At 45.5% G+C, this 144,179-nt stretch overlaps 3 protein-coding genes across 7 annotated transcripts in view; 1 reads left to right on the forward strand and 2 right to left on the reverse strand.

Moving 5' to 3' along the window:
- Positions 1 to 11,448: 11,448 nt before the first annotated feature.
- Positions 11,449 to 48,874, reverse strand: EIF2S3 (eukaryotic translation initiation factor 2 subunit gamma). Its single transcript, XM_073565816.1, has 12 exons — positions 48,718 to 48,874; positions 41,130 to 41,193; positions 40,633 to 40,760; positions 40,201 to 40,322; positions 39,723 to 39,817; positions 36,253 to 36,411; positions 27,675 to 27,809; positions 26,738 to 26,832; positions 25,601 to 25,745; positions 24,755 to 24,924; positions 24,471 to 24,643; positions 11,449 to 11,830 (listed from the first exon to the last, which is right to left on the reverse strand). The coding sequence occupies exons 1-12, from the start codon at positions 48,784 to 48,786 to the stop codon at positions 11,767 to 11,769; spliced, it is 1,419 nt and encodes a 472-aa protein (XP_073421917.1). The 5' UTR covers positions 48,787 to 48,874; the 3' UTR covers positions 11,449 to 11,766.
- A 17,218-nt stretch (positions 48,875 to 66,092) lies between these two features.
- ACOT9 (acyl-CoA thioesterase 9) lies at positions 66,093 to 116,843 on the reverse strand. 5 transcript variants are annotated; one of them, XM_073565811.1, is made up of 16 exons: positions 116,663 to 116,843; positions 112,526 to 112,623; positions 103,997 to 104,023; positions 101,827 to 101,872; positions 101,552 to 101,722; positions 101,366 to 101,403; positions 98,986 to 99,069; positions 98,344 to 98,447; positions 94,745 to 94,818; positions 94,355 to 94,422; positions 94,144 to 94,255; positions 92,280 to 92,370; positions 81,421 to 81,506; positions 68,408 to 68,495; positions 67,981 to 68,131; positions 66,093 to 66,491 (listed from the first exon to the last, which is right to left on the reverse strand). In XM_073565811.1, exons 1-16 carry the CDS (start codon positions 116,677 to 116,679, stop codon positions 66,412 to 66,414), a joined length of 1,335 nt encoding a protein of 444 aa, XP_073421912.1. In that variant the 5' UTR covers positions 116,680 to 116,843; the 3' UTR covers positions 66,093 to 66,411. The 5 variants fall into 5 exon arrangements, with proteins under 5 accessions (XP_073421912.1, XP_073421915.1, XP_073421914.1 ...); XM_073565814.1 differs by lacking the exon at positions 116,663 to 116,843 and adding an exon at positions 114,453 to 114,475; XM_073565813.1 differs by lacking the exon at positions 116,663 to 116,843 and adding an exon at positions 114,329 to 114,349.
- A 24,404-nt stretch (positions 116,844 to 141,247) lies between these two features.
- The window catches only part of SAT1 (spermidine/spermine N1-acetyltransferase 1), a 4,837-nt gene continuing 1,905 nt past the window's right edge, over positions 141,248 to 144,179 (forward strand). The window contains exons 1-4 of the mRNA XM_073565828.1: positions 141,248 to 141,498; positions 141,943 to 141,994; positions 142,246 to 142,329; positions 143,123 to 143,224. Coding sequence (XP_073421929.1) covers positions 141,433 to 141,498; positions 141,943 to 141,994; positions 142,246 to 142,329; positions 143,123 to 143,224 — 304 coding nt within the window. The 5' untranslated portion in view covers positions 141,248 to 141,432. The remainder of the gene's footprint in view (positions 141,499 to 141,942; positions 141,995 to 142,245; positions 142,330 to 143,122; positions 143,225 to 144,179) is intronic.

Consider the following 144,179-nt stretch of genomic DNA (forward strand, 5'->3'; position numbering starts at 1 on the left):
TACAGAAATACAGTAATTTTTCAGAAGATTTACAGATGTATTTGATTGAAGTGACCTATTTTTTGTTAAAAAACAATTTTTTTTCTTTTTTGGATGATCTTTATTTACAGGTGCAAGGCTGTTCCATGGGTTCCAAGTTTTCACCGTCTCTTGCTAATATTTTTATGGCCTGGTGGGAGGAGGAGTATATTTTTTCTGAAAAAAATCCTTTTTCTTCTGATATTTTTCTTTTTTTGAGATTTATTGATGATGTTATAATTGTGTGGGATGGTGATGTATTTAATATTGAGAATTTCATGTTCTATATTAATAATAATCCATGCAATATACGTTTCACATATCAATTTGATGCCAAGACAATTTCGTTTTTGGATATTCTTTTGTCGGCAAATTTGGAAGAAAAAAAGATTGATTGTGATATTTTTAGAAAACCTACGGCAGGTAATTCACTGTTACACGCATCTAGCTGCCATCCACGTCATGTTATAGCCAATATACCTACAGGGGAGTTTGTAAGAGCAAAAAGAACATGTACCACGCCTAATTTATACGATAAACAATGTGAGATCATTGGTAAACGTTTTATAAAGAGGGGTTATACTAAGGTAGACATTCAGAAAGCTAAGCATAGAACGGATGAAAAAAGTAGAGAGGATTATTTGCAGAAGGAAAGCAGAAAAACACCAAATTCTGTGGAGGGTCGGTCACCTATTGTTTTTTCAACTAATTTTAGTACTGACTACTACAGGATTGTTCATATTATTAAAAAATTCCTCCCTATTTTGTATGTTGATGATACATTAAAGAATATACTGAAGGATGGGATTAGATTTGTTTCAAGGAGGAATAAAACTATTGCTAATAAGGTATCTCCAAGTGATCATACTAGTGCCAATAGACATGCTAATAAATTTTTTTCAGACAGTTCAGCAAGTATAACTAATTGGTTACCCACTTGTGGATCTTTTAAATGTGCTCAGAAAAACTGTGGGCTATGTAGGTTTATGTGGAACACAGAAAAAATAGTATCTTCTGTTAATGGAAAGGAATTTAAAATAAAATCTTTTTTGAACTGTGGTTCTACTGGTGTGATCTACTGTATGTCATAACATGCGTGGATTGTAATATTCAGTATGTGGGAAATACTTCACGCACCTTGAGACGTCGTATTTCCGAGCACGTTTATGACGTAGGTCACACTACCACACGCAGTTTGTCTGCTGCTTCTCGACATTTTTTGCATATACATAAAGGAGATCTCAGCAACTTTAGGGTTAATGCCATAGAGAAGGTGCAGACAAAAAGGGTAGGTGGAAATTTAAATGATTTATTATTACGCCGAGAGGCAAAATGGATGTTATTGTTACAAAGCAGAGTTCCAACGGGTATGAATATTAGGAGTGAGATTTTGAGTGTTTTGTAAGTGTGATTTTGACTTACTACCTCCTATTAATCAGCTGGCTATGTTTAGTCTTGATTGTTCCTTGACTTCCTTTGTTTCCTTTTAGAAGCATGTGTTCAGATGTATTATGTGTTGTCTTAGAATAAGGACTGTTTTTTTGTCCGAAACGCGTCCAACTACACGTCCTGATGCGTCTCTTATCATGATGGAGAATCTTATGATTTTTTTAAATTTTGGAATAAAGGAATAAAAATTTTTTTAATCTAATTACTGATCTGGATGCTGGAATTTTTTTCCATATTACGCTTTGCTGCAGAGGGATCCTGTTTCCACATTCCGTGCACCGATCGGACTTATAGCTGTCTTCTTTGGGGTGAGCTGAAAAAATGTTCTTTTTTTACCTTACTGTGTGAATTGTTACATGTATATTGATATCCACTGTTTATTGTTTAAAATCTATTGAAACCTGGGGGCGTGGCCTGCTTGCTAATGGCACCGGTCACTTAGCTGCTGAGCTCCAGCCACTTCGACTCCTAATCGGCTCATTGCGGCTCGCCAGCGGCACCAATCTCTCTCCCACGGGGGGGGGGAGTGCTGCGGAGGTATCCAGGATCGTAGCTTGCCAAGGGGAAAATCCCAGAAGAAGCCGTCCCCGGCGAAAGTTACAGACTTCTTCTCCAGCACGGGGCGAGGGAAAATGGCGGCAGCATCCTCCTCCACAGCTTCCTCACGCTCATCCAGGAGGGGATCCACAGCAGGCCCAGACTTGGACACAGACGCTGCAGATATACCGCTTACCAAAGGTACAATGCAGAAACTGCTCAGTGCCCTCCGCTCATCACTGCAGCAGGATTGGAAAGATATGGTGGCTGAGCTGAGGGGAGATATCACTGCCATAGGCAGCCGTACAGCACATATTGAATCTAAAATGGGGGAGCTGACAAAGTCACACAATAGCCTCATTGATGCCAATGCAGCACTGGAGGAACAAGTGCAAAAGCTCCATACCAAGGTCTTGGATTTAGAGGACAGGTCCCGCCGAAATAATATAAGAATCAGAGGATTTCCAGAGGCCATACCAGACAAGGGGCTGCAGAGTTTTCTGGGCTCCTTGCTGCAGGAGCTGCTCCCAGACCTGACTGCAACTGATTTCCTGGTGGACAGAATACACAGAGTCCCTAAGCCTAAATCCCTCAGTGCTGATGTCCCTCGGGACACTTTAGCTCGCCTGCACTTTTACAAGACCAAAGAAGCCCTGCTGCAAGCCCTGAGAAAGAGACCCCCTCTGTCTGAGCAATTCCGGCACCTGTCCATTTTTCCAGATCTGTCTGCAGGAACCCTGGCAAAAAGGAGGGAATTTGCTCCTTATACCAAAGTTCTCAGGGATGAAGCTATATCCTATAGATGGGGTTTCCCTGTAAAGATCCTGCTTTTCCGAGCAGGAAATACCCACGCCTGCCATTCCCCACAGCAGTTGGCAAAGCTCCTATCCTCATGGAACTTGGCAAATCTCCCGGCCAGATCTCCAAGAGCTACAGGATCATCCCAACAGGATAAAGTGAATGAAGATTGGTCCGTCGTGTGAGTTATGTGATATGTTTGAGTCGCGGCTGAGACTTAGTTGCTACTTTTAAGGTCCGCTGGTTCTGTTCAACCAGGACCCTGAACCCCCATGGCGGTAAATTTCCACCATACCGCAGGCCCCTTTTTTGGGCTTTTTTCTTTGTGGACTGATGCTCCCTACATCAGTAATGTTAGTGATGTCAATATTGTTAGTGTTATCTCTTTCCTGCCTAACCTTCCTTTTCCCCCTGCAGCTCTAGGCAAGAGACTTTTTTTTCATGTACAATGGTACTGAACTGTATGTCTATAAATGTTAGGGGTCTGAACTCGCCAGCCAAGAGATCCATGTTTTGGCGGGAAGTGGTTAAATCCAAATGTGATGTAATATGTGGTCAGGAGTCTCATCTCCTCCAAGGGGACTCGCACAGGTTAAATAATGCTAAATTTCCTTTCATACTGCTGGCTTGTGGAAAAAAAAAAAAGGCTGGAGTATTCATTTGTGTAAAAAATACTGTTGCGTTCACACTACATTCACAACATTTAGACCCTGACGGTAGATACGCCATTATTAATTGCTCCATAAATGGATCTAAGTATACTATTGCAACCGTTTACGCCCCCAACTCTGGTCAGATCAGCTTTTTGCGGAGGTTTCTTTCCAAGCTTTCATCCGTTAAAGAGGGTAAGCAAATAATCTGCGGGGATTTTAACATGGTAATGTCCAGCACTCTGGATTGCTCCAATACTGCTGTAAAGAGGAAGGAGATGAGCACAATAATTTCAGAAAGGCATCTCCATGATATATGGAGATACCAACATGCAAATGAGAGGGACTACACATTCTTCTCGCCTCGGTTCACCTCTTACAGCAGATTGGACTACTTTTTGGTTGATAGCTCACTTATTATGGATTGCTCAGATTCAAAAATTGGACTTATAGCTTGGTCGGACCACGCCCCCATATACCTGACAGTTCAGGAGCAAAGCCGCGCGCCTGTTTTTGCCCGGTGGCGCATGAATGACTCCCTCCTAGCCTGTAGACAAATCTCTGAGGAGTTGCAGGCCAACCTCGCAGAGTTTTTTAACTTTAATGATAACAAGGAGGTGACAGAGGAAACGCTTTGGTCTGCACACAAGGCCTATATTAGGGGGTCATTCATCAAAATTGCCACTAGGGAGAAGAGGAGGCGTCAGGCAACTTACAAAGCTCTACTGTCCCACATAGTACTTTTGGAAGCCCACAATAAATCTGCCCCAAACTTGTCAACATCTGATGAACTCAGGAAACTAAGAACACAGCTCCGCCAGGTGTTGATGGCAGACTATGAGAAAAACTTAAGATCCCTCAAACAGCGGTACTATGTGATGGGTGACAGGGCGGGTGCCTTACTAGCCAGGAGGGTTAAAAAACGAGAAATGCAAAATAAAATTGAATACCTCGTGACGGGTTCTAATGCCACAATACGCAACCCAACGGAAATAGCCAACGCATTCGCTGACTTTTACCAGTCTCTCTACAACCTTAAAAATGACCCCACTGCCCCAAAGCCTACCCAAACGGCAATTAATTCCTTCTTAAACCATATTAATCTTCCTCGGTTATCTGCAGTACAGCTGGAGCAACTAAATTCCCCTTTTTCTCTGGAAGAGGTTCGCCAGGCGGTGACCACAGCCAAAAGAAATTCAGCTCCAGGCCCAGACGGCCTCACTAACTCCTATTATAGGCAATTCACTGAAACCCTGTCTCCTTTCCTCCTGAGACTTTTCTCCTCTTGGCGAGCCACAGCAGATATTTCACCAAATAATCTAGAGGCCATTATAACTACCCTGCCAAAACCAGGAAAACCCCCTATTTCACCAGGAAACTTCAGGCCAATATCCCTCCTAAACTGCGACTTAAAATTGTACGCCAAAATAATCTCAGCTAGAATACATAAAGTTCTTCCATCACTGATTTCCCCGGATCAAGTGGGGTTTGTGGCGGGGAGGCAGGCGAAAGATGGGACGAGACGTATGCTGGATCTGATTGCGGTGGCTGAGGGGAGGAAAATCCCCAGTGTATTCCTGTCCCTGGACGCAGAGAAGGCGTTCGACAGGGTGCACTGGGGATATCTGAAATCTGTTCTGGCCAAGTTTGGTTTCAAAGGCCCCATACTTAATGCCATAATGGCGCTGTACTCTAACCCTAACGCCAAAGTTCTGGCATCCGGATTTATATCTCGGAGTTTTGAATTAACCAATGGGACACGCCAGGGGTGTCCGCTCTCCCCTATCATCTATGCCCTTGCTATAGAGCCTCTGGCGCAGACTATCCGTGAATGCCCTCGGATCTCGGGGATTCGAGTGGGGAGTATAAATCATGTGGTCAGTCTATATGCAGATGACGTGATTTTATCTTGCACTAATGTAGAGGTGTCCCTACAACACGTAATGGAGATCCTGTCCTCCTTCGCTCAAGTCTCGTATTACAAGCTTAATATTACCAAGTCCTTAATTTTTCCGCTCTTCTTGCCAGCCTCTACAGAGCCACTCTTTCTCATCTTTACCCTTTCAAATGGGAAGACGAGGGAATCCCCTACCTGGGTATTATACTGGCCCCGCTACACTCCGTGATCCGGAAAAATCTGCTGACCCTGCACACCTCATTGGATAAAGAACTTACTCGCCTTTCTCTTCTCCCGCTCTCTTGGGTGGCGAGAATGCAGACTTTTAAAATGATCTGTCTCCCAAAAATTATCTACTTACTTCGGTGCCTGCCCCTAACAATTCCGCAACGGTATCTCACCAAAATTCATTCGCTAATGAGTAAATTTATATGGGCTGGGAAAAAACCTAGAATAGCCCTGAGATGTATGCATGCCCCGTTGAGTGGTGGAGGAATGGGTATTCCTAATATTCTAACATATCACAGAGCTGCTATCCTGGAACCGGCTCGAGATTGGTGGAAGAATGATTCAGACTTGAGATGGTTACAGATTGAGTACACCTGGGCACAGGCCCACTCCCCTAAACAATTCATAGACTCCCTGCTCCTAACCCCTTCGCCCCCCGGCGATCTTCTACCCACCACAGCAGCTCTAAAGAAAGCTTGGTCCTTATGGAGCAAGCCAGTGTCACAGGCGCTAGGTCCCAGCCTTCCCCTTAGATCGCTGGAAGCCTTCATTCCGAATTTGAATCTTGCCGCCTGGACACGTGGAGGTCCAATTACCCTAGCAGATCTCTATAGAGAAGGCGTCCTACTCCCGTACTCAGAAATGTGTGTTAAATTTAACCTCCCCCGACACAATTTATTCCAGTTTTTTCAAATACGTCACTTCCTTCAGTCCGCTCCTCACCTACCGGTTCCCACAACAGCCGACCACGCCGCAATTAAAAAATTCTTTCAAAATAGCAAAATCAAAGGCCTTTCATACATCCATAACCTGCTAAACTCCCCGGAACCGGACAAACAATTGCCGTATATGCTCAAATGGGAAAAAGATCTAGCCTCTCAGCTTTCGTCGCAAGAATGGTTCGCGGCCTCAAAACGGATCCACAAATTCTCTTCATGTCTCAATCACATAGAGCAATTAAAAAAGGTTCATCTGCGGTGGTACAACTCCCCTACTAAACTGGCTTCTTTTTCCCCACATATGTCACCTTTGTGCTGGAGGGGATGCAACCACAGGGGCACCTTGTGTCATATGTGGTGGTTTTGCTAACTTCTGGCAGGAGGTGTTCAATCTAATCCATGAGGTTACTAGTCTCCGTCTTTCCCCAAACCCAACCTTAGCGGTGCTACACATTGGCCTAGATGGGATCCCGGATCTTTTAAAAAATATCATTTCTCACATTCTCATAGCCGGCAGGTACTGTGTGGCATACAAGTGGAGGTCGGGGAGCCCCCCTACAAAAACAGAACTAATTGAGAGGACCAACCTACACTGGCTATACGAAACCAACTTGACCCCCAATCTAGAGAAGAGAACGGTGAGACTTAAACAATGGCATCCGTGGGCCACTTCCCTTTATGCAACGGCCCTCCCCCAGATACAGACACCTACACCATAAATAAATTGATTGTGCCTAAGAATGCCATGCATGTAGAGCTGCTTCACCTTCCCCCTCCCCCCCCCTCTCCCCGCTTCTATGTTCAAGTTGTTGTTGGAAGGGGTATTTAATGTCCCAGATTGATATTCTAATAATGGCTCGAGGTTATTCCACCTCTTGCTACTCATTGCTCCTGTTCTTGATGTTTTTGTATGAGAAGTTTGTATTTTTTCTGAAAACTCAATAAAAACCTTTATGATTAAAAAAATCTATTGAAACCTAAATAAAAATAACTGGTTAAAAAAAAAAATAAAAAAAAAATGGTGCTATTCTTACCTTCCGACGTCCCGCGCAGCCTTCCCGCCTCTCTCCACGCTGCCGTTCCCAGTAATCCTTTGCGAAAATGCCCGTGATGACGTCTGTTCTCGCAGGATCGCGACGTCTCGCGAATGACCAGAGATTGGTCATACCACTGGATTCAGTGACCATTCATCTTAGCTCAACTGATGACGACTTGGATAGTCTGCCTTCAGATTTTCCTTCCCTTTTAGGTAACCTGCCAACAAGAACAGAAAACTCTCTTTGCCAATGTCATTATCTTTCCAGCTTCAGTCGAGGGTACTGGACCTTGTGCCCCTGCCAGCTTACAAAAGATACTGCTGTCTTGTTGTGCAAGAGGTTTCTCACATTGCAACCCTCAAGCCAGGGTAGGGCTTCCAACATAGTCAACCTAGTGGAGGGGTTTAGGATCTCACTGCAGAGCTTTGTGTGATAATATCCGACGCAGCCGCAGGTTTCTCTCAGCGCCAACTTCCATCTCATGGGCAGACAAGTTTGTAATATTGTTGCAACACAGCAGTTTAAAGGGAATCTATGGCCCCTTTTTGAGATATCATATAATATCATTCAATTGTGTGTCACGTAAGGATTCACTTATGCTTCCCCCTGACCCCGCACCTTTCATGCATAAATACCTTGTTTATATTGGTTCAGATGTATGTAAACTGCCGCTGTCCGATCCGATGGGCGGGGCTTATTCACCTGCTCCCCCCTCCCTGTCTTGCTCTACACATTTTTTCTTGTATAGAGCAAGACAGGGAGGGGGGGAGCAGTTGAATATTTTTTTTTCAGTTTAGGTTAGGTTTTTTCAGTTTTTCCATTAAGGTTAGGGTTGGGCTAGGGTTAGGGCTGGACTAGGGTTAGGGCGAACTAGGATTAGAATTAGGATTGGGATTAAGGTTAGAGTTGGAGCAAGAATTGAGGGGTTTCCACTGTTTACCAACTTTGGGGGTCTAAAAATTGGGTCTAAAAAAAAATCACTTTTGTGGAAATAAAAGACTTTATTTTCACGGCTCTGCGTTTATAAACGTCTGTGAAGCGCTTGGGAGTTGAAAGTGCTCACCACGCATCTAGATAAGTTCCTTAGGGGGTCTAATTTCCAAAATGGGGTCACTTGTGGGGGGTTTCCACTGTTTAGGCCCATCAGGGGCTCTGCAAACGCAACATGACACCCGCAGACCATTCCATCAAAGTCTGCAATGGCACTCCTTCCCTTCCGAGATCTCCCATGCGCCCAAACAGTGGTTCCCCCCACATATGGGGTTTCGGCGTACTCAGGACAAATCGCACAACTGTGGGGGTATGATTTATCCTGTTACCCTTGTAAAAATAAAAATTTGGGGGCGAAAAGATCATTTTTGTGGAAAAAAAAATGGATTTTTTATTTTCACGGCTCTACGTTATAAACTTCTGTGAAGCACTTGAAGGTTCAAAGTGCTCACCACACATCTAGATAAGTTCCTTAATGGGTCTAGTTTCCAAAATGGGGTCACTTTTTGGAGGTTTCCACTGTTTAGGCATATTAAGGGCTCTCCGAACGCAACATGACATCCGATCTCAATTCCAGCCAATTCTGCGTTGAAAAAGTCAAACGGCGCTCCATCCCTTGCGAGCTCTGCCGTGTGCTGAAAAAATGGTTTACCCCCACATATGGGGTATCGGCGTATTCAGGAGAAATTGAACAACAAATATTGTGGTTGATTTTCTCTTTTAACACTTGTGAAAATAAAAAAAATTGGTTCTGAAGTAAATTTTTTGCAAAAAAAAAAGTTAAATGTTAATTTTTTCCTTCCACATTGCTTTAGTTCCTGTGAAGCACGTAAAGGGTTAATAAACTTCTTGAATGTGGTTTTGAGCACCTTGAGGGGTCTAGTTTTTAGAATGGTGCCACTTTGGGGTATTTTCTGTCATGTACACCCCTCAAAATGACTTTAAATATGATGTGGTCCCTAAAAAAAAAAAAAAAAAAAATGGTTTTGTAAATTTTGTTGAAAAATGAGAAATCGCTGGTCAACTTTTAACCCTTATAACTTCCTAACAAAAAAAAAAGTTTTGCTTCCAAAATTGTGCTGATGTAAAGTAGACATGTGGGAAATGTTATTTATTAAGAAATTTTTTGACACATATCTCTGATTTGAGGGCATAAAAATTTAAAGTTTTAAAATTGCAAAATTTGCCATATTTCTGTTTTTCTTAATAAACAAGACATATCGAAGAAATTTTACCACTAACATGAAGTACAATATGTCACGAAAAAACACTCTCAGAATAAGCAGGATCCATTAAAGCGTTCTAGAGTTATAACCTCATAAAGGGACAGTGGTCAGAATTGTAAAAATTGGCCTGGTCATTAAGCTGCAAACTGGCTCTGTCGCTAAGGGGTTAATCTCCTGAAACAGGGATGGAGATTCAAGACAAAAGGCTTTTAGTATATGCTTTAGGCCGGGGTCAGACTTGAGAAACTCGCACGCCAACACCCGGCAGCGGAGCGTGCAGCTGCATTTATTTCTATGCAGCCGCACGCTCCACTCCCGAGTGCCAGCGGCAGTGTTGGGTATTAAGTTGCGAGACTTGTCCGAGTTTCTCACGTGTGATCCCGGCCTTAGGCAAATTTCCGCTTCATGAGGCACATTCCTTGTTCTTGCTCTTTGCCACCGCCTTTCTAGGTCTATCCTAAGGTATACCGTATATAAATAATCAGAATGATAGATCTGAAATACTCACCACATGCCTATGCATGCGAAAGAACCATGCTATCTATGCTGCAGTTTCCCATCATAACTGCACATTTACTGCCAGCTGGAAGGAGTACTCACCCCCTTGCATCCGTCGGGGAGGTGTTTTCAATGGGGGGGGGGGGGGGTACAGACTGCTACTCCAATTGGAGAATGAACACACTTTAGGGTGAGTGTTATCAACCGAAATACTGACACACTTTTCAAACTTAGGCTAGTTTCACATTAACGCTTTTGAGCGCAGCGACGGCCCGCGCACGGCCGCCGCTAAGCCCCGCCCCCTGCCGCGCCTCCCGGCGCATGACGCTGCATGCGTCCCCTATCTTTATCACTGGGGGCGCAGGCCGTGCGCAGTATGCGTTTGGCGGCGCATGCGTCCTTTTCACGGTGCGCCGAGTGCAACCAAACTGCAGCAGGTTGTGTTCGGCGCTGGTCGGCGCACCGTGAAATGGACGCATGCGCCGCCAAACGCATACTGCGCACGGCCTTCGCCCCCAGCGATAAAGATAGAGAACGCAGGACGTATGCGTCATGCACCGGTAGGCGGAGCTACCGGCGGAGGCGCGGCAGGGGGCGGGGCTTAGTGGCAGCCGTGCGCGGGCCGTCGCTGCGCTCTAAAGCGCTAATGTGAAACTAGCCTTAGACTGACCCACATACCCGGCCCCGACTTCCGGTCCCTGAAACAGCCTACAGGGAGCAGAGCGTCATCCTCTCCCTATTCCAGCAGCTGCATGGAAAGACAGGGAAGTCACAGAATCAATGAGAACAAGGGATCCCACGTCAACTGCTCACCCGGGAAAAGCCTCCTTCAACTTCTGAGGAAAAAAAAAAAATCTCTAGGAACATCATTCTTCACCCTCCAGGGTTGTAGGTCTCCACAGGAACAGGAAACACCGAGGCGTACAGATAGGTTCCGCCTCTTTATTCTGTAGGTGATTCTCTCTGTACAGTGCTGTCAATGTATAGGGAAAAACTGGCTTCGGTGGGATTTATGCATGTCCACCATTGACTGATTTGTGTGAAACATACATGCTCTGTGACCAGGTAGCACATGAAGAAGGCAACCTGTGTCCATAACCTATTTTCATTTAAAATTACATCTATTCACAGAACGTAACTTACAGTTAGAGCTTTTGGATGTTGTCTAGGGTTCTACTATCCAGAGCAAAAAGCAGCTCCATGTCTGGTGGACTTGTGGCCATTTATTACAAGGGTGCCCACTGACAATTATCACCACTCATTAAATTTCTTGTTCACTCACAGTTTTCTGGCATAAAACCAATCAACTCATTTAGAAGACTAAACAATATTCTAAATAAATGAACATGCCAACATTTTTTTGTCCGATTATATACCCAGTTAGTAAGAATAACAAATCACTTGGTCTTTTGAAGTTTATTCAGAGGACTTCAACCACCTCAGGCAGAATACAATAAAACTGTATATTTTGTAAGAAAAGCATCCAATTTATGTGTTACACAGCAGGTGATGTCTGGACAGCATCAAGTGTTCTTGTGCTGAGAACCTGCTCAGTTATAAATTAGAATTTGGGGCCTGTAAATATTAAAGACTTCTGTTGCATGAAGAGTTAATTTATTCTGAGTAAGTAGCACTTGCCGAATAAATATAAAGCAAGTGTCTCTTTTTTTAAAAAAAAAAAAACACAAAACATTTTTAGCAGCATCAGGGTGTTTGTCTCTAGTCGTCATCTATGGTTGGCTTTATTGTCACTCCTCTTCTTATCTGACCCCAGCCAATCAAACTGCAGAGGAAAAAAAAAATAGATGTCAAAATAATGTATACAATGGGAAAATATATAACCATGATCACAGTAATGATATCCAGAGGGCTTCTGCAGGCACCGGCAAATATAAAGTTGTGAATATTGGAAATACTCATGAAGACTGCAGTACAGAGAGCAACAAGGATCATGGAGGAGATTCACTCGACTCGAAAGAGGCCCAGAATATTCTGTAATACCTCTTGCTAGGATGAAGCAATGTGCACGTTAGTATATGGATGGTTTTCAGATGAGGCATGGTTCCATTTGTAGGGTTATGATAACTCTCAAAACACCAGCATATGGGCTGCTGAAAATCCCTTTGCAACTCACCAAAAAAGACCCCATGATCAAAAAGTTGGTGCATGGGGCACGTCTCGGTTGTGCATCATAGGCCTTATTTTCTTTTACATCACCGGGACTCTATTGTGTACCTGAACATTTCTGAACAGTTTGTGAATCAACTGGACGATCATGGGTTAACGAAAGATTACTTCCGGCAAGATGGACCAACATGTCACACATCGGCAAGTAGTATGGCTGAAATGGAGTGCTTAACAACAGAGTAAATTCATAGGGACTTTGGCCACCACTAAACTTCTTCCTGTGGGGCAGGCTCAAAGGAAAGGTTTATCCGAATAAGCCTCTTTGGAAGGTTTCAAGAAAAACATCCAATATGAAATTACTGCTATTATTCCCTCCCCCGATATGCTTGTTGATACATACAAGAACATGGAACAAGCCATCGAAATGTGTCAGGCAGAAAACAGAGATTACATCCAGCATCGTTTGTAATGCAGTCGATCACACGTCAAGGTATTAGACCTATTTTTGGGCTTCATCCTAATGAGAGCTAAAAACAGAATATTCGGGGCACCTTGTGAATGAATCTCACTGTGTATCAAACTGGCTTCTCAGGAAGTTCCAGTGATAGTGGTTCATACAAAATGAGATACATCACTCATGTGAAGGGGAACTTCAGCCGCCTCCACCCTCCAAAAGTCATTATTTAGCCACACGGAAAGCGTGTTATTTGCCACTTCTTACTCTTCACCTCTCCATTAGCTGCTTATTTTTCTGATATTTTTTATATTTTCTTGGCAAAATAGGGCAGATTTACTAATCCTGTGTGTAATTAGACTGGGACTACTTGGACTGTCACCAGATTTTCCCTATTTTAGCCATCACCACCTTTCAGTGGTTTTCCTGTAACTTTAGAGCCATCCTGCCATGCAAACCTAAGAAAACACCTTTTATAATTGTTCTAATTGGCACCTTCTGGTTCAATGGACGTCTCCAGACTGTGCTCAGCGCCTCCCATGTGCCCTAAAGTCGCCATCTTTCATGCCTTTATTGATGTGACTAATGTCTCCTATGAAATCCAGTCTGTTCAACCTTCATGTCTGCACAATAGGGAACAAATGCCGCATATGCACAACACGCTGTGTTCATGATGTCAGCCATGTCATTCAATGCAGGAGGGCACAGTCTAGAGAACCCCACCAGACCAGATGGCATGATTAGGAAAAGCATTTTCTAAAGTATAGGGGCAGCTGGTCTCTTACGGAGAGGTTGCAGGAGTGCTATTAAAGATGACTGATACGTGGCGGATATAGCTGAAGGAAAACATGGTGAAAGATTCCATTAAATATGAGGGGATACCCCCCAAAAAATGACTACTTTTTTTATTCAATATATCATCTTGAAAACACTACTCCCCGTCAAACTACTTTTCATTAGATCAGGGGTCGTAAAACTACGGCCCGCCGAGGACTTTTATCCGGCCCCTGCAGTTCAACGCCGGCGGGCCCTGTAATCGCGGGCGGGACGAGGTGCCGAGGAAAGGCATTGCGCAGCCCTCCGTATGCAGCACAGTGCACACAGACGACGTGACTGTCATCACACCGCCTGTGCCGGAAGAAGATGGAGATGAGCGGGCGCCTCTTCAGAGTAGCGGGGGACATAGGTGAGTACTTCTTTTTTTTTTTTTTTTTTAACGCCAGGTCCTATTGGGGACATTTTCCTGCCTATTGTGGGCCTGTGCGACCTTTTGGAGACATTTTCCTGCCTATTAGGGACCTATGCTGCCTATTGGGGACATTTACCTTCCTATTGGGGACATTTTCCTGCCTATTGTGTGTCTGTGCGACCTTTTGGAGACATTTTTCTGCCTATTAGGGACCTATGCTACCTATTGGGAAGGGCTGTGGAGTCAGAGTCGGAGTTAGTTTTGGTTGGAGTTGGAGTCGGTAGAAATGTACCGACTCCAGCTTTAAAAAAAAAAATGTATTAATATTTCATAATTGAACTTATCATATGAATTTTATAAATGTTACTCAAATATATATGTTCTATCAAACTATGAACAACAGTGATAAGCAGTTCTGCTGGAGATAGACACATTTCTTACTTCTTGTGTGTCACTGTTCTCCACTGCCCTTATCTAATCTTATACTTGGTTAACCTCATGCTGCCCCAACCCCCCTACTTACAATGTATGAAACTGAAAGTGAAAATGTGTTGCAAATTCTTAGTAGTAAAGCTCCTCCTCTAGACTAGATCATACTAGGTGTGCGTCTTCCAAGCATCTCACAGCTGCCTGCTACTCAGAAGAGGAAGACTGTAAGAAGTATTATCCTTTCAACAAACTTTGCATCAGTTAACTGTGAGTACATGAGGAATAACAACAGTATTACTGACCACTATATCAGTTGTACGACCTGGCAATAATTTTGTACAATTGTTTTTAGGAAAAACAATTGTCATTTGGATTGTGAATGCAGAATTAAAAACCTGAGAATGTCAAAGAAGCATCACATTAAATCAGCTGTATTTGAACATTTCACCATCACTCAAGATAGAAAACATTATGTCTGTCAGTGTATGACAAATGATCCAGACGAAAACAAATGCTGTGAAGCCAAGATGAGTGCATATTCAGGCAAAGATAAAAATGCTCCTACCAGAGCTTCTAATCTAAAGAGACATTTACAGCGCTTTCATCCAGAAGTACTGAAAGCAGTGGATGAGAAAGACTGCATCCAAACCAATGAACCAGTGCCCAGCTCTTCCAGCCAAACAAAGGAGCAGAGAACTTTGCAGCCATCAGTTGCAAGATATTTTGTCAGTGACAAAGTTACTGTGACAATGACAGTAGATACATTTAAAAAACAGATCATAGAGCTTGTTGTAAAGGATAGTGTGCCTATTTCATTATTTTCACGACCAGCTTTTATGTGTCTGAATGGGGAAATGGCCCGCAAGCTTGGTGTTTCTCTGGAGAGAGAGAGTATTAGAAAATTAGTAATCGAAGAAGCTTTTAAACAAAAGGAAGAACTTAAAAAAACTCTCAAGGGACGCTTTCTGTTTCTTAAAATGGATGCCTGCACACGTCACAGAGTGAACTATTTTGCCATCAATGTCCGATTTGTTTGTGACAAAAATGAAATAGTTACCAAGACATTGGCAGTAAAAGACACCAAAGCTCATCACACCAGTGAGTTTCTCCAGGTCTTGGTGGAAAAGGTTCTGCAAGACTATGAACTTAAAAAAGAGCAAGTTCTTTCTGTCGTAACTGACAATGCTTCAAATATGATACGTACTATTAAGCTAATGAATGAGAGTAATGATGGTGACCAGCAGCTAGAAGAACATTCTGGGTCCACAGACACAGAAATGTTTGAAATAGAGGAACACAGTATTGTAACTGAGGAGCAAACTGAAGTTGCTTCAGATGAACAGCAACATGATAGTTTAGATGATCTTGTTGAAACTGTGTCAATATGTTCTTTCATTCATCACATGCGCTGTGTTGTGCATACGCTACATCTGGCTAGAGACAGTCTGCAAGAAGGACATGCTGCTGCACTGATTGGCAAGGTGAGAAAATTGGCTACTGTTGCCAGAACCCCTAAAGTTGACTCAATTTTGAAGAGACGTGCTGGAAAAGGGGCAATTATTGATCAAGCCACACGATGGGGCAGTACTTACTTAATGATTCAGCGCTTGGTTGAACTGAAAACCTTTCTTGTAGACATGGCTAACCCTCAACTGACGCTAAATGAAAGTCAGTGGAATCAGGTGACTGAGCTGGAAAAATTGCTAGAGCACCCATTTACAGTGACTAAAAAATTACAAGCAGAGGACTTAACTCCAGGTATTTTCTTAAAGGAGTGGAAGAACCTGATGTTTCGCCTGTCCCAAAGAGGAGGGTTAATTGCAAGTGGCATTGCTACATCAATGAAACGGAGAGAGGAGCTACTATTACAAAATAACATTCTTTTGGCAGCTGTTTATGTAGACCCAATGCATCGGATTCTTCTAGATGATCAACAGCTAAGTAAAGGAAAAGAAGCTCTGTTTGAAATAGCAGTAAGGATGAAAGGGTTGCAGAACAGTCAGGAGGAACAAGAAGAATTTGGTCGTCCTGCCACATCTTCACCCTCATCATCAACTGATGAAGAATTTAATTTCGAAAAATATTTGGATCACAAGGACCGTGCAAAGCGTTCCCGCATAGAAGAGTCATCCAGGGCTGTGGAGTCGGTAAGCCACAGTTGCGACTCCGACTCCTGGATTTTATCAGGCTCCGACTCCGGCTCCGACTCCTTCATAAATGGCCAATTCATAACAAATTTACTGTTGTAAAATATTAAACATCGTGCTTATTCAGTTTCTCACATCATATAAGTAATCAGACCACTTAGAGCAAAAACTACATTTATTAGAATACAATTAGAATATAGCAAATAACTTTTATAAACTTTTCTAAACTGTAAGTAAATATGCAATAAACACTTTTATGCAGTTAATAAGAAGAAATCTATAAATTTGTCCTCAGAAAAAGTATTGCCTCTGTCAGATCCTCCTTCACGGATGCCCTCAAATCTGATCTAATTATTTTGAGAGCAGAGAACAACCTCTCTACACTAACTTGTGTTGGTGGCAAAGCAGTAACCACTCGGGCAACATCTCTGACAATGTCAGGATACAGAGGAATCGCTTGTTGCACTGTTATTTTTGATGAACGGTCAAATTTCTCAATTTCTTTTAGTGCACATGAAAAATTCTGCTGAAATGTACTGGCTGTGTTCCTTGATGGGGATGACTCTTCTATGCGGGAACGCTTTGCACGGTCCTTGTGATCCAAATATTTTTCGAAATTAAATTCTTCATCAGTTGATGATGAGGGTGAAGATGTGGCAGGACGACCAAATTCTTCTTGTTCCTCCTGACTGTTCTGCAACCCTTTCATCCTTACTGCTATTTCAAACAGAGCTTCTTTTCCTTTACTTAGCTGTTGATCATCTAGAAGAATCCGATGCATTGGGTCTACATAAACAGCTGCCAAAAGAATGTTATTTTGTAATAGTAGCTCCTCTCTCCGTTTCATTGATGTAGCAATGCCACTTGCAATTAACCCTCCTCTTTGGGACAGGCGAAACATCAGGTTCTTCCACTCCTTTAAGAAAATACCTGGAGTTAAGTCCTCTGCTTGTAATTTTTTAGTCACTGTAAATGGGTGCTCTAGCAATTTTTCCAGCTCAGTCACCTGATTCCACTGACTTTCATTTAGCGTCAGTTGAGGGTTAGCCATGTCTACAAGAAAGGTTTTCAGTTCAACCAAGCGCTGAATCATTAAGTAAGTACTGCCCCATCGTGTGGCTTGATCAATAATTGCCCCTTTTCCAGCACGTCTCTTCAAAATTGAGTCAACTTTAGGGGTTCTGGCAACAGTAGCCAATTTTCTCACCTTGCCAATCAGTGCAGCAGCATGTCCTTCTTGCAGACTGTCTCTTATAGCCAGCTGTAGCGTATGCACAACACAGCGCATGTGATGAATGAAAGAACATATTGACACAGTTTCAACAAGATCTAAACTATCATGTTGCTGTTCATCTGAAGCAACTTCAGTTTGCTCCTCAGTTACAATACTGTGTTCCTCTATTTCAAACATTTCTGTGTCTGTGGACCCAGAATGTTCTTCTAGCTGCTGGTCACCATCATTACTCTCATTCATTAGCTTAATAGTACTTATCATATTTGAAGCATTGTCAGTTACGACAGAAAGAACTTGCTCTTTTTTAAGTTCATAGTCTTGCAGAACCTTTTCCACCAAGACCTGGAGAAACTCACTGGTGTGATGAGCTTTGGTGTCTTTTACTGCCAATGTCTTGGTAACTATTTCATTTTTGTCACAAACAAATCGGACATTGATGGCAAAATAGTTCACTCTGTGACGTGTGCAGGCATCCATTTTAAGAAACAGAAAGCGTCCCTTGAGAGTTTTTTTTAAGTTCTTCCTTTTGTTTAAAAGCTTCTTCGATTACTAATTTTCTAATACTCTCTCTCTCCAGAGAAACACCAAGCTTGCGGGCCATTTCCCCATTCAGACACATAAAAGCTGGTCGTGAAAATAATGAAATAGGCACACTATCCTTTACAACAAGCTCTATGATCTGTTTTTTAAATGTATCTACTGTCATTGTCACAGTAACTTTGTCACTGACAAAATATCTTGCAACTGATGGCTGCAAAGTTCTCTGCTCCTTTGTTTGGCTGGAAGAGCTGGGCACTGGTTCATTGGTTTGGATGCAGTCTTTCTCATCCACTGCGTTCAGTACTTCTGGAAGAAAGCGCTGTAAATGTCTCTTTAGATTAGAAGCTCTGGTAGGAGCATTTTTATCTTTGCCTGAATATGCACTCATCTTGGCTTCACAGCATTTGTTTTCGTCTGGATCATTTGTCATACACTGACAGACATAATGTTTTCTATCTTGAGTGATGGTGAAATGTTCAAATACAGCTGATTTAATGTCATGCTTCTTTGACATTCTCAGGTTTTTAATTCTGCATTCACAATCCAAATGACAATTGTTTTTCCTAAAAACAATTGTACAAAATTATTGCCAGGTCGTACAACTGATATAGTGGTCAGTAATACTGTTATTATTCCTCATGTACTCACAGTTAACTGATGCAAAGTTTGTTGAAAGGATAATACTTCTTACAGTCTTCCTCTTCTGAGTAGCAGGCAGCTGTGAGATGCTTGGAAGACGCACACCTAGTATGATCTAGTCTAGAGGAGGAGCTTTACTACTAAGAATTTGCAACACATTTTCACTTTCAGTTTCATACATTGTAAGTAGGGGGGTTGGGGCAGCATGAGGTTAACCAAGTATAAGATTAGATAAGGGCAGTGGAGAACAGTGACACACAAGAAGTAAGAAATGTCTATCTCCAGCAGAACTGCTTATCACTGTTGTTCATAGTTTGATAGAACATATATATTTGAGTAACATTTATAAAATTCATATGAAAGTTCAATTATGAAATATTAATACATTTTTTTTTAAAGCTGGAGTCGGTACATTTCTACCGACTCCAACCAAAACTAACTCCGACTCCACGACTCCGACTCCACAGCCCTGGAGTCATCCCCATCAAGGAACACAGCCAGTACATTTCAGCAGAATTTTTCATGTGCACTAAAAGAAATTGATAAATTTGACCGTTCATCAAAAATAACAGTGCAACAAGCGATTCCTCTGTATCCTGACATTGTCAGAGATGTTGCCCGAGTGGTTACTGCTTTGCCACCAACACAAGTTAGTGTAGAGAGGTTGTTCTCTGCTCTCAAAATAATTAGATCAGATTTGAGGGCATCCATGAAGGAGGATCTGACAGAGGCAATACTTTTTCTGAGGACAAATTTATAGATTTCTTCTTATTAACTGCATAAAAGTGTTTATTGCATATTTACTTAGTTTAGAAAAGTTTATAAAAGTTATTTGCTATATTCTAATTGTATTCTAATAAATGTAGTTTTTGCTCTAAGTGGTCTGATTACTTATATGATGGTGAGAAACTGAATAAGCACGAGGTTTAATATTTTACAACAGTAAATTTGTTGTTATGAATTGGCCATTTATGAAGGAGTCGGAGTCGGAGCCTGAGCCTGAAAAAATCCAGGAGTCGGAGTCGCAACTGTGGCTTACCGACTCCACAGCCCTGCTATTGGGGACATTTACCTTCCTATTGGGGACCTATGCTGCCTATTGGGGACATTTTCCTGCCTATTGGGGGCCTGTGCGACCTTTTGGGGACATTTTCCTGCCTGTTGGGGACCTGTGCTGCTTATTGGGGTCATTTACCTGTCTATTGGGGACCTGTGCTGCCTATTGGGACCTATGCTACCTATTGGGGGCCTGTGCGACCTTTTGGGGACATTTTCCTGCCTGTTGGGGAGTCATTTACCTGCCTATTGGGGACATTTTCCTGCCTATTGGGGACCTGTGCTACCTATTGGGGACATTTTCCTGCCTATTGGGGACATTTACCTTCCTATTGGGGACCTATGCTGCCTATTGGGGACATTTACCTTCCTATTGGGGGCCTGTGCGACCTTTTGGAGACATTTTCCTGCCTATTGGGGGCCTGTGCTGCCTTTTGGGGACATTTTCCTGCCTGTTGGGGACCTGTGCTGCTTATTGGGGTCATTTACCTGCCTATTGGGGACCTGTGCTGCCTATTGTGGACATTTTCCTGCCTATTGGGGACATTTACCTGCCTATTGGGGACCTATGCTGCCTATTGGGGGCCATTCTCCTGCCTATTGGGGGCCTGTGCGACCTTTTGGGGACCTGTGCTGCTTATTAGGCTGAATTCACACGTGGCATTTTTTTCGCGGCGGTTTTAACCGCGCGATTTTGCCGCGAAAACGAGAAAAATAAGCATCCCATGCATTCCTATGGGATCCCGCAATGCTGTGATAATGCTGCGGTTTTTACCACGGCGGAATCGCTTCGCGGTAAAAAACGCAGCATGCTCATTTGCGGAATCGCGGCGATCCCATACCCATAGGAATGCATTGTTCCGCTTACTTCCCGCATGTGGCTGTGCCCAACACGCGGAAAGTAAGCAGAACATTTGCGGATGGTACCCATGGTCCGGAGGAGAGGAGACTGTCCTCCGGGCTTTGGGTACCATATCCCTGTAAAAAATAGAATTTAAAATAAAAAATATTGTTATTCTTACCTTCCGGCGTCCCGCGCAGCCTTCCCGCCTCTCTCCATGCTCCCGTTCCCGGTAAGCCTTTGCGAAAATGCCCGCGATGGCGTCCGTTCTCGCGGGATCGCGAAGTCTTGCGGTCATCGCGAATTACCGCGAGACATCGCGATCCCGCAAGAATGTACGTCATCGCGGGCATTTTCGCAAAGGATTACTGGGAACGGATGCGCGGGACATCGGAAGGTAAGAATAACACCATTTTTTATTTTTTTTTTTACATTCTATCTTTTACTACTGATGCCGCATAGGCAGCCTCAGTAGTAAAAAGTTGGTCACACTAGTCAAACACTGTTTGACGAGTGTGACCAACCTGTCAATCAGTTCTTCAAGCGATGCTACAGATCGCTGGGAAAACGCTAGCATTTTGCAAGCTAAATACGCTTGCAAAATGCTAGTTTTTCCGCGGGAAAATCGCGGGAATTTAAAATGCGATTTTCAAGCGGGATAGAATTCCGGAATTCTCGCGGTAATTTCCACGAGAGTTCCGGTACGTGTGCACTTAGCCTTAGGGTCATTTACCTGCCTATTGAGGACCTGTGCTGCCTATTGGGGACATTTACCTGCCTATTGGGGACCCGTGCTACCTTTTGGGGACATTTTCCTGCCTATTGGGGACCTGTGCTACCTTTTGGGGACATTTTCCTGCCTATTGGGGACCTGTGCTACCTTTTGGGGACATTTTCCTGCCTATTGGGGACCTGTGCTGCCTATTAGGGATATTTACCTGCCTATTGGGTACCTGTGCTGCCTATTAGGGACCTATGCTGCCTATTGGGGACATTTACCTGCATTTTAGGGACCAATGCTGCCTATTGGGGATTCTGGCAGCACATCAGTCTGAGCATGAGGTAAAAGTGGAGTTCCACCAATATGGGCACTGGTGAGGCTGCATTGATTGGCACTGATCAGGCTGCATTGATGAGCATGCAGTCTGTATGTCTCTGTGTGGGCAATTTTATTTCTGGTATATTGTTTTTGTAGTGCTGTATATATGTTGGTATTTTACTAATAGCAATTTTGAATCCCTAGGAAACGATATCAAGAAAGAGAAAAAAATGACTTAAAGTGTAGCATATTCGAAGAACCCCCCCAAAAAAAAATTAAAATCGGTAAATTTGAGGATTTAACTTTACTTCTTCATTTTTAATATTGTATTTGTTCTTATTTTGTTTTATTACTTCTAAATAAGATATGTGCAGTGTGCATAGGAATTTGTTCATCATTTTTTTAAAACTATATTCCAGCCCTCCAATGGTCCGAGGGACCGTGATCTGGCCCCCTGTTTAAAAGGTTTGAGGACCCCTGCATTAGATGATATGTTCTTGTCCCAACAATTTTTTCCACTGTTCAGAAAAATATTTAAAAAAAATGTTTAGAACTATTGCTGTTAAGTATCTCTAGCTATTTTTTTTTCTTAACCTCTTCTACGTCCTGGACACGCTTTGCCTTTAGGTTTTTCTTCATTCTTGGGAATAAGAAGTCACAGCGGGTTAGGTTGGGCGAGTAAGGGAGTGAGAAACTGTTGTCATGCCCTTTAACACCAAAAACGAGTTGATTTTCACCACTGTGTGGGCAGGCGCGTTGTCATGATGAAGCACCCAGTCACCCGATCGGCACAATTCAGGTCGTTTTTTTCTTCACTGCGCCAGAAAATCGCTTGAGCACTTGCAGATAGTAATGTTGGCTCTCTGTGGTCCCCTGAGGAACAAATTCAATGGGAACGACTCCTTTGATGTATATAAAAAAAAAATCATGGGACTTCAAATTTGATTTCACCAGCCATGTTCTTTGTTTGTCTAGGAGATGAAGCTGTCTTCCACTGGCTGGACTGCTGTTTTGTTTCAGGATCATAAGCGTAACATTAAAATTTAGCTCCTGTGATCACTTTTTACAAAAAAAAAAAAAAAATCAGGGTCAGTTTGTGCCTGTTCTTTCAATTCCTAACACCCTCAGAGGGTTCTCCATCTGGTTATCAGAAAGCGGTCGTGCAACAAACTTTACAACAACGCGTCTCATGTTCAAATCTTCAGTTATGATTCTTTGGCATGAACTCCAGGAAATTCCAGTTATTTCCTCCAATTTGTCAATTGTTTTGTGATGATCAAACATGCTGGACTTTCGCATATTTTCTTCTGTTCTGGAAGTTGTGGGGTGACCTGAACGGGGTTCATCTTTAAGTGACATTTGGCCACTGAGCAAATCACTGGTAAATTCTTGCCTGGCTTACAGCTTCCTTCCCATAAGCTTTCCAAAGCATTGAAACGGTTTTTGCAGCTGTTTTATTTAATAGAAAACAGAATTTGATGTTGGCGGGTTGCTCCTTAAATTTTGCCATCGCCAAATCGTCTTGGACATTGGGAGGGACTTAAAAAAACAACTGTCTCTTGTGATGGTTTCTCATGAACGCTACTTGACCAACTGAGAAGCGAGAGTGTGTAGTAAGTGCACCAAGTGGCAGATGGCAGCACCGCCAACCCACTTGCCTACAGAAAATAAAGCTTGTTTTTTGGGGTATAACATCGTATGCACTAAATTAATCACAGAGAGTCATGCTGGATGACAGATTTGGCACCAGTAGACCGTGTAGTCTACATTTACTCTATTAATTGGCTTGATTTTAAACCATTTTTTAAAGCTAAAAACATGGAGCATCTTAACCACTTGCCACCATTTAAAGAGGTGGTGAGCCATCATTATATAATGAGTTCTCAGAGCTGACCTGCTCCAGACAGTCAACCCCTGAAAGTACTTGCTGCAGTCTGAGTTAATTCCAACCACAACAGTTGAACCTTTTAGAAGCCACGTCAGTCAGAACAGCAGCATTTACAAGGTTAGTAACACATGGTGGCAGTTGCTTATCTGCCTAACCCACCCTGGCAACATGATTGCAGGGTGCTGATGGGCTGTCACAGCAAACGCAGCCTAAGTATAGGTGTCTGTCTGTCTTCCAAGTTACCACCTCTATGAAGCATTGCATAGGAGATCGTCAATTTACCAATACACTGAAATATTACAGTGTAGACGAGACCCCTACATAGCAGGTCATACGTTCCATAAGAGGCTGGCGATATATATAACAAATATAATAGACATCCTACCATAGCACAGTGTATTGTATAGGCGATCTAGCGATAGCACGTTTAGGTTTTTTTTTTTTTTTTTTTTAGACATGTGGATTAAAGAGCTGTAACATTTATTACATTAAATCATTTTTCAGTATTTGTAAGGTTTAATTTTGTGTTATTACACTTTTTTTATTTTGCCGATATCGAGCAATATTGCTGGGAAAATAAATGAAGTGTGTCTTTTTCACATTTTTTTTTTATGACCACAAAAGACCAGCAAGATGCATTTTAAATTTTGCTACAAAATTATTCTTTCAAATTGTTACTCAAGTCCTACAAAAAAAAAAAAAAATCAAAAGGTCCATTAGGGTGTTAATACAACATAATGGATTCTGAATACACACTGAAGAAATTCCTTCAAAATCTGCAGAGGGCGAATCCCCTTTAATGCTACACCACAACAACTTACACTAGATATTTAATCTTACCGCCAATGTTTCTCAACTCTTCTGCTAAGAGCAATTTTCTCTCCTACTTCTGTGCACACTGGATTTGTAAGCACAATTTTTCCTAAATCCGCTTTCACAGCACTCACACGACCACCAGTGGATAAAGAGCCAATGTTGACCATCAGAACTTCATTCTTAGACAGTTTTTGAACCTGAAGAACAAAATACACATTGAATAGAAATTCAAGAAGTGGATGTGGACATACCACAATATTGATCAAGGCTGGATAGTTTGCCATTTTGCTCTTGTGTGAAGCCCTTACCTTTGCAGCCTTTTTATCCCCCTCTGTACGTACTCCAAGGAGACGTCGCAGGAGGAAGTAGGAGATTTCCAGCTCCGTAAATATTTCAGGCAATGCTCCAACTGCACCTAATACTTGCCCAACCATACGATCAGCACGACACAAAGTTGGATCAATCTTGGTACCAACACCTGCATGAAAAGAAAAAAGTGGACAAATAATTCTTAACTACACATTATAAATGACTGCGATGCTAGTCAAAAGACGAGGGCCAGTCTGTAGAAATTGCTGCCATATGAGTAAAGGCCTCTGATTTAATTTCCACTGTGAACGCCAAGTCACTTATCATGTGAGCGTGCTCTCCAGCCTTTATTGGGATGGTATACAGACCAGGCATCAGTAATGTGTCCTCACATGGCTATGTTGTCTAATTTTCACACGAGACAGCACTGAGGCTTGGTGTCCATATAGACCAGATGGACACAGGAACACTTTTACTACCGTGTAAAAATGCTATTTTCTTCTGTTACGTTTTTCTTACCCTCCCCGGGTTCAGCACTCGGACACTGCCCTGGTTTATGTTTGGCTGCAGCGTTATCGTTATACCAACAGTGCTGCAGCCCATCACGGAGTTCAGCAACTCATGCCATCTACATCTGCAGACCTGCCAAGCTCAGCGATTGTCTTCAGCACTGTCGCACTGACATTAATGCTAGCTTCAAACAGACACTGGGGCAGCGGTGAAGAAAGCACTGGAGCCGGGGAGGGTTAGTAAAGAAATCAAAACTATGTTTGCCAGCTGAGTATTGATGACAGAGAAAAACCCCTTCAAAAAATGAAGACAAGGCCAAACTGATAGTCTCTTACCAATAAGGCCTCCGGGAGCAGCATACTGTAGATCATTGTGCTCAGCAAACAGAGACACAATTTTAGAGAAGATAGGCTTGCACATGAGCTTTCCTTCACTGTCTTTAGAAACTATGCCAGGGCGAACCTCGAGTTCTTGACCGACCTATATATTCAAAAACAACCAAAATAATATATATTTGGGGAAAAGCCTGAAAATATTACAATGGCTGAATGGGGTTTATATAAAATTAAATGTACTAAGTGAAACAAATGTAAAAGATTTAGACCTTTTAAAACATGTTCAGTGAAACAGCAAAGCTGATCTAATGTCCATTATTTGGGGTCACATTGTGACGCAGTCCGTTGAGACAGGTGTGTGATTTCCAGTTTTGATGTGCTCCGCTCTGACTTGCACGCCGATGCTTTCCACAACCTCATTTTCGGCAGTGTGAATTATTATGACATGCATTTCTTTAACAACAAGATAAAGCGTACCCGGACTGCAACTGTCTGTCCATTGGTTACGATGCAGTCTTAATTAAAGTTAACTAGATACAGACTTGTTTGTTAGTCACATTACATATATATGGGCATGCAATCTGACATTATCTCACCCATGAGGGAGCCACACCGTGTGGCGTAACGCGTGGGGGGGTCAAACACACTCTATACACACCATATTGGATGACGGACCTGGTGGGTCACATTTTTTCCACATTTTATGTATTACTATATAATGTGATCTTTTTTGAATATTTATCATATATCACATGACTACATAGATGCTCTGTAGATGAAATTTAATCACTGATAATACACTGTTCATACAAAACTAGCATTACTTAATGTGCTACATGTGGGGTTTGAGGTCCGAGGGCTACATAGACTTTATTAATGTTTGGTATATCAATACTTAGTCTAATATTTCGCTGTTAGAAAGATTATACCTACCTCCTTTCTTGGCTAGGTTTGAGGTATTGTACACATCTGTTTTTACTTGTTTTTTTTCATCTTTTATGTATTTTTTGTTTATTAATAAAGGTCACCATATTTTTCAGGCTTCTCTTCAAGTCTTTTCCTTTTTTGTTGCATTATTTGGGGTCCCAGAATTACTTTGGATCGTGGTTGTAACTCCATATTAGATAATAGCCATACCTTTAATACGCCTTTTAGAATACTTCCACCAGCTACACCACCTTTCAGATCATCAACCTCGCATCCTGGCTTGTTCACATCAAAAGACCTGATGACTGGGAAGACAGAAAATATTTTTGAGCCACATAACGTAGAACCACAAAAGGCGCGATGCCAAAAAAAGCGCCTACTTGTATTGTGTTCAGCATGGCCCTAGGTAAAGGGCACCCAGTGAAGTCAGGACTGTACATGGACTAAAATCCATTTCAGTCCCTTTTTGAGGGATAAATAGATGCAGCTTCCATGCAGTTATCTTTATGACAAAGGTATTCCATCGCTTAGTAGAATAATACCGACGTTGCAGATTAAATTTGATGAAATCTCATCTGAAAACCTGCAGCATAAACCGGCGAGCGGTGCGGACTTCATCTCACAGGTTGCCAATTTATGTTGTGGCCATTTATCATTAATTTGACAACCGGTCCTGCTCCCTTTATTCTCTATTTCTGTGCCAGAGACAACCAGATGATGGTGTTCTGGCAGACCCATAAAGAAAGAATGGAGCAAACGAGCGCATGCTTGCCCAATCTTCAATTTCAAACAGGCATTTCAAGACCCCATTGTCAGGATCATTAGGAGTAATAAAAGCTGTTTTGGTCCCCAATGTTGATATCCTGTGGATGGCATGATTGTAGCGCTTCCCAATCAAGTGAGAAAGCTAGGCGTTTCTTTATTCCATCAATCAAGTGGGAAACTTTGGATTAACATAATCGGCTTGTAATTCTGTTTGAGCAGAGTAGACCCTACAGGTTATACTTCTGTAATGACACATTCCCTTCTGGTTTTCCTGATAAAAGTGGCACAGCATCGCTGCCAGTAGCAGACGCTGACCACCGCACATTTATGCCGAAGACCCGGTTTAAAATCTTTAGCTTTAAGGATGAGATAAGTGACTTACCTATAAGTCTGGGCTCGGATGTGAAGTCTCTCAGAGGCACTGGGATTTTCTTTACAATATATTCACATACGACTTCAATGTTATACTTCAACTGAGCCGAGATTGGAATGATAGGAGCACCCTCCGCTACTGTACCTGTAGGGGAAGCAGAGAAGGTGAGACCACAATACTCCTGTGGAAGCTGAGCCAGAATGCACTGTTAAAAATATGTAGGTACAAGAGCGAACTTCAAATGATCCATTATTATTGAGAAATGTTAAAGGATGTTTTACAAGTCACTTAAGATTCTCTTACTTCCATTATTTACATCCATATTATTTTAAAGAGTTCCATAAGCTTTCAACTAAAGTAACACAAGACCTTGGCATGTGACTGGCTGCAGAGGTCAGGTGAGTGGAATAGCAGATGATCACCTGACAGCTGCAGCAGTCCTGTAACATTCAGATAACGCCGTCATCACTTCCAAAGCCACTGCTAGCCGCCAAAGCAATCTCTACTGGATCTACAGGGGTCACAGCAGTTAAATAAGGAGATTTTTGTGTACTCACCGTAAAATCTCTCTCTCTTAGCCTTTAATTGGGGGACACAGAACCGTGGGTGTTATGCTGCTGTCCACTAGGAGGCGACACTATGCATAATCTGAAAAAGATTAACTTTGGCTCCTCCTCTGCAGTATACACCCCTGGACGGCGTCAGCCTTCTCCAGTTTTGTGCAAAAGCATTAGGAGGAATATACCAGAAACATAACCATGCCTGTAAAAAAAAGGCTACTATAAACAGGCTCAAACAACAATATGAGAACCCAACCGTAACAACGGCCCGCAAGGGCTACAGGGTGGGAGCTGTGTCCCCCAATTAAAGGCTAAGAGAAAGATTTTACGGTGAGTACACAAAAATCTCCTTTACTCTGTCGCCTTATTGGGGGACACAGAACCGTGGGACGTCCTAAAGCAGTCCCTGGGTGGGAAGCAGTGGACGAATATTGTGCCGACAGTCCCCTAAGACTTGGGGTACTGCCGCCTGCAGGACCCGTCTACCCAGGCTCGCATCCGCTGAGGACTGGGTATGCACTCTGTAGTGTTTTGTAAATGTGTGCAGGCTAGTCCAAGTGGCTGCCTTACACACTTGATGTGCTGAGGCTTGATACCGAATGGCCCAAGAGGCCCCTACCGCCCGCGTAGAGTGTGCAGTGATACTGGCCGGAAGGGGAGAATTGTTGAGGCGGTAAGCCTCTTGAATGGTGGACTTGATCCACCTAGCAAGGGTGGCTTTGGAAGCCGGTAGGCCCTTGCGAACGCCATCTGGAAGAAGGAAAAGTGAATCAGACTTCCGGAAGGGAGCAGTCCTAGACACGTAAATACGCAATGCCCTGACAAGGTCAAGCGTATGCAGAGCCTTCTCTACCCTATGAACGGGAGCCGGGCAAAGAGACGGTAGTGATATTTCCTCATTGAGGTGGAAGCTGGACACGACCTTCGGAAGGAAGGATGGTACTGTACGGAGAACCACCTTGTCCTGATGAAAAACCAGGAAGGGTTGTCTGCAGGAAAGAGCTGAAAGTTCAGACACCCTGCGTAGCGAGGTGATTGCCACCAGGAAAACCACTTTCTGTGATAGAAAGCGGAGTGAGACCACCCTAAGGGGTTCAAAAGGAGGTGACTGTAGTGCTGTCAAGACCAGGTTGAGGTCCCACGTCTCCAACGGACGTTTGTAGGGGGGAACCAATCGGGAAACCCCTTGGAGAAAAGTCTTCACTTGCGGCTTGTTAGCAATACGCCTCTGAAAGAGCACTGAAAGCGCTGACACCTGGCTCTTCAGTGAGCCCAGGGATAGCCCGGCGTCCAGGCCTGACTGAAGGAACCCGAGGACCTTTGGAAGAGAATAGGGAAGTGGAATCTGCCCACGAGAGTCGCACCATGTGAAGAAAACCTTCCAGGTACGATAGTAAATCCTGGCTGAAGTTGGCTTTCGAGCCCTGATCATGGTTTTAACAACGTCCGGTGAAAAACCTGCTTGGGTCAAAACCCAGGTCTCAATGGCCACGCCGTCAAATTGAGAGCCCCCGAGTTCTGGTGGAAGAACGGGCCTTGTGACAGGAGGTCGGGACGTGTGGGGAGACGCCAGGGAGCGTCTGCTGTGAGTTGCACGACGTCGGCGTACCATGTACGCCTGGGCCAGTCTGGAGCGATCAGAATGGTGGGAACACCCTCTTGTTTGATCTCCCTCAGGACTCTGGAGATCAGGGGGAGGGGTGGAAAAATGTACAGAAACTGGAACTGGGTCCAGTCCTGAACCAGGGCATCTGCTCCGAGCGATCGCGAATCGCGCGTCCTGGCCATGAAATTGGGAACCTTGGCATTGAGATGTGATGCCATCAGTTCCACGTCCGGGGTCCCCCAACGATGACAGATCTGACCGAAGACTTCGGGATGGAGAGACCTCCTCCCCCCCCCCCCCCCCCCGAAGTCCATTCCTTGTCGGCCGAGATAGTCTGCTTCCCAGTTGTCCACACCCGGAATGTGGACCGCGGAGAGTACCGACCTTGCATCCTCCACCCATTGTAGGATACGCGTTACTTCGGTCATCGCCTGGATGCTGCGGGTGCCGCCTTGATGGTTCACGTATGCCACTGCCGTGGCATTGTCCGACTGTACTCTGATATGAGAGTCTGCCAGCAAGTGATGGAAGGCTTTCAACGCCAGGAAGATGGCCCGAATTTCCAGGATGTTGATGGGCATGGTCGATTCCCTTGGTGACCACCTGCCTTGCGCTCTGTGATGTAGGTGCATCGCGCCCCAACCCATAAGGCTTGCGTCGGTGGTCAAAACCTTCCATTGACCGGAGAAAGGATTTTCCCCTTGCAAGCGAGGTTGGCTTGAGCCACCAGTGCAGGGACCTCCTGGTGTTTGCTGATAACCGGAACTCCCTGTCGAGGGAGAACGGATTCCTGTCCCAGGACTTGAGGATGGCCAGTTGAAGGGGTCTGAGGTGAAACTGGGCAAATGGTACCGCCTCCATTGCTGCTGCCATCCTGCCAAGTACTCTCATGGCATACCGGAGAGATCTGGGGGACTTGCGGAGGAGTGTGTGAAATCCCAGACGGAGAGCCAGTGCCTTGTCCCTGGGGAGAAACACCAGACCCTTGGAGGTGTCGAATAGCATCCCCAGGAAGGTCAGAGACTGACTCGGGGTAGTCGAGGACTTCCGTAAATTGACTAACCATCCCAGGCGCGTCAGAGTGTCGATCGTGATCGAGACGTTGACCTCGCAGTCCTTGAGGGTGGGGGCCTTGATGAGAAGTTCGTCCAGGTATGGAACGACTACTATGCCTCTGGAGTGCAGAACATCCATGGTAGCTGCCATGACCTTTGTAAATGTTCTGGGGGCCGTGGCCAGACCGAACGGGAGGGCCACAAACTGGTAATGGTCTTGGTTGATTGCGAATCTGAGAAACCTCTGATGGGCGGGAGCAATCGGTATATGCAGGTATGCGTCTTGTATGTCTATGGAGGCAAGATATTCTCCTTTTTCCATAGACGCAATGATTGACCGGAGGGATTCCATGCGGAAGTGACGAACTCGAACGTACTTGTTGAGTTGCTTGAGGTCTAGTATGGGTCGGACGCTGCCTCCCTTCTTGGGCACCACGAACAGGTTGGAGTAGAACCCTCGGAAGTGCTCTTCTGCTGGGACTGGCACCATGACTCCTGCTCGCAGGAGGGAAGAAACCGCTTGACGGAAGGCCTGAGCTTTGAGCGGGGATTTTGGAGGGACAGAGGGAAAAAACCTGTGCGGTGGGCTGGTAGTAAACTCGATTTTGTATCCTGAAGACACTATTTCCTTGACCCCCTTGTCTTCTGTAATAGGCAGCCAGACCTGCTGAAAGAGTAGCAGTCGTCCGCCTACAAGTGGGGTGTCTTCCAGAGGGCATGAGTCAGGACGAGGGAAAAGTCTGAGGTTTTCCCTGGCTTGCCTTTGATTGCCAGTTCCTGTCCGGCCTCTGTGCCGCACGTGTGTTGTCCCTGCGGGGGGGGAACGATTACGGTTTTGTGCTGGGCGTGAGACGGACCAGCCCGAAGAATTCCGAAAGGATCGGAAACTAGATTGATTACGCCTTTTAAACGTGCGTTTTGGTCTTAGTTGAGGGAGGGAAGTACTTTTGTCCCCGGTAGCATTGGATATCATTGTATCCAGCTTTTCACCGAAAAGACGGCCACTGAAGTACGGGAGATTTGTTAGGGACTTTTTTGAGGCCGCATCCGCTTTCCATTCTCTTAGCCAGAGAATACGCCGGATTGTAATGGCATTTGATGCTATTCCCGCTATTCCTCTTGCAGAGTCCAACGCTGCAAGGACCATGTAATCTGCCACCACTGCAATTTGCACCGCCTGGTCCGCCAGCTGAGGATTTGAAGCTTGAAGGCCCTTTTGCAATAGAGCAGCCCAAGCCATGATGGCCTTGGCTGCCCAAACTGAAGCAAATGCGGGAGCCAAAGAGGCACCTGCCGCTTCAAAGATTGAACGAGCCATGCGTTCGACTTGTCTGTCTGCCGTGTCCTTGAGGGTTGAACTGTCCGGCAGCGAGAGAAGCGTTTGTGCTGCCAGCCTAGAGACTGGAGGGTCCACTTCAGGCGGATCTGTCCAATCCTTGGTGTCTTTCTGTGGAAAGGGGTATTTTGCTTCCAAATACTTGCGATTGGCGAATTTTTTCTCAGGCTGCGAAAAATGCTTAGAAAGGATTTTTTTGAAATTCCGGGTGATTAGGGAAGACCTTCGATGGTTTCTGAACACTTTCAAAGGAAATCTTGTGTTCTGGTGCTTCCGGGGTTGGATCTGAAATGTCCAGCACCCGAAGGATGGAAGAGACGATATCCTCAACTATCACAGTATTGCTAGGGGGACAAGGGAGCAAAGCGTTCTCTGTTTCGTTATCTGAATTGGAGTCACATATGCCCTCTGAGTCCTGCGCATCGCTAAGGAGCTCCCTAGCGGAGATATTGGGGAGGTTGGAATATCACCGAAATTGAGAGTAGTTTCGAGATTTAAATATCTGGGGATACAGATCGCCCTCCCTTTGAGTAGTTTTGAAGAACTTAATTTAAGCCCTCTGCTACAAAAAGTTTGTTCCAAGATTTCGTCGTGGAATAAATTACATCTTTCGGTGATTGGAAGGGTAAATCTTTTAAAAATGATTGTGATGCCGCAGCTGCTGTATGTACTGCATAATTCTACAATTTGGATCCCACAGAGTAGGTTCTGTAAAATTAAATCGCTGTTCGGCGACCTAATATGGGGGGGGGGGGGGGGGAAGCCCACGGTTTAAACAAGAAACGTTGCAGAGGCCGAAAGAGGACGGGGGGGGTGGCGCTTCCTAATCCCTGGGTATATTTTTTAGCAGCACAATGTCAACATATGGGAGGATGGGGGGAGGAGACGGGACAGGAACAATCGCCCAGTAGTTTGAGAAAGCTGTTTGGGAAATGGCCTTTGGGAGAGAGCCTGGCAGTTTTTAAAATTTGGCTCTAGGTTTCCTACGGTTCTCCTTATTCATAAGGTATGGGAGAAAGTTAAACAGATTAGGGGTGTCACGGGCCTTACTAAATACTCTCCAGTGTGGGATAACAAATTTACAAGAATTCCAGCGAATGGAGGGATTTGGGCTTTGGAGAGAGGCAGGAATCAGACGGATGGGTCAGGGGAGACTTAAATCATTCACGGAGCTACAATCAGAGTTCCAGCTTCCACACTCAAATATGTATCATTATAAAAGAATTCAGCATGCGTATCGGTCGCAATGTCGGAGGAGGCCTGTTGAGGTCCAGATTGATGTCACGCTGGCCTCCATTTTGGGGAACAGCGAGACGAAGGGGGCAATCTCAGAAGTGTATAGAGATTTATTATTTACATTTCTAGTCAGTCATCCCATCAAGGCTAGAGTGAAATGGGAGGCTGAATTGGGAGAAATAAGTGATGATAGATGGGAATCTATTTTAGAATATGTGCCTAAGATTTCTATGAGCGAACCTGGGAGGATGTCTCAGCTGTACGTAATTCATAGAGCTTACAGAACTCCTGATCGATTGTTCAAGATGGGTTTGAGGTCTGATTCCAATTGTCCACGGTGTTCGCAGGAACGGGCAGATATGATGCACATGTTGTGGTGTTGCCCTAGATTGTCTACATACTGGACAGTTGTACTGAATCGGATCGAATGGATATATAAATGTGTAATCCCCAAAGACCCTTTGATCTGTATTTTAGGCTTTGTGGAAGAATTGGCAGCGGCAGCTATGGTCAAACTGGCGATTGCTAGACTGTTGTTCATAGCAAGGAAATTGATTGCCCGGTTTTGGATCAGAGAGGAGCCTCCGACTAGACGGGACTTTCTTGCGCAGGCGGAGCATATAATTTCATTGGAAAAAAGTATTTACACTAAGAGAAATAAACTTGAGGTGTTTCACAAGATATGGCAGCCATGGGTAGAATGGAGTTAGAGGGGTGGGAGGGACGTATTGGGATATGGAAGATATTCACATTACATAACTATATATGGATGTTGGAGAGAGTACTGGACGAGGAACGGGGAAGGCACTGAAGGGATCTCGGAGGGGGGATAGGGGGGGAAAGGGAGGGAGGAGTTTTGTTTTTGTTTATAAAAACATGTTTATATGTGAACAATTGCTTGATGTCATGTATATGATGTAATTGTTATCATAAATAAAAATTTATCTGATTAAAAAAAAAAAAAAAAAAAAGGAGCTCCCTAGCGGGCGAACTAGAGCGGAGGTTTCCCGTGGTCTGGGATCGTTGTGGAGATCCGCATTGTCCTTCTCTATCAGGGGACGGCCTCGGTGACCTGAGGCCACTTTGTCTTTCCCTGGAGGGGAAGACCTATTGCTATGTGAGGACGCAGCTGAACGCGACCTGTGGGTCCGCTTACGCCTCGAACTGTCGGAAGCGCCCTGATCATGAGACCGGACGTCCCTTTGCTGGGTAACGTTCATAGCCGAGACATGACCCTGCAGTAATGTGGAGGTCAGGTTATCTATAGACTGTCAGACTGCGACATCTGAGTCGACCATTCCGGCGCAGTAGCGGTCGCAGAAGCGTTGGTAGGGACTTCTTGGGGTTCTGATCCTGTTTTTTGGGTACAGTCCCGGCAGTGCGGGTACGTGCTGCCGCTGGGGAGAGTGGCCTTGCAGGCTGTGCAGACTGCATAAAAGCAGTCTTGGCCTGGTTCTTTTCCTTGAGCCCGACATAGTACCTAGGCTGATTAGTGGAGGCCCTACAGGGGTATCTACGCAGAGGAAAAGAGGAGAGCGCTATATGGTATAGCAATTCACAGCTGAGTACCAAGGACCCAGCTGTGATCTTACCCCACCGGTGCTCCCCCTTAGGTCCAGCGCTGATAAATCCCACGTCCTGTGCCCCCCCGGAGACTGCTGTGCTGCGTTCTTCCAGATGCAGCAAGATGGCCACCGGATTATGAGGTGGAGAGGGAAGGGGGCGGAGAGCTGGAAAAGGGCGCGCTGGGCCATGTAAAAGCGTGCCCCTCCTGCCTCGATCCGCCCCTTCTATGACATTTTCGTCGTCCAGGGGGGGGCGGCGACTTCGGCTAGGCCGAAGCCGCGGCCTAAATTTGAGGTCTCCTGCCCACCAGGGCTCCAGGACGGCGTGATCGTCCGCGGGGGGGGGGGGGGGGGGGGGTGTCGGATTTAAACCAGACCCCCCCAGAATGAAAGGAGGGCTGGCGGTGGGGCCATATATGTGACTGGGGTCCTGTGGAGGGTCCCTTGCGGCGCCAGTGCTGCAGACACCGGGGCGCAAGGAGCCCGGTCTCTGATAAGTGCCGTGCCTCTCTGCACCTCCCCCGGTCCCAAAAGGAGCCCACAGGTGGACTGGGGTCCCTGGTGCCTGGTACAGGCCCTACCTGCGGTGTCTCAACCTAATACCCCCAGAGGGGGATTAGGGAGGGTGCTGCTGTCACCGTCAGGGGGCTTCATCGTCGCCTCGACCCAGAGCCGGACGGAACTGAGGAAGGAGGGGGGTCTCGACCTCGAACCAGTACCCGAGGGACTGGTGAGGGAGCGACATGGGGAATAGCCACCTCGACCTCAACCGGGTACCCCTAATAGGGGACCGAGGAGGGAGCCATGCCGGGAGTCTCGCTGGAGACCCTCTTTTCTTCATCTGTAGTCCTTTGGAAAAAAATCCAGGAAAAAGACGGAGTGTAAAAAAAAAACTTAGGTGTGCCTCCTGCGACACTAAGCAAAAACTGGAGAAGGCTGACGCCGTCCAGGGGTGTATACTGCAGAGGAGGAGCCAAAGTTAATCTTTTTCAGATTATGCATAGTGTCTCCTCCTAGTGGACAGCAGCATAACACCCACGGTTCTGTGTCCCCCAATAAGGCGACAGAGGAATCCCTCTATATTATTTTTGATGATAATATCATCAACAATAAATTGACCAGGTGACAACCCCTTTATAGTTAGGAAAATAATAATGAACACGAAGTCTCCGCTTCGGCATAGATGCCATCCAGGTAGCCGCCTGCCAGTTTGATTCTGTCTTACTCACCTTGTACAAATGCCAGGATCTGCTCATACTGCTCCTTGGCTTGACTTTCTTTAACCAAATCAATCTTATTTTGTAAAATGAGGATGTGCTTTAGCTTCATGATTTCAATGGCAGCCAGATGTTCTGAAGTCTGGGGCTGAGGACAGGATTCATTACCAGCTTTAATATAAAATCAGACAAGAATAGAAAGTCAGTGTTTATCAGGATATTGAGACTGGTGGAGAACTGCTGATATAGGAGAGTAAAGTTTTCTGGTATTACAGAAATTTAAAGGGAAGCTGTCACGTGATTTCAAGCATCTAAACTGTCCCCAGTGAGCTGTTAGGCTGTGTGCCCACATTACGATTTTTATGCGTTTCCGACGCAGCGGAAACGCTTAAAAACGCTAATAAAACACACCCCCATGCAATCCTATGGGTAAAATCCGCAGCATGTTCATTATTTCTACGGAATCGCGGGGATTCCGCCGCCATAGGATTGCATTGAAACGCTCACTTTGCGCATGTGGCAATGCCCACCATGCGTAAAGTGAGCGCTTCATGTGCGGATGGTACCCAGGGTCTGGAGGAGAGGAGACTCTACTCTATGTCCTGGGCACCATATTCCTGTAAAAAATAGAATTAAAATAAAAAAATAGGGATATACTGTATATACTCGTTTATAAGCCAACCCGAGTATAAGCCGACCCCCCTAATTTTGACACAAAAAACTGGAAAAACTTATTAGCTCACGTATAAGCCTAGGGTGGAAAATGCTGCACCTACTGGTAAATTTGAAAAATAAAAATAGATACCAATAAAAGTAAAATTAATTGAGACATCAGTAGGGTAAATGTTTACAAATACCCATATTGAATCAGGATCCCCATATAATGCTCCATACAATTCATGATGGGCCCCATAAGATGCTCCATACAAAATACACCCCATATAATGCTGCACAAAGGTTACTAATGGCCCCCTAAGATGTTCCATAGAATAATATGCCCCATATGCTGCTCCATAAAGGTTATGGCCCCATAAGATGTTCCATAGATTATGCCCCATAGATTATGCCCCCATAAGATGCTCCATAGATTATGCCCCCATATGCTGCAGCTGCAAATAAACAAAAAAACACTATATACTCTCACCTCCGTCGCCGGCTCTGCAGTAACTGTTCAGTAACTGACCTGAACATCACTGCCAGAGGACGCAAGACAGCAAAGCGACACGCAGCGGTGGAACGGAGACAGGCGAATATGGATCCCCCCGTCATATTCACCCCCTCCTGGCGCAGGTCTCTGCAGCCCCCCTGCTTGTATGATCTGACACCCCCGCTCCCCCTCCCCCACCAACCCCCGGTATATGACTTGCATATAAGCCGAGAGGGGGACTTTCGGCCCCCCAAAAATGGGCTGAAAATCTCGGCTTATACGCGAGTATATACGGTACTCACCTTCTGGCGGCCCCCGGAGCCTTCCCTCCTCTCAGCCACGCTGCCAGCATCTTCCGTTCCCAGGGATGCATTGCACGAATGACCACTGATGACGTAGCGGTCTCGCGTGATGCTCAGTCATCAGAGGTCATTCGCGCAATGCGTTCCTGGGAACGGAAGTTGCTGGCAGCGCCAATGAGAGGTGGGACGACTCCGGGGGCCGCCAGAAGGTGAGTATATCCCTATTTGTTTTATTTTTAACATTCTCTCTTTTACTATTGATGCTGCATAGGCAGCATCAATAGTAAAAAGTTGGTCACACTTGTCAAGCACTATGCTTGACAAGTGTGACCAACCTGTCAATCACTTTTCCAAGCGATGCTTCAAGTCGCTTGGAAAAGCGCAAGCATTCTGCAAGCTAAAAATGTTTGCAAAATGCTTGTGTTTTACGGGAAAACGCATGAGAATTCCGCATGCATTTTACCCGCGGCAGGGAGTTGTGGAAATGCTGCGGACATTTCCGCAGCATTTCTGCAACGTGGGCACATAGCGATGCACATAGCCTTTGTGGTGCAAACACTTTTTTTTTTATTAAAAGGACGCTGAAATTATGTCCAAAAATCACTTTATATAGTTCTATGGTACCTGCTCGTTTAATCATAGGGGTGTGCTTAATATTCTGTTCAGTCACGGGTGTCGTTGCCCACTCAATTTGATCGATTTCCCTGGTTGTGCCGACGTCACTGGAATCCTGTGCTTGCGTAGTGTGTAGCATGGAGCTGGCCGTTCTTGCGTAGTGTCGGCTCCCCGCTTGACACTGCGCAAGCACGGCCGGCTCCACATCACACACTGTGCAACCGAGGCTGCCTGTTTGATACTGCGCAAGCGTGGCTCCAAGCGGCACACTGCGCAAGCTTCCATGACGTTGGCACAACCAGGGAAGTCAAACAGAGAGTGATGACACCCATGACTGAACAGAAAATGAAGCACACCCCTATGACTAAATGAGCATGTATGATATAACTATATAAGGTGGTTTTTGGACATCATTACAGCGCCGTTTTTAATGAAAAAAAAAAAGTGATGCACATTACATCACTAACAACGCACTGGGGACAGTTTAGATGCTTGAAATGACGTGACAGGATCGCCTTTACGGTCTTTCCAGACCTTGCAATATTGTTAACACATAAAAAATATCACTTGGAAGATATGAACAACTTCTGGGCATTTACTTGACTGTTTACTTCCCTGCACATTGCTGGCTGCAGAATGAATCAAAGGGGTTTTCATTTTCAGGGACAAAAATATTTAGAACAGGTACTCACTCTCTTCCCGATGCAGCGCCACCATCCCGCTGCCAGTTGGCTCTCAGTATTGGGTCCTCTATGGTGAAATTATGTCAACACCATCTATCACCACTGCAGCCAGTCACTAAGCTCAGTGGCTCTTCCAAGCTTGATAGCCAATCACTGATGTCAGCAGCTTGTGCTGCAGCAGTGATGCTCGCCTTCAAAGTGTGCCATCAAATAGTTTTTACAGCGTTTGGAGTCCACTTTCCTAAACGTGTAAAACCCCTTAAATGAGTATTCGTCAGCTCCCAAGAGTTTATAAATTATTTGAGTTTTTCTCAACACAATTTATGACCACACACCACCTTAAAAAGGACATCTCCACTACCATGTGGTCATTATGCATTCTGAGAAGAGCTCAGTAAAAGACACACTTACAACTCAATGAGAACAGCCGACTGCCGGATTCTTAGTAAATAAGAGTCAGTGATAAGCGGTCATAAAGGAGCGCTTAGGAAGCAACCCAGGGGCAGACAAGGATGTCAGGTCTTAGGAGCGCAGGAAAGAGACTCAGACAAGAGAGGAGTTTAAACCACAACGCGTTTCAACGGAGGATCCATCTTCATCAGGTGGAAGTTGGATTCTTAGTAAAGTCATTCTGCAGTCAGATATAGACAATGCAACAGAAAAACTAGGAACCATAATAAAACGTGTGAAAATACATTATGCTGAAAAAAACGTTACAGATATGCGCAAACTCACCTATTAACAATAAGGCAGCATCCATAACAGCTGCGCCGTTCAGCATAGTTGCCATCAAAATATCGTGACCTGGGCAATCTACAAAAGATACATGCCTGGAAAACAGGATATAAAAGCACTTAAAGGGTGCCCTCATAAAATGCACAAGCAAAATAAAGAATTGAAATTAAAAATGATGAAATAACAGGTAATTACTTTTTCATACAGTAATATTCATTCTTATAGCAGCCGTGAACCTTCTCTTGAATGCTAAATTTTTAGACATTCATGATTCTAATTGTAAAATGACAGAGTTTAGAACAAATTCATGGCTTGGAATAGAAAGGGATAGGAAGTTATCTAACACATAATAGCCAGATATATGCCAGAGGGGCACTGGTCAGACATTCATCAGGTTCATAGAAACTACATAGTGGCTGTTTTCTAACTAACGCTACATCTGTCTGACCCAACGTAAACACTTTCAACAGCTACTTACCGCACCAATTTAAAGTTGCCCTTGGTGCTGGGTATGTCTGTGGGAAATTCATCAGGGGTGCTGCTGCCGCAGGACCGGTAGCATTCAGGCCGAGAACAGTTGGGGTCATCAAGTTTGTAGATCTGCAATGCCAGCAGTCATTAATCAGGGCAATGGAGTATTCGTATTATGGGAATTAGTTTATAATTAATCTAACATTATTCTAAATTGCAGGCAGCGTTTCATCACTGCAAGGACTGGGAATCCAGCACAAATTTCCAAATTAGAGCTGAATGATAATCTGAAAGATCAGAACTAGAAGACCTGCGAACCTCCTCTGAATATAGAGAAAGTGATAACGAGAGATTGTCATAATATAATCCCAGGTATGTAGATTGTGTGTGTAAAAATAACGTGTGCGCGTATATCCGACTATGTGCAATGTGAACTCACCTTGGCATTGGCATAGCCAAGCTTGATGGTAATATTCCTCTCAAGTTCATTCTTAAATCGGACAGTGTGCACACCAGAAATGGCTTTTACTACCGTTGACTTACCATGGGCTACATGACCAATGGTACCTAGAACAGTAAATCGGACCGTTAAGATAATGTAATCACAGGTTAAATGAAAAAATTAAATATTTTTAAAAACATTTACTATACTAAAATGGATTATTTGTTTTTTTTTTTATTTCAGACACTGGGAGCTGCCATTTTTAATTGCTGGTGTGTCTATCAGAGCACGACATTTACCGCAAATACGGCAGCCTCAGTGCATAGGAGACTGTGCCGAGACACTGACCACGTCTCCTATACTACGGCAGTATCAGCTGCGTACACCCCTGGTATGCGCAGTTCACGGCTGTGGGGGGAGCTGGGCGACATTTTACTGTACTGCACATAGACAGGGTCAGGTTATCTATACCATAACGAGTGCGCAGATGTTACCTATGTTAATTGTGGCTTGTCTGCTGATGATTTCTGGAGAAAGTGGCGTCAACTTGGTGACATCCTGTATAAAAAAAAAAAATATATAGAAAGCATTTAGAAGAGATATTTCATGAATATTTTATTATCCATACATACATATTATCTCTTTACCGAGAAGTAACTAAGGCCTCATTCAGATGTAAGTGATTTCACGTGTGTCAAGGATCAGATTTTTATTTTTTAATTTTCAAGCGTTTGCTCAATGTTTCAGCCATTATGTTCACCGATGAAAATAAAATGACAACGCTTCTCCTATCCATTATAATGGTGATCGCGGACAGCACATTGATTACACACCGATGCCGTGCATGATTTTCAGACTTCTATGGGTAATTGTGATCTGTATCAAAAACACACATCACCGTGATTTTTTGCAGACCACCGTTTCCCCGAAAAAACACGGCCATGTGAACAGCTCCATGGATTATAATGGGAAGGTGTTCTAGCTGAAAATGCACTGCTAAGGCATGTACATAAAAACAGATGTCTGAATGAGGTCTAAGGGTTAGACCTCTACCTGGTTTCCAGCTGTCACTTAGAGAAATAATCCACACCAGTGAGGTTTTATCAGCTGATGCCAGGGATACCTACAGCAAGGAAAGCTTTGTCTCTGTAGGATCATATAGTGGCCATGTAATACCGGGATGGCTCATGTCTGCTAGAACTGCTCTCAAAACAACTCTGTTCAAGCTCAGAGGACAGTCCCACATATAGGATTCCCTCTATTACTTCCAGAAGCGATAACGGCAATAAAATGCCACACTAACCTGCTATTAGATATTAATTGGCCTATAGCAGGTACAAGTAGGGCACATTACATCAGTTCTCTACACTACATACAGAGCACTTTACCTCATACTTCCCATAGAACATACACTGGAACACGTATGTTTTCAGAATTCAAAAAATGTATTAACCCCTTTCTGCCATTAGACGTACTATCCCGTCCATGTGCCCTGGGACTTAATTCCCAAGGACAGGATAGTACGTCTAATGAGATCAGCGGCGCCCACGTGGTGAGCGCCGCTGATCACGGCCGGGTGTCAGCTGATTATCACAGCTGACACCCGGCACAATGTGTCAGGGGCGGTCACGGACCGCCCCCGACACGTTAACCCCTTGTACACCGCGATCAAACACGATCGCGGTGTACCGGGAGTTAAAGGGAAGCTTCGGCAGGGAGGGGGCTCCCTCCGTGCTTCCCTGAGCCCCCCACGGCAGCGCAATGTGCAGCGCTGCTGCGGGGGGCTCTTTCCCTACAGGCCCCCGGATCCAAGATGGCGACGGGGGCCTGTAGGGAGCGGACTTCCTCACAGCCTGGAAAGCGCAGGCATGAGGAAGTCTGCAGAACTGCCTGTGACAGATTGCTGATCTGTCACAGTGATCTGTGATGTGACAGATCAGCGATCTGTCACAGGACAGTGATGTCCCACCTGGGGAAAAAAAAAAAAAAGTGTAAAAATAATTTTTTTAAAAAAAATATATATCGCTAAATAAATTAGTAAAAAAAAAAAAAAAATATTCCCCAATAAATTCATTTTTTGAAAATAAATAAAAAAACAAAACAATAAAAGTGCACATATTTGGTATCGCCGCGTCCGTAGCGACCCGCCCTATAGAACTGTCCCATTAGTTAACCCCTTTAGCGAACCCCTTAAAAAATAATAAAAAACGAAGCAAAAAATAATGATTTATTATCATACCACCGAACAAAAAGTGCAATAACACGCGATCAAAAAGACGCATATAAATATCCATGGTACCGCTGAAAACGTCATCTTGTCCCGCAAAAAACGAGCCGCCATACAGCATCATCCGCAAAAAAATAAAAAAAGTTATAGCTCGCAGAATAAAGCGATGCAAAAATATTTTTTATATAAAATTGTTTTCATTGCAAAAAACCGACAAAACATAAAAAAAGACCTAAATGAGGCATCGCTGTAACCGTACTGACCCGAAGAATAAAACCGCTTTATCAATTTTACCGCACGCGGAACGGTGTAAACGCACTCCCCCAAAAGAAATTCATGAAACACTGGTTTTTGTTCATTCTGCGTCCCAAAAATCGGAATAAAAAGCGATCAAAAAATGTCACGTGCCCAAAAATGGTACCGATAAAAAAGTCAACTCGTCCCGCAAAGAATAAGACCTCACATGACTCGGTGGGTCAAAATACGGAAAAATTATAGCTCTCAATATGTGGTGATGCAAAAACTATTTTTACAATAAAAAGCGTCTTTTAGCGTGTGACAGCCGCCAAACATAAAAACCGCCATAAATAGTAAATCAAACACCCCGTTATCACCCCCTTAGTTAGGGAAAAATAATAAAATTTAAAAAAAGTATTTATTTCCATTTTCCCATTAGGGTTAGGGCTCAGGTTAGGGGTGTGTTGGGGTTAGGGTTGGAGTTATAATTGGGGGGTTTCCACTGCTTGGGCACATCAGGTGCTCTCCAAATGCAACATGGCGTCTGATCTCAATTCCAGCCAATTCTGCGTTGAAAAAGTCAAATGGTGCTCCTTCCCTTCCAAGCTCTGCCATGCGCCCAGTGTTTTACCCCCACATATAGGGTATCCGCATACTCAGGACAAATTGCAAAACAACTTTTGGGGTCCAATTTCTCCTGTTACCCTTAGGAAAATAAAAAATTGGGGGAAAAAAATATCATTTTTGTGGAAAAAAATGATTTTTTTATTTTCACGCCCAGGCGTTATAAACTTCTGTGAAGCACTTGGGGGTTCAAAGTGCTCACCACACATCTAGATAAGTTCCGTGGGGGGTCTAGTTTCCAAAATGGGGTCACTTGTGGGGAGTTTCAATAGTTTAGGTACATCAGGGGCTCTCCAAACGCACATGACACCCGCAGACCATTCCATCGAAGTCTGCATTCCAAAACGTCACTACTTCCCTTCCGAGCCCCGACGTGTGTCCATACAGTAGTTTTCTCCCACATATGGGGTGGAAAAAATACGATTTTTGTATTTTCACGCACGGGCGTTATAAACTTCTGTGAAGCACTGGGGGGTTCAAAGTGCTCACCACACAACTAGATAAGTTCCTTGGGGGGGGGGGGGGGTCTAGTTTCCAAAATGGTGTCATTTGTGGGGGGTTTCCACTGTTTTGGTACATCAGGGGCTTTCCAAACGCGACATGGTGCATGGTGTCCGGTCTCAATTCCAGCCAAAAACGTCAAATGGCGCTGCTTCCATTCCGAGCTCTGCCATGCGCCCAAATAGTGGTTTACCCCCACACGTGGGGTATCAGCGTACTCAGGACAAATTGCACAATAACTTTTAGGGTCCTGTTACCCTTGGTAAAATGAAAATTGGGGGTGAAAAGATCATTTTTGTGGAAAAAATATGATTTTTTTATTGTACCGCTGTACGTTATAAACTTCTGTGAAGCCCTTGTGGGTTCAAAGTTCTCACCACATATCTAGATAAGTTCCTTAGGGGGTCTAGTTTCCAAAATGGGGTCACTTGGGGGGGGGGGGGGGTTTCCACTGTTTAGGTACATCAGGGGCTCTCCAAACACGACATGGCGTCCGATCTGAATTCCAGCCAATTTTGCATTGAAAAAGTCAAATGGCGCTCTTTCCCTGCTGAGGTCTGCCATGCGCCGAAACAGTGGTTCCCCCCCACATATCAGGTATCGGCGTACTTAGGACAAATTGCACAATAACTTTTGCAGTCCAATTTCTCCTGTTACCCTTGGTAAATTAAAAAAAATTGAACCTGAAGTATTTTTTTTAGAGAAAAAAAGTTAAATGTTCATTTTTTTTTTTTTTAAATATTCAAAAAATTCCTGTGACGCACCTAAAGGGTTAATAAACTTGTTGAATGTGGTTTTGAGCACCTTAAGGGGTGCAGTTTTTAGAATGGTGTCACTTTTGGGAATTTTCAAAGTGGCTTCAAATGTGATGTGGTCCGTAAAAATAAAATGGTGTTGCAAAAATGAGAAATCGCTGGTCAACTTTTAACCCTTATAACTTCCTAACAAAAAAAAATTTTGGTTTCAAAATTGTGCTGATGTAAAGTAAACATGTGGGAAATGTTACTTATTCAGTTTTTTGTGTGCCATATCTCTGTAATTTAAGGGCATAAAAATTCAAAGTTGGAAAATTGCGAAATTTTCAAAATTTTCGCCAAATTTCCGTTTCTTTCACAAATAAACGCAAGTTATTTGAATGAAATTTTACCACTGACATGAAGTACAATATGTCACGAGAAAACAATGTCAGAATCACCGGTATCCATGGAAGCGTTTCAGAGTTATTACCTCATAAAGGGACAGTGGTCAGAATTGTAAAAATTGGCCTGGTCATTAACGTGCAAACCACCTTTGGGGCTTAAGGGGTTAAGCAAAGGCTTTTCATGCCGCCATACTAAAACTAAAGTGTGACTGTCAAACATATGTATCTATTTTACAGACACTGAAAGTAGCCTCCAAACAAAGAGGGTCTGGGTCCAGAGACCCACCCAGATCCCACACAATACCGCTCTGAAGTGCGCAGCTCTTGCATACTGCGCACAGTGTGAGAGGCTCAATAGTAATCCTCAGCGCCGCTCACCATTCACCCAATGTACTGGCCACTGCAGAGCTCATGAATAGGAGCGAAGCTGCAGCCTATACACAGGGTACGGGGCCGTGCTGGTCAGGCTCCAGACAACACCTAACACCTCAGAGACCTGGTGATGGACCCTCCGCAAATCTGATACTGATGATCTATCGTCCTCAAGACTTATTAGTGATGAGCGAACGTGCTCGGAAGTCGTGTTATCCGAGTATCGTGGGCGTGCTCAAATAATATGTTTGAGTTCCTGCGGCTGCATGTTTTGTGGCTGTATTAGGGTATGTGCAACAATGCGGATTTGGTTGTGGATTTTTCTGTGCGGATTCTGCAAAATCCACAGGTAAATTGACCTGCGTTTTACCTGCGGATTTAGTGCAGATTATGTGCGGATTTCGCCTGCGTTTTTACACCTGCGGATTCCTAGAATGGAAGAGGTGTAAAAACGCTGCGGATTCTGCACAAAGAATTGACATGCTGCGGAAAATAAACCGCAGCAAATCTGCGCAGAATTTTCCGCAGCATGTGCACAGCGGATTTGGTTTTCCATAGGTTTACATGGTACTGTACATCGCATGGAAAACTGCTGCGGATCCGCAGGACCTAATCCCCAACGTGTGCAAATACCCTTACAGCTGCAAAACATGGTTGGTGTCACTATGCTTACAGATCCAGCCTGACTGTATTGGCCTGTTCGCGTGTGATGTAAGGAGAATTAATGTATACTTAAAGAGGTTTTCCCAAGAACAAAGAACATTTTAGCAATAGATCTTGGAATAATAACTTCCATAATTGGATGTGTTTAAAAAAAATGTCCCATGTGCAGAGATAATCTTATAAATGTTCCCCTGCTGTGTACTGTGTAATGGCTGTGTCTGACCGTAAAGGAACATGGTCTGATCACACCACAACTCCTGGGCAGGGGAGGAAGCAGGGGAGGAAGCAAGAGAGGATACAGATAGGACAGCACGGGGTCACAGCTAATTCTGTGAGGTAAAACAATTCCCTGCCTGTTCTATTTTTTTTTAAACGTTTTATCTCACAGAAACCAGCATCTGCTGTCCTGTCTGTATCCTCTTTTGCATTTTCCCCTGCCCAGGAGCTGTGGTATGATCAGGACGACATGTCCCTGTACAGTCAGACATGGCCATTACACAGTAAACAGCAGGGGCACATTTATAAGAAACCAGAATTTTTTTTGTTAAAACTCCAATTGTGGAAGTTATTATTCCAAGATCTATTGATTAAAATGTACATTGTTTGTGGGAAAACCTCTAAGTATACAGTAGTCCTCTTTACATTATCAAAATAATTAAATCCCTACAGCCATACCTGATCTGTAATCATAGTGACATCACGGCGACCCCGTTGCTCCGCACTTTAAGGTACTGTCACACTTAGCGATGTACCAGCAATCCCGACCAGCGATATGACGCGGTCAGGATCGCTGGTACATCGCTAAGTGGTCGCTAGTGAGCTGCCACACAGGCAGATCTCACCAGCGACATCGCTGGGGACGGGGATCGCTACTTACCTGTCACACCAGGCGATCCTGCGTCCTCCTTCCCGGCTCCACGCGTCGCTCGTCGTCACAGCAGGAAGCGCCGCAGGAAGCTGACGACGAGAAACAGTCCAGGACGTTCTCGCGCAATCAGCGATAAGCAGCGGGGGAGCCGGTCGGAGGTAAGTATCAGACACAGAGATATCGCTATGTCACAAGTTATAGCAATATTGCTAGCTGCTCCGCACTTTAGCTAACTTGTTTGTCATCAGCACCTCAAAGTGGTCAGAAAACTCATTTCACTGGAGCCAGTGTGATTGTATCTGCAATCTGACAGATTGTCCCCAAAGCTTTGGAGTCGCAAGAGGTAGAAATAGACGGACTCCTACAAGGAATGTGATAATGTGTCATTAATAGAATTCACAGCTTACTGCACATCTACTTCATAAGAATTTATATACACGCCATAAAGGAGTCAGAGCCACAAGCTGGTTTAGGCCGGGTGCCCACGATCCGGCGGTGGCAGCGCTTTGGATGCAGTGTACATTCGCTGCCTCCTAGTTAACACAGGTGAAGCCGCATGTGTTCCTTGAACCGTGCAGATACACTGCATCCAATACATTCTATGGTGGAAATGTCTCTTGTGAAGACTTGCATTTCCGCAAGATTAACTGACATGCCGCGGTCTGGAAAGATGTGCCGCATTTCCACCTCCGCCGGTGTCTATGGGCATGGAGCTTCCCATCCACTATGTGGTAACATCTGGACGCTGCAGGATGAACGCTACATAAGTACACAGCAATTACTGATCGTGGGCACGTACCCGGACTGTCTCCATAGATTTGACTGTATGATTAACTTCTACAAGATGCAAATTGCCTCTCCAGAGAGGAAAAGGACTTGGAAGCAGCGATCCTACACTACTGACCCTTTATCGAGCCTTGCAATATGACTTAGGATAAAAGCCACATCTCAATTTGCAGACAGTGTTTCGTGGTATTGCCCCTCATCAGTGCAAAGTGTGAGCTCTGTTTGGCTGGGTGAGAGACTGAGATCTAAGGGGGAAGTTATGTCCTTACAAAGAGTGACACCAGGCCGCTGGAGCAGAGGAATAAATGATGGAAACATTACATATTGTGCCTCACAGAGCTATACACCAGCCCGCTCTGCTGTAGCAAGGCGCCTGCAGATTGCCCTGACTTCCCTCCATTCCCAGGATATGGCGTCCTCCCGGCCATGGCTGCCCCCAGTGAGACTCATTCATGAGGCCGGTGCACAGCAGGAGTCCTGCCGGGGAGCCGCTCACACACAGCGGTTATGCCCGGGTCTGCCGTGCGGATCCCGGCAGCACACGCGGCAGCAGATAAGCCCAGCCGGCATGCTGCGCTCGTGTCCGCTCCCTGCACGCCCCGGCTCGCTCCTCACTGCCGCACGCTCGGAGATTGTCGGAGGCCACAATAAAGAAGAACTCACCAGAGTAGTCAGATCCTGCCTGGATAAATGCGGCTGTCCCAGAGTCACTCCCGGCTCGTCACCCGCCATCTTGCTGAAGAGGAAGTCACTGGCAGATTACAGGCCATCCCAGCATGCTCACGGAAACCATTTCCGGTCCAGGTTGCGTTCCACACCTCCACATCACTTTGGGAGAAACGCCCTTTCTGGCCAAGGGCTAGCAAGTGATTGGTGGACGGACGGTGATGTCATGATTTAGGGGCGGGGATATAAAGGTTTACACTCCTGTTTGCCGGGTATAGCCTACAGAGTGGACTACAGAGCCTCGCTGGGCGGATTACGTCGTGTTCATTCGTCCGGCGGTCTCACAGCGCAGTCATCTGCAGGGTTTGTGAACTAGGTCAACCGGAAGTAGTTAGTGGTTCGCTCTGAAGCCTCCACAGCAGCCGCGCACTGACACTGCAGATGATGCAATCCGACCACTGACACCGGGCACAGCGCGGGCCTAATTACCTGCAAACAGGGAATCCCAGCAACCGCCTCCAGAGCTGCTGTGTATAGTAATAGCTTACAGTAGTCACATTACTGGTGCCCACGGCCTCTGCCACACTCCGTAGGAGCCAGTACAGTGCGCGTGGGCACAACTGTGGCCGGGAAGAATGAACAGAACTTATTATTGGACCAATAATAGGCCAATGTTTATTCCAACTTGCTGCTTTGTCTTAAACATGGAGTGAACATGAAATATCTGTAGATAATTGGGGAAGTAACGCATATCCCATATAAACAGGTGTATTATAGTCCCTGGGCTTGTAGTGCTGGGAGTGAACGTGAAAGGTGTGCAAAGTGGTTTCCATTCCTTTACATTGTGTGCGGACTGATCTCACTTTGTAAAAGTCAGGAGGGACAGCAAAAACTAATGAAAAGTAAATTCACTAACAAACTGTGATGGGGCGTGTGACAGAGCAGGCAGGGACAGCAGACCGGTGATGTGCGGTGTGACAGAGCAGGCAGGTACAGCAGACCGGTGATGTGCAGTGTGACAGCACGCAGGGACAGCAGACCGGTGATGTGCGGTGTGACAGAGCAGGCAGGTACAGCAGACCGGTGATGTGCGGTGTGACAGAGCAGGCAGGGACAGCAGACCGGTGATGTGCGGTGTGACAGCACGCAGGGACGGCAGACCGGTGATGTGCGGTGTGACAGAGCAGGCAGGGACAGCAGACCGGTGATGTGCGGTGTGACAGCACGCAGGGACAGCAGACCGGTGATGTGCGGTGTGACAGAGCAGGCAGGGACAGCAGACCGGTGATGTGCGGTGTGACAGAGCAGGCAGGGACAGCAGACCGGTGATGTGCGGTGTGACAGAGCACGCAGGGACAGCAGACCGGTGATGTACGGTGTGACAGCACGCAGGGACGGCAGACCGGTGATGTACGGTGTGACAGCACGCAGGGACGGCAGACCGGTGATGTGCGGTGTGACAGAGCAGGCAGGGACGGCAGACCGGTGATGTGCGGTGTGACAGAGCACGCAGGGACAGCAGACCGGTGATGTGCGGTGTGACAGAGCACGCAGGGACAGCAGACCGGTGATGTGCGGTGTGACAGAGCACGCAGGGACAGCAGACCGGTGATGTACGGTGTGACAGCACGCAGGGACTGCAGACCGGTGATGTGCGGTGTGACAGCACGCAGGGACGGCAGACCGGTGATGTGCGGTGTGACAGCAGGCAGGGACGGCAGACCGGTGATGTGCGGTGTGACAGAGCACGCAGGGACTGCAGACCGGTGATGTGCGGTGTGACAGAGCAGGCAGGGACTGCAGACCGGTGATGTGCGGTGTGACAGCAGGCAGGGACGGCAGACCGGTGATGTGCGGTGTGACAGAGCACGCAGGGACTGCAGACCGGTGATGTGCGGTGTGACAGAGCAGGCAGGGACTGCAGACCGGTGATGTGCGGTGTGACAGCAGGCAGGGACGGCAGACCGGTGATGTGCGGTGTGACAGAGCAGGCAGGGACGGCAGACCGGTGATGTGCGGTGTGACGGCGTGTGACATATGATTGGGGTGCATGAGCAATTAGCATTTGCTGAAGATGTTAAGCTTCATAGCAAGGTAGAGCTAAATGAATGAAAATATTTCAATGCTCCCTGCATTGCCTAAAGGAGGCGATGTATGTGTGCGCTGCTGCTCACATATTAAATTAGAAAATGGTAGCACACCAAATATGAAATATGTGAAATACAAATAGCAAAATGGCTTTAGTAATACATTTCATAATGGCTTCTGTAAGGCATATCAAAAATGAAATAAGTGAAATATGAATAGCATAATGGCTTTTGTAATCTTGAAAAACATATGAGATACTTAGCACAAAATTTGGCCAAAAGAAGTGAGCCCATTCACCAGCGACAAGGTGATCTCAGATTGAATGGGTCCCTATACTGACTGCCTGGTGTGAACTGACCTCTGGCTAGTAACATGATAAAGCCTGTATAGGAACCAAACATTTTTCAAGATTACAAAAGCCATTATGCTATTCATATTTCACTTATTTCATATTTGATATGCCTTACAAAAGCCATTATGAAATGTATTACTAAAGCCATTTTGCTATTCGTATTTCACATATTTCATATTTGGTGTGCTACCATTTTCTAATATGTAAGTTGCCTTTTGGTATGCACCTATTCAGACTAGTTCTAGATGTGCCGTCAGTTTGTTCTATTACTTGTATACTAGTTTTCTGACTGAGCACTCCGCCCTTCATCAAGTGGTGATTTTAATCGCATTCAATCACATGTTTGGTTCCTATCGTCCTATATATACAGGCTTTATCATGTAACTGCCAGATATTCTATGAGGCATTTCCTAACATCCAGGGTGTGTAGTTTCTCTTCCTTCTCATTAGCTGGATTAGGGAGGAAGGATGGAAAGACTATTTCCTGTGTCCTGTGAAAGCTAGAAACTACCTTAGGCAAGTATGCCGGATCAGGTCTGAGTATTACCCTATCGTCCTTGAACTGTATATAAGGAGGACGCCTAGATAATGCCTGGATGTCGCTTATTCTACGAGCTGAGGTTAGAGCTACCAGGAAGGCTACTTTGAGGGACAGGTTTTTTATGGAAGCTTATGAAATGGGTTTGAATGGCGCTTCTGTCATAGCCGTGAGGACTAGGTTTAAGTCCCACGGCATGAATCTATCCTTCACTATTGGCCTGGATCTGGATGCTGCCTTAATGAATCTATTGATCCAGTAATTACCTGCGATGTTGCAGCTAAAGAGGGCCCCCAAGGCTGATACTTGTACTTTAAGGGTACTAGTGGACAGCCCCATATCCAGACCTTTCTGAAGAAACTCTAAGATTTGATTTATAGGTACAGCACCCCCAGCGACTATCCCAGAGTTCTGAAGGAATTTCTTCCAAATTCTGACATAGATTTTGGTAGTAATGATTTTTCTACTTTTAAGTAGGGTGTTAATCAGGTCTGGGGAGAAGCCTTTCTCTTTTAGCAGTGTCCGTTCAAACTCCACTCCGTCAGATGTAGGCCAGCCACCTGAGGATGAAAGACTGGGCCCTGGGATAGGAGATCCGGGATGTCCGGAAGGACCCAAGGATCGTACACCGACATGGTCCTGAGGCATGAGAACCACACCCTCCTGGGCCAGAATGGAGAGATAACTATAACCCTTGCTCTGTCTCTCCTGATATTTCATCACCAGGGGTAGTAGTGATAGGGGAGGGAAGGCGTATGCTAGCCTGAAGTCCCACTTTATCAGAAAGGCATCTACCGCCAGGGGGTTCTCTCTGAGATTTAGGGAGCAGAATTGACTTAATTTTCTGTTTTCCATGGTGGCAAAGAGATCTACCTCTGGTTGCCCCGATTTTTGTACAATCAGGTCGAAGATGGAGGTTTTTAGGGACCATTCTCCTTGCTTTAGCAGATTGCGGCTTAAGAAATCTGCCGTGATATTTTCTTTCCCTTTTATGTGTAGAGCTGTTAAACATAGAAAATGTTGCTCTGCTAGCCGGAACAACCGTTCTGCCACGTTCATCAGGGGTTTGGAACGAGTCCCGCCTTGGTGGTTGATAGAAGCCACGGTGACCTGATTGTCGGAGAACACTCGCACATGATGGCCCTGTAGATACACAAGTAGCTTCTTAGCTGCCTGTTCTACTGCTGACAATTCTTTCAGGTTAGATGACATTTCTATCTGATGACGCTCCCATAGGCCCTGAACCAGAATCTCCCCCATATGAGCCCCCCAACCAGAAGGGCTAGCATCCATGGTGACTATGCGGGATATGTCATACTCCCAGGGAACCCCTCTGGATAAATTATCCATGTCTAGCCACCACTGTAGGGACTCCCTTGTGTTTCGGGACTAGGTTAGCTGGCCCTCTAAGTAACTCCCAAGGATTCTTTGATGCATTAAGACCTCGCCCTGTAGTGTTCTTGAATGAAACTGGGCCCACTGGACCGCCGGGATACAGGACGAAAGAGAACCCAGAAGGGACATGGCTTTCCTGAGGGACATGGTAGGGTTATTGGAAGCGTTCAGGACCTGATAGTGTAGGCGAACAAGCTTCTCCAGAGGCAGACGGCATTCCTGTTTCTCAGAATCTAGGATCAGGCCCAAGAATTGTTGGACTCTCACCGGCTGTAACCGAGACTTTTCAATGTTAAGCAGCCATCCTAACCGCTCTAGGGCAGACATTGCCCTTTGTAGCTGTTCCAAACAATGTTTTGCCGTTTTCCCTACAATCAGGAAGTCATCTAAGTAGGGGACTACTAGAATGTCTGATTCACGTAGATGGGCCATAACTTCCGCTACTACTTTAGTAAACACACGGGGAGCGATTGCCACCCCAAAGGGGAGGGCCGCATATTGGAAATGTTGAACTGACCCATCTAACTGAACCGCCACTCTGAGGAAACGCTGATGAGCTGCATGAATTGGTATATGGTAGTAGGCATCTTTTAAATCTAACACCACCATAAAGCAATTTTGAAACAGTAATTTTATTGTTGAATTAATTGTCTCCATCTTAAACGGGCGTATGACCAGGAATTCGTTGAGGGACTAAAGATTTATTATAGTCCTAAAGGAGCTGTCTGGCTTGCGGACCAGAAACAGAGGGGAGTAGAAACCTTTCCCCCTTTCTCTGGAACCATAGTTAGGACCCTTTTGCGGCAAAGATCATGCACCTCGGCCTCCAGTGCAGCTTGTTCTGATGTGGAAGACCTAAGTGGGGTGACCTTAAATCGATCTTGGGGAACCTGGGCGAATTCTAGGCGTAGACCCGCCGCTATCACCCCAGTATCCAGTTACTACTAGAAATCATGGACCAGGCTGGGTAGAAGGCAGCTAGTCTCCCCCCTACCGAAGCAATTAGTCATTGGAGCGGCTTTTTAGTGTCCCGTGCTGGACCTTCCTGGCACCCCCCTCCTCCGAACATGAATCCTGTACCTCTCCTTTTATCATCCCATCTGCCCTGATCTCTGGACGGCCTTCTACGGAAATATCCTTTCCTGGTAAAGGGACGTCTATAAGAAGGATTCGGCAGACTGGGGAACTTCTTTTTATCATCCCCGGCTTTCTCTAAAAGTTCATCCAAGACGGGGCCAAACAGATATTCTCCCTCACACGGAATGGAGCAGAGTCGTGACCTGGCCTGGATATCTCCTGGCCAGCATTTTAACCAAAGGGCCCTTCGAGCTGCGTTAGATAAACCTGCGGTCCTAGCCGCCATCCTCGCAGAGTCTGCTGAAGCATCAGCCAAAAAAGCCGCCGCACTTTGGATGATTGGTAGAGTTTTCCGAATGGATGCTCTTGAGGCTCCGTCCTTCAGTTGGGAATCCAGGTGATCTAGCCAGACCATCATGGATCTGGCCGTACATGTGGCAGCTATCGCTGGTCTTAGAGCGCCTGGTGACATCTCCCATGTTCCCATCAGAAAAGAATCCGCTTTTTTATCCAGCGGGTCTTTTAAGGAGGCCATGTCGTCGAAAGGTATGGAGGATTTTTTGGAGGCTTTGGCTACTGCCACGTCCAGCTTAGGGGCCTTATCCCATCTGTCTACCATTGGGTCATCAAACGGGTACCTCCGCTTGAAGGCAGGTGGTAAGGAGCCCCTTTTTTCAGGTCTCTTCCATTCCCTATCTATCAGGCTCTGGACCTTATCATTTAATGGAAAGGCCATGCGCTTTCTGGGATCTAGATCCCCAAACATCACGTCCTGTGCTGAAAGTTCTGGCTTTGCGTCTGCTACCCCCATGGTGGACCTTATTGCTTTAACTAGCTTATCCATTTGGTCTAAGGGGAAGCAGAATCGTCTCGAGTCTTCCTCCGAAGACGAAGTGGAGGCCGGGGAATCTGAGGAGTCATCGTTCCTAGGGGCGGCCGAGGATTCTGAACCTGAGAAACTAAATTCTCTTCCCCTAGAAGAATCCCTTTTAGATAGGGCCTTCATCTCTGTCCTGATTATCTCCCTCAGGCTTGTGGTCAAGTCCGGCGTTTCTTCCGCTACCTGTATGGACGGGGGAAGAGTGTAAGGGCCTGTCAATCTACCCCTGGGCCACTGTCCCCTTTCAACCCCTACCGTTTGTCTCACGCATGGCTGACACAACTTTTTAGGGTGGCCGTCTGGCAAGGGGCAACTACAGAGGGCACATTCCCTGTGCTTCTGTTTTCTCGTAGCTTTCCTCCCCTGCGAAAAAAAACCATAAGGGAACACTGCATCAGGGTACATTCACGGAGATCTCTTACCCATGCAGATGAGGCAGGTACCGGATCACGGAGGGAGGCAGGAGGGTCCTTTAGTCTGGAGGAACTTCTGTGGCTCTGCTCGCTCGTTCATTTGTTTCTTCTGCTGGCCACTCGCATGAGGCTTCACTGTGGCCTCTTTCTGTGGGCGCTCCTGCACCTTGTCCTGCTGCTCTATGGGGGCTTCTGTCGTATCCATTGCTGGGCCTTCAGAAGCACCCCCGCAGCATCACCTCCTGCCTTTTAAGGCCTCCTTATCCGGGTCAGCAGGGTTCTGGCGTGGCACCTCCCACCCGGGACCCCCCCGCATGCTCCGGCCACCCCTCCCCCGCCCCGGGCACTGCGCTCCACCCTGGACCGCCGCGCACATGCGGCGCACACTGGAAAGCGGGCCGGCACCTGACTTCCGGTTTCGGCGCCCCGGCTCCGCCCCTTCCGCCGCGTCACTTCCGCCGCTAGTCTGAGACCTGCGGGAGCGTGCGGAAAGGAGCCGGCACGGCGCCCCCGGCTCAGGCATGCCCGCAGCCCCCACGTGTGCCGACCTGCGCCCGCCGACCGGGCGCAACCGCCGGCCCGGACAGAAAGGGAGACCGGACCCCGGGGGGGGAGCGCACCAGGAGGGGCTCGGGGCATACATACCTCCTGGTGCTGGCACTATGGAGGCGGCTGTCCACCGGACCCTCTGCTCCAACCACTGCCGTGGCGACCTACCCGGCCCCACCGTGGCGCTTCCAGGGACCCCGAGCTTGACCGAGGAAGGAGACCCCCCCGCTACCTGGGTTGGTCAGCCGGCCTCTGAATCCCTCGACGACTCCATGATGGACGATCTGAAGGAAGTCCCGTCCTCTAGGAACAGGAAACCAACTGATGCGTGGGAGAGGTGCCGCCCTTTTGTATCTGTAGGTTTCCTGTTCCTGAAGGGCGGATCCCCTCTCTCTGAGGTGGTGCTGTCATGGACGACCGAATAAAAACAATTTTAAAAATATCACCTTTCCAACCTTGGATATACTCCATACATCTTGGTCGACTGATACTTACAGACCTTGAACGTACTGAGTACGTCTAGGCGATTTTGCTCACATAGAGGCTGTGTGCGCGATTGCCGTTTGGTGTCAGCTGATTCTGACAGCTGACAACCGGCACACAGTGCAGGAGTGGTGTCTGCACCGATCCTGGCACTATAACCCCTAAATACTGAGATTGCAGCATTTAGCATGAATGCAGAGGGAGGAAGCCCCCTCTGCGCTCCGATCGCAGGAACCCGATCGTTGCCATGGTGACCCGATATCGTCACGACGACATCCAGGTCACCAGACTACGGCAAGCACAAGCAGAGCACTGTCTCGGGGGCTTGTGTCAGTGCAGCAACGACAGTTATAATTGCAATTGCAATGCTTGTGCAGTCAGTCTGGTGAAAGTGAAGCTCCCATAGTGGGACAAAGTAAAAAAAAAAAAAAAAGTACAAAGAAAAAAATTGTAAAAAACCCCCACAGAAAATAATAACACTATATATATATATATATATATATATATATATATATATATATATATATATATGTGATCCGTAGAAGCGCAACAGTGCAAAATGGCCGTCTCCTACACTCCCTTTCCCATTCTCCCGTTGCAGATGTTTTAACTTGAGGAAATAAATTTTTGTATTTTACCGGCGAGTACAATCCAAATTCTTCTTCTCGTTGGACAACAAATTGTATGGTGCAATTTTTCCTATTACACTTCTGAAAATGCAAAATTTGAGGCTAAAAAACATTTTTGTGGGAAAAATGTCATTTTATTTTCACGTCTCAATATTATAAACTTCTGTGAAACACCTGGGGGTTCAAGGTGCTCACCACACATCTAGATAAGTTCCCTGAGGGGTCTAGTTTCCAAAATGGTGTCAATTGTGGGAGGATTCCACTGTTTAGGCACATCAGGGGCTATCTAAATGTGACATGGCATCCACTAATTATACCAGCAAATTTTGCATTTAAAAAGTCAAATTGTAAAATTTGGCCTGATCATGAAGGTGCAAACAGGCTGGGGGGTAAAGGGGTAAAAAAGAAAATACAAAATAAAAGAACAAAGAAATAAAAAAATAAATACCAATAGATATATAGATATTTACGCAAAAACTAAACATAAAAGTACACACATTTGATATTGCTGTGTTCAGAACAACCCAATCTATAAAACTGCTACACTATTTATCCCCTTCAGTGAACACCGTAAAAAACATGGCAAAAAAACAAAGCTTTTTCATCATACCACCGAAAAAAAGTTGAATGGATATAAATATGGTATCACTGAAAAAGTCATCTTGTCCCACAAAAAAACAAGCGGCCATAAAACTCCGCTAGTGAAAAAATAAAAAAAAAGCAATAGCTTTCTGTAAAATTGTGTTTATTGTGTAAAACTGGCAAAGCATAAAAAATATATAACTGTTGTTCCCCTGTAATCGAACTGACTAAAGTTGCCTTATCAATTTTACCAACACTGTGAAGGCCATAAAAAAACAAACAAAATCCTAAATTGCTGTTTTTCATTCTGCATCCCAAAATTCAGAATAGAAAGTGATCAAAATATTTAATTTGCCCAAAAATGTTAGAACTAGTAGAAAAAATATAGCTCTCACAATACGGTGATGAAGAACTTTTTTTTTTCTACAGGAAAAAGAGTTTTTTAGTGTGAGAGTTGCCAAATAAAACCCATAACGATATAAATCTGGTATCGCACCAACCCGAAGAATAAAGCTGTCTAATTACTTATACTGCACGAGGAACGGCGTAAAAAACAAAACCAATTCTTCACCTGCTGTTGATTTGTTCATTCTGCCTCTGGCTTGGCTCACATTTATCCTGTGTTCTACTCTGAGCACTTACATCGGGGTTTCCATATAACTTTCTGAAAAAACATGATTCATATGGAACCTCCAACTGAAGATTCATTATAATGAAGCAAATGGAGACACTTTGGATGCAGTGCAAAAAGCACGGTCAAAGTTTTGTGCACCTCTGAAAAGGACACCGCTGAACAAAAGTCAGATAGAGTAACTCTGCTGCCTCATTGTAGTGAATGAATCCCTCGGGGGTTTCATCTGAATCACGTCATTCGGAGATTGATGGAAATCCCTATGTAAATGTTCAGTGTAGAGCACAGATTAAATGTGATCCAAAATGTTATGTAAAATATTCCCAACAAAAGCTTCGAGTCAGTCCACAAAAAACCACACAGGTCTGTCATCTATCAATGGAAATATAGGGGGGCTCCAAATTAACAGTAGTACAAAGATTCTGGAAAAGCCCTATGGCTCCTCACCCCCCACAAGAAATCCAGCAAATTCTGCGCTTTAAAATTTAAATGCCCCCCTCCTCTCTGGGCCTCACAGTGTGCCTAAACCACATTTAGAAACCACATGCTTGGCATTTCCATAGCAATGAAAGCCTGCTTAATTTATGGGTGCATGTCTCTAGAAGCACAAGCTGGGCATAATGTTTAGGCACTACAATGAAATGGGCACTACAATCTACTGGGTACTACACTGGCACATTTTCACTCAGCAAACTGCAGTACTGCTTTTTCAGAAAAACACCCATGAAGTCAAAATCACTACACCTGTAGATAAATTCCTAGAGGGGTTTAATCTCCAAAATGGGGTAACTCTAGAGGGGATTCTGCTGTTCTGGCACTTATGAGCTATGTATATAGAGTCCACAAACTTGTTCTCCCAAGAGACAAACAGCTCTCCTTCCCTCCCGAGAGTTGCAGTGTGGCTAATCAGTACAGTACTTTAAAGAAATTTCATGACAAATTTTGTTGCCATTTTTACCGATTTTCCCGTGTGAAAATGTAAAATTTTGGGCTAAAACAAAAATTTTGTGGTAAAAATGTACCGTATTTTGTGGATTATAAGTTGTACTGGATGAAAAAAAATGCACCCCAAATTTTGAGGAGGAAAATAAGAATTTTTTAAAAAAAATAAAATGGTGCATCTTATAATCCATTTTCGTGGTAGCTTACCCAGGGGGGAAGGCGGCGGCGGAGCGGGAGTGACAGGATCACTGCTTGAGGAAGCTGGCGGCGGAAGAAAATGCTGAGGCGGCGCATACACAATTGAGATCTCGGGAGCCAAGATGTTGGTGCCATCATCTCAAAATGCGCCGCCTCCGACAGTTATTTTTCCGGAGTCCACTGCATTGAAAAGCATGGAACGTGCAGGGCTCCCGGCTTTCACAAAATGTCGGCGAAGCCCCGCACCGCCGTACACCACCTCCTACCAGCCTAGGGATCGCAGCATCGCCCCACTTCTGCTGCCGCCAGAAACTGCATCTTAAAATCCGAAAAACACGGTAAATTTTTTTTCTTCACTGCCCAATGGTATAAAATTCTGTGACACATTTGTGGTGTTAATATGATCACTGCACCCCTAGACGAATTGAGAGTTGAAGTTTGAAAAATGGGGTCAGTTATAGGGGGTTCTGCAGGTCTGGTACCCCCTGGGGCATTTCCAGTGGGTCATGACACCAGCAAACCATAACAAAATCTGCACAACAATATGGCACTCTTTCCCATCTGAGCATTATTGCTATTAGCCCTTTTAAAATTGTAAAACTCGGGGCAAAAATAACATTTTAGTAGTAAAACAGGGGGCAGGTCAGTGAAGGATCAGTGACCCGTCATAAGCCCATACAGATACATATGTAAGCAGAACACCACATTAAGCCCCACCCACAGCCCTGCCCTGAAGCACGAGAATCTCATTAACTCAAAACTGAATTTAAAGCTTACACAACAACCACAAGATAGATTTAATCAACCAAGGCATCATTTTAATCAGTATAAGGGCACCAACCTGACAATGTCTGTAGGTTACTGAGCACAGTACTGCTGAGAAGTTCGCTTTAAGCAGTGTAGTCTCTAGAATGGGGTCACTTGTTGGGGGTTTTCTACTGTTTATGCACATCAGGAGCTCTGCAAACACAGCATGATATTTATTAACTATTTTGTGTGATGTAACTCTCTGTTTTAACCCCTTTCCGACATTGGGCGTAATAGTACACCGATGTCGGACTCCCCCCGTTTGGTGCAGTCTCTGGTGCTGAGTCCGCACCTTTTTGGGCACGTCAGCTGATATATACAGCTGACATGTGCCCGCAACAGCCGCGAGTGGAATTGCGATCCACCCATAGCTGTTCACCTGTTAAATGCCACTGTCAATCTCTGACAGCTGCATTTAACTCTATCTTACCGGAAGTGCGTTGTAAATCCCGCCCATCGGTGACCCCATCACATGATCGCGGGTCACTGATGGGTCGGCATGACAACTAGAGGTCTCCAGCAGCAAGTGAGCATTTCTGCGACACACAGGAGAGCTGGTCATCACCTGTGTGTAGCAGAGGCGATTGAAGTAGTGCAGCTTCTAGTCTCCCATGGAAACTATTGAAGCATGCAAAAAGTAAAAAAAAAAAAAAGTTTTTAACAATATTAACAAATAAAAAAAAATTATAAAAAGTTCAAATCACCCCCCTTTCAAACCATTCAAAATAAAACAATAAAAAAATCAAATATACACATATAGTTCAGAATCGCCCAATCTATCAATATAAAAAAAGGATGAATCCGATCGCTAAACGGCATAACAAGAAAAAAATTGAAAAATTCAGAATTAAAGTTTTTTGGTTGCCACTACATTGCAATAAAATGCAATAACTGGTGATTAAAAGATCATATCTACACCAAAATGATATAAATAAAAACAGCAGCTATACGCGCAACAAATAAGCCCTCACACAACCCCAGATCAAGAAAAATGTAGACACTACAGGTCTCGGAATATGGCGCCAATGGCTGCCAGCAGTGCCTGTACAGACTGGGCCGGAATACATACACACTCGGCGAGTGGCGGTGAGTATACCCACAGTCCAATGGTTCAGATATCAGGGGGCAGTTGCCAGCCAAATGTTTAGGCCCTTGGCACCGCCAACACTTAATGGCTGCGGCAACAAAGGGTTGTGTATTTTCCCCAGGCTCCTGGTTTGCCGGGTCCCGACATGACAGCCGAAGTGGAGTAGTGTCCCGCACAAAGTCCTGAGTGGCTGTATACCGCTCAACCAATCCAACCAGCTGTCCAGAGTGGCCGGTCCCCTTGCCCCACCCAACGGTGTATGGCCGCTGGCAGAGCCCTCACCAGCCGGTTGACCACCACCCTCTCTACCATCTGGGCCAGGCTCAAGGTCTCAGGCTGAAGACATCTCTTTACCAACTGCAACAAGTCATAGGCCTAAGACTTGGCGGGACGAGACTCTGCAAAGGACCACTGGTACACCTGCTGAGCCCACACATGCGTATTAACCCCCAGTCGGGCAATGATCTCAGCTGTCAGCTTCTCATAGTCCAGGCCATCCTCCCGAATCAGATCCAGGTAGGCCTTCTGGGCATCTACCGTCAGGAAGAGGGCCACCACTTCAGCCCACTGTGACAATGGCAGGCTCTCCCACTCTGCTGTGCACTCAAACACCGTGAGGAACGCTTCCATATTACCCAGGACTCATCTTCCTCAGTGCTGTCCGGACTTTATACCAGGCCTCAAAATGGATCGGGGTCACTGTTGAGGGCGCTTCTCGCAGAGCTGCAATCTGTTGCAAAATCAGCTCATTCATTTTCTGCTGCAACTGCAGCACCTCGTGTTGCCGCCGCTGAAACTGTAGCTGCTACCGCTGCTCTTGTTGCCACTAAGTGAGAACCAACTGCTTCAATAGTTCGTCCATTTTTCCAGCAGGCTTGAGCTGTAGCACTGCAGGCTTGATCACTGACATGCAGCACGCTTTGGGGTATGCCTCAGTTCACACTGCCCACATTCTCCAACCATATGTAGTGCACCAGTGTCCACACTCTGCAGTGATGAGGCAGTGACCCAGCAAAGTTAAAAAAAAACAACGTATTTTAATGTCCAAAGTCACAGAAATACACAGCACAAAATATCCTCCTGATTTCAGCCGGGAAACAAGACATTCCGCATCAAAGACCTGTTGCCGTGGGCGACTGCACCGCAGTGTACGCTGAGGGGTGCCAGGCCTTTTGGCTCCACTTGCCTGTGTTGCCTCACACAGGAGGAGCTCAGCAGAGCCTTCTGCTCTGCACGTTTGCAAGACCAAAATGACACCTAACCCTTTGCTGAAGGGTTTTTACAAGGTACCTGTGGCCGTACGCCACATGGAAAACCCGGCCGGGAAGGAAACGGACCGCCCCACTACCATCCTGTAGTCCGTTACAAAAATAAATGCCCATGGCAGGTTTTCTTAATTCTGCCTTGGTTAAATAGCTTGCCCAAGATCAACTCTTACTTTTATTTTGCATTGCAATCACAGCTATGCCTGTGACTGCAATGCACTCCCACTGCCTCAATACACCTGGGGGACACATAGCGACCCTCGAATATGACACCAGTCACTGCCTCACACTAGTTATACCCACTTGGAATTACTAAAAAGTTAACTCATTAGGTGCTAAATATTTGATTAGTAATATCTCCTCAAAAGACAGACAATATTGAAAAACAAAAACTTTTCATTGATTTGGGATAGATGAGACATTTTGATCACTTCTTACAGCATTTTTATTGCGGCGACCCAAAAATTTGTGGTTTTCAATTTTTTTCCTCTGTTTATGGTGTTTACCATTTCAGTTAGTTAATTTTATATTTTGATAGATTGGACATAAGGGGCAGCGGCATTATCGTGTATTTTTATTATCATTATTATTAAGGGAGGAAATGAGGGCGATTAAAAATTTTGTTATTTAATTTTTTTTTTAACTTTTTACTGTATCTGTTAGTCTCCTTAGGGGACTTGACTCTGCCGTCATCCGATTGCTTGTGCTGTATACAAAAATACCACAGTATATAGCAAAAAACAGCTGCACAGTGGCCCATGAGGTAATGGGTCAAATATAGCCACCAAAGCAGCTTCTGTCATATACTGCAAAGGGCCCATATACTATTTGTCGCTGTCATTGCAGCCACAGGCTGGGTTTCAATGGATGCACGGAGGTCTTCAAAAGACCCCCCAGCTGTCATAGCATTTCATCAGCGTCCCGCAATCACGTTGCGGGGCAGTCAATCGGTGCACAGAATAACGCGCCCTTGTGTAGCTGCTATATTAATACTGCTGTCTCAGACTGACAGTGGCATTTAGCGATTAACTATCACGGACATAGCTCAGCTCTACCAGTGGCTGTTAGGGGCAGATACTGGGTGTGGGGGTCACCTACTCCCGACTTTTGCGGTACATGTATGGCGGATATTGGGAAGAAGTTAACTTAGTGACCCATAAATGTAGGTTCACATGACCGATTTCTCCACAAACGAGAAAAATGGACAGATTATTCTCATCAGACTTAGATCAGAGTACCATCAGTTTTTCCTGTACATGGAGTGGAAAAAGTAAAAAAAAAAAGGTTTCTCCATCTTCTCCTTTCTGTCAGTCTGTGAAAATTGGACCCATAGGCTTGCATTGCCAAATGCATCCGAACCCTCGGACAATAATCTGACAGGTCTCCGATTTTATTCCATGGACCACTTGGTCAGAGGTGAGGAAAAAAAAAAGGAAAACTTGCACAGCCCCATGGAATATCGTAAATACAAGTGCTATAAGAGAAAACCATGGATAGGACTCATCCGAGAAAATCAATATTGTGCACAAGCCCTAATAATACCATTTCCAAAGCAAGTGCTTTCTTCTGCTTAGGCTAGGGTCACATGACTGTTTTTCCCTCATCCGAGAAAATCGGACTGCACTAGGATGTCATCAGGGCGCGGTACAAATTTTCCATTGACCAATAGACATGTATGACCGAGTGCAATTTGTGCATGGTGTGATTTTTTTTTTTCTTGGGCACACTCGGTCCGAAAAAAATAGGACTTGGCAATGGCCCCACAGAATATCTTGGGCATGAGAGATATCCGTCAAAACCACAGATTGCACTCGGCCGATTTTTACGGTCGTGTGCATGATCCCTTAGAGTCGTAAGTTTATCATGATTTCTAGGACCATATTCTTCCACCTGGTCTATGGTTGTCTTCTTTTTCCTTACATTTGATAATACAGTGGTGGTTTTCTCAAAGATGTGGCCTTACAGATTGAATGATTCAAATACGCAGCCTTCTCCCTGCTTACTCGAGATCGCCAGATACGGACCCACCACCTCTTTTTAGTAAGGTCTTACAGATAGGAACGAGAAGAGAGCAGTAATTTTCTTAATCACAAAATTGTCCCAATCTGACATTTATTATTGTGCTGTAGTATGTAAGCTTTTATACACAAATACAGTATATGTATAATATACTGGACACATTGGTAGTTACTAGTGATGTGCTCAGATGTCTTATCCGAGCATGCTGGTGTGCTAACCGAGTGTCTTCGGCGTGCTCGAATAATATGTTTGAGACCCCGCGCCTACATGTCTCGTAGCGGTTTGACAGCCGCAACAAATACAGATATTGCCTAACAAACAGGCAAGCCATACATGCGTTGCGGCTATCTAACAGCCACGGGACATGTAGGTGCGGGGTCTCAAACATATTATTCGAGCACGCCAGAAGACACTCGAGCATGTTTGTATACCGTATATACTCATGTATAAGCCGAGTTTTTCAGCACTTTTTTTGTGCTGAAAACAGCCCCCTCAGCTTAGACACTAGTCAACTGTCCCAGACGGCCAGTGGGGGAAGGGGAACGGCAGAGCAGCGGATCACAGGAGGCAGGAGCCGGTGGCTGCAGCTGTAACTGTGCCCGATGCTAAAGAGAAATGAATATTAATTTCTTTTATAGCACACACAGTGACACCCGCAGCCACCGGCTTCCAAAAGACATTCTACTCACCTTCCTGCACGCCCTGCATCTCGCTGGTTCCGGCGCCAGCAGCATTTCCGGCTGAGCGATCACGTGGTCCTGCTCATTAATGTAATGAATATGCACGCCTCTCCACTCTCATAGGCGTGGAGTGAATATTCATTACCTTAATGAGCGGGGCCACATGACAGCTCAGCAGGAAGAGATGCTGGCTCCGGAACGAGATGCATCGAGGGTTTGCAGGCAAGCTAAGTAGGATGTTTGTTTTTTTTTAATAGGAAACATGCATACAAGGATAGGGGATAAGGAGCCATTTATATGAGGATAGAGGATAAGGAGCCATGCATACAAGGACAGCGATGGGGGAGCCATGCATACAAGGACAGCGATGGGGGAGCCATGCATACAAGGACAGCGATGGGGGAGCCATGCATACAAGGACAGGGACCAGGGAGTCATGCATAAAAGAACAGGGACCGAGGAGCCATGCATACCAGGACAGGGATGAGAGGACAATGCATACCCGGCTTATACTCCAGTCAAAAAGCTTACCCAGTTTTTCGTGGCAAAATTAGGTGCCTCGGCTTATATTCGGGTCGACGTATACTCGAGTATATACAGTAACACCTGTTTGCTCATCACGAGTAGTTACTCAAACCTTTGGAAGGACATTTTTGGTGGCCAAAGACATCGACAGAAAAAGGGTAGGAAATTTAGAAATCAGCAAGTAGAAATTGAGGTCATACGGTGTCATAATGAATAACTTTATATATCCAAATAGAATAAAAATATATTTATTGTCCGAACTAATGCAAATAAAATAAAAATACACGTGTAATGTTTCCATGCATAAGGAAGCATTCAGCTGTAGAAAAGCTTTGTTCTTACAAGTAGTATGACCTATCCGTGACATATGTAAAAGTTCTTAGCAGCAAAAATGAATTTGCAGGCAAGTCGATATACTGATTTGTTCTAAACATAATGTAAGGTATTGTAGGAGACTGAATTCCATGATCCCTCAATATTCTGCACCCCTCTTTCTTTGGTAAGCATTTCCATGATTGCTCCTTATTGGTAGTTTCTGTAGTACCCATTGTCTACGAGCTTTGGCTTTGACAATTTCTGCTTCGCACCACAGCATCAAAGTGTCGCTTTCCATCCAAATACAGCATGGACTCTGGAAAACAAATATTCATGGATGCACAATAGCCAGTGAAAAATGCAGAAAATTACAGTAGAGACCAGATAAAACGAAGTAATGATTGAGCCATACAAAACTGCTGCATCTATGCTGATTTTGGGGGACTTTTAATTCCTATTTATTTAGGGAACATGACTGTACCCACTTTTGTGAACACCAAAAAACCCAGATCTGTTAAATATGATGGCTTCTGAGTTTAATGTTCCAGACACATGAACATATTTAAAAAAATAAAAAAGCGGACATATGACCAGTTCCATTACATTCTTTGGGTCTATGTACTGTCGTCTCTTTATTTGCATGCTTTCTTGTAGCTACAACTTGGCAAAGAGAATGGTTTGCAGTTGATGGATGGCTTGGCCAACCCAAAATCAACAGAAAGGAGAATCCATAGGAAGACCCGCACCTGGGTGCTTAGAAAGTCCAATAAACAACTTTTTATTTTTAGAATACAAAAAGTTGGCTAGCTATCACATCCCACTTGGCAAGCAATTCAGAGAGGAACAAGATAGGAACTCAAGTGCAACCTTTTGGAGATAGCAATCCTAAAAGTCAATATTGATCCTTCTAAAGAGCCTTGCCACATTAGGATAAGAAGCCAAACCATAAACCCCATATGCAGAGATGTGTTCCAGAGTGTTTGCCACTCATTAAAGCAAAATAGGAGAACTCAGTAGCTGGGTGGGTGAGAGGCCTCAGACAGGGGGCCTAATTGACAAACAGAAAGGTTACACCTTATGCCACATCACAAGGTTCTCACCCAGCAAACCATTTCTCCTGTTTTGCACTGATAAGTGGCAGCCACACTGAAACGTGTCTGCAAATGGAGTTTCTGGTTCGGCTACTTATATCATGTGTCAAAGTTCCATAAAAGGCCATTATTGACGTTTAGGATTGTTACATCCATTACGTGGCTGTCCTCTTCCCTTCTTCTTATCTGAAAAGTCTATTTACACATTTAAATTCCCACCCTATATGCATGGCCTATAAAGGCCCGTCTCACATAGCGTGCTCACTAGCGAGATCGCTAATGTGTCACCAATTTTGTGACGCAACAGCGATCTTGCCAGCGATCTCGCTACATGTGACACGCAGCAGCGACCGACCCCCCTGCTGGATATCGCTGATCGAGCAGGAATGTCCTGGGCCATTTTTTCATCATCGGCGTGCCGCTGGCCTGCATGCATCGCTGTGCTTGATCGCTGGATCATTGCTGCGTTGCTGAAGAGGTCTTCCTGTTTGGCAGACTACAAGCGATCATTTAGCGACGCACCAGCGATCCCTACAGGTCGTATCGTTGTCTGGATCGCTGGTGCGTCGCTAAGTGAAATGGGACCGTCTCCCTACACCAACCTGGCGCTCTCCACAAGGGTAAAGGATTACACATTCATTGTAAAACATTATTAAAAAAACATTCAGAATGGGAAACGCAATGTCTTATGAGAAATTATTGTATTATACTCACGTCCATATGTCTGTGGCACAATCTGCGGCATTTCCTTTTCTGACATGAATGTAAAATGGAAGATGTTGGTTGTATGATGTTCTCGGGTGATGGGATCTGAAACTTCGCTGTGGACCCTGATTTGGATGTAGTTATTCTCTGTGTAACACACCTGTATGAAATTCCAACACATTCAGGGCAGATAGAATGAACACATTAACTAAAACATTTATCAGTTTGCATTATGTTATAAAATTTGCTACATCGGTTAAAAAAACGTTTTGCTAATTGGTTTTAATCAATTAAATATGGAGGCGCGATACAATTTTAAGCTCCTTCTTTTCGCCTTACATATGTGTTCTCATGCGATAGTGTGTATCACTTCTACTATATGTGCCCTCTGATGGCAAAAATATGAATTTTACAATGTCTCCCACAAAGGTCCTACCTGAGAAGACAGGAAGAGTAATGATCCAATCTCCACTGGTCGCTGAAACATGATGTCATCAACAGCAACAATGTATGGCCTAGAACCACTGGAAAAAGAAATATTGCAAAAATCCTGTAATTTTATGAATTAGTATTTTACAAATCTGAAACATATCATGTCTGAGCGGTCACAGTTTCTGTACAGTTTGTGTTATTAGGATTTAACATATACTTTGTCTCAATGTCCCAGAAGGAAACAGGTAGGTGCATGGGAACACTTCCATGAAGTTCTGCTCAGTATAGTACCTCCTGTGCTATACTAAAGAAGACTTGTCACTAGGTCAAAAGTGTGCCAGTTTTGCTACCATTTCAGTCCCACTGCACCCCTAAGTATATAGCCTTTTTCTGTTTCAAAATCTGCCATGCAGTTCCAGATATATGGGCCTTTTTATTTATTGTGCTCTTATGCTAATTTGAATATTGATTACCATTAGGACGTTGTGGTCAGCCTAAAGACACAACCCTAGAGGATACTGCAAGCAACTCCCTCTAGGTAAAGGCCATAAAAATTTGCATATTGGGTGCACTAAATAAAAACGTGTGTATATATATATATATATATATACACACACATATACATACATATATATACATACATATACACACACACACACACACACGTATATATATACTAGCTGAAGAGCCCGGCGTTGCCTGGGCATAGTAACCAACTGTGGTTAGTTATAACAAATTATAATGATTATATTGCACATAAAAACATTTCACATCATATATTCAACACTACAGATTTGCAACACAAATTAACTAAACGATAACCCAAGTATTGATAGTATTTTTTTTTTTTTTAATTCATTTATTAAACATAAGCAGTTTTACATTACACACATTTAGTACAAGATGTTAAGCTTGATACAAAATATATATGTTCAAATAGCATGTAGACGTGAGACATAACGTGTGCATCAATTGTGTGTAAAAATCCAAACATAATATAAATTGAATCACAGTAGTATTGTGTTAATGCACCAGTAGTAAAACCTGCCTGGCTTCCAAACCCTACCTACATCTACCAAAACAAACTATTCCGCAGCCTACTTCTATATAATGAGCAGTTTACTGTGCGACATCTCCGCTCTGCAAAGTGAGGTGAGAGGAGTTCCACCTCTCCCATATCTTTTTGAATTTACCCGGGCACCCTCTATTTTGGTACAGTGTACGTTCATATGGGATAATTGAATTTACTAGAGTGATCCAGGACCCAAGAGAGGGTGGTGAACCCCCCATCCACCGTAATGCTAGTACCTTCCGTGCCATGAACAGCGTCTCCCGTAGAAAAATCCCAACATAATGACCCCATGTCTCCTCATCCCACACTCCAAACAGACAGATCAGTGGCTCAAGGGGAACTGGGGTTTGTACCAAGGATGTTAATAATGACGTCACCCCTCTCCAATATTGCACAACAACAGGACAGCACCAGATCATATGAATAAAGTCTGCATCCATTGAATGACATCCCAAACATTCCGCTGACTGGTATCGGCCCATCTTAAAGAGTCGAATTGGGGTCAAATATGATTGATTAATAATATACAGTTGTATCATCCTGTTGTTGGCAGACGGAGACACCCAAATTGGTGACTCCAGGATTTCTTCCCATTCCTCACTCTGTGTACCAGGGATGAGCCTCTCCCATTTCTTCTTAACGGAATCTAAGGCACATTCTGTCCCCACTGACAACATATATGTATATAGAGAGGAGATGAGACCTTGAGGGCCTTGTGACTTGAGGATCCCTATCAAGGGTAGAGACGAAATGGCATCACTTATATTTAGACTTCTCACATGCGATTGAAAAGCTGACCTTAGTTGTAAATAACGGAAGAACTGGGATCTCGGAACCCCTCTATCAGCCTGTTATTGCTCAAAGGACACCAAAGTACCATGATCGTATAGATCACCTATCGTAGAGACACTGTACTGAACCCAGAACTCGGCGGATGGATGTTCACGATGCACCGTGAGGAAGTCATTATTCCACAGGGGCATTTCAGCTATAGTATCCCCAAATCTAACCACCCCCTTAATCTGCCTCCATATCGATCGAGCCAGACGGAGCAGAGGCAACAGTCTTGAGACATTTATTTTCCTCATTTCCAAAAAAACCCAGTGGGCAACCAGTCCCTGCAGCATGAAGTAGATGACTCTCAGAATTTGGGAGGTGGCCTCCAGGCAGCCATGTACTTATAGCCTTGGCCTATCCAGCTAGATAATATAAAAAGAAATCAGGTAACGCCGCCCCTCCTCCCCTCTTGTGCCTCTGCAGAGTAGATAGTTTGAGTTTAGGCCTGGCTTTCCCCCAAATAAAGGATGTGGTTTGGGAATTTAGATTAGCAAAAAAGGATTTGGGCGCCACTAACACACTCTGTTGAAGAAAGTAGCTAAGCTTGGGGAGTAATATCATTTTAATTAAATTAATACGTCCGGCTACAGACAGTGGAAGTTTACCCCAAATCGCGAATTTACCTTTAACCGTCACCAGCAATGGTTTTATATTGAGTTGTAAATCAAATTTACTACCCTTAGAGATATAAACACCCAAATATTTAAAACTGGTTACAATGGGCAGTAAGGAGAGAGTTTCAAGTCGTGGCATTGGAGCGTGGGAAAGAGGCACCAAAGCAGATTTCTCCCAATTTATGTATAGGCCAGAATATTCACTAAATTTATTTATGGTAGTGATCACTCTTGTTAGGGAATCCTCTGCTTTGTCCATAAATATCACCATATCGTCAGCATACAGGCCTATGGTATCCGTCCGACCTGCTATTTCTATACCAGCAATATCAGGGGAGGATCTTATACGAATTGCCAGCGCCTCAATAGCAAGCGCAAAAACGGCCGGGGAAAGAGGACACCACTGACGAGTTCCCCTATGCAGTGAGAATGATTCAGATATGGAGTTATTTACGATGACCAGGGCCTTGGGCTTCATATATAAGACATTGACCCATTTTTGGAATCTATCTGCAAACCCGTACCTCTGCAAACATGCACGGAGAAAAGGCAATTCAAGCGAGTCAAAGGCCTTGGCCGCATCCAGTGATGCCAATGCCCATTCATTATCCGGTACCAGAGAGCTATATTGGACCACTGACTGGACACGTCTGATATTCATGGAAGTGCTCTTACCCGGCATAAAACCCGTCTGATCAGGGTGTACAAGATCTAATATAACTGAATTTACTCTTTTGGCCAAAATTTTTGTAAAAATTTTATAATACACATTTACTAGTGATATAGGCCTGTAAGATCCACAATCTAAAGGGTCTTTCCCCTCCTTTTTAAGAACTATTATATTGGCCTCATAAAAGGACTCCGGCATGCATCCCCCCTCCCAAATCCTACGAAACACTGTCAAAAGGGGCGCCAGTATATCCTGATATTTCCTATATAACTCCACAGGGAACCCATCCGGCCCAGGGGCCTTCCCGGAGGCCATGTCTTTTATGGCATCCTCTACCTCCTCCAGAGTAAACTCAGCATCCATAAAGGCCTGTTGGGAAGGACTTAGCGTAGGAAACTCTATGTCTAACAAATAGTTTAAACACTCCGGGCCACCCACATCCGTCTTAGAATTGTACAATGAACCATAATAATCAGAAAAGCATTTTAGTATCTCCTCTGTTGAGGAAACCAACGTACCACCTGAATCACGGATTTGTAGAATTGTGTTAGTTGCATTATGCTGTCGTACTAAGTAAGCCAGAAACTTACTCGCCTGATTCCCCATTTCAAAATAAGACTGCCGGGCAAAAAATAATTTACGTTTCGTCTTGGTGTCAGTGTATTAAGCATATAACCTTTGAGCGGTCAGCCACTCCACCCTATTAATGTTAGTTTGATCCGATATATAAGCTGCCTCCGAGTCCTTCAGACGTCGCTCCATCTCGCCATCCTCCTCCGATGTCACCCGCTTAATGTGAGAAATCGTAGAGGATAGACAGCCCCGTAGATAGGCTTTGAGAGCATCCCAAAATACATTAATATTTCGGGGTTCGGGGTGGGACGAGACGAAGCAACGTAACTGATCTATCGTTCTATCAGGGGGTGTTATCAACTTCAGCCAAAAAGGATTTCGCTTCCATGCTATCCTATTAGTCAATGGCCCATATTTAAGCTTGAGAATAATTGGACTATGATCCGAAATCCCCCTGCCTCCATGTTTAATATCATCCACCCACGCCGCCAGACTGCTGGACCCAAAAATGTAGTCTATGCGAGACAGTGAACGTTTGGTGGAGGAATGGCAAGTGTACTCCCTTGTCTCTGGATGGCGCATTCTCCATAGATCTAGCCACCCACTACCCGCCATGAATTGTGACAGTTGCGATGTCCCCGGGGGGGGGGGAACCCCACCCTGTATTCCATCGCCCAGTCTCAATTTATCAAGATGGTTGTTCATGACCAAATTAAAATCTCCCATACAGATGACATGTGCGTCTGGGTAATTTAAAGCAAAGCTCAATGCCTTCTGAACAATTGATATATTGGCCGGAGGGGGATTGTAAATACAAAGAATGACATATTTCTGAGAGTTAATTAACGCGTGACGAACACAAATCGTCGTCCCTCGGGGTCTCTCCGGGCCTCCCACCGAACATCCTTATGACTTAACAGAGAAACTCCCCTTGAGTAGCTGGTGTGAAAAGCATGTATAAACCATTGCACCCACGGTTTTGTACCCACCGAACTGTACCTCTAGTCAGGTGCGTCTCTACCAGGGCCACAATGTGAAGACGGTAATGTCTGATTTGTGAGAACACCTTAATTTTCTTTCGAGGGGTTTTTATGCCTCTTACATTCCAGGTCATACAAATCAGCTCAGAACCCATTCCCCCGCATCTGGATATGGTGCATAATGGTGCCCGAACCAGGTGCAGAGAGCCCACACAGATAACAGAATTTGGCGTCGGCTGCGGCCTTCATCTAAACAACTATAAAAACTACAACTTTTGAAAAAGAAAACGCAAAACAGGAACCTAGTAACATAGGCGTACAGTCTTACGCCCCCATCAAAAGATAAACAAGGGGATACCATCACTGAGTACAGCGTCCGGTATAGCTGGTATCTGGGAACTCGCCGGGAGAGCTCCAATTAGACCGTTAACCCCTTCACCACCAAGGGTGGTTTGCACGTTAACTCCCGGGCCAATTTTTACAATTCTGACCACTGTCCCTTTATGAGGTAATAACTCTGAAACGCTTCCATGGATCCCGGTGATTCTGACACTGTTTTCTCGTGACATATTGTACTTCATGTTAGTGGTAAAATTTAATTCAAATAACTTGCGTTTATTTGTGAAAAAAACGGAAATTTGGCGAAAATTTTTAAAATTTCGCAATATTCCAAATTTGAATTTTTATGCCCTTAAATCACAGAGATACGGCAAACAAAAAACTTGATAAGTAACATTTCCCACATGTTTACTTTACATCAGCACAATTTTGGAACCAAAATTTTTTTTGTTAGGAAGTTATAAGGGTTAAAAATTGACCAGCGATTTCACATTTTTGCAACACCATTTTATTTTTACGGACCACATCACATTTGAAGCCACTTTGAGGGGTCTATATGATAGAAAATACCCAAAAGTGACACCATTCTAAAAACTGCACCCCTTAAGGTGCTCAAAACCACATACAAGAAGTTTATTAACCCTTTAGGTGCGTCACAGGAATTTTTTTAATATTTAAAAAAAAAAATGAACATTTAACTTTTTTTCACAAAAAAAATACTTCAGGTTCAATTTTTTTTATTTTACCAAGGGTAACAGGAGAAATTGGACTGCAAAATTTATTGTGCAATTTGTCATGAGTACGCTGATACCCGATATGTGGAGGGGAATCACTGTTTCGGCGCATGGCAGAGCTCAGAAGGGAAGGAGCGCCGTTTGACTTTTTCAATGCAAAAGTGGCTGGAATTCAGATCGGACGCCATGTCGCGTTTGGAGAGCCCCTGATGTGCCTAAACAGTGAAAACCCCCCACAAGTGACCCCATTTTGGAAACTAGACCCCCCAAGGAACTTATCTAGATATGTGGTGAGAACTTTGAACCCACAAGGGCTTCACAGAAGTTTATAACGTACAGCGGTACAATAAAAAAATCATATTTTTTCCACAAAAATGATCTTTTCACCCCCAATTTTCATTTTACCAAGGGTAACAGGACCCTAAAAGTTATTGTGCAATTTGTCCTGAGTACGCCGATACCCCACATGTGGGGGTAAACCACTATTTGTGCGCATGGCAGAGCTCGGAATGGAAGCAGCGCCATTTGACGTTTTTGGCTGGAATTGAGATCGGACACCATGTCGCGTTTGGAAAGCCCCTGATGTACCAAAACAGTGGAAACCCCCCACAAATGACACCATTTTGGAAACTAGACTCCCCAAGGAACTTATCTAGATGTGTGGTGAGAACTTTGAATCCCCCAGTGCTTCACAGAAGTTTATAATGCCTGGGCGTGAAAATAAAAAAATCGTATTTTTTCCACAAACATGATCTTTTAGTCCCCAACTTTTTTATTTATCCAATGGTACCAGGAGAAATTGGACCCCAAAAGTTGTTGTCCAATTTGTCCTGAGTACGCTGACACCCCATATGTGGGAGAAAACTACTGTATGGGCACATGTTGGGGCTCGGAAGGGAAGTAGTGACGTCTTGGAATGCAGACTTTCATGGAATGGTCTGCGGGTGTCATGTTGCTTTTGGAGAGCCCCTGATGTACCTAAACAGTGGAAACCCCGCACAAATGACCCCATTTTGGAAACTAGATCCCCTAAGGAACTTATTTAGATGTGTGGTGAGCACTTTGAACCCCCAAGGGCTTCACAGAAGTTTATAATGCCCGGGCATGAAAATAAAAAAAATCATTTTTTCCACAAACATGATCAATTAGTCCCCAATTTTTTTATTTTCCCAAGGTTACCAGGAGAAATTGGACCCCAAAAGTTGTTGTCCAATTTGTCCCGAGTACGCTGATACCCCATATGTGGGAGAAAACTACTGTATGGGCAGACGTCGGGGCTCGGAAGGGAAGTAGTGACGTTTTGGAATGCAGACTTTGATGGAATGGTCTGCGGGTGTCGTGTGCGTTTGGAGAGCCCCTGATGTACCTAAACTATTGAAACTCCCCACAAGTGACGCCATTTTGGAAAATAGACCCCCCATGGAACTTATCTAGATGTGTGGTGAGCACTTTGAACCCCCAAGTGCTTCACATAAGTTTATAACGCCGGGGCGTGAAAATAAAAAAATAATTTTTTTCCACAAAAATGATATTTTTTCCCCCAATTTTTTATTTTCCTAAGGGTAACAGGAGAAATTGGACCCCAAAAGTTGTTTTACAATTTGTCCGGAGTAGGCTGATACCCCATATGTGGGGGTAAAACACTGTTTGGGCGCATGGCAGAGTTTGGAAGAAGCACCATTTGACTTTTTCAACGCAGAATTGGCCGGAATTGAGATCAGACGCCATGTTGCATTTGGAGAGCACCTGATGTGCCCAAACAGTGGAAACCCCTAATTCTAACTCCAACCCTAACCCCAACACACCCCTACCCCTAATCCTAGCCCTAACCCTAATGGGAAAATGAAAATAAATACATTTTCTTTTAATTTTATTATTTTTCCCTAACTAAGGGGGTGATAACGGGGGGTTTGATTTACTATTTATGGCGGTTTTTATGTTTGGCGGCTGTCGCACGCTAAAAGATGCTTTTTATTGTAAAAATAGTTTTTGTATCACCACATATTGAGAGCTATAATTTTTCCATATTTTGACCCACTGAGTCATGTGAGGTCTTATTTTTTGCGGGACGAGTTGACGTTTTTATTGATACAATTTTCGGGCACGTGACATTTTTTGATCGCTTTTTATTTTGTTTTTTTGCGACGCAGAATTTACAAAAACCAGCGTTTCATGAATTTCTTTTGGGTGGTGCGTTTACGCCGTTCCGGGTGCAGTAAAATTTATAAGGCGGCTTTATTCTCCGGGTCAGTACGGTTACAGCGATACCTCATTTAGGTCTCTTTTTATGTTTTGGCGCTTTTATGCAATGAAAACAATTTTATATAAAAAATAACTATTTTTGCATCACTTTATTCTGCGAGCTATAAATTTTTTATTTTTTCGCTGATGATGCTGTGTGGCGGCTTGTTTTTTGCGGGACAAGATGACGTTTTCAGCGGTACCATGGATATTTATATGCGTCTTTTTGATCACGCGTTATTGCACTTTTTGTTCGGCGGTATGATAATAAATCATTTTTTGCTTCGTTTTTTATTTTTATTTTTTAAGGAGTTCGCTTAAGGGGTTAACTATTGGGACAGTTTTATAGGGCGGGTTGTTACGGACGCGGCGATACCAAATATGTGTACTTTTATTGTTTTTTTTTTATTTCCAAAAAATGAATTTATTGGGGAATTTTTTTTTTTTTTTTTTTTTTAATTTATTTAGCGATTTTTTAAAAATTATTTTTACACTTTTTTTTTTTACTTTATTACAATGTCCCAGGGGGGACATAACTGTCCTGTGACAGATCGCTGATCTGTCACATCACAGATCACTGTGACAGATCAGCGATCTGTCACAGGCAGTACAGAAGGCTTCCTCATGCCTGCGCTTTGCAGGCACTGAGGAAGCCAGCTTCCTGCAGGCCCCCGGAGGTCCCCGCCACCATATTGGATCCGGGGACCTGCAGGAAAGGAGCCCCCCGCAGCACCGCTGCACATTGCGCTGCCGTGGGGGGCTCAGGGAAGCACGGAGGGAGCCCCCCTCCCTGCCGATGCTTCCCTTTAACCCCCGGTACACCGCGATCGTGTTTGATCGCGGTGTGCAAGGGGTTAACGTGTCGGGGGCGGTCCGTGACCGCCCCTGACACATTGTGCCGGGTGCCAGCTGTGATAATCAGCAGACACCCGGCCGCGATCAGCGGCACTCACCACGTGGGCTCCGCAGATCGCTGTGACGTAATATTCCGTCCATGGAAATTAGGTCCAGGGTCACATGGACGGAATATTACGTCCATTGTAGGTAAGGGGTTAATTGAGAGAATCTGAAGTAACAGCCGCCACACTAGGACTCCCTCGCAGGGGATCCCCCATGGGACCGCAGCCACTCAATCGCCTCCGCCGGATCTGTAAAAAATACGGAGGAACCCTCATGGACAACTCGAATATACAATGTTCCCGTCTCTGAGTCGCCTCTTGACCTCGGAGAACTGCGCCCGTTGCTTCTGCAGCTCCACGGAGAAATCCGGAAAGATGGAAACGACAGCATTGTTGAATTTAATAGGACTTTTCAGGCGTGCAAGACGCAATGTGGTATCTCTGTCCTTGCAGTTGAGCAGGCGTGCCAGGAATGGTCGAGGAGGGGCCCCCGGAGGCAGGGGTCTTGTAGGGACCCTGTGAGCTCTTTCAACGGCGAACATTGAGGAGAATTCGTCCCCCAGGGAGGTCTTAAGCCAATCCTCCAGAAACTGCTCAGGATGCTGACCTTCCAAGCGCTCAGGTAGTCCAACAATACGGATATTATCCCGGCGCATTCTGTTTTCTAAATCATCCGCTTTCTGCTTCCAAGCATTCATGGAGCCCGCCACCTTCGTTAATTTAGTCTCCATAGGTGCAATGGTATCTTCCACCTTAGACACCCTCGTCTCCACCTCCGTAAAGCGCCCCTTCATGGCCTGCATATCCTGACGGAGTCTCCCCACCTCCGCGTAAACATCCTCAATTTTCTCCGTCAGGGATGTCCTGGTCAATGAGATAGCCTGCATCAACTGCGCAGATGCCTGTTTAAGGGTCAGTTCTTCCTGTTCCATCTCCTCCTCGCCCCCAGACTGGCGATTTTTGCACTGAACTTGAGAGGATGTGCTCCTATTATGCCACGCACCTTCAGCGGGGTCAGGTCTCGCAAACTCCTTCAATTTTTCCGCCGCTCCCGACCCTTTAAGTCGGCTCATGATTGGCTGCGGTGCGTTCTGCTGAAACAATTGAAACTTGTAATCCAGGTATTACCCAATACAGATGGGAATCACAGCGGGCTGGCAACAGTTAAATATGGCTCAGGCTACAGAGGGATGCCTGAGGGATTACACAGACGGCAGCCAGGCACAATTCAAATGATCTTTATGGCCCAGGGAGGGGGTCCCGCAGAGGCAGCTGCAGTGGGGGAGGGCGCATAGGGCCTCCCTTAATGATGGGGCCAGCAGGCACAGTGAGCGGGTAAGAAGAGAGGGATACCACGCGGGGCCCGTTTTTCCAGGGCACTCACCGCGCGCTCCCTCAGGTTGTCAGCCGGTTTTCTTCACTGCCCAGCGGCGGTGCAGCAGTGGGAAGCCGGCGCAGCAGCTTTCAGGAGCTGAGCCGCGCACCCAAGATGGCCGGCGCCTCGTGGGGGAACCAGCCGCCCGCTTCTGTCTCCCCCGCCACCCGCTCCTAAAAGCCGTCTCCAGACCTGCCACGGAGTGCCCAGGGGGTCCCGGCGTCCAAGGGGGTCCAGCCAGCCGCAAGTAAGTCGCCAGGAGAGGGTCTAGGGATGAGGATTTGTCAGGATTAAGAGGAGCTCTCTTCACCAGCGTCCTCTCCCGTTCACGGCATAGCCACGCCCCCCCCATAGTATTTTATTTTCAACTCATTCAATAGCCTTTTGATAAACAACATGTGTATCTGAGCTGAGTTGTGTACCTAATCCTCTCCTGTGTGATACTTTCTGCTGAGCTGTGTATCTAATCCTATCGTGTGTTACTGACTGCTGAGCTGTGTATCTAACCCTATCCTGTGTGATACTGACTGTGAGCCGTGTATCTAATTCTATCCTGTGTGATACTGACTGCTGAGCAGTGTATCTAATCCTATCCTGTGTGATACCGTCTGCTGAGCCGTGTATCTAACCGTATACTGTGTGATACTGACTGATGAGCGTGTATCTAACCCTATACTGTGTGTTACTGACTGCTCAGCCGTGTATCTAATCCTATCCTGTGTGATACTGACTGCTGAGCCGTGTATCTAATCCTATCCTGTGTGATACTGACTGCTGAGCCGTGTATCTAATCCTATTCTGTGTGATATTGTCTGCTGAGCCGTGTATCTAATACTATTCTGTGTGATACTGTATGCTGAGCTGTGTATCTAATCCTATCCTGTGTGATACTCTCTGCTGAGCCATGTATCTATTCCTTTCCTGTGTGATACTGACTGCTGAGTTGTGTATCTAATCCTATCCTGTGTGATACTGACTGCTGAGTTGTGTATCTAATCCTATCCTGTGTGATACTGACTGCTGAGCTGTGTATCTAATCGTATCCTGTGTGATATTGACTGCTGACCGTTTATCTAATCCTATCCTGTGTGATACTGGGCTCCCCCTGCAGTCTGTGTCAGAGGGTGGTCTGTGTTGGCACGGTAATAAATTGTGTTATTTCCAGCTTTACAGAAGGACGATAGCACCATAGAAATGATAGAATAATAGGCAAAATTGGTGAAATGGAACGCGTGGGGTTAAAATTTCGCCTCACAACATAGCCTATGACGCTATCGGGGTCAAGACGTGTGACTGTGCAAAATTTTGTGGCTGTAGCTGCGACGGTGCGGATGCCAATCCCGGACATACACCCATACATACACACATGCATTGAGCTTTATATATTAGATACATGCATACATATATATTCTTCCTCTAACTTTGAACTTGCATGCTCTGCTTCCAGCTAAGTCTCTAGGAGCATTCAATTCCTTTGCTATCTTCCTGTGTCCTTTTCCTTCTTTGAATATGGCAACGATCACAGAATTATTTGGACCATTCTCTTGACAACCCAAGAATTTTAGTAAAGTAGAGACCATTGCTAATGAGGAACAGGCTACGGATAATAATCCCAAGCATATCTCAAAGCTTGGTGTCAGAAGTCTTGGAAGATTCTGGAGCGGCAATCACAGTCATCTAACTTTAACCGCATGCAAAATCTTTGGTGAGATTTGAACAAGGCGATTGCAGCACACACACCCAACAATATTAGTGGAGGCAATTTTACATGAGGAATGGGCTAGGATTCCTCGGGAACACTGCCAGAAGCTGGTGACTGGTCATGCATCAGGTTTGCAGCAGGTCATAACAGCCAAAAATGCTTTTCATCAATGGGTTGCAGTGGTCATTAAAAGTGGCATATTGTGTTGATTTTAGAGATACCTTTTGTTATATTAGTTGTATTGAGATATTTCAATTATTCTCGTTTTATTACAAATAGCAGAATGTTTGTCAATTCTGCTAAAAAATAAATTTGCAGTGGGGTTTAAATAATTTTGACTGCAACTGTAAATATTCTAAAAATTAAATAAGTGTCCTAATTAGGTGCAAGATGTTATTAGATATGTAGCTGCTCATCTTCTTACTCCTTTAGTAGAAAAAAGACCTCTTCCCCAAAATGGAGCAATAAATTAACATACACACATGGACAAATTTTTGTACCCTTCTAGTAAAGTAAAAAAAAAAACACAGTGGAGACTGAAATAACTTGAAACTGTCAAAAATAATTTTCAATACCAGTGGCCGATTGCAGTAATCTCACTGAGAGTTACAGAGATCATTTGTAGTTATTGCCTCAAAAGGTTACCATAAAGATAAGGGTACCATTATTTTTATCCAGGCCATTAACCATTAGTTTGCTTTGGGTTTTTTTTAACATTTTTTTTCTATTGAACCACAATACAGAGCAATGCCTGATTCTCATTAGTTGATATTCTGGAAATGTAAATTGAAATTTACTTTTGACAGTTTCAAGTTATTTCATTGGCCATTGTGGGTTTTTATTACTTTACCAGAAGGGCACCAACAATTTTGGCCATTTGCTTATAGAGTTTGTACCTTTTAATTAGTAAAAGAAATGATAACACAGAAACCTTTCTTCATGTTATCCCCATTCCCCATACCATTAAAGAGGAGCACTCACCCATAAGAACATGCAGTTGCCCATCCTAATTCATAGGCTTTCCTCATTAGAAAACCACCGAAAATTCTGTTGAAGATATTTCTTTCCTGAGGATAATAGGAATTAAACATACAAATATTTTAGAACTTTTATTTAATCATCTTTAGATACACTCCCAAAATATTCCCATTGTTCATGGGTCAAAAAAGAACCGTCATGGTTAGGACATGGTTATTGTCCTGGTTTCTCAGGGTTAATGTTGCTGGCCTCCCTTTGGATCTGGGAGGGGTATTTATACTCACTCCAGACTAGGATTCCCTGTCAGCTATACTGTTATTCTGGCTGTGTGACTGACCCCCCTGGTGTGCTTGTAAACTGCATTGCTTGATTCCCGTGTATGACCTGGTCTGTCCCCTCTGTTCTCTGTCTCACGTTTTGGTACTATTGTCTTCTCTGGTTCTGACCTCCTGGCTTGGCTATCGTTACTCCGTTACCGTTTGACCCTTTTGTACCTTCTATTGCCCGTTCTGGTTTTCTGATCTATTGCTACGTCCAGACTATCCGCTCTGGTTAACCCTTTGGTACTGTCCTGCTATCTCGTGCTTTGACCCCAGCTTGATCTGGTGTACGTCCCTGTCTATGCCCCTTGGTAACTTGTCCCGTAGTTACCTTTCTAGGAGTTTCCCTGCAGCTCCTAGCTCTGTGGAGTTTAGGCCACGCCCCCAGCAGTCATATGCTTCAGGTCCTGATAGTCTGAAGCATGGATCGTCACCGCTGCTGCCCTGCTCCACAGGTATCTTTGAGCACTGTTTTTGTACTCAGGACACGCGCACTGGCTCAGTGAGCAAGTGCAGTGCGGTGTTTCTGACATTATAGCTGACCATTTCAGCTTTTTTTTTCCTCTGAAGGGAAAAAAAAAAAAAAAGGTGTGTTATCCTCATGGATCCCATACGAGCTTTGGCTGATCAGGTCAAGCACCTGACCCAAATGTTCCATAAACTCAACGTGGAACAGCGCACGATGGCCCATACCCAGCAACAGTTGGTGGTTACTGTGCAGGGGGCTGTCGATGCAGGGGCTCCTAGTGCTGGGGATAGAGATGTGTCATTGGCATCCCCTGAATCTCCGGTCAAATTGCCAGACCCTTTCTCAGGGGATAAAAAGGAGTTCAGGTCTTTCAGAGAAGGATGCAAGCTTTTTTTTTCTCTAAGGCCCCGCTCCTCCGGGGACGAGTTCCAGAGGGTGGGGGTCATTATTTCCCTACTTCGGGAGGCTCCGCAAGCATGGGCTTTCTCTCTGTCTTCCTCTGCTCCTGAACGTATGTCAGTGAACCTGTTCTTTGAGGCTCTGGGGCACATTTATGATGAGCCTGATAGAGTGCGTCTGGCAGAGGATATGGTGATGAGTGTGACACAGGGGAGGCACTCTGCTGAATGGTTCGGCTCAGAGTTTAGACGCTGGACGTCCGAAGTATCCTGGAACGACGCCGCCCTGAGGGGGTTGTTCCGCAGGGGCCTGTCTGACCGTCTGCAGGACGCTCTGGCATTACATCCTCCTCCTGATACCCTGGAGGATGCCATGATGCAGGTGGTCCGTATGGACCGGAGACTCCATGCTAGAGGAATGATGCAACAAGAGTCTCCCTTGTACCCCAAATTGTGTGACACTGCACCTGTATCTGAGCCCATGGAGGTTGGGTCGGTCTCGGTTAAGGAGAAATAGAGAAGGCACCGTAGAAACAACCTACTATGCTTTTACTGTGGAGCCTCTGGACATTGGAAAAGGAATTGCCCCTCCTGCCCTTCTTCAGAGAAACGACTGAGTCTGGGCCACAATCGAGGAGGTTGTCCAGACTCCCAGGTACATTTTTTTTCACGTACAAAGATGGTGCTCCAGGTTGAATTGGAACTTGCTGGCGGTCCTGTTATGACCACTGCCTTTGTTGACTGTGGTTCCTCCATTAATCTGATTGATGCCCAAGTTGTGACTCTTAATAAGATAGGGACAGTCAGGTTAAAAGACCCTGTTAAAATTGTGGCTGTGGATTCACCCCCTCTTACCCGGGATGGAATTTGCTTTATGTCTGAAATTTTTTCTATGAAAGTGGGTTCCACTCATGTGGAAAAGTTAAGTTGTTTCATTATGAATAATCTGCCTGCAGGACTGGTATTGGGGATGCCCTGGCTGCAACGCCACAATCCTCTCATTGATTGCGTGAAGGGGGAGATCATCCGATGGGGATGTAATGATAATGGTTTGTGTGGTGACCCGGTTCCTTTGGCCAATCCGATAAAATCTGTATCTGTGTTGTCTGTCGGTCTGGAGGGTATTCCGGAGTACCTGAGAGACTTTGAAGACGTGTTTTCCGAAAGCGAGGCTGAGGCGCTCCCATCACATAGACCATATGATTGTGCTATCGATTTAATACCTGGAGCCAAATTACCCAAGGCTCGTTTGTTTAATTTGCCTGAGCGCCAAGCTATGAAAGAGTACATTAAAGAGCCTTCGCAAGGGGCATATTCGGCCCTCAGTCTCACCCGTGGCAGCGGGGTTTTTCTTTGTAAAGAAAAAAGATGGTGGGTTGCGACCGTGCCTCGACTTTCGGGAACTGAACAAAATTACTGTTAAGAATACGTACCCTCTCCCGTTGATTCCTGATCTATGCAACCAACTCACAGGGGCCAAATGGTTTTCTAGGCTCGATCTACGAGGGGCTTATATCCTTGTAAGGATCTGGGAGGGTAACGAATGGAAAACAGCGTTCCTGACAACTGAGGGGCTGTTTGAAAACCTGGTTATGCCCTTCGGACTCACTAACGCTCCTGCTGTTTTTCAGGATTTCATTAATGTTGTTTTTTCTGACTTGATTGGGCGTTATGTAGTCATTTACCCGGATGACATCTTGATATACTCTGAGGACAGTCAGTCACACATACACCATTTACGTACGGTTCTTACGAGACTCCGGGAGAACCATTTGTATGCTAAGCTGGAGAAGTGCTCATTTTTTTTATGCAAGAACTATCTTTTCGGGTGTAATTGTATCCGGGGAGGGATTCCGCATGGATCCAGGGAAGGTTCAGGCCATTACCGATTGGGTGCAGCCTCATAACCTGAAGGGGTTGCAGCGATTTCTGGGCTTTGCTAACTATTATAGGAAGTTCATTAAAGGGTTCTCGCAGGTGGTGAAACCCTTGACGGACCTCACTCTTAAAGGGGCAGATGTAAAAAATTGGTCCGTGGCCGCAAAAGATTCCTTCCTTACATTAAAGAAGTGTTTTACCACAGCTCCTGTGTTGGTACAACCCGATTCGTCAAGACCTTTTATCGTCGAGGTCAACGCTTCGGAGGTGGGGGCAGTATTGTCACAGGGCCCCTCTACCCTGACTAACCTCAAACCCTGTGCTTTTTTCTCTAAGAAGTTCTCTTCGGCCGAGAGAAACTATGATGTTGGTAACGGAATTGTTAGCGGTTAAATTGGCCTTCGAAGAATAGAGGCATTATTTTGGAGGGGGCCGCTCATCACTGATCATAAAAACCTGGCATATAACGAGTCTGCTAAGAGATAGACCCCCCAGACAGGTTCGGTGGGCACTTTTCTTTTCTCGATTTCATTTTACCATCACGTTCCGACCAGGGTCTAAAAATGTAAAGGCGGATGCCTTATCCCGAAGTTTTGATTCTGTGTCTCCTCCAGAACCTCCTTCCTCCATTCTTCAACCAGGAGTAGTTGTAGCCAAAATCTCCTCTGAGTTACAGAGGGAGATTCTGGAAGCACAAGCTCAAGCTCCCAGGAATAAACCCCCAGGTACCCAAACAATTCCGTCTCACACTCCTTCAAGAATGTCATGATTCTGTGTTACGTGCACACCCTGGTATTGCAGCTACCCGGGGGGCAGTAGCTAGGGGTTTTTGGTGGCCCTCTACGGGTACTGATATAAAAAGATTTGTAAATACTTGTGGGGTGTGCGCTCGCTCTAAAAGCTCTCAGGTCCGGCTGGCCGGGGAATTGGTGCCTTTGCGAATTCCGGATAAACCATGGACACACCTGTCCATGGACTTTATCACTAATCTTCCATTTTCCAAGGGCAATAAATAACAAGAAAAAGGCATTTAAGAAGCTAAAACAAGAAGGCAATGAAGAAGCATTAAAAAGTTTTAGAGAAAAAAAAAAAATGTGTAAAAAAACAAATACATTTAGCAAAAGTGGAAACTGAGAGACTCATTGCTAAGGAAAGTAAAACAAACCCCAAACTATTCTTTAATTATATAAACAGTAAAATTATTAAAATTGATGGTGTCGGCCCTTTAAAGAACAATGAGGGTGAAATCATAGAGAGCGATGTGGGAAAAGTAAATGTTTTAAATACTTTTTTCTCAACAGTGTTCACACAGAAAAAGGATTTGCCAGGGGAAATGCAGAGTGATAATGTAAACTCCCCATTAAGTATTACCTGCCTAACCCAGGAAGAAGTGCAGAACCGCCTTAGTAAAATTAAAATTGACAAATCACCAGGCCCTGATGGCATTCACCCTCGGGTATTAAGGGAGTTAAGTAATGTGATAGACAGGCCTCTATTCCTTATATTTAAAGACTCTATAGAAACAGGGTCTGTTCCTTTTGATTGGCGGCAAGCAAATGTGGTACCAATATTCAAAAAGGGGTGTAAAAGGGAACCTGGAAACTATAGGCCGGTAAGCTTAACATCTGTTGTGGGTAAAATTTTTGAAGGGTTTCTAAGGGATACCATTATAGAATATCTCAATGTTAATAAATGTTTAACTCCATATCAACATGGATTTATGAAGGATCGCTCCTGTCAAACTAACCTGATCAGCTTCTATGAGGATGTATGCTCTCAAATGGACCAAGGAGAATCATTGGATGTCATTTATCTCGACTTCTCTAAAGCATTTGACACTGTCCCACATAAAAGATTGGTAAGTAAGATGAGAAAGCTTGGGCTAGGTGAAAATGTGTGTAGATGGGTAGGTAGCTGGCTTAGTGATAGAAAACAAAGAGAGGTTATTAATGGTGCATACTCACATTGGGCCAGGGTTACTAGTGGGGTACCACAGGGTTCTGTATTGGGCCCCCTACTATTTAATATATTTATTAATGATCTAGTGGATGGCTTACACAGTAAAATATCAGTATTTGCAGATGATACAAAACTATGTAAGGTAGTTAACACAAAGGAGGACAGTTTGCAACTAGACAGATTTGAGAGAATTGGGCTGAAAAATGGCAAATGAGGTTTAACATAGATAAGTGTAAGGTTATGCACATGGGAAGGAGAAACTGATGCTACAATTACTTACTAAATGGGAAACTGCTGGGGAAATCAGACATGGAAAAAGACTTCGGCATCTTAGTCAATAAGAAGCTAAATTGGAGTGCCCAGTGTCAGGCAGCTGCCACCAAAGCAAATAGGGTCATGGGATGCATTAGAAGAGGTCTGGGGACACGAGATGAAAACATAATTCTCCCTCTGTACAAATCACTCGTCAGACCACACTTGGAGTATTGTGTGCAATTTTGGATGCCGGTGCTCAAGAAAGACATTACTGAACTTGAAAGGGTTCAAAGGCGGGCTACTAAAATGATAAATGGCGTTAGTTCACTATAATACCCAGAAAGGTTATCAAAATTAGGTCTATTTATTCTAGAAAAGAGAAGACTTAGGGGAGACTTAATATATATGCACAAGTATATCAGAGGGCAATACAGAGATCTCGCTAATGAACTGTTTGTACCAAGGACTGTGACAAGAACAAGGGGCCATTCTCTTCATTTGGAGGAAAGACCATTTCTGCACCAGCATAGAAGAGGGTTCTTCACGGTAAGAGCAGTGAGGCTCTGGAATTCTCTTCCTGAGGAAGTGGTGATGGCCAACTCACTGAATGAATTTAAGAAAGGAATGGATGCTTTTCTTGTGAGTAACAGTATAGAAGGTTACGAATAACATAATATTATAGGTAGATGGTTGACCCAGCTTAGGGGAAGGAACTTTTTTCCCTATGGAGAAAATTGGCTGCTACTCTGTGGGTTCTTTGCCTTCCCCAGGATCAACAATGCAGAACAGCTGCACTAAAAATAGGCTGAACTAGATGGACATAAGGTCTTCCTTCAGCCTTCAAAACTATATAACTATGTAACTCAGTGGTATGGGTAGTGGTTGATAGATTTTCTAAGCAAGCCCACTTTGTGCCATTACCTGCGTTACCATCTGCTGAAACCTTGGCCCGCTTGTTTATACAGCACATTGTTCGGTTGCATGGAGTGCCTGTGAACGTGGTATCAGACAGGGGTGTGCAATTTGTGGCCAGGTTTTGGAGAGCGTTTTGTATGAAGTTGGGGGTCACGTTGTCATTCTCCTCTGCCTATCACCCGGAATCTAACGGACAGACTGAACGCACCAACCAGTCGTTGGAGCAGATTCTGAGGTGCCTGGCCTCCTCCAGACAAGAAGACTGGTGTGAGGTATTACCCATGCCAGAATTTGTATTTAACGGTCGTATTAATCAGTCTACCGGAAAGTCTCCCTTTCAGGTCAATTATGGGTTTGTTCCGCAGTTTGGGGAATTTTCCCGTATGGATTCGGATTGCCCTGGTGCCGAGGGGATGGTACAACAGTTAAAAACCCTCTGGAGGGAGGTGCAGGGGAACATCTCCAAAGCCCAGAAGAGGTACAAACATTTTGCAGACAGGAGGAGGGGGTTGGGTCCTGCGTTAACTGTGGGGGAAAAAGTCTGGTTGTCCACCCGTAATATCAAACTTAAGATACCCTCTATGAAGTCGGGCCCCAAATTTATTGGCCCATACAAGATTGTAGAGGTGATCAACCCGGTGGCATACAGATTACAGTTGCCCACCTCCTTCAAAATATCCAACGTCTTCCACAGGTCCCTATTAAAGCCTGTGGGGACAGTTAGAGAAGATCCCTCATCCGTGGCTCCACCAGTATTGGTAGAGGGTAAACTGGAGTACGAGGTAGGGCGCATCATTGATTCACGGTGGGTGCGCCGGAGACTTCAGTACCTTATTCATTGGAAGGGATATTCCGTTGAGGATCGGTCATGGGTTCCGGCCAGTTCGGTGCACGCTGATCGACTGGTGCGGGCTTTTCATGCCAGATACCCTGAGAAATCTGAGGGTCCAGTGGCCCCCCCATTAAGAGGGGGGGTACGGTCATGATTAGGACATGGTTAATGTCCTGGTTTCTCAGGGTTAGTGTTGCTGGCCTCCCTTTGGATCTGGGAGGGGTATTTATACTCACTCCAGACAAGGATCCCTGTCAGCTATACTGTTATTCTGGCTGTGTGACTGACCCCCTGGTGTGCTTGTAAACTGCATTGCTTGTTTGATTCCCGTGTATGACCCGGTCTGTCCCCTTACTCTGTTCTCTGTCTCACGTTTTGGTACTATTGTCTTCTCTGTTTCTGACCTCCTGGCTTGGCTATCGTTACTCCGTTACCGTTTGCCCCTTTTGTACCGTCTATTGCCTGTTCTGGTTTTCTGATCTATTGCTACGTCCTGACTATCCGCTCTGGTTAACCCTTTGGTACTGTCCTGCTATCTCGTGCTTTGACCCCGGCTTGATCTGGTTTACGTTCCTGTCTATGCCCCTTGGTAACATGTCCTGTAGTTACCTTTCTAGGAGTTGCCCTGCAGCTCCTAGCGCTGTGGAGTTTAGGCCACGCCCCCAGCAGTCAGATGCTTCAGGTCCTGATAGTCTGAAGCACGCATCGTCACCTCTGCTCCACAGGTATCTTTGAGCACTGTTTTTGTACTCAGGACACACGCACTGGCTCAGTGAGCAAGTGCAGTGCGGTGTTTCTGACAAGAACACAGTGTCCAGCACAAGGCACAGTACATATCAAGACAGAGCTTGATAACAGCATACAGACCGCCCATAAACGTTAAGGTCAAGGTGGCTTGCATTTAATTCTGCAATGACATTTTATGCGACTGCAGAGTAAACAGCTGCATGCGATCGTACAGAAGCCATCAGCCAGCCAAAGCGAGACTCTCCTAGGAAAAGGTTGCAATGTTTTGGGTTTTTTTTTATTTTTTAAAAGCTCTGACTTCCTAATTGCTACATACACATGTGTCGATCAAGAGCCGGTGTCTGGAAAGCACAAACAGCATCCTCCTGCGTACCCAGTTATCAGGATCTGTTGCTTCCTAGCAAATCCAGATCTGCTACGATATTAAAGCAAGAGGCTGAATTCACCCTGCAACTTGCTCTAATATGCCATCCACAGTTATAGCAATAAAAAAAAATTATTGTTGAAATACCACTAAAGGGTCTTTTCATGACCTTATGTGATGGGGAACAATGTGTGAAAAAAAATGAGAAAATAAATAAAAGCAAGAACAAAATAATAATTAAATTAAAAAATAAGAAAAGCCACCACCAATCCAGATCGCTTTTGTAGCCCCACTGCACCAGAAAGAAACCCATATGTAAAATATGTGTATGTTAGTGGTCCATTGTGGAAGTAGTAAAAAAATACAGCAAAAAAGTGTGAGAACAGTCACCAATTTCCCTTTTTCCCCCTATATCACAAAAAAAGTCACAAAAATTAGGCCACGCAAATCACAAAAAAGGAATCAAAGATTCTTTGAGTATCTGAATGGTAAAAAAAAAATCCAAAAACTTTAGTACCCGTATATATTTGAGTATAAGCCGAGGCACCCTAATTTTGCCACAGAAAACTGGGTTAGATTATTGCCCGAGTATATGCCGGGTATGCACTGTCCCCTCATCCCTGTCCTGGTATGCATGGCTCCCCCATCATTGTCCTGGTATGAATGGCTCCCCCGTCCTTGTCACTGCATGCATGGCTCCTTATCCCCAATTCTGGTATGTATGGCTCCCCTGTCCTGTATGCATGGCTCCCCCATCGTTGTCCTGGTATGCATGGCTCCCCCCGTCCTTGTCACTGTATGCAGGCTCCTATTCTGGTATGTATGGCTCCCCAATCCCTGTCCTGGTATGCATGGCTCCCCAGTCCCTGTCGTTGTATCCATGGCTCCCCGGGTCCCTGTCGTTGTATCCATGGCTCCCCGGTCATTGTCCTGCTATGCATGGCTCCCCATCCCTGTCCTGGCATGCATGGCTCCCCGGTCCATGGATGCATGGCTCCTTATCCCCTATTCTGGTAAATATGGCTCCCCGGTCCCTGTCCTGCTATGCACGGCTCCCCGGTCCCTGTCCTGCTATGCACGGCTCCCCGGTCCCTGTCCTGCTATGCACGGCTCCCCGGTCCCTGTCCTGCTATGCACGGCTCCCCGGTCCCTGTCCTGCTATGCACGGCTCCCCGGTCCCTGTCCTGCTATGCACGGCTCCCCGGTCCCTGTCCTGCTATGCACGGCTCCCCGGTCCCAGTCCTGCTATGCACGGCTCCCCGGTCCCTGTCCTGCTATGCACGGCTCCCCGGTCCCTGTCCTGCTATGCACGGCTCCCCGGTCCCTGTCCTGCTATGCACGGCTCCCCGGTCCCTGTCCTGCTATGCACGGCTCCCCGGTCCCTGTCCTGCTATGCACGGCTCCCCGGTCCCTGTCCTGCTATGCACGGCTCCCCGGTCCCTGTCCTGCTATGCACGGCTCCCCGGTCCCTGTCCTGCTATGCACGGCTCCCCGGTCCCTGTCCTGCTATGCACGGCTCCCCGGTCCCTGTCCTGCTATGCACGGCTCCCCGGTCCCTGTCCTGCTATGCACGGCTCCCCGGTCCCTGTCCTGCTATGCACGGCTCCCCGGTCCCTGTCCTGCTATGCACGGCTCCCCGGTCCCTGTCCTGCTATGCACGGCTCCCCGGTCCCTGTCCTGCTATGCACGGCTCCCCGGTCCCTGTCCTGCTATGCACGGCTCCCCGGTCCCTGTCCTGCTATGCACGGCTCCCCGGTCCCTGTCCTGCTATGCACGGCTCCCCGGTCCCTGTCCTGCTATGCACGGCTCCCCGGTCCCTGTCCTGCTATGCACGGCTCCCCGGTCCCTGTCCTGCTATGCACGGCTCCCCGGTCCCTGTTCTGCTATGCATGGCTCCCCCATCCCTTCCTGGTATGCATGGCTCCTTATCCCCTATCCTACCCACCCACCAGCGAGCCCTCGCAGCGTCTCTGTGGTCACGGCGTCTTCGCTGCATCTCCATGGATCCGGCTTATAGCAGCTCTTCCGGCGAGATCATGTGGTACCGCTCATTAAAGTAATGAATATTCCCTCCACGCCTATGGGAGTGGAGACACGTGAATATTCATTACCTTAACGAGTGGCACCACGTGATCGCGCCGGAAGAGCTGCTGGAATCCGGAACCATGGAGATGCTGCGAAGACACCCGAACCACTGAGTTGCAGGGCATGCTGGAGGGTGAGTATGATGTCTTCTGGAAGCCAGCGGCTGTGGGTGTCACTGTGCGCTGCTATGAATATTCATTTCTCTTTGGCAGCGACACAGACTTTAGCCACAGCCGCTGGCTCCTGCCTCCTGTGACCCGCTGCTCCACCACTTCCCCTCTCCCGCCGGCTTTCTGGACAATTGACTCGTGTATAAGCCGAAGGGGACATTTTCAGCGCAAAAAAAATGTGCTAAAAAACTCAACTTATACACGAGTATATACAATACACTTAAAAGCGAATGAACAAAAATGTGCTAGATCACGAACAGGGAAAAATGGTCTGGTCTTGAACTGGTTACTCTTGAAGCACTTGCACCACTGCCATAGCTATCGTGAAAAAGTCCCAGATGATGTGAAAAAACGATGTAATGGTCCTCATGTGCTGCATTTAAGAATTCTATGATAATTAGTTTACAAATTACGGTGTAAAGTTAATCTGTAATTTGCTTTGATTTTTATATTTGGCTTTCATAAAGTACCTGTGGATGACAAATTTCCAAGCCCTTAAGTTTTGCATCATCCATCCAAACTGAATTCGGTGGCAAGATGCGGCTCCTGAAGCTCACGGTGCTAAAAGACAAGCAATAAAGCACTTTAGGAAGTCATAAAAAAAGCCATGCTGGAACATCTTCAGTATTATCTTGGTTATCTATCCCTCCATTACATTACATACACCAATCAGTCATCACACTACAACCACTGACAGATTAAGTGAAGAAGATTAATTATCATGACAAGAACAAGTCACAGCGGAATGTATTAGGTTGCAAGAGAACAGCCAGTACAGGATGAAAAATGTGCAAATAAAAGGATCTGAGAAAGTGTGACAAGAGCCAAATGGCATACCAGGATGACTGGGTCATATCATCCCCAAAATGCAGGTTTTGTAGAGTGATTCTGTGGTTAATACCTAAAAGAAAGGACAGCTGATGAGCTAGTAACAGGGCTATGGTTGCCCATGGCTCAGCTATCGTGAACAGGGAGTACTGGTTAGCCGATCTGGTGCAATTCCACAAGAAAGTGATTGTAGAACAAATAGCTAAAAAAAGGTAATGTTGACCATGATAGGTGTCACAGCATTGGTCAGAATGTGGACCTCTGTCCACCACCAATGTACCTACAATAAGTATGTGAACATGAGAAATGGAGTACAAGAAGGAGGAGTCCTGCTCTTTTTACAAGTACTTACCTGGCGGGAAGCCACAGCACCAGGATTCACTAGAGGAAGAAGACAAGCTAGTAGATCGTGTGTTGCTCTAGGCATGTCCTGTGGCAAGTGTCACCTAACCATTGTTGCCAACCAATTACAATAAGTCATAGCAACTGTATTCTCTAATGGCAATGACCTTATACAATAAGGTAATAACTCGGGTCACCCTGCAGAAATTGTTCAGGGATGCTTTGAGGAACATAAGCAAACTGTTCAAGATGTTCACTTGACCTCCAAATTCACCAGATCTTAATCCAATGGAGTATTTAAGCGATGGGCCAGAAAAACAAGTGTAATTCAGTGATTCACAGAGACCTCAACTCACAACTTCCTGCAAATGAAAGAACTTAAAGGATCTGCATCTACTGTCTTGGTAGTGCGGGACACCATCATAGATCTTGTGGAGCCTGTGTCTACAGTCCATAAACGTCATAGCCTCTTGCCAGCACAGGGAGGCCTTGTAAAATATTAGGCAGGTGATTTTAATGATAATGGTGTATGTTCACAAATGACAAATTTCTGTAAAAAAAAAATTCAGTCCAGATTGAAAAGTTTTTAAAACTTCCATTCACATGCTGAAGAAAGACTCTCATTCAGATGTACAGACTTCTGTGACAATAATCTGACATGTACGAACTTATCCTATAGCTTGTATATTGTTCTCTCCACAACACGACAAAACAGAGCACAGTAGTTAGAAAGGAGATCGTACTGTCTCATGACAGACATTTATGACATATGCAAAGGATATGCCACAAATATCTAATAAATGTAGGTCCAGAGTTGAGACTGGCACCTGTCTCCAGAACAATCTTACGACCCCCGTTCCAACTGGTGATCGACCTGATGGACAGAATAGGCGGTCTTGCATGCATAGTCTCTCTATTTATTGCTATGGAAGTTTAGCCAATTGCAATAGATCTTGGCTGTATTAACAGCTCCAATAGCAGTAAATGGAGAATCGGTGCATCCGTTCTTGTTAGTGCAAATTGGGCACCAAAAGAAACAGGGTCAGAAGATTGTTCTGGATATGTCTTACGTGTCTGCCGTGAGACGACTCCTTTAAGACAAGCCTACATAGCTGAAAAACACCACTAAACCATATTCATCATTTTTGTTTTCTTGGCCCTTACTTTGTATCTAGTGTGTTTAGAAAAATGTCATGGGCAATCTTCCTTTCTTCAGCGGTGGGAGCCATTTTTAGTAAAGATGCTGTGCTGAATTCAACTCTTCTCAACTTGTTCACTGGAGGTAACATCAATGTAAAAACAGATCTGGTTAAATAAGGGAAAAGGGCAACAAACAAGATAGTAGGGAAAATAGAAAAAAAACTCAAGTACATACTTTCTCCTTGCTGTAAAAGCCTTTCCTCTTCAGGACCATCAGGAACTAATGGATTGACAAATGCAGGCCTGAAGGAGTGGAGATACAAGAATATCGTAATGCATGATCTGGTGATAGTGTATTACAAAATACCAGGGAACCTGACAGTAGATTCATGTTACTCAAACCACAAGCAGCACTTGTCAGACACTGGCTCCGTTATTGCAGCCAGCCATGTTTTACTCTGTAATGCTGCAAAAAGCTGGCTGGAGACTATGTGTCTTGGGGATGACTAGCCTGGGGCTAGTGACTACCATGGTGGCTTTTCCCCACCATGCTCACCGAGACTGACAAGTCTCATCCTATACACATACCACAATTCTTCTAAAATGAAATTCCTTATACACATACCTTCTGTTCTCAGGGTCTCTGGCCACCATAACAAATGTTGCATCCAACACTGGGCTGTAAATGCCATCATGGAGCTGTAGAAAAGAACAAATATGGCTGCTGTAATAATTTGTGCGAACAGACATACCACACCTCAAACAAGGCACATCTGTGGGTAAATAAACTGGACTATAACCCCAAGAGATGATTATACAATGGATATTGTAGTAGCACAGTAGCAGTGCCTTTGTGACCAGTATAGAGGTCATGGTGCCCAGGAAACTGGCCTAAAGGCCCCCCCCCCCGTCTACTGTATAAGATGCCAGCAGAGCATGTGTTAGTTAGGAGAGCCCTGATACATATTGCATTGGGATTCAGGAGCCTTAAGGTATATTGCTGCTAATGGCCAAGGTCAATCTTCTTCTGTGGCCATTTGTATATCATCTTTAGCATAAAGAAAAATATCTATAAGGCTTTGTGCATAAAGGTTTCCAAAGATGCCCCTTAATTTAAAAAAAAAAAAAAAAGGCCTAACCACTATTCAGGTGTTTTCTGGCAATAAATGCTATTTAAAAAGAGGAGACACACAAATGCTCAAAAAAAAGGTCTGATGTCAAAAACATTGAAAACAAGCAAAAGAACATCAAAAAGAAGAAAAAGAAAAACCCCTAACAAAGATGCTTCATGAAGTGCCTTCCTCTTGAATAACTCGGCGTGTTCGTCCGCCTGAGACGTGGTTTGTATATACCCTTGGTGCTAAATAGTGGAGGAACATGACAAGTTACACATGAACGCTGTAAAATGTAACAAAATGTAGAAGATTTCTGCAAACAACTTAACATTGATTGCAAATATTTTTTGTGCATCTTCGCATGTTTGCAAAGGTATGGCTTTGGCAATAAATTTATAACATGGATCAAAATATTATATATGAAACCCAAGGCCCGTATTATAGTAAATATCTCTATATCTGAGTCTTTCTCATTACATAGGGGAACCAGACAGGGCTGCCCTCTCTCCCCGGCCCTCTTCGCCCTTGCGATTGAGGCACTAGCAATACGTATAAGGTCCTCCCCTAACATCCAAGGTATAGATATAGCAGGTCGGGTGGATACCATAGGCCTATATGCCGATGACATGGTGATATTCTTGAATGATGTGGAAGAAACTTTGCCACAAGTGATATCCCTTAGGCTATGTGCCCACGTAGCTTTTAGGTTGTGCGGATTTTGTTGAAAAATCTGCAGGTAAATCCACAGGACAAAAGTCCTGCGGTTTATCTGCAGATTAGCCTGCGGTTTTGCCCTGCGGTTTCACACCTCATAATGATAAGGTGTGAAACCGCAGCGGAAACCACACAAAGAATTGACATGCTGCGGATTGTAACCCGCAGCAAATCCAAGCGGAAAAATCCGCAACATGTGCACTGCGTTTTTTTTTTTTCCATAGGAAATAAAGGTACTGTACAACGCAGCAGAATCCGCAGCGTGTGCACATACCCTTATAGATTCAGTAAATATTCAGGTTTACATATAAATTGGGAAAAGTCTGCCCTGTTACCCCTTTCCCATGCCCCGATGCCCCAGCTGGAGGCTCTCTCCTCGCTGTCCACTGTATCTAGTTTTAAATATTTGGGCATCCACATATCTCACAATAGTACGCTTGATCTACAACTCAATGTCCACCCATTGCTCGAACTAGTTAAAGTTAAATTTGCATCCTGGAGTAGGCTCCCATTATCTGTGGCTGGACACATTAACCTGATTAAAATGATACTACTCCCTAAATTTAGCTACTCTCTTCAGCACAGCACGGTAGCGGTGCCCAGGTCCTTTTTTGTAAATCTCAATTCCCTGGTCACGTTCTTTATATGGGGGAAAACTAGGCCCAAACTTAAATTGTCCACTTTACAAAGACCAAAGAAGGGAGGTGGGGCGGTGTTGCCAGATTTTTTCCTATACTACTTAGCTGGGCAGGCTAAAGCTTTAAGTAAATGGATGCCGGGTCCTCCCCAATTCTGAAAGTCACTTGCTTCACGCTGCACAAGCGGATTGCCCGTTACGGTTCCTTGAGTTGGAGAAAACTTAATGTCCCGCGTCTGTTACCCCTGCTCTGGCTGGCACGATTAATATGGAGACAAATCAAGAACGTAATTGGGTTCAAAGATTTTATAGCTGAAAAGCCCCTGTGGAATAATGACTATTTTCCGGGGTTGTTGAATCATCCATCCACCGTTTCTTGGATTCAGTGTGGCCTCTCTTCAATGGGAGACTTGTATGACCAGGGGATCTTAAAGTCTTTTGAACAATTGCAGGTCACACATGATATTCCGAGATCTCAATTTTTTTGTCATTTGCAGCTGAGATCGGCTCTTCAATCACATATGAGGGGTAGGGGTGTGGGCCGCACTATTTAATCTTTACCTCTGATAGGAATCCTCAATTCGCAGGGTCCCCAGGGTCTCATATCCTCTTTATATACATACATGCTGTCAGTAGGGGCAGAATCTGCCATAAGCTCTATTAAGAGGAGGTGGGAACGACTCATCCCTAATACACAAAGAGAGGAGTGGGAGGAGATTCTGGAATCTCCGATCGGAGTGTCACCATCTATTAATAACAGAATGATACAATAATTAAATAATAAATAAAACAATAATAATGATAATAAATCAATCATATTTGACTCCGATGCGACTTTTTAGGATGGGTCGGCTTCAATCATCAGAATGTTTGCGATGTCACTTGCCAGATGCGGATTTTATTCATATGGTGTGGCAATGTCCCACTATCCTACATTACTGAAAAGAGGTGACTACACTACTGACATCCTTGGTACAAACCCCTGTCCCTCTAGAGCCATTGGTCTGCTTGTTTGGGGTATGAGAGGAGGAGATTTGGGATCGCTATGCTGGGGTCTTCCTGCACGAGACGCTGTTTATGGCACGGAAAGTGCTGGCACTGCGGTGGATGGGGGGTTCATGTCCTTCCCTTAGATTTTGGATCGAGTTGGTAAATTTAATTGTTCCATATGAGCGCATGTTATACCAAAATAGGGGATGCCCGGGTAAATTTGAAAAGATTTGGGAGAGGTGGAATTCCTCTCACCTCACTTTACAAGGCTGAGACATCACATGCGACATAAAATGATATAGGAGACCAGGCTGCGGAAATAGGAGATACTAGTTGATGCAGTGGTAGTTGTAGTTTAGGAATTTTAGTTAGACTTTATTTCTGAATGATACGACAAGGCTTGTGGAATTGGATTGATATGCATGCTGGAAAATGTATAAGCAATTATCCTTTAGGTATGTTTGGAAGGATGTACATATGGCCTTGTTTATCTGTAAGAGAGTGCAATCTCTTTGCATTGTATTTTACAATGGACGGAAACATGTGTGCTCTGTATAATGCTTGTCATCATAAGCTATTATGTATGTTGAACATTCTTTGTGTCCTGAGGTTCAATAAACGAATTTAAAAAAAAAAAATATTTTTTGTGCTTGCTAATTTTTTTTACCATTGGAAATGCAATCTGTGATCAAAAAGGAAAGAGTGTAGAGCCGAGTGACTTATATAGAGGAATAAAAATGTGTGTGAATGAGCTCAAAGACCACAAACCTGTAACATGTGCATTTTAACTTCCATTGAGGTCTTCCCAACCCAAGACACATGGCCTGTAAACTTGACATCACAATCAGGAGACATAATCTGCTTACGAAGATCTGAAATAGATTACCAGGAATAGGAAGCACAAATGTATACAACCCATTTACTACTTGTATTCGACTTCTACTTTATTTTTATGAAACACAAAAAGAAAGCACAGAATGACAAACTTGCAAAAATACAGAGTATTGTTGTACGTTTGTCATTCTGTGCTGTCTTTTTGTGTTTCAGTCAGTGGGTGGTGTGAACACTGTCCGACCGACCTGTTCACATATGTGCATGTCACATGTGTTTTTAGTGTCAGACATCCACACTCCAGAGGATAGTTCCCTTACGATATATCAGTAACACAGTCAAAGCTGAGCAGCCTTGTAAATGCACTGCATTACTTGTGCTGTGCCAGTCTGGAGTTACAGCTGGTGATATAGATCAGAGCTGAACCCACAGTTTCCCTAACCCTCATTAATGACGGCTGACACAGCTGTTGTCGCGCACAGTACGGTAAGGCTGGCACAGCCAGGGACAGAATTTTCAGTCTTATCAATTTCAGTAAAAAGAAGGAAGAGCGCATTTTGATTCCAATAAAGCGGTTACCTATCTTATCCACCAGCGCAGTGACTATTGACAGAGGAGACATGTTCCGTGACTCAGACTTTGTGTGAGTGTAACAGATGAGAACTAGAAGAAAAAGAGGAACATTGGAGGGCCATTTATGCAAAATTTTTGCAACGGTTATGGTCATGAAATCAGAAATTCAAAAAGCATGACAAAATAATAATGCTGGCTACAAACATATCTGTTGTCAGCTCTCTATTATTATAATATGCATATATATTTTTTCCTTCTTTATTTTTAATGAGGGAAAAGGGAGCGGTCACGATTCCTCCGCTCAGCGAGTGATTGTTTTGCTGTCCTATGGAAACTGGGTCATGCCGAGTTATCAGTATTTTGATTGACAGCTCAGCTGTCCAGTCTTGTGATGGTTGTACTGAGCCGTCAGTGGTTTGTCTGACAGCTCGGCTGTCCACTTTGGGACTGGAAGGTGTTTGCCTCTGATCCCTGCCAGACATAGTTTGTGCTTCCTGGTGAGTGTTTGCCTGATTCTGTTGTTCTGATCTTCTGCTGTCTGACAATTGGACTGTGTTCAGACTATCCCTTTGTCTTGTCCTTTTGCCTTTATCTGCTATCTTCTGGTATTTTCACCCTGGACCGTGACCTGACTTACGCCTTTTCTTTTTCCTTGGTTTTCTACATGCTCTCTTAGTACTGACCCCGGAACGTCTGACTTCTCTGCCTCACGATCTGTCTGTGAGTAGTGACTAGCATCACAGGAGGTGATTTAAAAATATTTAAAAAAAAAATACAAAAGTTGAAAACAGTTTTTTCTTTTTTCACATTATTTTGGAGTTCCCTTAGGGAACTTGAACCTACAATGGTTTGAACGCTTATACTACATACTGCAATACCACAGAGTTGCAGGTTAGGGTACTTTCACACTGCGTTTTGGCACCAGTTCATTTGTTCCGTTGAGGCTTACGTCCATAGGATTAATGTTCACCGCACACTCAAGTGGAATAACTTGCATAAAGAGTAAATTTATTTGTCAAAGACCAGTGAGTGGTCAAAACGTCGTCACTGCTGTGGCGGAATAAAGTTTCCTTTTTCTATTACTACACCCGGATGGAGCGCTGTTCCTTCATTTTTTCAATTGTATGGACTTTCCAAGTGGGTTCCTTGGACCTTGAACTGGCGCCCCTACTCTGAGAGTGCTGTCAGCTTTCTCTATATGTTTGCTTAACTACATCTGAGTGTCAACCTCCAGTAGCATACAATGGCAAACTGGTCTACAGCAAATAGAGTACAAGGAGGAGGGAGATGCAGCTGCAGTTTCTAATTGTGTCTATGAGGTCGCATGTGGTGAGGAGTGGTGAAACGTAAAATCTTATTAGCTCAGACAGCACAGCTCTAACATCACTCAGGGACGCTATACCCATTCAATAAGCATGTAGAAACCATAGACTGTAAGAATAAGCCAAATATCTATAATAATAAATGCCCTAAGCAGCTTCCGGTTGTAACAACTTCCGTCCAGTTGTAACCGGTGACGTCACCGCACACCTCTTTCCATGTTAACCCTCAACACACACACTCCTCTCACCTTTCACCATCTCCACTCACTCTTTCACTCCACATACGACCCTTTCTCTCACTCCGTCTCTCATACTCACGCCGTCATCGCCGCTGCTCCACGATCCCCGACATCTTCCGCCGGCGCCATCCTGGATCCAGATGTCCTCCACGCTGGCGACATGTTCTTGCGGCGACGCCATTTTGGATCGGCGAAATCTCGCGATAATCAAGATGGCGTCGCCGCAAGAACATGTCGCCGGCGTGGAGGACGTCGGGATCCAAAATGGCGTCGGCGAAAACTCGCGAGATTTCGCAGACGCCATTTTGGATCCTGACGTCATCCACGCCGGCGACATGTTCTTCCGGCGACGCCATCTTGAGTATCGCGGGATTTCACGATACTCAAGATGGCGTCACCACAAGAACATGTAGCCGGCGTGGACAACGTCTGGATCCAGGATGGCGCCGGCGGAAGAAGATGTCGGGGATCGTGGAGCAGCGGCAATGACGGCGTGAGTATGAGAGACGGAGTGAGAGAAGGGGTCGTATGTCGAGTGAAAGAGTGAGTGGAGATGGTGAAAGGTGAGAGGACTGTGTGTGTTGAGGGTTAACATGGCAAGGCGTGTGATGCTATCGCATCCTCCCAATGCGACAGCATCGGGCCATAATCTAGTCATTCAATATTCTCTCTACAAGGGCAGCTATACAAGTTGTCAAAGTGTCAGCGTGACAGATATGTCCACAACCTGTAACCATCTTGCTATTATATTCTTATGATCTCTATCGATCTGCTCTCATCAGACAGAGCTGATGATATTCTATACATGGATACTGGATACTATACCTCCAAGGCTATCCAGGTCTTCAAGAATTCTGCCAAACCTGCAACAAAAACACAATTTCATAGGTCAAACTGGGATTGTGGGCCTTCTGAATAATACTACATGTTGACAGTTCTTCAATGCGAATATATCTAACACTACAATTTACATGTAAAAGCAACAAGACATTTCAGCCCAGACATTCTCACCGGACATTGTTGTATACATTCAGGTACTTTTCTCTCAGTTGTGGTTCACTGCCAAGGGGCAACAAAACCTCAATGTAACTGTCCTTCATCCTCCGTGGGGAAAGATCCTCCTGCTTCTTGGCCAAAAGAGACTGTAGAGCCTTTCGTTCTTCCATGGCTTGTACGTGATCTCTAACAGAATCCGAAAATAGCCAAAAACAAAGTACGGTACTCATCCTATAAATACATTGAGACAGGTAAAAATCTGGACCAGCATAACATTGGGTCCTGAATACCTCCAGTTTGTAGAGGCGCCAACGATTTCCCTCAGTTGATCCCGCACTGAAAGAAGAAGAGGAAGAACAAAAAAGAAAAAGAGATGGCTAGTGTTACTGGAGAGGACAAAATATTAATGCATAGCGACAGACATGGGGAAAAAAAAAAGGAAGCACTGACAGACAGCACTGAGAAAGTCCCACTGTACAACTCACAACTGCTACTCACTGTACACGTCCTATGCAGAGGCCCAGGATGACACTATTTGGGGTATTCCGGTATTCCAGACATTATCGGAATATATACCAGTTAGGAAAAAAATAGTGAAAATTGCCCCCTCTGATCCATGCAGGCAAAAGGAACCAAAAAGTGACACGTAAGCCGATGAAAACCGCAGCACTGGTGCCCAGCAGAGGATGAAGATGAGATGGCACGGCGGAGTGAGCGCCGCATACAAGCACTCATGCATTTTGCTGACTGGATGATGCTTTGCAGACACCTGTGCAGGTTGCTCTCATACAGGGATCATTGCGCTCCCTAATTATATATATGTCTGGTTGAGAAATGGCTTATGGGTGACAAATTAACCATGCTTAATGAGACTGGACAATGAAAGGACCAAATGCTGGAGCCGTGTATGTGGGTAGTGTTTTTTGTCAGCCACTATCCATGGTGCCTGGTATTGTGGCTCTAGTCCATTGACGTAAATAGGGTTGAGCTGCAATACCAAACACATCCTGTGGACAGGTGTGGCACTGTTTTTGGAAGACAGCCAACATTTTCTGATTCTACACAATTCCTTTAAATAGGTGCTATTCATGACAGAGGTCTTCTACATAAATCAGTGGTACTTAAATGGGCTTTCTGGCAATGGTGTGTTTTGTGCCATCAGTCAGGGCTCGGGTAAAATAAAAAAAGTTTTTCCCCATCCACCGGCTTTAGCACTGCCTTTCTGCTGCTGCTTCTGTGTTTACAGGCTGCAATGGTGACATAACAATTCACATCACTGCTGTAGCCAATCACTGAGCTAGGTGGCTCTACTGCACTGAGGTCATTGATTGGCTGCAGTGGTAATGGGCACTGCTGCAGAAGGTAATGAAAGATGGGAGCAATGGCAGGGGAGGCAGTGCTGGACCCAGGGTAAATGAGTAACTGCACTTTTTATTATTTTAACCAAACGATGGCCGATGGGGTTGACATTGCTACTCCTGGAAAATCCCTTTAACTGTTTTCTCTCTCACTCCAGGCTCAAGGGACAGTCACCAGTTGAGACAACAGTCAACTTTAAAAAAAAGTCCCAAGCTGACATATGGCAATGTACTCTTTAGGACGACATATGGTAAGAAGACTTATACTTCTAGGTTATCTTCAGGTACGGACTGGGGCTAAAATGCAGCCCTGGGATTTGAAATCACACAGGTCCATGTTGTTATCATCCCCAAGAACCAGATGGGATATATTACTAATGTTACCCTGGATGGAGGAAAGCAAGATTTACTACAAGACCCATATATCTAATGATACCTGTGGCCTGCTGGGGTAAGTGACGGTGTCAGTGACTTTGTGCTCTGTCACAACTCTTAACAGTAGGAGTGTCTTGAGAACAGTGATTCTGCTAACAACGCAGCAGACAAGGTGGCCCACCACCAGACAGGCCATTCTGGCATTTGCCAGAATTACCAGATGGCCAGTCCGGCCCTGGTTATCTTTATGGTGAGATATAAGGGGACTTGCTCCATTACGGTGCTGCTGCCTCTGCAGATCAGTAACGGACAAATACTCTCAGGGAAAGAGCCTGGTGTGCCGCATCTTCTCTGGCAACTCCTGGTGACAAAACAAGTTATTTATATGGAGAACGGAGGTCGGTATTGTGCATAAACTCCAGAACTCTGCCTCTGTCACGTACAAGAATCTTAGGGACATGGCGACAAAGATCTGTGTACAGATGGAAGGTTAAGATCAGATGTGCAATCGTATCACAAAAGGAATTCGTTTTTTGGATTTTCCATCATTATTTGCAATTTGAAAATGCCTGTAAATTTTAATATAATCATACTGTCAGTTTTTGGGCGTGAGGTTTTGTCCGATTTGCAACAAATCACAAGTGTCTCTGCAGTCCAGAACAAAATACACAGGAAAGGTGACAAAGCAAGGTGAGAGGCTAGGAACATGCATTAAATGACCACAAACCATTATTCACATGGACTGCAATGTGTCCTGTAAGGGAAGACAAGTTTATACAACAATGTACAAGGAAAGCAACACAAATCATACACATTAAATGTGGCGCCAAACTGTGCCCATTGCTCCATGCCATCCTGATGTGTTCTGATACAGTGCACTGCTGCCATTATTTCAGCTACTGCTCTTTGCATGTGCAAGTCTAAGAAATTTAAGTATATAATAAATAGATCTTAGAACTGATGAGGCTGGTGTACATACCTTGATAACCCAGGTCAGAATGGCTGCATAATACTTTATAAAAGTTTACCGCAATCTTCGTCCATATAGCCTTATTGACAGCTCCTCGGTGTCCCTCCTGCTGCAGAGATCTCACATTGCTCAGTACACGCTGCAGCTGTCAGTCAGGCGGGGTGGGCAGACCCTGAATACATTTGGATTCAAGAGCCATTTCATTTTATAGATGAACTCATAACATGCTCATCCTAATATCAGGATTATATTCCAATCATTTTATTCAAAAGTTATATACGGTAAGAAGGGGAGAGGGTACGGGTATGGGAAGGAAAGAACGTTGATATTTATTGGGAAAACCTAGAAAAGATGAAAGAAGGGAATAGAGGGAGGGATAGGGGAATAACAATATTGTAGTAATATTAGTAACAGTGGTTATAATATTAAATTAGAAACACACTTATAGGGTTTAACATTTTTGTGAACATAAGTTTGAGGCCACATTCACACGGTCAGTATTCAGTCAGTATTTTACCTCAGTATTTGTCAGCCAAAACCAGGAGTGGGTGATAAATCCAGAAGTGGCGACCTCTTTCTATTATACTTTTCCTCTGATTGTTCCACTCCTGGTTTTGGCTTACAAATACTGATGTAAAATACTGACCAAATACTGAACGTGTGAATGTGGCTTTAAAGGGAACCTGTCAGCAGGATTGTGCACAGTAACCTACAGACAGTGTCAGGTTGGCGCGGCTATACTGATGAAATGATACCTTGGTTGACGAAATCCGTCTTGTGGTTGTTGTTTAATCTTTATTTTCAGTTTTGAGTTAATGATATGCTCGTGCTCCGGGGCGGCCTGTGTGTGGGGGCGTCATGTGGTGCTTTGATTAGGTATTCATAATGCAGACTGCAGACAGGTCACTGATCCCTCACTGACCTGCCCCCTAGTTTGCATAATGAATACATGTACATACTGTAAAAAAATAAAAAGTTCTGCTGCAACATAATCGCATGTTTAATGGGCAGTTAATAAATGTGGTTCAGGTTATCCTGAGGAGTGTAAAAAAAAAAAAATCAATCTTAAAATGGCGCCTGCACAGTATCAGCTATCAGTGTATATAGAGGTGATCCGATAGCTGCTACTGTGCAGGTGGCGCAATCTTGGAGGAGGAAATGTTTTCTTTCTTCTCTAGCAAGATGGCGCCACCGGTGCATGCGCAAGTAGCAGCTATCGGATCACCTCTATATACACTGATAGCTGATACTGTGCAGGCGCCATTTTAAGATTGATTTTTATTTATTTTTTTTTTTTACACTCCTCAGGATAACCTTAAGCACATTTATTACCTGCACATTAAACATGCGATTATGCTGCAGCGCAGGTGCCACAGGTTAGGGTTTGTTTTTTTTTTTTTTACAGTATGTATATATAAAAATCATTATGTAAACTATGGGGAAGGTCAGTGAGGGGTCAGTGACCTGTCTGCAGTCTGCATTATGAATACCTAATCAGAGCACCACATAAAGACCCCCCATAGGTCGCCCTGGAGCATGAGCATATCATTAACTCAAAACTGAAAATAAAGATTACACAACAACCACAAGACAGATTTCATCAACTAAGGTATTACTGTAATCAGTATAACGTTGCTGACCTGACACAGTCTGTAGGTTACTGTGCATAATCCTTCTGACAGGTTCCCTTTAAGTGAAATCACAAAACTTTACAGAGGAGAATAAGAAAGTAATATGAAACAAATATACTGTAATATTAGAGATAAAATATTAAGAATCAAACATAACATTAGCCAGTAACAATTTCATTAAGTAATTACTTTATGTAATATCAGGATTATAAAGCCATTCTGACGTGGTAACAATACCAGCCTCATCAGGTTCTCTGAGAACCATGTAATAACGTATGCAGTTTGTTTTGTGAAGCCTGGCGACATATCCACTTTACAATCTCATTCATTATATTATTATTTAGTTAGATATATAGGGGAATCTAGATACCGTCTTGATTGCTGCTTATAAAAAAACTCTTTAAATTTACCTGAACCATAGCCACTTTATGACTATATACTTCTGGAGACCAGATGGCATAGCTTTGTCTAGACCGAGGATGCACAAACTTTTCTGGTCCAAGAGAAACTTTGTCATACCGTACCAATTCGAAGGGCCTTGATAAAATTTAAAAGGGCGTGTCCGAGACATTACCATTGCTGTCTTCTCCTTAGGATAGGTCATCAGTGTCTGATCAGTGGGGTGCGACACCCAGCACTCCCACCGATCAGCTGTTCCCGGTGTTGGCTGGTACAGCTCAACTGCAAAGCTGCTCAACTCCATCACCAAAATACTGCCTGCGGCCAGGTACTGTACATCCGCGCGCTATGGATTCGAACAGGGGTGGATGTGCAGTACCTGGCTTTGGCCACTATACTGTACAGCTGACAGAGCTGTGCTGCGCAGCTCCACAACTGGGCAGTTCAGGCGTACACCGCGAACAGCTGATCGGCAGGGGGCCGGGTGTCGCAGCACCATTGATCAGACACTGATGACTTTTCCTAAGAACAGGCCATCAATGTTAAAGTCCCTTACAACCCCTTTAAAGGGGTAGTAATATTTGAAACATTATATTGAAGTATATGGCAAAAATGGATAATAGGTGCCAGTTCCAAGAATCCCCCTCAATTCACATTCCAGACAGGAAAGGTAGCCATGCATGCGTGAGAATATATCCACTGTCATTTTTTGTGAGTTGTCGAAAAAAATAAATAAATCAGAATTTTTCTATCCTCCCGTAAAACTAAGAGGAACTATAGTGTGTGTCATTTCTATACACATGTACCCAAATCTTCACTGCCCGAGGTACATTACGTCACCAGCCGTGCCAGCCAGGGTATAATCTTCTCACACATGCCACCCTGAACATGACAGGTTACGTTATCAGCTCATTAAATGTGAAAAATGCGGACGTAATGATCAGAACACTTGACAGAGTAATCCACCTTCGTAATGATCAGAACACTTGACAGAGTAATCCACCTTCGGGCTCATTCAGACGTCAGTGAGTTTTCTCATATTCAAAAGACTGACCCAGTTTCCTCAACTTTTTGATCTGACTTTCATCAGTGCTCAGTCATTGTGTTAGATTTTACTAACTACTGTAACCTACTATGGAAACAAAATAAAAATAAATAAACTGATGGAGATTTCTCCAGCATCTCCTATCCAATAGTCAATGAAACGCAGACAGAATAGAGATGGCTCCAGAGTGTTCACAGACACATAGACTTGCGTTGGCGAGTTTGATTTGTAACATGGATGAAAATTGGATGTGTCTCTGTGTTTAGGTGCGGACCACTCAGTCAGCAAAAACACATGGGCATGTGAACAGCCCCGTAGAGTATAACAGGTAAAAGCTGTGAAGACGTGATGTCTGAATGAGCCCCTATGGACATGAAAACCAGCTTATGGTGCGCCTGCGCAGGAGCCGCGACGGGAAGCAAAGAAGAGGACGTCATTGTTAGAAGATGGGAGGCGCCGGACCGGATCGCAACACCCATCGGACCAAAACCGGACCCGGACCTCCCCTGGGTGAGTATAAAATAACTCTTTTTTCTTATCTTTTAGGTTACATCGGGGGCTTAGCTACAGCATTACAGAATGCTGTAGATAAGCCCCTGATGGTAGTGCCGACAGCTGATAGGGCTAAAATGGGGTGACAGATTCCCTTTAAAGGGAAGGTGCCGTGTTTTTTCATAATTGAATGTAAAAAAGAAAATAGTTTAAAAAGATATTGTCCCCTAAGCTTGACTCAGTGGTGTGTACGGATTTTTTTTTTTTCTGTAGTAATGCAGCCACTGGGGGCTGCCATCTTACCTCTCTGGCTGCTGAATGACACTTTCCATGTTCATTTACGGCAGTCCCTGGACATAAGACATAACGGTCGGCTCCCGACCCTATCTCTATCATTGCAGCTGCATCAGGAGGGAACTGGCCACGCCTCTGTGGGCAGCTCAATCACAGCTGTAGTTGTGGCCAGGCGCCATCTTATTAGAGCTCAGTGCGTTCCTTTTAGCTCCAGTTAAACTCTATTGCAAGCCCTGGATGCTGTACTGTTCCACCATAACGGCTTGGATGTTCACTCTGCACATACCAGCTGTAAGAGAGGAACCAGGACGAGCTTCTGGAGACCGAGCTGCTCTTTCCAAATCACCCGACGAGCTGCTGCCCCTGCAAAACATAGGAGGAGCTGCTCCTTGCTGTTTCAAAACACTTGGCAATCTGCTGGACATCTAATCCTCTCCTGTGTGATACTGACTGCTGAGCCGTGTATCTAATCCTCTCCTGTGTGATACTGTCTGGTGAGCTGTGTATCTAATCCTCTCCTGTGTGATACTGACTGCTGAGCTGTGTATCTAATCCTATCCTGTGTGATACTGTGTGCTGAGCTGCGTATCTAATCCTATCCTGTGTGATACTGTGTGCTGAGCTGCGTATCTAATCCTATCCTGTGTGATACTGACTGCTGAGCCGTGTATCTAATCCTCTCCTGTGTGATACTGTCTGGTGAGCTGTGTATCTAATCCTCTCCTGTGTGATACTGACTGCTGAGCTGTGTATCTAATCCTATCCTGTGTGATACTGTGTGCTGAGCTGCGTATCTAATCCTATCCTGTGTGATACTGTGTGCTGAGCTGCGTATCTAATCCTATCCTGTGTGATATTGACTGCTGAGCCGTGTATCTAATCCTCTCCTGTGTGATACTGTCTGGTGAGCTGTGTATCTATTCCTCTCCTGTGTGATACTGACTGCTGAGCTGCGTATCTAATCCTATCCTGTGTGATACTGTGTGCTGAGCCGCGTATCTAATCCTATCCTGTGTGATACTGACTGCTGAGCCATGTATCTAATCCTCTCCTGTGTGATACTGACTGCTGAGCCGTGTATCTAATCCTCTCCTGTGTGATACTGACTGCTGAGCCGTGTATCTAATCCTCTCCTGTGTGATACTGACTGCTGAGTCGTGTATCTAATCCTCTCCTGTGTGATACTGACTGCTGAGCCGTGTATCTAATCCTCTCCTGTGTGATACTGTCTGGTGAGCTGTGTATCTAATCCTCTCCTGTGTGATACTGTCTGGTGAGCTGTGTATCTAATCCTCTCCTGTGTGATACTGACTGCTGAGCTGTGTATCTAATCCTATCCTGTGTGATACTGTGTGCTGAGCTGCGTATCTAATCCTATCCTGTGTGATACTGACTGCTGAGCCGTGTATCCAATCCTCTCCTGTGTGATACTGTCTGGTGAGCTGTGTATCTAATCCTCTCCTGTGTGATACTGACTGCTGAGCTGCGCATCTAATCCTATCCTGTGTGATACTGTGTGCTGAGCTGCGTATCTAATCCTATCCTGTGTGATACTGACTGCTGAGCCGTGTATCTAATCCTCTCCTGTGTGATACTGTCTGGTGAGCTGTGTATCTAATCCTCTCCTGTGTGATACTGACTGCTGAGCTGCGTATCTAATCCTATCCTGTGTGATACTGTGTGCTGAGCCGCGTATCTAATCCTATCCTGTGTGATACTGACTGCTGAGCCGCGTATCTAATCCTATCCTGTGTGATACTGACTGCTGAGCCGCGTATCTAATCCTCTCCTGTGTGATACTGACTGCTGAGCCGTGTATCTAATCCTCTCCTGTGTGATACTGACTGCTGAGCTGTGTATCTAATCCTCTCCTGTGTGATACTGACTGCTGAGCTGTGTATCTAATCCTCTCCGATGTGATACTGTCTGGTGAGCTGTGTATCTAATCCTCTCCTGTGTGATACTGTCTGGTGAGCTGTGTATCTAATCCTCTCCTGTGTGATACTGACTGCTGAGCTGTGTATCTAATCCTCTCCTGTGTGATACTGTCTGGTGAGCTGTGTATCTAATCCTCTCCTGTGTGATACTGACTGCTGAGCTGTGTATCTAATCCTCTCCTGTGTGATACTGACTGCTGAGCCGTGTATCTAATCCTCTCCTGTGTGATACTGACTGCTGAGCTATGTATCTAATCCTCTCCTGTGTGCTGAGCCGTGTATCTAATCCTCTCCTGTGATACTGTCTGCTGAGCCGTGTATCTAATCCTGTGTGATACCGTCTGCTCAGCCGTGTATCTAATCCTATCCTGTGTGATACTGACTGCTGAGCCATGTATCTAATCCTATCCTGTGTGATACTGACTGCTGAGCCGTGTATCTATATCCTCTCCTGTGTGATACTGTCTGCTGAGCCGTGTATCTAATCTCTCCTGTGTGATACTGTGTGCTGAGCCGTGTATCTAATCCTCTCCTGTGTGATACTGACTGCTGAGCCGTGTATCTAATCCTCTCCTGTGTGATACTGTCTGCTGAGCCGTGTATCTAATCCTATCCTGTGTGATACTGTCTGCTGAGCCGTGTATCTAATCCTCTACTTTGTGATACTGTGTGCTGAGCCGTGTATCTAATCCTCTCCTGTGTGATACTGTGTGCTGAGCCGTGTATCTAATCCTCTCCTGTGTGATACTGTGTGCTGAGCTGTGTATCTAATCCTCCTGTGTGATACTGACTGCTGAGCTGTGTATCTAATCCTCCTGTGTGATACTGACTGCTGAGCTGTGTATCTGAAGGTACTGTCACACTTAGGCTAGTTTCACACTAGCACTTTTGAGCGCAGCGACGGCCTGCGCACGGCCGCCGCTAAGCCCCGCCTCCGCCGGTAGCTCCGCCTACCGGCGCATGACGCTGTATGCGTCCCCTATCTTTATCACTGGGGACGCAGGCTGTGCGCAGTATGCGTTTGGCGGTGCATGCGCCTTTTTGACGGTGCGCTGGCGCAACCAAACTGCAGCAGGTTGCGTTTGGCGTGTGAAACTAGCCTTAGCGATGTACCAGCGATCCCGACCAGTGATATGACGCGGTCAGGATCGCTGGTACATCGCTAAGTGGTCGCTAGTGAGCTGCCACACAGGCAGATCTGCAGCGACATCGCTGGGGACGGGGGTCGCTACTTACCTGTCACACCAGGCGATCCTGCGTCCTCCTTCCCGGCTCCACGCGTCGCTCGTCCTCACAGCAGGAAGCGCCGCAGGAAGCTGACGACGAGAAACAGTCCAGGACGTTCTCGCGCGACCAGCGATAATCAGCGGGGGAGCGGGTCGTAGGTAAGTATCACACACAGCGATATCACCAGCAATATCGCTATAATGTCACAAGTTATAGCGATATCTCTTAGTGTGACAGGCCCTTAATCCTATCCCGTGTGATACTGCTTTCCTGAAATACTCTGTGCTGCTGTCTCCCTACTCCCAGAATCCTTGCTGCCTGCCATCCTCAGTGACCGAAGACCCCATTCCTCTCCTCAGATCCTGTCCTGGTGATGTGTGAAAGCAAGGCGACAGGGGCCTGATGTATGGTGGAAGGAGCAGAGTATTTCAGGAGAGGAGTGTGCTGGTCTGTGGGGGCGCCCTGTTCGGTGCCAGGGATTGTACATAGAGCGCTGTGTTATATACACATGGATGGACCGTCTTCTTGTCTGCTCCACAGAAATCCAGGAAACATGTCTGCTGATTGGTGACCTGTTCTGATCCAGACTTTACATGAAAAGACCGTCAGTAACTTTGCAGGCCCCATCAAAATGGCTGCTCACTGTGTTCCTAGATGTCATCCTCTCTTTTCCCTTAGCAAACACCCAGAAGGGGAGGAGAGGAGTGACACCACACCCATGTCAGCAGACTCCGCCCATATTTACTCCAGTGCAGTAATGTGAGCTAGTTATACACTAGGTTTTTGTGCCAAACTTCAGTAGCTGCTCCCCCTAGTGTTAACAAGTGGAAATGCCAAACTTTTTAAAATTATTTTTCATATTTTACAAAATTAAAAACAAATGATAATATTTTTTAAGAAAATTTAAACATTAATTCTTTACATTTTTTCAAATGCTGAAAAAATTTTTTTTGGATGTCACCTTCCCTTTAAGCTGAACAGACCCTGCGCAGCTCCAAAGTGAGCACATCTGGATGCCTGATCGGCGGAGGTGGAGGATGTCAGACCCCCACGATCAGATATTCGTGACCTATCCTACAGATAGGCCATCGATACAAAAGGTCTGGACAATCCTTCAACTCTCGGGGTCCACAATTGTGAAGGAGACTGTGGTTAGAAGTTGGCACTGGCTGAAACCTGATGTAGCCATCAAATGCAAAATGACTACAAGTCTAAAATCTGACTTTTTTTTTTCCCATAATCCACTTTTTTCAGTATATACCTTCTGCCATATCTGGTAGCCGGCCATTAGATTGCAGGGTGCTTGCAGTCATCAGCGATCTCCTGAGAAATCCCGACCTCTGACAGGTCACACTGAGTCTGAAATCAAGAGAAGAGAGAGTGACTTTCATTTCAGGCTACTAGTAAAGGGTCCCAAATAGTGATGAGCGAACGTGCTTGGATAAGGTGTTATATGAGCATGCTCGGGAGCTAAAGGAGTGCATTCGGTGTGCTCAAATAATATGTTCAAGTCCCTGTGGCTGCACATCTCTCGGCTGTTCAACAGCTGCAACACATGCAGGGATCACCTAACAAAGAGGCAATCCCTGCATGTGTTGTGACTGTTGAACAGCCGGGAGACACACAGGCGCGGGGACTTGAACATATTTTTCGAGCATGACAAAGACACTCCGTTAGCACCCGAGCATGCTCAGATAACACCTTATCACAGCAAGTTCCCTCATCACTAGTCACAAACCAATCTATAACGAGGTATATAGGGGTCCAAAAGTATGATAAGGATCACATTGGAATAGGTAAGGTTTCATTCACATGCCTTGTCTTACAGATCAGTGTTTCAGACTATGGGGCTGTTCACAAGTCCAATTTTAGTCAATTTTATGGTTTAAACGCAACCATTCAAGTGAATGGACAAGTGAAAAAAACCATTGCACTGACACTTTCAGAGCTGCATTCTAGTGTTCCATTTTCACGGACTGATTTTTTTGGAAACGTTTGGGAACATCTAGGGGTTTTTTTGTGAATGAGAAAAAAAGGATAATACTGAGTAAAAAAAATAAAATAATCCAGACCGCTGATAAAATGTGGCCCTTTTCTTGAGCACAAGAAAAAAAAGCAACTTGTATATTCAGCCAAATGGGATGTGCACGCAATGTGTAATATGAGAAAACAAAAAGCAAAAAACACAAATATCCTGAACTAAAAAGTAAAAAATCAACTACAAATAATGCATAAAGGTAATAATAATAATAAGGGTATTTAGTAAACATAATTTTGATCAAAATAATGTACAAGCCTTCCTGCCATGTCACGGCAACCCTTGTGGGACAGTCCCTACTCTAGTATTTAAAACCTTTTCACTTGCCAAGTGATGTGAATGTGAACAAGGATCGAGCGGCTGAACCACTAGTAACCGCTTAGGCCAGACTGGATGGCTTTCCCAGCTCAGAAAGAGGGCGGTCACACCCCTATATGCACTGAATGCACAATGAAATGAATAAAAAAAAACAAAAACAAAAAAAAAAACATGTGTAATATGCAGATGGAACGGCCGACTTTTCCAAGGCAAAAACACTTCAGGAAGATGTCAGTAGTCGTTTTCTTCACCGGCGTCTTTTCAGTCATCTTTGTGGTGACTCAGAGGGCAACGTCCAAACAAAGCCGCCTGAAGAATGAACATGGCACTTGCTTTACTCACTTCAAGGTTTCCGAACCCCGAAGTAGTTGAAGGAAGTAAAAAAACATGAAACGTACACAGCACTGTCGTTCTAGCATTGCTGTGCATTATGTACATTTTTGGGGAAGTTTTTTTTTTTTTTTTTTATCAGGCAGAATAAGACATCATGTCACATACAAGTAGGGTGAAAGAATAAAGCAAAGGCTCCGGCAGAGGAAGCTGCAAGCAAAAAAGACTGTAAGCACGTTGGCGAAGTCACTTCATGAAAACCGAGCGGCTCAGCTGATATCTCACATACACCGTATGCGCAATCCCGCGTGGTGATTTCACACTGAGAATTATTATACCCATGAGCGGTATAGATACAAAGGATTTCCCGTTGTGTACCTCCGATGCATGCCAGTGCCTAGGCGTATAGTGCCACCGGTCCAACATAGGCTCCCACGTGGAAAATCACACACTGTACAGCTATTCCATACAACAGAAAAAAGGCATACCGAGAAAAACCAACCTGGCGGAGGCAAGAAGGACAATGTTACAGCCTTCAGTGGATGTAAGGTGGTGTATAAATATGTATGAGGAGCTCCTCCAGGGCAAACAAACATGTGTTGGATGTCTGAACCCAGATCCCACGGGACTCAGCCCCTATAAATGTAAGGGAACATTCTGTAAGTGGCCACACAAAAGTTTCTGGTGGTGGGAACTAGTTGTCATGTGACCCAAATCACCATTATACAGCCTAAGGCCGGGGTCACACTTGCATGTGTGATGCGGGAAACTCACACAAGTCTCTCGCATCAATACCGGCACTGCCATTGGCACCGGAGTGTACGGTTACATAGAGATACATGGAGCTGAACGCTCCGGTCTGAGTGCCGGCCGCAGTGTCGGGTATTGATGCGCAAATTTCTCGCATCACACACGCAAGTGTGACCCCGGCCTTAGACTTCTAGTTTTCCAAAATTTTCCAGAATAGCTGCCATGATTTTGTAAAATTGGCAAAGAACTACACTATGGTGACACAAGCTAATGGTGTGTTCACCTGCGTCACTTACTCTGGATGTGTTCAGAAGTTGCAAAATTCTCCAAAATGATGGTATAAATTATGTTTCGCTGCAACTTCTCACCAGGTGAACACAGCTCCTGTGATGTGATGTTCAATAGCGGCTGGGGATGGGTCAGAGTGCTTCAACCATGCAGAGTGCCGCGACCACGCAGAGCGCAGTGACCACGCAGAGTGCTTCAACCACGCAGAGCGCAGTGATCACGCAGAGTGCTTCAACCACGCAGAGCGCAGTGATCACGCAGAGCGCAGTGACCACGCAGAGTGCTTCAACCACGCAGAGCGCAGTGACCACGCAGAGTGCAGTGACCACGCAGAGCGCAGTGACCACGCAGAGCGCTTCAACCACGCAGAGCGCTTCAACCACGCAGAGCGCAGTGATCACGCAGAGTGCTTCAACCACGCAGAGTGCTTCAACCACGCAGAGCGCAGTGACCACGCAGAGTGCAGCGATCACGCAGAGTGCAGCGATCACGCAGAGTGCAGCGATCATGCAGAGCGCAGTGACCACGCAAAGTGCAGCGATCACGCAGAGTGCTTCAACCACGCAGAGTGTAGCGACCATGCAGAGTGCTGCAACCACGCAGAGTGCCGCGACCACACAGAGTGCTTCAACCACGCAGAGCGCAGTGACCACGCAGAGTGCAGCGATCACGCAGAGTGTAGCAACCACGCAGAGTGCAGCGATCACGCAGAGCGCGGTGACCACGCAGAGTGCAGCGATCACGCAGAGTGCAGCGACCATGCAGAGTGCTGCAACCACACAGAGTGCCGCGATCGCGCAGAGTGCTTCAACCACGCAGAGCGCAGTGACCACGCAGAGTGCAGCGATCACGCAGAGTGCTTCAACCACGCAAAGTGTAGCAACCACGCAGAGTGCAGCGATCACGCAGAGTGCTTCAACCACGCAGAGTACTGCGACCACGCAGAGTACTGCGACCACGCAGAGTGCTTCAACTACGCAGAGTGCCGCGACCACGCAGAGTGCCGCGACCACGCAGAGTGCCGCGACCACGCAGAGTGCTGCAACCATGCAGAGCGCAGTGACCACGCAGTGCCGCGACCACACAGAGCGCAGTGACCACGCAGTGCCGCGACCACACAGAGCGCAGTGACCACGCAGAGTGCCACGACCACGCAGAGTGCAGCGATCATGCAGAGTGCCACGACCACGCAGAGTGCAGCGATCATGCAGAGTGCCGCGACCACGCAGAGCGCAGTGACCACATAGCTACACCCTGGCCCAGGCTCTCCCTATTTGCAGGACTCCATGGTAAAACAACTACAAGCGGTTTCATCGCGACTTGCTGTGTATAGAGGTCAGAGCTTTACAGGAACATTTACATGGGGCTGTTTTACTGGCAGCAATAAAACCCAAAAGACAGAAGAATTAAAATGTTCCTGTGGATTCTCTGAGAAGCAGAGGGTCCTCAGCGTGGGCAGGGCCACATCACACTGCCATGGTGGCACATGCACACTCCTGCTCCACAGTCCATACCCTTACTTATCCTGCCTCCTGCCCCCGTCTGTGCCACCCACAACTCCTCCACACACTGGGTGGTGCACGGCTCATGGCTGCCCGGAGATGACAGGTCAGGTCCCCGGGCACTGTCGCCCGCAGCAGGACACATGGCAGAGAAGGCGGTATAGGTGTCTACCTGACTCCGAGCAGCATATTCTCCCGTGTCCCGGACACTCCACACTGACAGATCCTTCTGCGATGCCGTGCTCTGTGCTGCCCACTGCTGGCGACACGCCCGCCTGTCAATCTCCTCTGCCCGGTCCTCCCACACCATAGACAGCGCGGGGTAGAGCGGCGGCCACCATAGAGACAGCTGCTGTGATGTGACCTCGGTGTTGTAACTGGGGAAATGAAAGTGCTCAGTGCTGGATCCATAAAGTGTCCGTGGTGACCTGGAGGAAGCAGCAGAGTCCATAGCCACATACTATCCCCCTGCAGCATGGCCCAGCTCCGTCCTGTCATTCTCATAAGTGAATACTTTCACCTTGCTGTTTGCTTTGTTATTTTACACTTTTGGTAAAAAAATGAAAATCTACACGACACCTATGTTTGGCCTCAGCTCCTGTTTCTTAGAACCCTATCACGGTTGTGTGACCCCCGACAGACTGCGGCCCAGCACACAAAGGGCCCGGACACCCTGCCTGTGGCCCCGCCGCCGGGTTACCGTGTCTGACGTAATGGTGCCGAGTGCAGACCACACTATCCGCCCTGCCCGGTGCCCACAGGCCTCCAAACTCCGCGGCCTCAGGGCGCAGTCTGATGACCGTGTACCTCAGATTGAGATCGGAACGCATGGCTCAGACTGGCCGGCGGCTCTCCCGAGCCAGGGGTGGCGGATGCACAGAAATACAGCTGTGGTGCTCGGGTCAGGAGAGCCGCCGGCCAGTCTGAGCCCTGCATTCCGACCTCGGCCCTATTTATGCGGTGGTCTGACTGCTCCCTGAACGGCATTGATGATCAGTGGCGGATCTTAATTGGGGCGGTCGCCCCGGGCCCAAGGTTCTTTGGGGGCCCAGGGGCCAATCCGGAGCCGCCGCAGTGCAATTTTGGCTTCCCCCAATAGTCGCGTCGCGGCAATTGTCGGCGGCTGCGCTGAATGGCTGGCTCAGTCACCTGATCCTCCTCCCCTCTCTCCGCAGCGTCCACGCTCATTCCGGCCAGCAACTGGCATCACGTGGCTGCATCAGAGTGACGGTGTCCATATATACAGCGGGGCCCGGCCACTGACTGCCCAGCCGACGCCGTGTATCACAGGAGGAAGAAGAACTCTCTGGTGCCTGGTGGACAGTGTTGCAGCAGCAGCACTGCCTGTTCCTCACCTCTCCGAACTTGGGGGTAAGTCGCAGCAGGGGGGGGCGGAGGTATGTCATGACTGACTCGTGGATGTGGGGAAAAACACTCTTTGTTATACATGTATTTTAGCCCTATCTTGATTGCTCATTAAATATTATAAACTGAATGTACATTTCCTGCCTATTGATGATTACCCTCTAAGAGTACACCGCATAACATCTGGGCCTCCGTCCTTGATCGCCGGCACATGTGTTTTAGCCCTTAGTTGCCTACCACATCTTTCTCTCACCTACTTTATGTGGATGTGGGGGGGGCCTTGGTCAAGAGGGGTGCCGGGTGCCCAGACTTTAGGAACAGCCTCGGACCAGTGAGCAGTGCACTGGACGCATTATGTAACGTAACCCATTCAGGTCCTCACATCACGTCCCCTATGGCCAGGTTCACTTTGGGCGATTTTGTGCATTTTGGCCGTAGGCCTACAGCTTATGTGCAACGTCTTTTCAGGCCATGTCCACACGTGGCGGAATGGTGGCGGGTTTTCCATACGGACCCGCAGCAAACCAAGTGCTGCGGTCCGTACGGCCGTCAATTCCCGCACGGGGACCGCAGCGCTCAGCTAGCTGTATTTATGCATGATGGTTTCAAACTGCACAGGTGAGAGATCCTTTTCAAAACTTAAACGAATTAAAAATGAGTTGAGGAGTCAAATGGGACAAGACAGACTCAATCATCTCTCTTTAATGAGCATTGAACAAGAGCTTTTGAAGACTCTAGACCTCTCAGAAATCATCAACGACTTTAGCACCAAAAAATCTCGCCGAAAAAGTCTGCGAGCAGTTTATGATGTTCAGTGTCAAAAAAAATCCGAGTTTCTAGTCCATTAAATTGTTGCCTGTGCTCATTGCACTTTTCCTGTTAGGCTACCACCCACACAGATATACATCTGTACAGATAAATAATTATGTTGAATTATTGTTTAATATTATGTTTACATGTTCTTATTTGCCCTTACATGTGGTACAGTGAATGTAGCCTTATGTTTACCTTGTATGAAGAAATACAGGCCAGTATATACCACATTATATATGTTGATTTTGAGGAATATTTAATATTATTTATATTGTTTGACCATACAATACAATTTCTTGTGAGAAAAAAGTAATTTTTCTTTGTTTTTATGGTCTAATAAATGTTACAATTTGTATACCTAAAAATCGGCATATGCAGTGTTTTGTGTTTTTGTGAGAAGAGCCACAAAATTTTGACAGAAAATGTTTTCCTGGGAATGGGGTACTGGGGCCCAGGTTTTATGAACAGCCCCGGGCCCATGGTCCACTTAATCCGCCACTGTTAATGATGCTGTGGTCAGATCAGAAAACTGGCAGCCGCTCCGGACATTGTACACGATGACCGTCTGAGGCATCATGTAAAGTGTATTGGGGCTTTAGGATCATTTATGGGGAGTTGGGTGGCACTGTCTGAGCAGTTCCGCATTTGCAGCCATGGTTCTGCCCCTGTAGGGAGAGAGTCACCGGTTTTCCACTTTGCAAACGTTGGAAATCTATGGAAATGATGGGTTTCCACAAAGAGACATGGTAACATCTGACTGCAGCACGCTGCCAGCTAGTAACAAGTGCAGTATAGCACCATACTGTGATATATAAGCCACTCCTCTCCTCCCAGTGCTCTGCTGTACACATGGCATTCCTACTCCTCTCCTCCCAGTGCTCCGCTGTACACACTGTATACACGGCATTCCTGCTCATCTCCTCCCAGTGCTCCGCTGTACACACTGTATACACGGCATTCCTACTCCTCTCCTCCCAGTGCTCCGCTGTACACACTGTATACACGGCATTCCTGCTCATCTCCTCCCAGTGCTCTGCTATACACACTGTATGTTAGGCGTCGCGTTCTCGCCACTGCACAGGGGGAATCTCAAGCCATGCCCTCTGCGGTCTCCCATTCTTCCTCAGCCGCAGAGGTCCCAGCGTCTTGCTCAGGTTAATGCTATGCGTTTGGTTGCTGTTGCTCCAGGTTCAGCTATAGCATCCCACATTAGTCAGCGGCGAGCAGACGCCCCTGAGACGGTCTTGCTTTTCTCCATCTGAGCATGCCCGTGAGGTGACGGCTCATTGGTGGTCGGAGGTCACATGCTCAGGTCCTCAAGCAGCTCAGATTGGGCCATCAGCAAGGTCCTGGAAGACTGCAGTTATAAAAGGATCGCATGGCCATGTACTAGTATAGATTATGTGGAGTGAGTGTTGTATGCACGGCTGAATGTCTCTGGTGAGTGAACCCCTACCCTTGGTACGCGTATGTTGTTCAGCCCTGCTATTTAGAGCCTTGGCTGATAGTGCAGGTAGGAGCCAGAGTCAGGGACTAGCATCAGCTCTATGTAGTGGCTTTTCCTGTACGCCACTGTGCACTTGGTCTGCACTCCACGGTAGCCAGCGTCTAGTAGTGGTGTTCGCAGGTGTGACGCCACACTCTTAGTGGGCCTGGAGGGACAATACTTGGGAGATGTTCCAGCAACTTCGACCAAAGGATGGTTAAAATCAAAAGACTTTATTCCAAAAAAATGATTAAAAACAGAATAGATGCATAAAAAACATATGGTTCACCAATGTGACAGACGCTTACGCGTTTCGGACTAGAGCTATGAGTAAGGACCCTCTAGTCCGAAACGCGTAAGCGTCTGTCACATTGGTGAACCATATGTTTTTTATGCATCTATTCTGTTTTTAATCATTTTTTTGGAATAAAGTCTTTTTAACCATCCTTTGGTCGAAGTTGCTGGAACATCTCCCAAGTATTGTGCCTACAAGATTTTCCGGAATCCAAGTTCCCTGCACCGCCCAGGATTGATTGCATTCCTCCAGACTTCGCATTTGCTACGGTTTGGTGAGCTGACAAAAAACTTTTTCCTTTGTGGGCCTGGAGGGACTCTGACCCTGTGTCTTTGGGGCAGAGTTCTGTGACTGTACACTAGCGCTCACTTTGCCGAGCTTTTTTTTTTTTTTATCATAAAGGTTTTTATTGAGTTTTCAGAAAAAATACAAACTTCTCATACAAAAACATCAAGAACAGGAGCAATGAGTAGCAAGAGGTGGAATAACCTCGAGCCATTATTAGAATATCAATCTGGGACATTAAATACCCCTTCCAACAACAACTTGAACATAGAAGTGGGGAGAGGGGGGGGGGAGGGGGAAGGGGAAGCAGCTCTACATGCATGGCATTCTTAGGCACAATCAATTTATTTATGGTGTAGGTGTCTGTATCTGGGGGAGGGCCGTTGCATAAAGGGAAGTGGCCCACGGATGCCATTGTTTAAGTCTCACCGTTCTCTTCTCTAGATTGAGGGTCAAGTTGGTTTCGTATAGCCAGTGTAGGTTGGTCCTCTCAATTAGTTCTGTTTTTGTAGGGGGGCTCACCGACCTCCACTTGTATGCCACACAGTACCTGCCGGCTATGAGAATGTGAGAAATGATATTTTTTAAAAGATCCGGGATCCCATCTAGGCCAATGTGTAGCACCGCTAAGGTTGGGTTTGGGGAAAGACGGAGACTAGTAACCTCATGGATTAGATTGAACACCTCCTGCCAGAAGTTAGATAACTTAGGGCAAAACCACCACATATGACACAAGGTGCCCCTGTGGTTGCATCCCCTCCAGCACAAAGGTGACATATGTGGGGAAAAAGAAGCCAGTTTAGTAGGGGAGTTGTACCACCGCAGATGAACCTTTTTTAATTGCTCTATGTGATTGAGACATGAAGAGAATTTGTGGATCCATTTTGAGGCCGCGAACCATTCTTGCGACGAAAGCTGAGAGGCTAGATCTTTTTCCCATTTGAGCATATACGGCAATTGTTTGTCCGGTTCCGGGGAGTTTAGCAGGTTATGGATGTATGAAAGGCCTTTGATTTTGCTATTTTGAAAGAATTTTTTAATTGCGGCGTGGTCGGCTGTTGTGGGAACCGGTAGGTGAGGAGCGGACTGAAGGAAGTGACGTATTTGAAAAAACTGGAATAAACTGTGTCGGGGGAGGTTAAATTTAACACACATTTCTGAGTACGGGAGTAGGACGCCTTCTCTATAGAGATCTGCTAGGGTAATTGGACCTCCACGTGTCCAGGCGGCAAGATTCAAATTTGGAATGAAGGCTTCCAGCGATCTAAGGGGAAGGCTGGGACCTAGAGCCTGTGACACTGGCTTGCTCCATAAGGACCAAGCTTTCTTTAGAGCTGCTGTGGTGGGTAGAAGATCGCCGGGGGGCGAAGGGGTTAGGAGCAGGGAGTCTATGAATTGTTTAGGGGAGTGGGCCTGTGCCCAGGTGTACTCAATCTGTAACCATCTCAAGTCTGAATCATTCTTCCACCAATCTCGAGCCGGTTCCAGGATAGCAGCTCTGTGATATGTTAGAATATTAGGAATACCCATTCCTCCACCACTCAACGGGGCATGCATACATCTCAGGGCTATTCTAGGTTTTTTCCCAGCCCATATAAATTTACTCATTAGCGAATGAATTTTGGTGAGATACCGTTGCGGAATTGTTAGGGGCAGGCACCGAAGTAAGTAGATAATTTTTGGGAGACAGATCATTTTAAAAGTCTGCATTCTCGCCACCCAAGAGAGCGGGAGAAGAGAAAGGCGAGTAAGTTCTTTATCCAATGAGGTGTGCAGGGTCAGCAGATTTTTCCGGATCACGGAGTGTAGCAGGGCCAGTATAATACCCAGGTAGGGGATTCCCTCGTCTTCCCATTTGAAAGGGTAAAGATGAGAAAGAGTGGCTCTGGTAGAGGCTGGCAAGAAGAGCGGAAAAATTAAGGACTTGGTAATATTAAGCTTGTAATACGAGACTTGAGCGAAGGAGGACAGGATCTTCATTACGTGTTGTAGGGACACCTCTACATTAGTGCAAGATAAAATCACGTCATCTGCATATAGACTGACCACATGATTTATACTCCCCACTCGAATCCCCGAGATCCGAGGGCATTCACGGATAGTCTGCGCCAGAGGCTCTATAGCAAGGGCATAGATGATAGGGGAGAGCGGACACCCCTGGCGTGTCCCATTGGTTAATTCAAAACTCCGAGATATAAATCCGGATGCCAGAACTTTGGCGTTAGGGTTAGAGTAGAGCGCCATTATGGCATTAAGTATGGGGCCTTTGAAACCAAACTTGGCCAGAACAGATTTCAGATATCCCCAGTGCACCCTGTCGAACGCCTTCTCTGCGTCCAGGGACAGGAATACACTGGGGATTTTCCTCCCCTCAGCCACCGCAATCAGATCCAGCATACGTCTCGTCCCATCTTTCGCCTGCCTCCCCGCCACAAACCCCACTTGATCCGGGGAAATCAGTGATGGAAGAACTTTATGTATTCTAGCTGAGATTATTTTGGCGTACAATTTTAAGTCGCAGTTTAGGAGGGATATTGGCCTGAAGTTTCCTGGTGAAATAGGGGGTTTTCCTGATTTTGGCAGGGTAGTTATAATGGCCTCTAGATTATTTGGTGAAATATCTGCTGTGGCTCGCCAAGAGGAGAAAAGTCTCAGGAGGAAAGGAGACAGGGTTTCAGTGAATTGCCTATAATAGGAGTTAGTGAGGCCGTCTGGGCCTGGAGCTGAATTTCTTTTGGCTGTGGTCACCGCCTGGCGAACCTCTTCCAGAGAAAAAGGGGAATTTAGTTGCTCCAGCTGTACTGCAGATAACCGAGGAAGATTAATATTGTTTAAGAAGGAATTAATTGCCGTTTGGGTAGGCTTTGGGGCAGTGGGGTCATTTTTAAGGTTATAGAGAGACTGGTAAAAGTCAGCGAATGCGTTGGCTATTTCCGTTGGGTTGCGTATTGTGGCATTAGAACCCGTCACGAGGTATTCAATTTTATTTTGCATTTCTCGTTTTTTAACCCTCCTGGCTAGTAAGGCACCCATCCTGTCACCCATCACATAGTACCGCTGTTTGAGGGATCTTAAGTTTTTCTCATAGTCTGCCATCAACACCTGGCGGAGCTGTGTTCTTAGTTTCCTGAGTTCATCAGATGTTGACAAGTTTGGGGCAGATTTATTGTGGGCTTCCAAAAGTACTATGTGGGACAGTAGAGCTTTGTAAGTTGCCTGACGCCTCCTCTTCTCCCTAGTGGCAATTTTGATGAATGACCCCCTAATATAGGCCTTGTGTGCAGACCAAAGCGTTTCCTCTGTCACCTCCTTGTTATCATTAAAGTTAAAAAACTCTGCGAGGTCGGCCTGCAACTCCTCAGAGATTTGTCTACAGGCTAGGAGGGAGTCATTCATGCGCCACCGGGAAAAAACAGGCGCGCGGCTTTGCTCCTGAACTGTCAGGTATATGGGGGCGTGGTCCGACCAAGCTATAAGTCCAATTTTTGAATCTGAGCAATCCATAATAAGCGAGCTATCAACCAGAAAGTAGTCCAATCTGCTGTAAGAGGTGAACCGAGGCGAGAAGAATGTGTAGTCCCTCTCATTTGCATGTTGGTATCTCCATATATCATGGAGATGCCTTTCTGAAATTATTGTGCTCATCTCCTTCCTCTTTACAGCAGTATTGGAGCAATCCAGAGTGCTGGACATTACCATGTTAAAATCCCCGCAGATTATTTGCTTACCCTCTTTAACGGATGAAAGCTTGGAAAGAAACCTCCGCAAAAAGCTGATCTGACCAGAGTTGGGGGCGTAAACGGTTGCAATAGTATACTTAGATCCATTTATGGAGCAATTAATAATGGCGTATCTACCGTCAGGGTCTAAATGTTGTGAATGTAGTGTGAACGCAACAGTATTTTTTACACAAATGAATACTCCAGCCTTTTTTTTTTTTCCACAAGCCAGCAGTATGAAAGGAAATTTAGCATTATTTAACCTGTGCGAGTCCCCTTGGAGGAGATGAGACTCCTGACCACATATTACATCACATTTGGATTTAACCACTTCCCGCCAAAATATGGATCTCTTGGCTGGCGAGTTCAGACCCCTAACATTTATAGACATACAGTTCAGTACCATTGTACATGAAAAAAAAGTCTCTTGCCTAGAGCTGCAGGGGGAAAAGGAAGGTTAGGCAGGAAAGAGATAACACTAACAATATTGACATCACTAACATTACTGATGTAGGGAGCATCAGTCCACAAAGAAAAAAGCCCAAAAAAGGGGCCTGCGGTATGGTGGAAATTTACCGCCATGGGGGTTCAGGGTCCTGGTTGAACAGAACCAGCGGACCTTAAAAGTAGCAACTAAGTCTCAGCCGCGACTCAAACATATCACATAACTCACACGACGGACCAATCTTCATTCACTTTATCCTGTTGGGATGATCCTGTAGCTCTTGGAGATCTGGCCGGGAGATTTGCCAAGTTCCATGAGGATAGGAGCTTTGCCAACTGCTGTGGGGAATGGCAGGCGTGGGTATTTCCTGCTCGGAAAAGCAGGATCTTTACAGGGAAACCCCATCTATAGGATATAGCTTCATCCCTGAGAACTTTGGTATAAGGAGCAAATTCCCTCCTTTTTGCCAGGGTTCCTGCAGACAGATCTGGAAAAATGGACAGGTGCCGGAATTGCTCAGACAGAGGGGGTCTCTTTCTCAGGGCTTGCAGCAGGGCTTCTTTGGTCTTGTAAAAGTGCAGGCGAGCTAAAGTGTCCCGAGGGACATCAGCACTGAGGGATTTAGGCTTAGGGACTCTGTGTATTCTGTCCACCAGGAAATCAGTTGCAGTCAGGTCTGGGAGCAGCTCCTGCAGCAAGGAGCCCAGAAAACTCTGCAGCCCCTTGTCTGGTATGGCCTCTGGAATTCCTCTGATTCTTATATTATTTCGGCGGGACCTGTCCTCTAAATCCAAGACCTTGGTATGGAGCTTTTGCACTTGTTCCTCCAGTGCTGCATTGGCATCAATGAGGCTATTGTGTGACTTTGTCAGCTCCCCCATTTTAGATTCAATATGTGCTGTACGGCTGCCTATGGCAGTGATATCTCCCCTCAGCTCAGCCACCATATCTTTCCAATCCTGCTGCAGTGATGAGCGGAGGGCACTGAGCAGTTTCTGCATTGTACCTTTGGTAAGCGGTATATCTGCAGCGTCTGTGTCCAAGTCTGGGCCTGCTGTGGATCCCCTCCTGGATGAGCGTGAGGAAGCTGTGGAGGAGGATGCTGCCGCCATTTTCCCTCGCCCCGTGCTGGAGAAGAAGTCTGTAACTTTCGCCGGGGACGGCTTCTTCTGGGATTTTCCCCTTGGCATGCTACGATCCTGGGTACCTCCGCAGCACTCCCCCCCGTGTGCAGAGAGATTGGTGCCGCAATGAGCCGATTAGGAGTCGAAGTGGCTGGAGCTCAGCAGCTAAGTGACCGGTGCCATTAGCAAGCAGGCCACGCCCCACTTTGCCGAGCTTTAACAGGCTACGGCATTTATATTCCGCAGTAGTGCGGTTCTGTGAAGCAACAGAGTCCGCCTCTGTACACACCGGGTGATGTTAACCCGCATGTGTTCTTCTATTATACTGCCAAGTAGCGTCCACCATTACCGGGCAGCAGGTAACATCTCTGCACGGTGGACCCCGGGCTGCAAACGCATTTTATTACTACCTTCTTATTATTTGGTGTATTCTGCCAGCCCTAACACTGAATACACGGCATTCCTGCTCCTCTCCTCCCAGACCTCTGCTATACACATTGTATACAGGGCATTCCTGCTCCTCTCCTCCCAGTGCTCTGCTGTACACACTGTATACACTGCATTCCTGCTCCTCTCCTCCCAGTGCTCTGCTGTACACACTGTATACACTGCATTCCTGCTCCTCTCCTCCCAGTGCTCCGCTGTACACACTGTATACAGGGCATTCCTGCTCCTCTCCTCCCAGTGCTCTGCTGTACACACTGTATACAGGGCATTCCTGCTCCTCTCCTCCCAGTGATCTGCTGTACACACTGTATACACAGCATTCCTGCTCCTCTCCTCCCAGTGCTCTGCTGTACACACTGCATTCCTGGTTCTCTCCTCCCAGTGCTCCGCTGTACACACTGTATACAGGGCATTCCTGCTCCTGTCCTCCCAGTGCTCTGCTGTACACACTGTATACACTGCATTCCTGCTCCTCTCCTCCCAGTGCTCTGCTGTACACACTGTATACAGGGCATTCCGGCTTCTCTCCTCCCAGTGCTCTGCTGTACACACTATACACTGCATTCCTGCTCCTCTCCTCCCAGTGCTCCACTGTACACACTGTATACAGGGCATTCCGGCTTCTCTCCTCCCAGTACTCTGCTGTACACACTTGATAGGAACTGAAGGAGTTAAATTGAGTTCTGTCTATGTTGCATTCTCTTGTTTAAAACCTTATCTGTTCTTCGAGGAGATGTCTCAGACATCTCCCTTGTGAACCAAGGTCAAATACCTCTGCTTTTTCGCCTAAATGACTTTCTTTGTCGAAAACAAGTTGTAAAATCATTTGTACTGCGCATGTCTGTAAATGTCTAAATTCTTTACTATAAAAGACGGAAGCCTAACTGATAAGCCAGAGGCGTCTTGAGAGGCATCCCGAGTGATATTATACAGCCGTGTCTGTGTTATCCTTCTCGACGGAGCAATTGATTAGAGACATATGGTGCTTCACACCTAAGAACATCGGTCCTTCAGATGAAAGAGTAATCTGAGGGATCCCGACAGTTTCCTGGCGCCCGAACAGGGACTTGATATAGGCACCTCTCCAAGACTACCCGATCTACAGACCACTCCAGTTACTGATGAAATTGTGAACAGCAGACCTAAACACCTGGCCAGGTAAGAGATCAATTTTTCTCTTCTCTGCTCTTCATAATCTATCATTATAACTAAGGTCCGTATAAAGGGGAATCTAGTAGAGGAGGGGGCCGTAAAATCAGGTCCATATAAGAACTCTGAGGAAATCGTGTGTGACACGCATATGTAATTTCTGCTCGAATGAGAGGTTACTGTAGGTTCTGTGTGTGCACAGCTATTTTTAGAAAAAGAGCTGATGCAAATCAAAATGGGAGAGGTCTGACATTACGGAATATAAGGCTGGGTGAACAGTTCATACTGCGCAGCCCGGACGGACAAGTTTTTCACAATAGACGGTTCCGCACTAGGAATAGAGGAGGTTGTTGAATGGCTACTTTGATTTGAAAGGTTGTGGAAAGTAGAAAAATAAGCTGCACAGTAGGTATTCGTTCAAAGAGTGGTGATATTGCCTAACTGGGTCATGTGACAGCGTCCTTTCGGGGAGGTCACCGCCTAAGCTTAAATCAACACCCTTTACGAATAAACCTTGTGACAGATAAGAGTGTGACCGAATGAGCACAGGACCGTGAAATGAGCCTGTGACAGGATATGACTGAAGAACCCCAGTAGATGGACACTTTATTTACAATCCTGTGTGTTGTGGGAGTATTTCTGTTCGGATGCTACATAGCATATAAGTACACGAAACACGTAGTACACCGAGGAACAGACACTCCATTTAGCCTGTTAGCACCTTAGGAAGAAGGTAACGAGGTATAGTAGAGCCTAGTCTTGAGCTTACCCAATACACCACCTAAGGCAGGGGACTAACAGGAAGACAACAAGAGAGACAGGATAAGAATAAAAGATAAGATGGGGAACAGTCAGGGAAAGATACCTGAAGAAGGAAATCGGTTATGTGATATAATTGAGGATAGATATGGAAGTAGTGCAGCAAAGAACCTGGAAAAAGTATTAATCAAATCCAAAGTGCAAGATAGGCAGGCTGTGTGAATCCTTGTATATATGTCTATGAGAACCTCTGAATAAGATGAGAGATGAGTAATTGAGTATAAAAAAAAAAAAAAAAATCAGTGAATGAGCACGTATGAATGAATCATCACACATCATTTTTGTGTCAAGAGATTTGTGACCTTTCTAGTTGTGGTGGAATCCCGGACAGATGCGTTATAGATATTTCAAATCTACATCTGAGACTGAATGAATTGAGTAATGATATAGTTCGTGTTATATGTGGCATTACATTGTAAAGTTTCCTGAATGCATTTGGCCAGAAAAAGGGCAAGGCATGGTTAATCTCATTATACAGTTATCTGCCCTTGCAGTGAAATCCAGTGATTTTGAGTTTCTTTGTAGAAATTGATTTTGATAAGTCTAAAGAACTACAGAATTCTGTGAAGGACGACGCTGCATTCTGACGGGAGGGGTGAAGGATGGCGCTGCGTAGTTTTTCTTCTCCCTTCGCTCTTATCTCTGCTGAGTGTGAGCTGTGCTCAAAATTCTCTGTAATTCTATCCGTAAGGTACGCGCTGAAAGATTTGTGCATTTTAAAGCAACAGTACTTAATTGAAGATTGGAAGTTAAAAGTAAGATATGGTGCCTAATTTAGAAGGGAATTGTAAGTGATTGCTTGGTCATTAATGTGTTTGAACCTGCTTCTAGTTGTGTGATTGATTTGTATAGCAAATTGTGTCAAATTACAAGAGACAGAGAAGGAAGCAGTAAAACAAGTGGGACAAATATTGAAAAAGGCAAAAATACCAGAGTGTGAATGTTTGGATGTACAAAAAGGCACAGACAAGGGAAGAAAATAGCAAGTGAATAAATGATGCTTGAGAATGTGCAGCAGTATGGAAGGTGTATTATGAATGTTTGATTGACAAAGTGTAACCAGAGACCCAGACAAAACAGATGGACTTGTAAACACTGTGGTCAGACTCAGACAAACCCAGACTGAATAGCTACTTGTGTGACCTGTGCTACTGACCTAAGAGAATTGCACTAAATCTTATCCAGACAAGATCATAAGAAGCTGACATAATAGTGTGGATAGTGGGTAGTGGGGACATTGGCCCTTGAGGAGTAAGCTGACAGTAGACATCAGACGGCCAACCCCAGCAGGACCTAGAAGTGTGACTAGAATAAGAAAGATACAGGTGTATTATCCTTGGAGCCCCTCTGACCAGCTAGCTTTGCTGAAGCAGCTGCCTGCCCCTGAAGACCAACCATTCCCGTTTTACAGACACATAAAGGAAGTACAGCAGACATATAAGTGTACCTGGGCAGACCTAGAGAGGTTGATGAGTTTAAAGGCAGGTGACGCACTAGATCATATAATTAAGACACACACAGATGTGACAAAGAATCAGACTTGGGGCATGGATGATAAATCTGCACGATCTGGGGAGACGTACTGTGAGTCACTAAGACAATGGGCTGCAGTGGTACAATCAGAGCAGTCTGTACTCCTGACTAATGTGACACAGCAAAGAGGAGAGAGAGTAGAGATATACCTTGGACGGTTACAGCTGAAACGGGCAGACATGGGGTACATTTGCATAAACCCACTTGATGTTAGAATACTGGTGAATGCATTCATTGACGGTATGAACAAAGACTTACGAGACGCAGTACAGACAGCCAGACCTGAATGGAGACATGTAGATCCGAAAGACCTCCTTAAGGTAGCTAAAGAAATTGAGCAAACAAGGACAATAAAACGACCTGTCATGTATGCTGGAGCACAAGGAAAAAAGTGGAGACGTAATAGGGAAGGCATGTGAGATGACACTGACGTTTCTTTTGACAATCTATTCCCCACATGACATCCATGCCATACTCCTACAAGTTCAACCAAAACATCTGTCTATGGCCAGACAGCTCTGACTTGAGTGTGCTCTACTAATTCCTGAGTATGTCACTCCTCAAAAGATGTAACGTTCTGAATCCAGCCACCCTCCTGCCTGTGGATTCAGAAAAGGGGGAATTGGTGACCGTATTGGCAAGTGAGGAAGGATACTTTGACATGACACATGAACATGTCTGCATAGAACTGATGAGTCAGGAGACAGTTGGGTTTGCACACATTCATGAAAAACCTGTTCCTAATGCAGACTTTGAGTTTCTTTTTTGTAGATGGCCCCAGATACCACCAGGATGGACGATTCTACACTGGATATGCATATATGATAATGCCCAGTATCAGAGAACGAGACAAGGCGGTGACCATGGTCCAAAAACGCCTTGTGCATGGATTACCACTCCATATGCTAATCTTAAAAAGGAGAAAACGGAGTAACGGATACAAAATATATGCAAAAGTATAAATTTTATTAGTACTCACATCAAGTGCTGACAAGTATACAAGTTGACTAAAATAGGGGGGATAAGCCCCAATGATGCAACAATCAGGACAGACAAGGACAGGGTAAATAAAATGATACCAGTGCTCAAAATCTACATGGCACAACGTTCAGTCAGCCCATGGGCATTGCACATAACAGACATATGTCTAATGGTAAAAGATAGTCAAATATGGCATACTCAATTAAATGTGTATTGTACATAGTTGTACATGTCTAGAGCGCCAAAAAAAAAAAAAAAAAAAAACATCCAGAGGGGTCAATGTGCAAGTCCAATGGACACTGAACATAAATGAATCAATGACATGTGAAAGGATTCTTAAATAGTAAATAACATATGTATCAGCATATCAAAACTGCGCAATTGTGCCAGAGAGAACCCGGGAGACGACCCGCCCAGCGGTCCAAATGACCGAAGTGTGGAAACAAGTAAAGGCAGGCTGCTTACCGGGGAGCAGAGGAGGTGAAGGCCCATGCAACGACACCCGACGTACGTGGATGGTTTTTTTTTTTTTTTTTTTTGGCGCTCTAGACATGTACAACTATGTACAATACACATTTAATTGAGTATGCCATATTTGACTATCTTTTACCATTAGACATATGTCTGTTATGTGCAATGCCCATGGGCTGACTGAAGATGTAGATGTAGATGTAGATTTAGATGTAGATGTAGATTTTGAGCACTGGTATCATTTTATTTACCCTGTCCTTGTCTGTCCTGATTGTTGCATCATTGGGGCTTATCCCCCCTATTTTAGTCAACTTGTATACTTGTCAGCACTTGATGTGAGTACTAATAAAATTTATACTTTTGCATATATTTTGTATCCGTTACTCCGTTTTCTCCTTTTTAAGACTGGATATGCAGTAGTATCCTCACATGAGGTAATCCGAGCGGAACCACTCTCTCCTCACATGTCGGTGCAGGAGGCAGAGTTGAAGGCACTCACTGAGGCGTGTAGAGCCGCTGCAGGTAAAGTCGCTAATATTTTCACAGATTCGAAGCCCATTAAAAATGCAGAGCTGGTGAAACAATTGATGGAGGCATTGATGTTACCAGTCCAGGTTGGCATTGTCAAGGTAAAAGCACACACAAAGGTGACTCCGTGGAGGTAGAGGGCAATAGAAGGGCGAACGAGGCTGCTAAAATAGCACAAGGCGGCCTAGAGAGAGCAGTGGACGGTGGCGGGGAGTCAGCGTATTCCAGCCACATTGGGTCTAGATGTCCTGAAATCCCTCCAGCAAAAGGCTGCCCAAACAGAGAAGGTACACCGGGGGAGACTGGGAGCTGAGCTGAACTCAAATGGAGTATGGGAGAATAAGGATAAAATGTGCCCACCAAAGTCCCTGTTCCCAATCATGGCGCAAGCAGCACATGGCCCCAATCACACCTCAAAAAGTCACATGTGTGCCATGGTAGATGCCTTCTGGATCGCTCCTGGCTTCAGTTGCGCAACCGCGAAACTTGTACAATCATGCCTCATCTGTGCACAGCACAACCCAGGTAAAACAGTAAAAGTCCCTAAGAAAGCGACACCTAGGCCTCTCTACCCGTTTCAGAGACGGCAGATTGACGACATACAGCTACCAAGGTAGGAGTGTATGCAAATATCCTAGTATGTGTAGATCTCTTCTCTGGATGGCCAGAGGCCTACCCGGTGAAAACGGCTACAGCTCGAGCCACTGCAAAGAAACTGGTGATGGAACTAGTACCACGATTCGGTGTCCCTGAAACAATTGAATCAGACAGAGGTACACACTTTACTGCTGAGGTAATGCAAAATGTAATGCAAATGATAGGTGTAGAACAGGCATTTCATACACCCTACCACCCACAGAGTTCAGGGAAGGTAGAAAGAATGAACGGGACACTAAAATTGAAAATACAGAAAACCATGGAACAAACCCATAAACCATGGCCAGAGTGTCTCCCATTAGCATTATTCTCAGTAAGGTACACACCCACGGGGAAAACTAAACTGTCACCCTTCGAGATACTGTTTGGAAGACCACCGAACACAGGGTTGTACTACCCACAGGTCTTAACACTCAATGTGGATAATTTGACAAGTTATGTAATCCAGTTGCAAAAGCATTTAACTCAAATGCATTCTCTAGTTTTCTCTTCCACTCCAGATCCAGATAGTGTGGAAGGAACTCATTGTCTACAACCTGGTGATTACGTATATGTCAAGAAACACTCCAGAAAGACCCTTGAACCCCGATATCAAGGACCTTACCAAGTACTCCTAACAACGCCTACTTCTGTTAAGTTGGAAGGACGACCAACCTGGATCCACGCATCGCATTGCAAACTAGCCACAGGAATTAACAAAGCATAAGAGTGCATAATGTTTTGGTTTGGTTTTGTTGCATTATCTGTAATAATGGTAGCTGCGTGGGACAATCTAAATTCTCCAATGTCCTTGAATAATAAGTTTATACAACATCATGAAAAATTACTGAATGATTGGTCAAATCATTTGCTGGATCTGCACACATTCACCAGTATCAGCCACTAGTATTCCGTTCCTTGTTATTCCTGTGCCACCCGAGGAATTATTTGCCTGGACCAGTTGTTCTGATACACTTGCTAATAATGCCACAAATAATGTGAAGTTATGGAACACAACTGTTGGAATACCTATTGTGGGATGGGTAGGATACCCTTGGTGGCAGGGTAATCTTTCAGGAAGTAACACATACCTTCAATATCTGGCATATAAAGGGGGGCTTGGGCACCCAGGAATAGAACTCGATTAACCTACCTGGGGCAAATTCCAATGTATGGCCTACAAGTTAGTTTTAATGTAACTTCCCACTCTACTGATGCCTTCAAACCAATACTGCTAGAAAGAAGGTTGCATAACACGTCCTGAGAGTATTCCAATTTATTTCCCCAGGGCAATAATTAAACTTGTTTTAATATTTCAGGTAATATACCTTGCAACGAGTCATCTGGATATGAGAAAGGAACTCCCACCTGTGGAAATCCCGATGTAGGGTATTGTAGCCCTTTAGGACAACTTCCAAATTGGTGTATGGTTCAGAATGTATCTGCGTTCATAGATTTAGTTCATAGACTGGTATTACAACATTCAGCCCTATGGGACCTACCTAGTGACATGTACTGGGTATGTGGAGACAATGCATATAAATGGTTGCCAGTAGGGGTAAAAGGTGCTTGTACTCTGGGTCGTTTGACTCCAGCTACCTTTGTTATTCCGAATGACCAGTTGAATACTCAGAGCATACCTAAACACACGTTGTACAAAAGAGCTGCTGACAATACACCTCGCCTCTCTGGGAGACCACATATAGTGCAGATGAGTGTGGCCAATAAAATTGTCAGCTCTATTTTTATTTATCCTATGATTACTCAAATGTGGGATAAATTAGTCAGGGCTACAGATTACTTAGATGACCAAATATGGGATATATTGAACACCACCGTTGCTGTCCAAAATCAGCTCATCATAGCCACTAATCAGCATACCATAGTATTAGATTATTTAACTGCAGCGCAAGGAGGTATGTGTCAAGTCATCGGACCCGCTTGCTGTCATTATATAGATCCCAACAGTAGTTTAAAGTTAAGATCAAAAATAGAGGATGTTCAAAAACTTAGAGATCAGTACAATAAAGACAATGATCGTACTAAGGATAGTTGGTGGTCAGATACATTCTCCTTTCTTAATCCAGCTAATTGGTTTAAGGGTATTGGAGGCTGGATAACTGGGATTATACTAAGTCTATTACGTATTGTTGTTTGTATCTTCGTAATATATGTGCTATTGAAACTTGTTTTTTGGTGTATCTCTGTATGCAAGAAAAGATGTAGAAATAGATAAGGAAGTTTGACTGTAAACAACAAGAATTTAACTATTATTCCTTTGAGTCCTAGGTTGACATCTCATTTCTGGCATGAAGGAGCGTACTCTTGCAATGATGGACGTGGCTTCAGTATCTGGGGGATGGAGAAGGTAGAAGACCTGTCTCCCTTGGGCAACCCGTCGGCCTGGGATAGTACCTGGTGAACGAGCCACTATCCGCTGTTGTTGCAGGATCCAGTGTTCCAGATTGTGGAAAATGAAGATGTCAAAGGGGGGAATGATAGGAACTGAAGGAGTTAAATTGAGTTCTGTCTATGTTGCATTCTCTTGTTTAAAACCTTATCTGTTCTTGGAGGAGATGTCTCAGACATCTCCCTTGTGAACCAAGGTCAAATACCTCTGCTTTTTCGCCTAAATGACTTTCTTTGTCGAAAACAAGTTGTAAAATCATTTGTACTGCGCATGTCTGTAAATGTCTAAATTCTTTACTATAAAAGACGGAAGCCTAACTGATAAGCCAGAGGCGTCTTGAGAGGCATCCCGAGTGGTATTATACAGCCGTGTCTGTGTTATCCTTCTCGACGGAGCAATTGATTAGAGACATATGGTGCTTCACACCTAAGAACATCGGTCCTTCAGATGAAAGAGTAATCTGAGGGATCCCGACACACTGTATACAGGGCATTCCTGATCCTCTCCTCCCAGTGATCTGCTGTACACACTGTATATACAGCATTACTGCTCCTCTCCTCCCAGTGCTCTGCTGTACACACTATACACTGCATTCCTGCTTCTCTCCTCCCAGTGCTCCGCTGTACATACTGTATACACGGCATTCCTGCTCCTCTCCTCCCAGTGCTCTGCTATACACGGCATTCCTACTCCTCTCATCCCAGTGCTCCGCTGTACACACTGTATACACTGCATTCCTGCTCCTCTCCTCCCAGTGCTCTGCTGTACACACTGTATACACGGCATTCCTGCTCCTCTCCTCCCAGTGCTCTGCTATACACGGCATTCCTACTCCTCTCATCCCAGTGCTCCGCTGTACACACTGTATACACTGCATTCCTGCTTCTCTCCTCCCAGTGCTCCACTGTACACACTGTATACAGGGCATGCCTGCTCCTCTCCTCCCAGTGCTCCGCTGTACACACTGTATACACGGCATTCCTGCTCCTCTCCTCCCAGTGCTCTGCTATATACGGCATTCCTGCTCCTCTCCTCCCAGTGCTCTGCTGTACATACTGTATACACAGCATTCCTGCTCCTCTCGGAGCTCTGCTGTACACACTGTATACACGGCATTCCTGCTCCTTTCCTCCCAGTGCTCTGCTACACACGGCATTCCTGCTCCTCTCCTCCCAGTGTTCTGCTATACACGGCATTCCTGCTCCTCTCCTCCCAGTGCGCTGCTGTACATACTGTATACACGGCATTCCTGCTCCTCTCCTCCCAGTGCTCTGCTGTACACACTGTATACACGGCATTCCTGCTCCTCTCCTCCCAGTGCTCTGCTGTACACACTGTATACACGGCATTCCTGCTCCTGTCCTCCCAGTGCTCTGCTGTACACACTGTATACAGGGCATTCCTGATCCTCTCCTCCCAGTGATCTGCTGTACACACTGTATACACGGCATTCCTGCTCCTTTCCTCCCAGTGCTCTGCTACACACGGCATTCCTGCTCCTCTCCTCCCAGTGTTCTGCTATACACGGCATTCCTGCTCCTCTCCTCCCAGTGCTCTGCTGTACACACTGTATACACGGCATTCCTGCTCCTCTCCTCCCAGTGCTCTGCTGTACACACTGTATACACTGCATTCCTGCTCCTCTCCTCCCAGTGCTCTGCTGTACACACTGCATTCCTGCTTCTCTCCTCCCAGTGCTCCGCTGTACACACTGTATACAGGGCATTCCTGCTCCTCTCCTCCCAGGGCTCTGCTGTACACACTGTATACACTGCATTCCTGCTCCTCTCCTCCCAGTGCTCTGCTGTACACACTGCATTCCTGCTTCTCTCCTCCCAGTGCTCCGCTGTACACACTGTATACACGGCATTCTTGCTCCTCTCCTCCCAGAGCTCTGCTGTATATACTGTATACACGGCATTCCTGCTCCTCTCCTCCCAGTGCTCTGCTGTTCACACTGTATACACGGCATTCTTGCTCCTCTCCTCCCAGAGCTCTGCTGTATATACTGTATACACGGCATTCCTGCTTCTCTCCTCCCAGTGCTCCGCTGTACACACTGTATACACGGCATTCTTGCTCCTCTCCTCCCAGAGCTCTGCTGTATATACTGTATACACGGCATTCCTGCTCCTCTCCTCCCAGTGCTCTGCTGTTCACACTGTATACACGGCATTCCTGCTTCTCTCCTCCCAGTGCTCTGCTGTACACACTGTATACACGGCATTCTTGCTCCTCTCCTCCCAGTGCTCTGCTGTACACACTGCATTCCTGGTTCTTTCCTCCCAGTGCTCCGCTGTACACACTGTATACAGGGCATTCCTGCTCCTCTCCTCCCAGTGCTCTGCTGTACACACTGTATACACTGCATTCCTGCTCCTCTCCTCCCAGTGCTCTGCTGTACACACTGTATACAGGGCATTCCGGCTTCTCTCCTCCCAGTGCTCTGCTGTACACACTATACACTGCATTCCTGCTCCTCTCCTCCCAGTGCTCCACTGTACACACTGTATACAGGGCATTCCGGCTTCTCTCCTCCCAGTACTCTGCTGTACACACTGTATACAGGGCATTCCTGATCCTCTCCTCCCAGTGATCTGCTGTACACACTGTATATACAGCATTACTGCTCCTCTCCTCCCAGTGCTCTGCTGTACACACTATACACTGCATTCCTGCTTCTCTCCTCCCAGTGCTCCGCTGTACACACTGTATACACGGCATTCCTGCTCCTCTCCTCCCAGTGCTCTGCTATACACGGCATTCCTACTCCTCTCATCCCAGTGCTCCGCTGTACACACTGTATACACTGCATTCCTGCTCCTCTCCTCCCAGTGCTCTGCTGTACACACTGTATACACGGCATTCCTGCTCCTCTCCTCCCAGTGCTCTGCTATACACGGCATTCCTAGTCCTCTCATCCCAGTGCTCCGCTGTACACACTGTATACACTGCATTCCTGCTTCTCTCCTCCCAGTGCTCCACTGTACACACTGTATACAGGGCATGCCTGCTCCTCTCCTCCCAGTGCTCCGCTGTACACACTGTATACACGGCATTCCTGCTCCTCTCCTCCCAGTGCTCTGCTATATACGGCATTCCTGCTCCTCTCCTCCCAGTGCTCTGCTGTACATACTGTATACACAGCATTCCTGCTCCTCTCGGAGCTCTGCTGTACACACTGTATACACGGCATTCCTGCTCCTTTCCTCCCAGTGCTCTGCTACACACGGCATTCCTGCTCCTCTCCTCCCAGTGTTCTGCTATACACGGCATTCCTGCTCCTCTCCTCCCAGTGCGCTGCTGTACATACTGTATACACGGCATTCCTGCTCCTCTCCTCCCAGTGCTCTGCTGTACACACTGTATACACGGCATTCCTGCTCCTCTCCTCCCAGTGCTCTGCTGTACACACTGTATACACGGCATTCCTGCTCCTGTCCTCCCAGTGCTCTGCTGTACACACTGTATACAGGGCATTCCTGATCCTCTCCTCCCAGTGATCTGCTGTACACACTGTATACACGGCATTCCTGCTCCTTTCCTCCCAGTGCTCTGCTACACACGGCATTCCTGCTCCTCTCCTCCCAGTGTTCTGCTATACACGGCATTCCTGCTCCTCTCCTCCCAGTGCTCTGCTGTACACACTGTATACACGGCATTCCTGCTCCTCTCCTCCCAGTGCTCTGCTGTACACACTGTATACACTGCATTCCTGCTCCTCTCCTCCCAGTGCTCTGCTGTACACACTGCATTCCTGCTTCTCTCCTCCCAGTGCTCCGCTGTACACACTGTATACAGGGCATTCCTGCTCCTCTCCTCCCAGGGCTCTGCTGTACACACTGTATACACTGCATTCCTGCTCCTCTCCTCCCAGTGCTCCGCTGTACACACTGCATTCCTGCTTCTCTCCTCCCAGTGCTCCGCTGTACACACTGTATACACGGCATTCTTGCTCCTCTCCTCCCAGAGCTCTGCTGTATATACTGTATACACGGCATTCCTGCTCCTCTCCTCCCAGTGCTCTGCTGTTCACACTGTATACACGGCATTCTTGCTCCTCTCCTCCCAGAGCTCTGCTGTATATACTGTATACACGGCATTCCTGCTCCTCTCCTCCCAGTGCTCTGCTGTTCACACTGTATACACGGCATTCCTGCTTCTCTCCTCCCAGTGCTCTGCTGTACACACTGTATACACGGCATTCTTGCTCCTCTCCTCCCAGAGCTCTGCTGTATATACTGTATACACGGCATTCCTGCTTCTCTCCTCCCAGTGCTCTGCTGTACATACTGTATACACGGCATTCCTGCTCCTCTCCTCCCAGAGCTCTGCTGTACATACTGTATACACGGCATTCCTGCTCCTCTCCTCCCAGTGCTCTGCTGTTCACACTGTATACACGGCATTCTTGCTCCTCTCCTCCCAGAGCTCTGCTGTATATACTGTATACACGGCATTCCTGCTCCTCTCCTCCCAGTGCTCTGCTGTTCACACTGTATACACGGCATTCCTGCTTCTCTCCTCCCAGTGCTCTGCTGTACACACTGTATACACGGCATTCTTGCTCCTCTCCTCCCAGAGCTCTGCTGTATATACTGTATACACGGCATTCCTGCTTCTCTCCTCCCAGTGCTCCGCTGTACACACTGTATACACTGCATTCCTGCTTCTCTCCTCCCAGTGCTCCGCTGTACACACTGTATACACGGCATTCTTGCTCCTCTCCTCCCAGAGCTCTGCTGTATATACTGTATACACGGCATTCCTGCTCCTCTCCTCCCAGTGCTCTGCTGTTCACACTGTATACACGGCATTCCTGCTTCTCTCCTCCCAGTGCTCTGCTGTACACACTGTATACACGGCATTCTTGCTCCTCTCCTCCCAGAGCTCTGCTGTATATACTGTATACACGGCATTCCTGCTTCTCTCCTCCCAGTGCTCTGCTGTACATACTGTATACACGGCATTCCTGCTCCTCTCCTCCCAGTGCTCTGCTGTATATACTGTATACACGGCATTCCTGCTCCTCTCCTCCCAGAGCTCTGCTGTACATACTGTATACACGGCATTCCTGCTCCTCTCCTCCCAGTGCTCTGCTGTTCACACTGTATACACGGCATTCTTGCTCCTCTCCTCCCAGAGCTCTGCTGTATATACTGTATACACGGCATTCTTGCTCCTGTCCTCCCAGTGCTCTGCTGTTCACACTGTATACACGGCATTCCTGCTTCTCTCCTCCCAGTGCTCTGCTGTACACACTGTATACACGGCATTCTTGCTCCTCTCCTCCCAGAGCTCTGCTGTATATACTGTATACACGGCATTCCTGCTTCTCTCCTCCCAGTGCTCTGCTGTACATACTGTATACAGGGCATTCCTGCTCCTCTCCTCCCAGTGCTCTGCTGTACACACTGTATACACGGCATTCCTGCTCCTCTCCTCCCAGTGCTCTGCTGTATATACTGTATACACGGCATTCCTGCTCCTCTCCTCCCAGTGCTCTGCTGTACATACTGTATACACGGCATTCCTGCTCCTCTCCTCCCAGAGCTCTGCTGTTCACACTGTATACACGGCATTCTTGCTCCTCTCCTCCCAGAGCTCTGCTGTATATACTGTATACACGGCATTCCTGCTCCTCTCCTCCCAGTGCTCTGCTGTTCACACTGTATACACGGCATTCCTGCTTCTCTCCTCCCAGTGCTCTGCTGTACACACTGTATACACGGCATTCTTGCTCCTCTCCTCCCAGAGCTCTGCTGTATATACTGTATACACGGCATTCCTGCTCCTTTCCTCCCAGTGCTCTGCTATTCACGGCATTCCTGCTTCTCTCCTCCCAGTGCTCTGCTGTTCACACTGTATACACGGCATTCTTGCTCCTCTCCTCCCAGAGCTCTGCTGTATATACTGTATACACGGCATTCCTGCTTCTCTCCTCCCAGTGCTCTGCTGTACACACTGTATACACGGCATTCCTGCTCCTCTCCTCCCAGAGCTCTGCTGTACATACTGTATACACGGCATTCCTGCTCTGTGCTGTAAAGGGCGCTAAGATCAAGTCTGCCGCTAGGTGGCGGTGACGAGCTGCCGAAACTACAGCTCTCGTGAGTCACAGTTTCCGGGATCTGGGACGTCAGAGATCACAGCCTGTAAGGTGGGCTCAGAAAGTTATGTAATTCTCTTCTTATTGGCTGAAACACCGAAAGGGGCGGGACCAGACATCTATAAATGTTGCAGCTGCGTCCTTGTTCTGACACTTCGTCGTCGGAGTTGCTGCAACACGGTGGATTGTGTGCGGAGTCTCTGCCCGGTCAGGGTCCCAGACTGACTAAGGAGCGGAAGCCCCTGGGAAGCGAATGAAGAAACACCTTCTACTACTCTTCACATACAGAGGACTTGTGAGAAAAGGAAAAAAGAGCAAGAGACGAAAATGGCCAATTATATTATACGATCAGCTGTGCCCGGAGACTGTAAGGACATCCTGCGACTCATAAAGGTAACGAGCTGTGATCGGTGCGATCGCTGGGTGCAGGCTGCGCCCGCCATGTCTATTGGAGGTGGCATCTCTTCTCCAGCTGTAGTCGCCGGTTGAGGCCTTTTTCCTGTCCGCATATTCTGCAACACTGGTCATCTGATGTGACCGACGTCTGCCAATCCAATATCACTTACTACTGATTTTATGAGTTGTGTTTTTTTTTTTTTTTTTTTTGTTCTTGGCTAGTAGTAAAACCAAGCTGCTGTTTTCCCAGACACTGCCCCTCCAGGATTTTTTCAGTACTGCAGCTCTGTTCCATGTCACTAGATCTGAGCTGCAGTACCAGACCCAACCAGGGAACAGGTGTGGTGCTGTTCCTGGAAGAAAGCTGCAATATTTAGTTCCTTTACATCTACCGGTCTGTTTGTCAATTTGAGTAACTTTATTTTTTTTTTTCTCTTTAAGGAATTGGCCAAATATGAAGAGATGGAGAACCAAGTGGTGTTAACTGAGAAAGGTATGGCTGCTGTCTTCATCCTGTTTTCTGCAATGTCTGTATACATCAGCAGTAATCTGTAGTTGCTCGGAGCACCTGCCGATCTGGTGTTCTTAGACTTGGTATGGTGGGATTGTTTTGCTTGCCTGATCCTAGGATGGGCGCTGTGCCAGTCCGGTCCCTGGAACATGCCTTAGATAAATAAAATAAATCGTTGGGAGGGGGAGGCTGCCTGTAAGCTCTAACATGCTAATTCTGTCTTCCCTGCCCAGATCTTCTAGAAGACGGCTTTGGAGAACACCCTTTCTACCACTGTCTTGTTGCTGAAGTACCGAAAGACAACCAGACGGTTGATGGTAACCAGTTACTTTCTTCTGCTCCCTTTTTTTTTTTTTTTTATCTTTATGACTTGTACTGAGCCTTGTGGCACTTCTTGTATTGACCCTATCTGTGAGCGGTTGCAATATGTTAAATCACATTTTCTCTAATTTGTCCCCAATCTTCAGGTTACAGTCTCTAGCTTCGCCATGTACATGGATGGCCCTTCCGTGTACATGGGCGGGTGGGGAGGTAACTAAAAGATCCGTTACACAATAACATAGATGAGCGTGAAACGAGGTAAGGCCACTAGGGGCATCCAATCAAGAATAACCAACACGGCAGCTCAGAAAACGTGCCGCTGACGAGGGCGCTAGTGGAGAACAATGAGTTTTTATTACAACTGCAGAACCTCCCCCACCACTTCTTCCAAGTGCAATCTATTGCTAACTGGAAAATTTGACCTAGGGGGCAGTGTTGCCTGTAAGATCTATCCACTTTACAATTTCATTGTGTGGACATCAATGTTCAAAATTTTTTTTTTTTTTCTCTCCAGTCTTTAAATATTTGTAAATATGGATTAACCTAAGCGATCACTTTTTTTTTTTTTTTTTTGGAGAGATTAAGATGTTAATGGTTCTGTGGTTTACTGTTCTGAACTGCCGTGTGAAAGGAAAACTCATATTTCTATAGTGGCAAATCCATGCTGCACTCAGTACATGAATATTACAATGTTAATGTGACCACTATTAATCTGTATGGACTAGTATTGACAGCTGGCCCTATAGATTTTAGATTGCCTCCTGAAAAAATGCATTGTTTCTTTAACAGGCTATACGATTGTTGGGTTTGCAATGTACTACTTCACGTATGATCCATGGATAGGGAAGCTTCTTTATCTGGAAGACTTCTTTGTGATGAATGAGTTCAGAGGTATGTTTTGGGGGGTTTTATGCTATAATTCAATCTGCATTAAACTGTTCAGTAAGTTTAAAATTGCTGGCCAACCTTGGCTCAAGTCAATATACTAGATCAGTGGTGGTCTAATACGCTGCACCACCCCTGATCAACTGTTACCACCTTAGGCTGTGGACTGATGTAAGCAGAACAGGACTGCTCCATCTATGCTGAAGGTCAGCTTCTGTTTTTAATGGAACTAATCAGGAGTACTCTACCATAGCCTCTACACTGTACAGAGCAATGTTCTGCTACTGTTCACATCTGGCTGGAGGCAAGACTAGGTGATTGGTGAATGTCCAACACTCGGCACCCCCCCACTGATCTTTTGTATTGATGACCAATCCTTTAGGCTGTGCCCACAGTATGATTTTTTTTTTTTTTTTTTTTTGTGTTTTTGCTGCGATTTTCGGTGCAAAAACGCTGCAAAAACATTTAAAAATCGTGTACAGAACGCCCCCCCCCATGCATTCCTATGGCATTCCGCACATGCTGTGCTAATGCTGCGCTTTTTTCTGTGGTGGAATCGCATCACGGAAAACATCGCAGCATGGTCATTCTTTTGTTGCAGAATCGCCGAGATTCCGCACCCATAGGAATGCATGAGAATCGCTTACTTCCCACATGTGGCTATGCCCACCATGCAGGAAGTTAAGCGCCTCATGTGCGGTTGGTACCCACGGTGTGGATGAGAGGAGACTGTCCTCCAGGCCCTGGGTACCATACCCCTGTAAAAGAATAAAAAAATAAAAAATCGGGGTATATTTACCTTCCGACATCCAGCACTGCCTTCCCGGGCTACAGCGTTTCCAGTAATGCCTTGTGGCAAGGTCCTGTGATGACGTGGTCTCGCGAGATCGCTATAGTAACGCGAGACCAACGTCATCACAGGTCTCGCAAGGCATCGCTGGGAACGCTGAGGCCCGGGATG

Source organism: Dendrobates tinctorius, unplaced genomic scaffold, assembly GCF_039654945.1.
Source record: "Dendrobates tinctorius isolate UK_male_01 unplaced genomic scaffold, ASM3965494v1 ptg000016l, whole genome shotgun sequence".
NCBI classification, from domain to species: Eukaryota; Metazoa; Chordata; class Amphibia; order Anura; family Dendrobatidae; genus Dendrobates; species Dendrobates tinctorius.

What these genes read in the sequence shown, in the direction of transcription:
- EIF2S3 (XM_073565816.1), bottom strand. Translation starts at nt 48,786, where the DNA reads ATGGCGGGTGACGAGCCGGGAGTGACTCTGGGACAGCCGCATTTATCC. An exon ending in TTCTAAAAGGCGTATTAAAG is followed by an intron (nt 25,746 to 26,737) that starts GTATGGCTATTA and finishes TTGAATATATAG; the next exon opens with GTCGGTCAAGAACTCGAGGT. An exon ending in TGCTCCCGGAGGCCTTATTG is followed by an intron (nt 24,925 to 25,600) that starts GTAAGAGACTAT and finishes CTTTTCATGCAG; the next exon opens with GTGTTGGTACCAAGATTGAT.
- ACOT9 (XM_073565811.1), bottom strand. An exon ending in TGCGCTGGTGGATAAGATAG is followed by an intron (nt 98,448 to 98,985) that starts GTAACCGCTTTA and finishes AATCTATTTCAG; the next exon opens with ATCTTCGTAAGCAGATTATG. An exon ending in GCTTTTACAGCAAGGAGAAA is followed by an intron (nt 94,256 to 94,354) that starts GTATGTACTTGA and finishes TGTTACCTCCAG; the next exon opens with TGAACAAGTTGAGAAGAGTT.